This window comes from Odocoileus virginianus, chromosome 11, assembly GCF_023699985.2.
Source record: "Odocoileus virginianus isolate 20LAN1187 ecotype Illinois chromosome 11, Ovbor_1.2, whole genome shotgun sequence".
In the NCBI taxonomy this organism is placed as follows: Eukaryota; Metazoa; Chordata; class Mammalia; order Artiodactyla; family Cervidae; genus Odocoileus; species Odocoileus virginianus.
Window position 1 is genome coordinate 40,272,631 of NC_069684.1, and position 135,108 is coordinate 40,407,738.

The following is a 135,108-nucleotide window of genomic DNA, read 5'->3' on the forward strand; positions in this document are numbered from 1 at the left end:
TAAATACCATCTTCAGCTGAAATCCAAACAGGATTGAAGTAGTACTTTGAGACTTTAAACAGGATACTGAAGTAGCAGTTTGAGGAGGAAGGCAATTGACATGGAGATGGAAAAGACAATGTTTGGTAAATAGATGTTTGCTGGGCCAGGCAGAGACAACGGGACACCGAGTGGGCTCTGATATCTGGGCCCTGCCAAGTCTCCCTCAACACCCCAGCCCATGTTTTTTGTAGATGTCTCTGGTGATAGCTCAGTTCCAGGAACAGACCCTTTATCTATTTTTTAAGCAACTAAGGGAGAGGTAAAAACAAAAACTTCCCGAGACTTCTGTTTCTTAAAAATGATCAGCCTAAAATAATCTCCATGCCAAAGAGACCCATTTTGGGGTGGCAAACTTTACTTCCCCACAATAATTTAATCATGCTTAATCTCTTCTGAAAGTCCTATTATTCAGATGTTAAATTTCCTAGATGGATCCTTACATTTCCTTTGCTTTTGTATTGTCCATCATTTTATTTTTCAGCCCCACTATCTGTGAGAATTCTATTGTTCTTCTTACAATAATATTGTGTTCTTGTTTCCCAGGCCCAATGCTATCTTTTATCTCTCAGAGAACATAGATTATAATTTTTTTTTGGCCTTGCCCCTTAGCGTGTGGGGTGTCGGTTCCCTGACCAGGAACTGAACCCAGACCCTCAGCAGAGAGAGTGAGGAATCCTACCCACTGGACTTCCAGGGCATTCCCTGGATTATAATTCTTTTGATGTTATCTCATACATTATTTTTATTCCTCCAAGTTCTTTTCTTCTGTGTTTGTTTTGGTCCCTGCCTTCTGTATGATATAATTTCCTGAAAAGTATATTGGCCCTTGTCTTTTGTTCACATTTCAGAGAACAGAACCGAACTGTTAATTTGTGACTTTGTATGCTTGTGCAGGACTTCTCTACTAGTAGGATTGATCAGGATGTGATCAGGCTGGGATTTTAGGCTCTCCATTTTTTTTGCTGAGGTCCCCTGAAAGTTAGAATCCAGATGTTTTTTGCTAAAGCCATTCCAGAGAAGTAAGTGCTATACTTATGAAGGGCAGGAAGATGGGATCTGGGGCTTCTCCTTCAGAATACAGACTTTACCTCACCTGGTTTTATCTACTTGCCCCATCCCTGTCCTTTGCCATGCTAGATGCCTTTATGTTAATTTAAGCTATAAACTTTCTCTACTTTGTTAGTCAGTTACTTACCTTCCATATGCTTTTTGTGTTTTGTGTGTGTGTATGTGTGTCTGTCTTTCTGGTTGCACTGTGCTGCATGTGGGATCTTAGTTCTCCAACCAGGGATTGAACCAATCCCTGCAGTAGAAGCACAGTCTTAACCACTGGACCACCAGGGAAGTCTCTTCCATATGCTTTTTTTTTTTTTAATGAATAGTTTTTAAAATTTTAGATCTTTATTTTTTTTTAAATTTTTGGCTGCCAGATCTTTGTTGCTGTGCAAAGGCTTTCTTTAGTTTGGTGAGTGGGGCTACCCTCTAGTTGCAGGGCTTGGGCTTCTCATTGCGGGTGCATGGGCTTCAGTAGTTGTGGCTCGTGGCTCTAGAGCTCAGGCTCAGTACTTGTGGCACCTGGCTTAATTGCCTGGCTGGATGTGGAATCTTTCTGGAACAGGGATTGAATTCATGTCCCCTGCGTTGGCAGGCAGATTCTTTAACCACTGGACCACTAGGGAAGGCCCTTCCATATGCTTTTTATTTGCTGAAAATGTGATGACATTGTCCATCTGCTGTGGTCTTTTTTCCCCCTTTACTGTTGTTTTAAAAAGATGAAATAAAAATTATCACGTGTTCTGCCATGTTTAACCAGAAGTTTTAAAAAGACATTTTTTATACAACAAGCTGGAAAATACTTCAAAATAAGTGTTTCTTTTCTTGGGGGGTATACTTAGTTTAACTAAGTTGCCTTTGAATAGTGGAGATGATTATTTTGAATATGGAAAAATACTTCTAGTTATGAATGAAAATTATCTCTCTGGAACAAAGGCAAGCTGAGTAAATGTTGATCTTAATCTGTAACTTGGATAGAAGGCATTTTGTATGAATGGTGGTAAGAAATGCTGGACCTGAGCAAAGAGACTGCCAGATATTTCTCCAGCAGAGATGAATTTGTCTGGGGTCATTGTGCATGCATGTGTGCTAAGTCCCTTTAGTAATGTCTGACTCTTTGAGGCCCTGTGGACTGTAGCCCACCAGGTTCCTCTGTCTATGAGATTCTCCAGGAAAGAATATTAGAGTGGGTTGCTATTTCCTTCTCCAGGGGATCTTCCAGACCCAGGGATCAACCACGTCTCTTGTGTCTCCTGCACTGGCCAGCGGATTCTTTACCACTAGCACCACCAGAAGCCCAGCAAAAAATGACAATTCTGGGTTTGCAACCATGGTAAGCCACGTGAAGTTTCCCACATGGCAAGGGAGGAAGAACATTTTTATAGCGGGGAGAAGGGCAATAGTAAAAGAGAGTCCATGGCTTTTCATTACCAGTCCTTATCGGGGAAGAAGAGAAGTCTTTCTTCTTCCTGTTGAGTTCTGCTGTAATCGAAGGACAAGAGAGCCCCCTTTCCTGGTTATTTGACTCTATTTAATTAAATGTTCTATTTATTATTATTCTATTTATTAATTTTTTATTTTTTACAGAAATATATGAAGAAGAGAAGGAAGTTGGATGTGGACTCAAGTTCCAAAGTGGACTCTGGAGAACTGTCTCGATTACAGAGACATTATAAGTGACTGCCATTCAGAAAGTTTGCTACTGTCCTGGCACTTCTCTAACCATCAGAAAATTCTTTACTTCCAAAGAGGATTGATTTGACCAACTTTGCGCCAAAATATCTAGGGGAGGACTGAGTATCTGTTAGAGGAGAAATAACTACATATAATTTGGCCAAGGGACAAAAGAATCAGTTCTTTCCTATACATTCATCCATGCATCTATCAATCCATTCACCTATCCATCTTCAGTTGTTTGGTTGCTTGATTCATTCAACAGATACTTATTGAGGTGAGTGCCTTTTTTTTTTTGCTACCAGATTTGAACTAGATGCTTAGGAAGTAATGGGGAGCAAAACAGATACATTCTCTGTCTTTCTGGCACTTACAGTCTAATCATGTGATAGAGGTTAATTAATAGTTATAAATGTGTAATTAAAAATTGTGAGAAGAGTTCTGAACTAAAGGCACACAGTACTATGAGGAAAAATAATAGGAGATTTGACTTAACTTGGAAGTCAGCACATCTCCCCTGATGAAGAAGTGTTTAAAGTGAGATATGAAAGAGGAGAAAGAATTGCAGAGGTGGAGAACAGGAGGAGAAAGAGCCAGCTCATATAGCAGTGTGAGGGCCAATTGTATATATATTTCCAACTCTGTGTTCAGGTTGATGGGTTGAAACCAGTCATGGTGGGAGTGTTTATACTGTAAGAATCTGCACACACTACACTTTCTTTAGAAATTTGCCAGCATCCCCTTGGGAAAAGGGGAAGGTGATGTATGTACTAACTGTTTGCTAGGACTCAGACACTATGTTAAATGCAGGATGTATTATTTCCTATAGCACCAACAGTAACATTCTGTAGAAGAAATATTTATCCTTATTTCATGAACATAGAGTAGAACTTAGAGAAAAAGAGTGAATTTCCCCAAATTGTTGAGCTAGAAAGTGGCAGTTGTTGTTCACTTGCTAAGTCATGTCTGACTCTTTCAATCCCATGGACTGTAGTATTCCAGGCTCCTCTGTCCTCCAATATCTCCCAGAGTTTGCTAAAATTCATGTCATTGAGTTGGTGGGCATGATCATATATGAGCTCAGGTCTGGCTTTGAAGTTCATGTCCTTTTCCTCATATCATGCTGCCCATGACCTGAGCAGTAGTAGGTGCCAAGAAAGCACTTCCTTACCAGATTTCATTGTGAAAAAGACTTACTTATCTACCTAAAGAAACAAAAGACCTATACATAGAAAACTATAAAACACTGATGAAAGAAATCAAAGAGGACACAAACAGATGGAGAAACATACTGTGTTCATGGATTGGAAAAATCAATATTGTCAAAATGGTTATACTACCCAAAGCAATCTATAGATTCAATGCAATCCCTATCAAGCTACCAACAGTATTTTTCACAGAACTAGAACAAATAATTTCACAATTTGTATGGAAATACAAAAAACCTCGAATAGCCAAAGTAATTTCGAGAAAGAAGAATGGAACTGGAGGAATCAACCTGCCTGACTTCAGACTATACTACAAAGCCACAGTCATCAAGACAGTATGGTACTGGCACAAAGACAGAAATAAAGATCAATGGAACAGAATAGAAAGCCCAGGGACAAATCCACGAACCTATGGTCACCTTATCTTCGACAAAGGAGGCAAGGATATACAATGGAAAAAAGACAACCTCTTTAACAAGTGGTGCTGGGAAAACTGGTCAGCCACTTGTAAAAGAATGAAACTAGAACACTTTCTAACACCATACACAAAAATAAACTCAAAATGGATTAAAGATCTAAACGTAAGACTAGAAACTATAAAACTCCTAGAGGAGAACATGGGCAAAACACTTTCCTACATGAATCACAGCAGGATCCTCTATGACCCACCTCCCAGAATATTGGAAATAAAAGCAAAAATAAACAAATGGGACCTAATGAAACTTAAAAGCTTTTTCACAACAAAGGAAACTATAAGCAAGGTGAAAAGACAGCCCTCAGATTGGGAGAAAATAATAGCAAATGAAGCAACAGACAAAGGATTAATCTCAAAAATATACAAGCAACTCCTCCAGCTCAACTCCAGAAAAATAAATGACCCAATCAAAAAATGGGCCAAAGAACTCAACAGACATTTCTCCAAGGAAGACATACAGATGGCTAACAAACACATGAAAAGATGCTCAACATCACTCATTATCAGAGAAATGCAAATCAACACCACAATGAGGTACCATTATACGCCAGTCAGGATGGCTGCTATCCAAAAGTCTACAAGCAATAAATGCTGGAGAGGGTGTGGAGAAAAGGGAACCCTCTTACACTGTTGGTGGGAATGCAAACTAGTATAGCCACTATGGAGAACAGTGTGGAGATTTCTTAAAAAACAGGAAATAGAACTGCCATATGACCCAGAAATACCACTTCTGGGCATACACACTGAGGAAACCAGATCTGAGAGAGACACATGCACCCCTATGTTCATCGCAGCACTGTTTATAATAGCCAGGACATGGAAGCAACCTCGATGCCCATGAGCAGATGAATGGATGAGGAAGCTGTGGTACATATACACCATGCAATATTACTCAGCCATTAAAAAGAATTCATTTGAATCAGTTCTAATGAGATGGATGAAACTGGAGCCCATTATACAGAGTGAAGTAAGCCAGAAAGATAAAGACCATTACAGCATACTAACACATATATATGGAATTTAGAAAGATGGTAATGATAACCCTATATGCAAAACAGAAAAAGACACACAGATGTACAGAATAGACTTTTGGACTCTGTGGGAGAAGGCTTGGGTGGGATGTTTCGAGAGAACAGCATGTATATTATCTAAAGTGAAACAGATCACCAGCCCAGGTGCGATGCATAAGACAAGTGCTTGGGCCTGGTGCACTGGGAAGACCCAGAGGAATTGGGTGGAGAGAGAGGTGGGAGGGGGGATCGGGATGGGGAATACATGTAACTCCATGGCTGATTCGTATGACAAAACCCACTGCAATGTTGTGAAGTAATTAGCCTCCAACTAATAAAAATAAAAAAAAAAAAAACTTACTTAGATGAGTTCTCACCAAAGGCTCACTCACTTCTGCAATGTGAAAGTGTGATTTTCAGAAGTTAAAAACATAACCCTTTTTTTGGCAGATGTAAACTATGAACTTATGTCAAAAATTTAATTATCTCATTAATTGGTGAGGGAACAGTATGTAAAGCTCGTTCAAAGAGCATTTAAGGAACTGAGTATTTATAGGCAGTTTAACAAAGAAAGGTTAGAATAAATTACTTAGGTTAGAAACAAAACTGATTCATGTTTTAGCAGGGCATTAGATAGCCTTTGGGATTATCTCTTTTGCTAGAGAGAAATCATTTACATCTTTATTAAACACAAATCTACAAGTTAACTTTATAGAGTCTGAGTCTCTAATAGTTAATTAGAACATTCAGACTTCTCTTAGAAAATAAAATAATCCTTGAGAGGATTGTTAAACAATGCTTCAATGTGACATTGAAAGGACAGGCAGGTATCATTTTGGCCTTGTTACCTTCTTTTGTGTGATTTTGCTTAAGTGTGAGCAGGAAACTTTTGCTGTATCCTGTGTACCTTTGGTGTTCTAACTTTTGCATAGTACAAAGTATGATGACAGGGTTCAGGGCATGCTAGCCCAAAATATGGCGCCTAGGCATATTGAATGGGCTTCCCTGGTGGCTTAGATGGTAAAGAATCCACCTGCAATGCTGGAGACCTGAGTTCAATCTCTGGGTTAGGAAAATCCCCTGAAGAAATGCATGGCAACTCACTCCAGTTCTCTTGCTTGGAGAATCCCCATGGACAGAGGAGCCTGGCAGGCTACATTCCATGGGGTCGCAAAGAGTGGACATGACTGAGCGACTAAGCATATTGAATATCTTAAGCTGAAAGAGTTTGAGACAACAGTAGGAGCAGAAAAGTCACTATGACACTCACCAGTCTCCATGTGAAAGGTACCCTCCCTGTACCAGAAGGAAGGAAGATATTCTTATCACCAGAAATAGGAAATTTGGGGTTGAGAAATCTTTACAAACAAACCATGTCAAACTAACCCTTGTCTTCTCAGTTATATTTTCACCATTTATTACCCCAGCCCAAACCCCTCTGCCTTGTCAAATCTTCACAAATGTATTGTTTCTTTGCCCAAAATGTATGAAAGCATCTTGCTCTGGTCACTTCTTTGGATTTTCATTCTTCATTCTTTTGCTCTTTCTCCATTTTTCAGACTTATTGTTTGGAATCACAGAAGCAAATCAACTTCATTATTTATATCATGTTTCATTTTCAATCAAAAGGAAATTTCTCAGTTTGTCTTTACATCTTATATACTCATATTGAGTCCTAAATGATTTTTAGCTGCTTTCAGAAACCAAATTTCCTCTCAAAAGATGATTCAGGCTAGGAATTCCCTGGTGGTTTAGTGGTTAGGACTAGTTGCTTTCACTGACAGGGCCAGGGTTTGATCTCTAGTCAGGGAACTAAGATCCCACAAGTTGTGCAATGCAACTGAAACAAAATAACCCCCCCCCCCCAAAAAAAAAAAAAAAGATTTAGGCTTTAGTATTGTTCAGGCTGTAATTCAACATATTCCTTCCGAACCACTGATGGAGAGACTGGGCGCCCTCTGCTGATTGGCTCCAGAAAACTGTTACTGTGGTTGACTGGTTTTCTGTCTTTCAAGTTAGTGGTGTTCTTAAAGGTTATTGGGAATGAATTAATTCTCCCACATGACTCTAAAGAGCTGCCTCTTCCTGTCTTCCTTCTTGGTTACTCCTCTTCTCTGCTTTTGTCTGTTGCTGTTTGTCTGCTGCCAATGAACCATCTGATTATTTGCCAACTGTTCACTTGTCAGGTACCTGAAAGTTAACTGAAGTTGGCTGAGGGAGGCTGGATTGCCTGGGATGGGTAAAGTGAGGTCAAGTGAGTGCAGTGGATTGTGTGAGTGTGAATATAGTTCCATTTCTGTCCTACAGAGTGAATAGTAGGTGCTCTGATTACTGCCTGGAGACAGTGCTGACTTGAAGAGCTACAGTGAGCTCAATGTGGAGAGGGTGTTAGAACTTGTATGCATAAGAGGAGTCCAAGAAAATGTTTTGGGGCTTATTTATTTCCTCTTATGTTATTATATGTATGTACTGATATTAAACTAGAAAATGCCATCTCTGAAAGTCAGTCCTGGAGGAAGCATAAGCTGGACTCAAGATTGCCGGGAGAAATATCAATAACCTCAGATATGCAGATGACACCACCTTTATGGCAGAAAGTAAAGAGGAACTAAAAAGCTTCTTGATGAAAGTCAAAGAGGAGAGTGAAAAAGTTGGCTTAAAGATCAACATTCAGAAAACTAAGATCTTGGCATCCGGTCCCATCACTTCATGGGAAATAGATGGGGAAACAGTGGCTCACTTTATTTTTCTGGGCTCCAAAATCACTGCAGATGACGATTGCAGCCATGAAATTAAAAGACGCTTACTCCTTGGAAGGAAAGTTATGACCAACCTAGATAGCATATGGAAAAACAGAGACATTACTTTGTCAACAAAGGTCCGTCTAGTCAAGGCTATGGTTTTCCAGTGGTCATGTATGGATATGAGAGTTGGACTATAAAGAAAGCTGAGTGCTGAAGAATTGATGCTTTTGAACTGTGGTGTTGGAGAAGACTCTTTTTTTTTTCCCATTTATTTTTATTAGTTGAAAGCTAATTACTTTACAATATTGTAGTGGTTTTTGCCATACATTGACAAGAATCAGCCATGGATTTACATGTGTTCCCCATCCCAATCCCCCCTCCCGCCTCCTTCCCCACCCGATTCCTCTGGGTCTTCCCAGTGCACCAGCCCTGAGCACTTGTCTTATGCATCCAACCTGGGCTGGTGATCTGTTTCACCCTTGATAGTATACTTGTTTCAATGCTGTTCTCTTAGAACATCCCACCCTCGCCTTCTCCCACAGAGTCCCAAAGTCTGTTCTGTACATCTGTGTCAAAGATATGGAACGCTTCACAAATTTGTGTGTCATCCTTGCGCAGGGGCCATGCTAATCTTTTCTGTATCGTTCCAATTTTAGTATATGTGCTGCCGAAGCGAGCACTGGAGAAGACTCTTGAGAGTCCCTTGGACTGCAAGGAGATCCAACCAATCCATCCTAATGGAGATCAGTCCTGGGTGTTCATTGGAAGGACTAATGTTGAAGTTGAAACTCCAATACTTTGGCCACCTGATGCAAAGAGCTGACTCATTTGAAAAGACCGTGATGCTGGGAAAGATTGAGGGCAGGAAGAGAAGGGAGTGACAGAGGATGAGATGGTTGGATGGCATCACCGACTCAATGGACATGGGTTTGGGTGGACTCTGGGAGTTGGTGATGGACAGGGAGGCCTGGCATGCTGTGGTTCATGGGGTCGCAAAGAGACACGACTGAGTGACTGAACTGAACTGAACTGAACTGAAGCTTAGTCCTTTCAAAAAAGAGACTTCCCCTACACTTGAAAAATTTCTTTTGGTGGATATAAATCTTCCGAAATTGTATAACAGAAGTATCTTATTGTAATGCTGAGCTTTGAGCAGATTTTATTGTTGAACAAGAAACTTTTACAGCTGGTTTATTTTTGATTTCCTTGAAAGAACTTAGGAAATGTGGTTTTCCTCCTAATGCTTCTTTAATATTGTCAATTTCATTTAAATTATACTTTTATGTTTAAAAATATGAATTATATAATAAGTGATAAAAATTAAAATGACTTTAATAATATTTCTAAATGTTATGGGACTATGAATCACCCTTGGGACCTGTGTTTCATTGTCAATCAAGGAGGTGGATGGACCCCGAGCTGCTGCTCTGAGAGTCATCTTGGGTCTTTACAGTTTCTCCTGTCCTTTCACTGACCCTACCCAGGACTGTACTGTGCAGCAGATCACTTCTCCATTGTCAAGGGCTTTATAGTTAATGATATTGTTTAAGAATCATTAGGACCAGGTGGCCTCTATGCTCTAATAGTCCCCAAACAATAAGGAAAACCTTCCTTGATGTATTCTAGTACTCATGAGACTAGTTAACTTGTTCAAAAATCTTAACTTAGGAATGCGTGTCCTGTTTCCAAGGACATATGCTCATAGCCTAGGTAAACTGTAAAAGTGTCCCAAGACCCCTTTGGTGGTATGGAGTGCAGCTGTGAACACTTCGGGATCATTGTCTGCTTGATCCAGATCCCACCCTGTGAGTAAGCTGCCTTGTAATATGTGATCCAGTGATTACATGGAGGTGTCCACCTCATTTTTCAGTCTCAAGATACCTTCTCAGTTTGGTGGGCACTTTTTGTTCCTTCCATCCTCCAACAACACTGCTCCTACTGGTTAGTTTTAGTTGGTTTTGAAGATCTGGAATTAGGTGCTTCTTTGCCCAGGGCTTGTTGTCAATAAAACCCTAGAGACACATCAACAAGTTATGTCAGGAGGTTCACTGTTAATGATGGAGAATAATTCTTCCTTTGGTATTGCTGGCTTGCTGCATCCTGGAAGGTCTGTGTGAAAGCATGTGAGTGGTGCCATGGTGATGGCAGCGATGGTGGTGGCAATGGCCTCAGGTCTTGGGGGGAGAGGGGAACACAAGGTCAAAAGAGGGATCCTAGTTGGAAGGTGCTACCAGGTGGGCCACAGACAGCTGAGGCCATACTCTCTGATTAGGCAACAGGGAATAGAGCCAGGCCATAGTTTTCCAATCCTTTTAATTCAGAGAGTTTAAAATGTCCTCAAACTCTTCAGCTGTTAATAGTTAATTAACTATGTAAGTAACACCCTATATTGTCTCACTTCATGTTTACTTTTGAGGTAGGTAATATTCTTGTCGCCTCATTTTCCAGATGAGGACACTTGAGAATCACAGCGGCTAAGTAACTTGATCAAAGCTTCACAGTTAATGGCAGAGCTGGGATTATAATTCAGGTTGAATTCTAGAGTTAGCGCTTTCCATCAGTACTCCTGGCTCCCAGTTGCTGATCAGTTGTATATATTCTGACTGCCACATGGATTGTCTTATAAAATTATATGTTGGTGGACAGTCCTTGTTCATTTGCAGAGCTGAAGTAGTCTGAAGTAATTTATCAAGTTGGCAGAAGAAAGGAATGTGGGTAGAAGAGAGACAAGGAATGTCAGCCAGTGAAGCCACTGTTTAGTCATCAAATATTTATTTTGTAGTATTTTTATCAGGCAGTGTTTTAGCTGGACAAGATGATGGTTCCTCTCAAGAACCCACCATTTATTAGGAGATGGACACAAAAAGAGAATTACATTAATGTTATTGTAAGATCAGAACAATGATGGAGTAGTATGTGAGATGGCAGTCATGAAAAATGAAAGAAAGTGGAAGTGTTAGTTACTCAGTCATGTTCAACTCTTTTGCAACCCCATGATCTGTAGCCCACCAGGTTCCTCTGCCCATGGAATTCTCCAGCAAGAATACTGGAGTGAGTTGCCATGCCCTTCTCCTGAGAATCTTCCCAATCCAGGAATTGAATCTGAATCTCCTGCATTGCGAGCAGATTCTTCACCATCTGGACCACCAGGGAAGCCCAGTCATTATGTAGTGGCAGTCAACTCTGCTTTGGGGACTCAGAGAAGGCTTCACAAAGGGAGATAATCAAGCTCACCCTAGAAAGACAGTCAGGTGTGAATTTGCATAGCTGGAAAAGGCAACAGCTTATGCCAAAGTGAGGAGGTATGAGGGCTAGATGGTAGGATTTTGAAGAGGAGGAGTGGTTACAGCTCAGGATTCCAGTGACCTGGGCAAATGGACTCAGATCAGGAAGAGTCTCCTCTTCAAGGCTAAGGAATTTATTCTCTCTAATCCAGGGAGAAACTTTGCAGGATTTTTAAACTGGAAAGCAACATGTCTGCTCTGGATCCTTTCTGGTATCCTTCCACATACACTCTCCATCACCTTTGCTCTGCACTGTGGCCTAGGAGGCTGACCTCCACAGGAAACATCAGTTGGTGTATCATATCCTAAGATTGCCATAGCAAAGTGGGTGGCTCATTCTTTCACAATTCTGGAGGCTAGGAGTCTGGACTTGTTGTTGGTGGGGCTTTTTCCTCTGTGGATTTTGAGAGAGAATCTGTTCTGTGTCTCTTTCAGTGTTTGCTTGCTTGGCGATTCTTGCTTTGTAGATACATCATTCCAACTTCTGCCTGACTTCACATGGTATTCTCCACTGTGACTATGTCTCTGTGTCTTAGCCTCTCTCTCTCTTTAAAAAATTTATTTATTTGGCTGCACTGGGTCTTAGTTGCAGCATGCGAGATCTTCAGTTGATCTTCAGGGATCTAATTCCCTGACCAGGGATCGAACCTGGGCCCCCTGCATTGGGAGCCTGGAGTCTAATTAGTCACTAGATCACCAGACAGTAGCTTTATCCTCTTTTCATAAGGATCCTTTTTTTATATTGGATCTAGTTCACCCTATTTCAGTATGATCTCAACTTATGTACATTTGCAAAGATCTTATTTTTAACTTATGTACATTTTCAAAGATCCTATTTCCAAGTAAGTTCACAGGTACCAGAGGTTAGAACTTGACTATATTTTGGGGGGAATGAATGCAATTAAATCCACAATAGTCAGTAACCTTGCCTTCTGAATTTTAGTTGGGTTAGGCCATTGAGAAGCATGGGCAGAAGATCAGAGGGAAGGAAGAACGTAAGATTAGGCAATGAATTTCCCTAGCTCTGTACTTTCGGGGTCACCATGGACTGCCTTCAGTGGTGAGCTGGAGATCACAGCTCTTGAGAGGTGGTCCTCTCCACATAACCTCACTCTCTTATTCATATTTGTTCTCCCTTTGCCTCTTTAGAAAAACTATGGATGGTAAAAGCATCTCACGGTTACTAGTCTGGGAGTATTTCATTCTACTTATGATTTCCCTACCCTCTGCTCAAACCATTGGACATAATCTTTATATAAAGTTTCCACAAATTACCTAATTTGAGTTCTGTCTTGTTCCTACTAGGATCTTGATGGAAACAATGACAGTATTTTTTATTTTAGAACAATTGCTTAGGTAAAGGAGGCAAGAAAGGAGGTACTGAGACTTAAGAGGAAGATAGAACGATAATTCAGGTAAGAGATGATTAGACCTAAACTTGGATGATACCAGCTATGATGGAGAGGAGAGGGGAAACACAAGATATTTGGGAACAGAATTAATATGACTGGGGCCAATCCTCATCACCCATCAGATTTACCCTCACCGAATACTTATTAAGTAAGGGGATATTCTGTCCTGTAGTTTTTCTGGAACCAATTTCAAAAAAATGGAAGATTTGTAGATCAGCAGAAGGGAAGCAAGCAGTATAGGTACCCCCCAGGCTTTCAAATAATGTGACATGGAGGCAGGTTTGAAGGAACCAGGAATGGTTCGAGTTTTTAAGGGTTTCAGTGTCCTGTCCCATTGGGTCAAGATGGCATTTCGGGCTCCATCCCATTTCCCGGGGCCCATTAGGCGATACTGGTAAGGAGTACATGGTCCAAAGAAAACTTCCCATGCTAGTCTGGGATCCTTGATGAACAGAAGTGGGATGTTGGGCTTTACACCTATGAAGGAAGCGAGGTCATCCAGGTAGGAAATGTAGTCAAGTTTGTCTGCACTGGCATCTTTCATCAAACCCCTGAGAGGGAAGAAGATGGATCACTTGATGTTCAAGTTATGAGTTTCCCCACCTCCCACCATTTTGTTTCTTTCCACTGGAGTCAAACCATGTTGGGAATGTTTTCCTATGTTGGAGAGAAAAAAAAAAGTTTATTTGCATAGGGTATTTGTGAGTGTAATTAATTTTGTTAAAGGAGATGGCAGAAGAAGATGATTGGAAGTGGAGCTTTAAGTAATGTTTCCGGTTCTTGAATTTGATATGAGGGTCGAATCAGATCAGTCCAGATGCCTCAGTTATTGAACAAATAAATATGATCAGAATGCATCACATATATAACCACCTGAATTATTTTTATTGATGTTAATTGTGAGTTGAGAGGATCATACTTGGTGCAGCAGAACTGAACATGACACAGATGTAAGTACAGTTGACCCTTGAATAATGAGGGGGTTGGGGTATCAACCCCCCATATAGTTGAAAATCTAAGTGAAACTTGACTCCCCTCAAACTTAACTACTAATAAATTATTAGTAAACTAAAGGCCATACTGATAGCGTAAGCAGATTAACACATATTTTGTATGTTATATGATCCTATACTGTATTCTTAGAGTAAACTGAGAAAAGAAAATGATATTAAGAAAACCATAAGAAAGAGAAAATATATTTACAGTACCATACTGTACTCAATACTATAAGTTTATGTTGTCTGTTTATAAGATGAATTATCTATTGGTACCTACATCAATATTGTCTTATATGATACAAAACACTGTAGATGTTGTTTGTATTTCTAACGCTGGACATCAAAAATGAAAAGATAATGTGAAGAAGAAATTCACATTTATTTACAAGTATAATGAATCATACATTGATAATGAAGAAGCAGTAGCAATATGATTATTTCATGGAAACCTGGCCTACATAATAATGAATGAATCATTATAAAATTTTTATGGTGTATGGTATTATAGTCATATTCATAGTACAGTATTGGAAACATTGTTACATTAAAAGAACCCCACTTACCTGTGATGATGGACTCTTTCTCCAAATATGAAAGAAAGAGGCATATTGTACAGTAATATAATTCTTTGAAATCAAAGTTAGAAACCAATAAGAAACCAATAAGAAAGCTAACACATTATTAATTTTATATTACTGTAAATGTCACTCACCTTATACCTATGCAAGGATGGGCTATCCACTCCCTGCAAGTCTTACACATGAAGTTCTATATGATAAATACTTAAGCAGTGATGGTGATGATGACACAAAAACTTCTCTTCTCTTCTTGCTGTACAGGTTTAGATTTTCACATGAAGACACATACACAACAGATAAATCTATTAACAGTGGGGCATGATGATTATTTACTATTCTTTAAGAGGAAGTGGATCATCATAAAGGTCTTTATCCTTGTTGTCTTCACATTGAGTAGGCAGAGGAGGAGGAAGGTAGGGGTTGATCTTGCTGTCTCAGGGTGGCAGAGGGAGAAGAGGTGAGGAGGTGGAAGGGGATGCTGGAGAGACAGGCATGTGTCGTGTAACTTTATGGAAATACTTATGTAACTTTATGGAAATACACTATAATTTCTGTCTGACTTTTTTGCTTTTTCACTTCTTTTAAAAATGTTTTTATATGATAACCAATTTTTCTTCCATCATTTGCTTAAGTTTCAGTGCCTGTATCATAGAAGGGTCCATGCTGTAAAAGAAGTCAAAATCAGTCTTAAATAACTGGAATCCTTTTGCCAGATTGTCTGATGTCAATTTGCTTTCTGGCACTGCTTCTCCTGTGTCTTCTTCCTCAGCCTCTTGCCCTGGTTTGGAAGCACTCATCCCCCTATCAAATTGTCTTCTGTCAACTCCTCTGGCGTGGGGTCTATTAGCTCTCGAATTTCTCCAAGATCCTTATCTTGAAACCCTTCACTACCCACCTTCCCCCCCCTCCCATGTCTACAGTCTCCTTCATGATTTCCTTGACTGGCTCCATTGTAAACCCTGTGAAGTCACACACAACGTCTGGACATGGTTTTCTCCGGCAGGAATTTACTGTTTCAGGCTTGGTGGCTTTCACTTTTTCTCTAACAACGATGGCATCTAAAGTGGTGTGATCCTTCCAGGCTTTCACGATATCCTCTTTATTGGGATTCTTTTCCATAGCACTGACAGTCATTTCCATAGAGCACTTCAAACGCTTTGTGTTCTGGGTGGCCAGGGGAGTATCCAATATCAAAAGAACTTTCAAAGACAGTCACTTATTGCCAAGGTGCTTTCTGATTTTAGGGACAGAGCAGTGAAGGAACTGGGTTTAATCCAGAAAAAGGGTTATCATTGTCCAGGCCTTCTTCTTGTACAATGAAAAGACTGGTAGCTGGTATTTATTTATCTTTTCCCTTAAAGGTTGGGGGGGGGAGGGGCGGTTAGCAGTTTTACAGTTAAGGGCAGTCCTGACTGTGAACCCATCCTCTAGAGAAAGGAATGGCAACCTACTCCAGTATTCTTGTCTGGAGAACTCCATGGACAGAGGAGCCTGGCGGGCTATATAGCCCATTGGTCACAAAGAGTCAGACACGACTGAACAACTAACGTGACCATGAACCCGACTGTATTTACACATGAATGTAGAGTTAGCCTATGCTTTCCTGCCTTAAATTCTCGTGTTCAGTTTTCCTCTCTAATAATAAATGTCCTTTGTGGCATTCTGCTATCCGCCATCCCTAGGATAGGGCACTCTTGTCTGCATTAAACACCGCTTCAGGCAGATATCCTTTTTCTCCAGTGACTGTCTTAACAGCATCCTGGAGCTCTGTCTGCTTCCTCTTGGTCAACAGAAGCTGCTCTTCCTATTATCTTGACTTTCTTTTTTAAAGACCCTGCTTTCTAAAATCAGGAAACCATCCTTCTCTAGCATTAAGTACTTCTTCACGTTTCTCTTGCTTTCAGTTGTCATATAACGACTTCACTATTTTTCAAATCTATAAAAGTCCATAAGTATGCCTTTCCTATAGCAATCCTGCACACATATAAAAGCTGCATTTTCAACACAAGGTGAAAAAATATTTCACAAAAAGTGCAAGATTTTCATGCCTGCTGGCACAGGTACAGTGATGCCTTCACAAATTTTCTTTTTTATAATGGTCCTTATGCTGAATTCATTTATTGTGAAATGACAGACAACTGCAGCTGCAGACCTCAGTCTATAGTACATGTCAAGCAATTCAACTTTTCTTGTAAATTTGGGACTTTTTTCTGCTTCTTGGGAGCACTTCCACCATTACTAGTGGCACTCTAATGGGTCCCGTGTTGTGATTCAAGGTTTACATTATTGCACGAATCACAATGAAAAATACATGAGAAATGTGAGAGATCACTTTTCACTGTGATATGAAATTTGCTGGAGAGATGAACTGTTCATGCAGAGATGATTAGGGTCATATATATGACATATTAAGCAGATATGTGAAACACTTGAGCTCATCACAATAGCAACAGAAGGTAGCTATGAAATTACTGCAGTACTGCTACAGTTAAATTTATGCTGTTATGATTTAACACTGCATCTTTACACTGTTTGGGTTTCCCATGTGGCTCAGTGGTAGAGAGTCTGCCTGCCAATGCAGAAAACACGGGTTTGATCGCTGGGTTGAGAAGATCCCCTAGAAGAGGAAATGTCAACCCACTCCGGTATTCTTGCTGGGATTATCCCATGGACAGAGGAACCTGGAGGGATGCAGTCTGTGGGGTCACAGAGTCAGACACGACTGATTGAGCACACATGCATGGTTTATACTTATTTATATTTATCTTGCTTGTGAATGCACAATGTAGGATCTGTGTTTCTGTGTGCAAGTTTTGATAAATGTTAAATTTTATAATAGATTTTTATATATTTGATGACAGTAAATGATAAAATAGACTAATATCTACCTATATTTTGCGCATTCATGACATATCTAACTTTTTCTTAATTTTTTCAATATTTCTAGGCTTTGTGATTTATCTGCCAGTGTTTTCAAATTGTCACAAACCTCCCTCAATTTTTCCAATATATTAAAAAAAAAAACTGCGTATAAGTGGACCCATGCAGTTCAAACCTGTATTGTTCAAGGGCCAAATGTATAGTGTATAGGAAGTTTCTATCCCTATCTATTTCTGTTATTAGTAAATTTTCATGATGTGCCAATGTCATTCTTTCACTTATTCATTCATTACTTCAATCAGTCAATCAGTCTTAAGTGTCTGTCACATGACAGGCATTATCCTAGGTGTTAGGAGTCCAGCAGTGAGTAAAACAAAGTCTTTGCTGTCAAGGAACTTACATTCCAACAGGGCAGAGCAGCAGGCTGTGAAAAACCCAGCCAGGGACTTTCCTGCTGGTCAGTGGTTAAGAGTCAGTGCTCCCACTATAGGGGGCACGGGTTCTATTCCTGGTCAGGTAACTAAGATCCTGTATGCCACTTGGCACAGTGAAAAACAAATTAAAAAAGCAACAAGTATTAAGAGGAATTATGAAGACTTACAAGGACAGGTAAAGGGGAGAGGCAACGATGAGACTGGGTGGGTTGCCATTTCACGCAGTGTTCTTAGAGAAGGCTTCTCTCTGATGAGGGGGTATTTGAACAGAGTGAGGCAACAGGTATGGGGTAGGGGGCAGAACATTCCAGGCAGAGGAGACAGTAAGTGCAAAGGTTCTGGGGCATGCCTGAAGCCCACGGAGCTGTCTGGAGTGACTGGAGTAGTGTGAGAAAGGTGGGAGAACAGGAGACAATGAGGGCATAGAGGGAGCTGTTGCCTGGATGGGTGCAGAGCTGCAGGGAAGTTTCTGGGAGTGAAATGGGAAGCAGAGGGTTTTCAACAGAAGAGCAATGTGGCATTGTTCACTCTTGTGTGGAGTCAAGAGGAGACCATAGAAGAGAAGAGACGAGGCACAGAGACAAGATAAGAGGTGACTGCAAGTGTCCTGGTGAGAGGCCACGGTGGCCTGTTCTGGGGTGGTTAGTAGCCAGGGTAGTGAGAGGGGCTGGATTCTGAATTTGTCTGAGGGTAAGAGTTAACAGTATTTGCTGAGGATGTGACAGAAAAAGAGGAAAAGAGATCACTCCAAGGTTTTTGACTGTTCAACTGGAGTAAGTAGCCATCGACCGAGAAGGGGAAAGCCTCAGAGCAGCCCACGTGCCGCTGGAGGTTGAGGGTTAGTTTCCAGACATGTTGGATTGGAGACACCAGGACTTCCCTGGTGGCCAAGTGGTTAAGAATCCACCTTGCACTCGGGTTCAATCCCTGGTCAGGGAACTATGATACCACGAGTCACAGAGAATCAAAGCCCACGTGCCACAACAAAAGATCTCATATGATGCAGTGAAGATCCTGTGTGCCACAATGAAGACCTGAGGCAGCCAAATACATAATAATTTTTTTTTTTTAAGTTCGAGATACCTATTACATATCTTAAGTGTAGATACCTAGAGGGAGTTGTTTTAGGATTTGGAATTCCAAGGAGAGATCTGGGTTAGAGACCCAAGTTTGGGAGCCATGAGTACATGATGTTATTTAAAGCCACAGGCCTGGTGAGGTTACCCACTAGTGTTATCAGGAGTAAGAAGAGGTCCGAGGATTAAGGTTTGGGTTCACCAATTTTTAGGAGTGAGGAAGAGGAGACACTTGTAAATATAGAGAAAGAATGGCCTGAGAAGTAGGAGAACAAAGAGAACAGGGTTTTGGGGCCAAGCCTCTTGATGAAAGTGAAAGAGGAGAGTGAAAATGTTGGCTTAAAGCTTAACATTCAGAAAACTAAGATCATGGCATCTAGTCCCATCACCTCATGGGAAATAGATGGGGAGACAGTGGAGACAGTGTCAAACTTTATTTTTTGGGCTCCAAAATCACTGCGGATGGTGACTGCAGCCATGAAATTAAAAGACGCTTACTCCTTGGAAGGAAAGTTATGACCAACCTAGATAGCATATTAAAAAGCAGAGACATTACTTTGCCAACAAAGGCCTGTCTGGTCAAGGCTATGGTTTTTCCAGTGGTCATGTATGGATGTGAGAGTTGGACTGTGAAGAAAGCTGAGTACTAAAGAATTGATGCTTTTGAACTGTGGTGTTGGAGAAGACTCTTGAGAGTCCCTTGGACTGCAAGGAGATCCAACCAGTCCATCCTAAAGGAGATCAGTCCTGAGTGTTCATTGGAAGGACTGATGCTGAAGCTGAAACTCCACTACTTTGGCCACCTCATGCAAAGAGTTGACTCGTTGGAAAAGACCCTGATGCTGGGAGGGATTGGGGGCAGGAGGAGAAGGGGACGACAGAGGATGAGATGGCTGGATGGCATCACCGACTCGATGGGCATGAGTTTGAGTAAACTCCAGGAGTTGGTGATGGACAGGGAAGCCTGGCGTGCTGTGATTCATGGGGTCGCAAAGAGTCGGACACGACTGAGCGACTGAACTGAACTGAACTGAAACAAAGGATTGCAATTGTCTAGGGCCAGGTTCTGTGTTCTGCTGAGGCAACCTGAAGCCCCTACCAGGCACATCATCTAAAGCCAAAAATCAAATTTTTGTTTTGACTGCACTGTGTGACATGCAGGGATCTCAGTTCCCTGACCAGAGACTGAACTCATGCCCCACTGCAGTGAAAGCATGGAGTCTTAACCACTGGACCACAAATCTAGCTGGTGGAAGAGTTAGGATGAAAAATATATTCTTCTGGCTCATAATGCAATTATTTCCAACTTGCCCCACTGCTTCCCTAGGAGTGGCTTTTATATTGAAAAAAATGTTTTGTAGTGAAATATAATGGTAAATTTTCCCTGTAGCAGGCTATTTTTCATACCTTTCTATGAGCTGCTCCTTCTTCATAGCCTCAGCCATCAGTTTTTGAGATGGTGGTATCTTACAGAGTCCTGTGAGAAAAGCCAGAAGAACAACACCAAAGTCACATGTGGCTCTTCCTTTGAGTTCTCTTCCCCCTCATTTCTGGCCTCCCACTGCTTCAACCTCAGAACATGTGATTGCAAAAGCTTAGAATGGGATTGGGGCTTTCCCAAGGTGGTAAAGAATCTGCTTGCAATGCAGGAGCTGCAAGAGATGTGGGTTTGATCCCTGGGTCAGAAGATTCCCTGAAGGAAGGCATGGCAACCCACTCTGGTATTCTTGCCTGGAGAATTTCATGGACAGAGGGCCTAGCAGGCTATAGTCTCTGGGATCGCAAAGAGTCAGACACAACTGAGTGACTTAGCACAGCACACAGTACAGAGTGGGAATAGAGTACAGAGGATAATTTTCTGGAGGTAAAATCCCTCTCTGAACTTACTTAACCAGGCTACTTACTAATCTACATGAGAAAGCTCTGATTTAGCCCTGGAGTGTACTTGCCACTGGGATCATTGTATCCTGTATAAAGCTGTAAAGATTCCACTTGGTGGTACCCACGTTTCCCTTGCAGGGTCTCTGGAGAGGCATGCAATCACTACTGTGGTGTGATCTAATAAAGTTTTGTTTTGTCAGTTCTATCATTCTCATAAGCATTTTTGAGCTCATTATAAAACACTTAAAAAACCCAGGTAATATAATTTAAAAAGACACATGTGCCCCAGTGTTCACTGCAGCAGTATTTATAATAGGTAGGACACAGAAGCAAACTAGATGTCCATTGACAGATGAATGGATAAAGAAGTTGTGGTACATATATACAATGGAATATTACTCAGCCATGAAAAGGAATGAATTTGCATCAGTTCTAGTGAGGTGCATGTGTGCATGATAAGTTGCTTCAGTCATGTCTGACTCTTGTGACCCTTGGACTGTAGCCCACCAGGCTCCTCTATCCATAGGATTCTCCAGGCAAGAATACTGGAGTGGGTTGCCATGCCTTCCTCCAGGGGATCATCCCAACCCAGGTGGATGAACCTGAAACCTGTTATACAGAGTGAAGTAAGTCAGAAAGAGAGAAACAAATATTGCATATTAACTCATATATATGGCATCTAGAAAAATGGTACTGATGAGCCTATTTGTGAAGTAGGAATAGAGACACATAGAGAACAGACTTGTGGACACAGCAGGGGAAGAGGGTGGGATGAACTGAGAGAATAGCACTGAAACATATATATTACCGTATGTAAAACAGATTGCTAGTGGGAATTTGCTAGTGGGAACTGGCACTCATCTTGGTGCTCTGTGACAACCTAGCGGGGTGGAATGGGGTTGGGGGGGTGGGAGGGAGGCTCAAGAGGGAGAGAATATATGTATACTTATGGCTGACTCATGGTGTTGTATGGCAGAAACCAACACAACATTGTAAAGCAATTATTCTCCAATTAAAAAAATAATTACCCCCCCAAAACCCAGGTACTTGAGTCTTCTGTGTTTTTAATATAATTGGAGAATGCTGTAAAAGCACTTTAATTTGGCTTAAATAAACATTTGGATAATTTAATAAAAGACCATGGAATTTTTTGTGTAATACAAATAAATGAGATTCCTAATCACCTTCTCCTCCCTTCACTCCACCTCCTGCCACCACCCCATTAAAATACTATGGCTGTCAATTTAGGAGAACATTTTAAAGTATAGTTGATATACATTACATTTGTGCAGTGTGAGGGAAGTTGGTACTACTTAATACTGTATTATATGCTATTTATAAATTATTGGTGATTTTTATTCATTAAGGGCAAAATTCTGCTAAAGGACAAATTATTGGCTCAACTGTGATTATTGTTTATATTTTTACAAATGTAATAATACAAATCCAATTCTTTACAATGCTTATGTATGTAAAACTTGCCCTGGAGAGGTATGATAATACTAGTAAAAGTAAGAATGACAGCTGTCAGTGAATGAGCATTTACTCAGTGCCAAGTACTGTGTTAATTGCTTTGTAGACATTATTCATTTTACAAAACTCTTATGAGAGAGGTTTTATTATTCCCATTTTAACAAAGGGGCTGAAATTTAAAGAGGTTCTTGCAAAGCTAATGAGTTGGGATTGGACTGGGATTGGACTCTGGTAGCCCTGACTCTGTCACTTGTGTTCTGACAGTGATAACTGACAACCATCAGTGCCCAGGGTCTACAGTGTTTATATGGGCATTTCTTGAAAGTCACTATCTTCTTAGACCCCAACTTTATTCACAGTGTATATTACTCCCAATTTCTTTCTTAAGAAGCAATATAAAACTCTACTGCTAGTGATAAATGGAAAGATAGGAGTAAACAGACTAGACTAGACTTGATTCAACTGCAGCAGAAGAAAACGGGATCCTGAGTACTCCCTCAGCTACTCTGCAAAGTGTGATTATTCTGTTGTTCAGGTTTATCCTATCCACAGAGTCAAATCCTCTTTTCCCACTCACTTTCCCCACTCACATTAGTGATATAAGCACAGTCACTATAATATTACATACATACAAAATTAATTCTTCATTAAATTTTTTTTTGGATATTTTATGGTACTTTAGCTCACATTTGTTGGATTTTAGATCAGTCTCAAGGGACTGATTTCAAGACTCAGTTCACAATGGGCTTTAAGTAGAGTCCAGGTACCTTTGAATACTCTTGTGGCCCATCGCGCTTGGAGCTCTGTGCCTGCTAAGATGGATCCTGTAAGGTGGATGAAGCCAATCATAGCTAATGTTGTCTTCTCTAGGTTTGAGGGAAAGACCAGCTTATATAGGAATATCTTCTTTGTACAAAGGGTTTTGAGAGGTTCTTCAAAAAAGGGAAAAGAATATGTGTATCCTGTAGTGAAGATCACAGCATCAATGTTTTCTTCCACTGTCCCGTCTTCAAAGACAGCAGAGGTTTCTGTGAACTCCTTCAGGCTGGTTTTAATAGTGACTGTCCCACAGAGGATACAGGTTGGCAGCTCATCATTCACAATCATTTTTGGTTTTTTCCTTTGACACAGAGGAGAAAATTATTCACTGTAGCTATATTTATGAGACACTCATCAAATGATTTATTTAGTCAGTTCAAAATAATTACCTGCCAAGTCAAGGGAGTAAATTGACTAATGTCTAATTGTCTATTCTCAAGTTGTCATTTGCTGTTTCTATAACAAGTTTTGTTTTCCTGCTCCCAGTAGAAGGCATGTAGAAATTGACTAAACCTATTTTTTCCTGTGTGGTTTAAAATTCTCTCTCCCTTGGAATTAATTTCTGGAGCAATGTCAGGATCAAGTATATGACAGTCCATTTGATAATCAGTTTTGGATCTCACATCACCCAGGCCTCAAAGATTGACATTTGGCAAAGAGGAAATTGCAAAAAACTTTTTGGATTAAAAAATTTGTATCTATTTACTAATGGATTTTCATTGTGAACATATTTTCATATATGAACATTTTCATATTTTCATTATGGGCATCATTCTACCTAATTGCAGCAGACAAGATGTCTATAAAATTTATATATTGAATCATTCATTGTTATTCATTTTTTCCATAAGTGAAAGCCATCTTACCAAAGAAAAACTATTTGGGTCAAGCATTTAATAAAAATCACAACTTTATATGCATTTCCAAGGTTTTCTTTTTTCTTGCCAGTGTGTAGGGCTATACAGATGTATATTAAAATATATAATTCTAGGGATTCCTTTTGGCAATTCATACTTCTAATCATTCAGCGAGTGTGGACATTTATTAAAGGTTAGTGAGAGCTGGCCATCTGTGCTCACTGGTGCTGTTATTTACTTGTGAATGGTAGCCAACCTGAGAACACTCAAGGCCACTTTAATCCTGATTTTCAAACTGGAAATAAAGTTTCCATCCTTCTTTCTTCATTTACTAGTCTGCTACCAGACAGAGAATACTCCTATTTCAAGACCTTCTGTGGTACTGATGGACATTGTCTTAAGAAAATAAGCTTAGAAAAGGATAAACAAAGGCAAAGTCACAATTATTGGACATTTTAAGTTCTGAATTAAAGAGAATGAGAAATATTGATTAAATAACTTTACCATTAAATAAAAATATAATTAAATACCCCTTAGTAATATTTAATCCGTAATTCACATGGTCAAATCTTTTATTGAGGCGCCTCTCTTGAATCCACTTCAGAATACAGGAGGGCAGAACTTGTGCAATAAAGTTGTGGTGTCTTCTTAAAACCATCATATTAAATGGGTAGCCCCCATCTGAAGAGCGGTTGATAACCCAGGTACCAGTTCTAGTACTGAGAAGTACCTAAAAATAAGGCAAGAAGGCTAAATACATGTACATCATTTTGTAGTATTTTTCTTCAGTATATTTCAAGTGGTCTTATAACATTCTGGTCTTATAACAACAGAGGACTAGTGAATTTGTACACAGATCTACAAATGACTGGGCTTCCCTGGTGGCTCAGTTGGTAAAGAATCTGCCTGCAATGCAGGAGACCCGGATTCGATCGCTGGGTCAGGCACATCCCCTGGAGAAGGGAACGGCAGCCTGCTCCAGGGTTCTTGCCTGGAGAATTCCATGGACAAAGGAGCCTGGTGGTCTACAGTCCATGGGGTTGCAAAGCGTAGGACATGACTGAATGATTAACACTACCTACAAATGACTAGTTATTCCAACTGCTGTCATTGTTTTCATAATCACTTTGACTAATCTATGTATCAGTTAAATATTCTCATCATGTTTAAAGAATAGTAGATATGTGCTGTTTATCTGGCAATTTTTTACATAAATAATATGGAATTTAAAGTGAGTTTTGAGATAGCAATTTTAGCTGAATTAAATAAAAATCTACTATTTCCACATCTAATCATTGTCTTATAACATGATAAAGTGGAATAGATTTCTAATTGGTGAACCTATGCTTGGGATTTCTAAAATCATTATGTATACATCTTGGGCAAAGTAAGAGGTGCTTTTACCTCAAAACAAAGTATAAGTCTGACTCCTAATTGAAGAGATGTTCAGAAAACAAACTCCCTTTTCCCTTTGTATGTGGGAGTTTTTCCAGAATTACTGAGACTATGTAAAAGAAAGATAGTTGATGTGGGCAGAGCAATTTGCCCATTTGACCTTGTTCCAGGAGCTCCTCTGAAAAATACCTAGTGGTTTGGCATCCATACAGTTTTCCTCGACCCTTCTTGGAGATGGTTCAGTTCTGTAAAGCATGCATCACAAAAGGCTTTATGGATTTTCAAGATTTCCTTTTCTCATTTACCCTGTTTCCACATAATTTAGCAAATGTGGAATTCAGCAATTCCACATAATTTCAACATATTTTGGCCAGTGTGTTTTATATCCTTGAATACCACCTTCCGGACCCCAGAAGTGATGCTAGGGGTGGGAATGCAGATTCAGAGATGGTGTACCTGAGCTGCGGTTCGACTGAGCTCCACGGCAATGTCTGCTCCAGTGTTTCCAAGACCAATCACTAAGACGCGTTTGCCCTGAAAGCCTGCTGGGATCTTGTACTCTTGGCTGTGTAGGATCTGGCCTTTAAACTTATGGATTCCTGAGGGGAAGGAGGGATCAGAAATATCTAGAGTTATAACTCCTTTAGTTGGCAGGCATAGGATCTTTGGGAAAGGGGGCATCTCAGTAACATGGCAGCACTTTGCTTCTGCTGCCAATTGCAGGAAGTAGAATCAGTGTACCATCTGCTAGCCCACTGGATACTGTAAGCCCCGATATTGGTGTAGTACAACATGCCTTGTTAAAAACATAGGAGAACTTATATTTCTGTGTGTTCCATTTTAAAGCAATTAGGGAAATCAAGCTTACTGTAGACGATAATAAGAAACATCTCATGCATGACCCTGAACATCCTAGACAAGATGAATTGGGTTAGCCAAGTTCATTTGGGTTTTTCTGGATGATTGTATGGAAAAACCCACACAAACTTACTGGACAACCCAATAAATTGTTGATGCTTTATTTTACCCAACAGTATACTCTACCAGAATGTGATTTATGAATACATTAATAACATATTTACAGATTGAATTAAAACTCCTTAAATTTTGTAGCATGTTTTCATGTAAGTAATTATTCTTGTTATTTAGGCTTGTTACTTAGTGCTTATTTTACTTTGTGTTTTATTACACACTTATTGAACTTTCCAGGTGGCTCAGTGGTAAAGAATCCACCTGCCACCTTGGGTTCAATCCCTGGGTTGGAAAGATCCCTGGAGTAGGAAATGGCAACCCACTCCAGTATTCTTGCCTGGGAAATCTCATGGAAAAAGGAGTCTGGTGTGCTGCAGTTCACGGTATTGCAAAGAGTTGGACACAACTGAGCATGTATGCATACAGTTACTTTTTTTATTATACTATATGCTTATTTATAACTTTATTCTTTTGTTATTTATATTTATATTTCTCACTGATCTTTCAAACTCCAAACACTGTCAACAGAAGTATCACTATTATGATATTTATATACTGTATATGAAAAGGGCTACCAAATATTTCTTCTCATGATTTTTTTTGGAAGTTATCTTATTGGCATCTATAACAGACATAAACTGTGGGTTCATACAATACTAAGAATTGTAGTAACAGTGGCAGCAGAGCTATTTACAGTGATGGCTGTCACTGGCAAAGTCCATTAACAATTCCCAAGAAATAGAAGTAGAATCTGAGTAATCAAGTCTCACTTTTTTCTTTTCCTTTGTACTTAGTCTAGTTTCACTTGATTATAGGATATCCTGTGCAGAGGCCTTGTACCCAGCATTTCAGACTAGAGTTCCTAGTGTGAAAAGGCTGCGCCTCATCCTTAGGCTCAGCAGAACATGTGTAGAAGTGCTGTGCGGGATGCCTCAATTTGAGATGGTGGCAGGGTGTGATGGGCAGAGATGCTGCACCTGGCACTACGATCTGGAGCCATGAGCAGCGCGGCTGTGCCTGACCCTTGAGAACTCCACACTCTTTCCCACTGATGAGGTACCTATAGAGCAGCCCCAGAGTCGGCCTGTTGGGGAAAGCTCTTCTTGAGAGCACAATCTCACACATCTCCATTCTCTGATGAGAGAATAAAACTTACTTTTACTTTTGATCTGACTTGGGTTCATTCTTATTGACTTGAATGATTTGGGGCAGGAATATTGCTGGGGACTGACTCAAAAGGGTCAGTCTAACACCCAGTTAGATCGGAGTCCATGCCATTTCGACACCTCCCATTTTAGTTTTTTGAGGAATCCATTAACAGTTTGGTGCTGGTTCCAAATTTCCTGAAATGGAAGTCTTAGTAGTAGTTGTAGTCTTTTTATGTCAAATCATGTAGAATCATGATCAAATCACTTCAACTGCTCCCCTTGATAGTATGAAACAAATCCAAGACAGAACATCTAAGTTATGGGGAACCAGGTGTCTGCCATACAGAAGGACAGCTCATTAGGGTGCATTCTGCAGAACTGGAAGTTTCTGGGTATCGCTCCCTGACTCAGGAATATTTCTGTAGGAAAGAAACCTGTCCATTGGAAAAAGATTAGGTAAATCAATCAAGAGTCAACAGAGAACCTTTGGCATTCCTTCAGGTACTTCAGGCAATGCCTCCAAATCTATACTACCACTTATTCTGAGTCATGGGAAGGGAATGCCAAACAAAAGAAGAATGATGGGGACAGGAAGCTGCTAAACTGGCACTCCAGCTGACCCCAGGAGCCCCAGTGGACATTCGACAGAGGGAGAAAGCCTGTCAAATTCTTAGTTGACACTGGTGCTACCTACTCAGTTCTGAACATCAAATCAGGAACACTCAGTCACAAGACATGTAGAATTATGGGGCTATCAGGGGAGGCCCATGAATGGGTATTCATAGGACCATCAGAGTGTAAAGTGGGCAAACATAGGCTCATCCCCTCCTTTCTGTATGTTCCCACACACCCCATACTCCTGCCAGGAAGGGATATCTTAATAAATTGGGGGCTACTATACACCTAATGGGAAACAAATTGGAGATTGGTATTCCCTTAGACAAAGGGCACAAGATGATAATGTTAATAATGGCTGATGACAAACCTTCCCAGACAGAGCAAGTTAATCTCCGTGGAATAAATCTGAGATCTGAGCCCAAGCATGGGTGGGATAAGCTGCAGAAGCCAGTTTCATGATAATCCACCTAAAATGTGTATATAAATGGCCCAATAGAAAACAGTACCCTCTCCATTGGGAAGTCTTGTTGGGTACTGCCCTATCACATGGCCTAACTGTCCAGGGCCTTATTAGAACATGCCTAGCAGCATATAATACCTCCATTCTCCCCATAAAGACATCCAATGGGAATTAACATATGGTACAGGACCCCAGGGCCATCAGTGAAGCTGCTGAGGATATACATCTAGTAGATTCTAATACTACACACTACTGGTTATTCTACTGTCCCCTGGGACCTCGAAGTCTGTATCAGATTTATTTTTTTCATTTATTTTTATTAGTTGGAGGCTAATTACTTTACAGTATTGTAGTGGGTTTTGTCATACATTGACATGAATCAGCCATGGATTTACATGTATTCCCCATCCCAATCCCCCCTCCCACCTCCCTCTCTACCCGATCCCTCTGGGTCTTCCCAGTGCACCAGGTCCGAGCACTTGTCTCATGCATCCAACCTGGGCGGGTGATCTGTTTCACCCTAGATAATATACATGTTTTGATGCTGTTCTCTTGAAACATCCCACCCTCGCCTTCTTCCACAGAGTCCAAAAGTCTGTTCTGTACATCTGTGTCTCTTTTTCTGTTTTGCATATAGGGTTATTTTTACCATCTTTCTAAATTCCATATATATGTGTTAGTATACTGTAATGGTCTTTATCTTTCTGGCTTACTTCGCTGTGTATAATGGGCTCCAGTTTCATCCATCTCATTAGAACTGATTCAAATGAATTCTTTTTAATGGCTGAGTAATATTCCATGGTGTATATGTACCACAGCTTCCTCATCCATTCGTCTGCTGATGGGCATCTAGGTTGCTTCCATGTCCTGGCTATTATAAACAGTGCTGCGATGAACATTGGGGTGCACGTGTCTCTTTCAGATCTGGTTTCCTCGGTGTGTATGCCCAAAAGTGGTATTGCTGGGTCATATGGCAGTTCTATTTCCAGTTTTTAAAGAAATCTCCACACTGTTTTCCATAGCGGCTGTACTAGTTTGCATTCCCACCAACAGTGTAAGAGGGTTCCCTTTTCTCCACACCCTCTCCAGCATTTATTGCTTGTAGACTTTTGGATAGCAGCCATCCTGACTGGCGTGTAATGGTACCTCATTGTGGTTTTGATTTGCATTTCTCTGCTAATGAGTGATGTTGAGCATCTTTTCATGTGTTTGTTAGCCATCTGTATGTCTTCTTTGGAGAAATGTCTGTTGAATTCTTTGGCCCATTTTTTGATTGGGTCATTTATTTTTCTGGAATTGAGCTGGAGGAGTTGCTTGTATATTTTTGAGATTAATCCTTTGTCTGTTGCTTCGTTTGCTATTATTTTCTCCCACTCTGAGGGCTGTCTTTTCACCTTGCTTATAGTTTCCTTTGTTGTGCAAAAGCTTTTAAGTTTCATTAGGTCCCATTTGTTTATTTTTGCTTTTGTTTCCAATATTCTGGGAGGTGGGTCATAGAGGATACTGCTGTGATTCATGTCGGAGTGTGTTTTGCCCATGTTCTCCTCTAGGAATTTTATAGTTTCTGGTCTTATGTTTAGATCTTTGATCCATTTTGAGTTTATTTTTGTGTATGGTGTTAGAAAGTGTTCTAGTTTCATTCTTTTACAGGTGGTTGACCAGTTTTCCCAGCACCACTTGTTAAAGAGGTTGTCTTTTTTCCATTGTATATCCTTGCCTCCTTTGTCAAAGATAAGGTGACCATAAGTCCGTGGATTTATCCCTGGGCTTTCTATTCTGTTCCATTGATCTATATTTCTGTCTTTGTGCCAGTACCATACTGTCTTGATGACTGTGGCTTTGTAGTAGAGTCTGAAGTCAGGCAGGTTGATTCCTCCAGTTCCATTCTTCTTTCTCAAGATTACTTTGGCTATTCGAGGTTTTTTGTATTTCCATACAAATTGTGAAATTATTTGTTCTAGTTCTGTGAAAACTACCGTTGGTAGCTTGATAGGGATTGCATTGAATCTATAGATTGCTTTGGGTAGTATAGCCATTTTGACAATATTGATTCTTCCAATCCATGAACACAGTATATTTCTCCATCTGTTTGTGTCCTCTTTGATTTCTTTCATCAGTGATTTATACTTTTCTATGTATAGATGTTTTGTTTCTTTAGGTAGATATACTCCTAAGTATTTTATTCTTTTTGTTGCAATGGTGAATGGTATTGTTTCCTTAATTTCTCTTTCTGTTTTCTCATTGTTAGTGTATAAGAATGCAAGGGATTTCTGTGTGTTAATTTTATATCCTGCAACTTTACTATCTGTATCAGATTTAAAAGATGCTTTACATGTATTGAAAACAATAATACTGCTGGGCAGTCCTGCCTTAAAGGGTCAAAAATTCCTCCACCATCTTTGGGTGGACTTTAACTAAGGACTTAAAAGACCTATACCTGGTGGCGGGAACCCTCCTCCAATGTAGACAAAATTCTGATCGTCAGCCCTACTGAAGAGGCCTCTGATGAAAATACTGTAACCACCCTGAATGACCTGGGGGATAAAGGATATAAGGTATCCAAGAAAAAGGCTCAAATACCACACACTAGGGTGACCTACCTAGGCTTCATTCTTACAGAAGGTAAGAGAAGTGTAGAAAGCATTGGCAGCCTTGCCCCTCCTAAAACTAGAAGACAGCTTAGGGGTTTGTCTGGGGATGGCTGGGTTTTGCCATGTCTAGATTCTTAACTGTGGTCTAATAGCTGGGACTCTATGAAAAATTAAAAAGAAAGGATGATGATCTTTTTGAAAGCATTTCAGAATGTGAAAAGACCTTTCAAGAACTGAAAATGCAATTACTTCAGGCTCCCGTTCTGGGTCTCCAAAATTTAGCTAAACTCTTTGACCTTTACATTCATAAGATAAAGGGAATCATCTTTGGGGTATTTGCTCAAAAACTGGGGACCCCTTCCTCACGTAGTTGCTGATGTTTCTAAACAATTAGATCAAACTGCTAAGAGGCGGCTTCCTTGCCTCCCAGAAGTAGCAGTTACTACAACCTGGCCAAAGCAAGCTGAGAAGTTAACATTTGGTAAGCCGATCACTATATGAACTCCATACCAGATTCAGACTTTGGCTAGTTCCCAGAAAGTCAATTCAAGTTCAGGCTATGCTTTTAGACAATCCAGTGGTTACCATAAAAAATGGACAGGCTAAATCCTGCTACCCACAGAAACAGGGCCCCTGGATCATGATTATATAGAAGCCACATAGACATGATCTATTCCAGTTGCCCTGACCTAGGAAATGAGCCTCTCCCACATACCAAAGAGGAATGATTCACGGACGGGAGCAATTTTATGAGGGAAGTAAAAAGCCTGGCAGGATAGGCAGAGACCTCCCAGGCCTATGTCTTAGAGGCAAGACGCCTACCCCAGGGACTTCTGTCAAAAAGGCCTTGCTGGAGCCCTTGGGACAGGGAAGATCTTCGGTGTTCACACAGAATCCCAGGATGTGTACGCCATCCTACACCCAGGGGGCTATTTGGAAGGAAAGAGGCATGTCTGCTGCAGAGAATAAACAGGTGAAAATGGCTTAAGCATATTGAAGCAGTATAGCTTCCAAAAAACGTGGCAGTGATTCACCGTAGAGGTCATCAAGAGAAGAATGCAGAGGTAATAAAGGGAAACAACAAGACGAGTGCAATTGCCCAAAGGGTGGCCCCAGAACCAGTAACCTGGCAACAATTCCCTCCATATCCCCATACCTCAAAGGCCAGATGCATCCAATGATTCCTCAATCTGCACAAATGAAGAATTAGACACACCTGGAAATGGTGCTTCACTAGAGATCTAGGAGGCCACGGGTGGCTAGGTAATGAACATAGGCAATAGTTCTTTTCCCAAACTGCAGCTTTTCAAACCATCAGCAGTCTTGTACTATGGATATATAAGGAACTCACTGCTGCTGCTGCTGCTAAGTCGCTTCAGTCGGGTCTGACTCTGTGCTACCCCATAGACAGAAGCCCACCAGGCTCCACCGTCCCTGGGATTCTCCAGGCAAGGACACTGGAGTGGGTTGCCATTTCCTTCTCCAATGCATGAAAGTGAAAAGTGAAAGGGAAGTCTCTCAGTTGTATCTGACTCTTAGCGACCCCATGGTCCACAGCCTACCAGGCTCCTCCATTCATGGGATTTTCCAGGCAAGAGTACTGGAGTGGGGTGCCATTGCCTTCTCCGAAGGAACTCACTGTTCAGTGTTCAATCGTTCAGTCGTGTCCGACTCTTTGCGACCCCATGAATCGCAGCATTCCAGGCCTCGCTGTCCATCACCAACTCCCAGAGTTTACTCAGACTCATGCCCATCAAGTCGGTGATGCCATCCAGCCATCTCATCCTCTGCTGTCCCCTTCTCCTCCTGCCCCCAACCACTCCCAGCATCAGGGTCTTTTCCAATGAGTCAACTCTTTGCATGAGGTGGCCAAAGTATTGGAGTTTCAGCTTCAGCATCAGTCCTTCCAATGAACACCCAGGACTGATCTCCTTTAGGATGGACTGGTTGGATCTCCTTGCAGTCCAAGGGACTCTCAAGAGTCTTCTCCAACACCACAGTTCAAAAGCATCAATTCTTCGGTACTCAGCTTTCTTCACAGTCCAACTCTCACATCCATACATGACCACTGGAAAAACCATAGCCTTGACCAGACGGACCTTTGTTGGCAAAAGTAATATGCTGCCTAGGTTGGTTATCACTTTCCTTCTAAGGAGTAAGCGTCTTTTAATTTCATGGCTGCAGTCACCATCTGCAGTGATTTTGGAGCCCCCAAAAATAAAGTTTGACACTGTTTCCACTGTCTCCCCATCTATTTCCCATGAGGTGATGGGACCAGATTCCATGATCTTAGTTTTCTGAATATTAAGCTTTAAGCCAACTTTTTCACTCTCTTTTTTCATCCAGAGGCTTTCTAGTTCCTCTTCACTTTCTGCCATAAGGGTGGTGTCATCTGCACATCTGAGGTTATTGATATTTCTCCCGGCAGTCTTGATTCCAGCTTGTGCTTCTTCCAGCCCAGCGTTTCTCATGATGTACTCTGCATATAAGTTAAATAAGCAGGGTGACAATATACAGCCTTGACATACTCCTTTTCCTATTTGGAACCAGTCTGTTGTCCCATGTCCAGTTCTAACTATTGCTTCCTGACCTCTATACAGGTTTCTCAAGAGGCAGGTCAGGTGGTCTGGTATTCCCATCTCTTTCAGAATCTTCCACAGTTTATTGTGATCCACACAGTCAAAGGCTTTGGCATAGTCAATAAAGCAGAAATAGATGTTTTTCTGGAACTCTCTTGCTTTTTCAATGATCCAGCGGATATTGGCAATTTGATCTCTGGTTCCTCTGCCTTTTCTAAAACCAGCTTGAACATCTGGAAGTTCTCGGTTCACGTACTGCTGAAGCCTGGCTCGGAGAATTTTGAACATTACTTTACTAGCGTGTGAGATGAGTGCAATTGTGCGATAGTTTGAGCGGTTTTTGGGATTGCCTTTCTTAGGGATTGGAATGAAAATGGACCTTTTCCCGTCCTGTGGCCACTGCTGAGTTTTCCAAATTTGCTGGCATATTGAGTGCAGCACTTTCACAGCATCATCTTTGAGGATTTGAAATAGCTCCACTGGAATTCCATCACATTCACTAGCTTTGTTTGTAGTGATGCTTTCTAAGATCCACTTGACTTCACATTCCAGGATGTCTGGCTGTAGGTGAGTGATCACACCATTGTGATTATCTGGGTGGTGAAGATCTTTTTTGTACAGTTCTTCTCTGTATTCTTGCCACCTCTTCTTAATATCTTCTGCTTCTGTTAGGTCCATACCATTTCTGTCCTTTATTGAGCCCATTTTTGCATGAAATGTTCCCTTGGTATCTCTAATTTTCTTGAAGAGATCTCTAGTCTTTCCCATTCTATTGTTTTCCTCTATTTCTTTGCACTGATCACTGAGGAAGGCTTTCTATCTCTCCTGGCTATTCTTTGGAACTCTGCATTCAAATGGGAATATCTTTCCTTTTCTCCTTTGTGAGAAGGAACTCACTACGGGTATATAATTAGTTCTCTGAGTTCATGGTCTCTTCTGGCGTGAGAAGTATAATCAGTTAGATAGTTGAGACCTGCTCGATCTGCACAATGAACAACTTCAACACTAGACCCCTCAGAGGTCCCCAGATAAGGCCTGTTCAGACCAGAGGAACATATCCTGGGGAAGACTGGCAGGCTTATTTCACTGTCACGCTGGGCACTCTGCCCAGCAATTTCAGGTATCTCTTGGTGCAAGTAGACTCTTTTTCTGGGTGGATAGAAGCATTATTAGGGCTCCCCAGGTGGCACTAGTGGTAAAGAATCCTCCTGCCAATGCAGGAGGCACAAGAGACGTGGGTTTGATCACTGGGTCAGGAAGCTCCCCTGGAGTAGGAAATGGCAACCTGCTCCAGTATTCTTTTTTTTTTTTTTTGCTCCAGTATTCTTATCTGGAAAATTCCATGGACAGAAGAGCCTGGCGGCCTTCAGTCCCCGGGCCTGCACAGAGTCAGACATGACTGAGCAACTGAGCATATACACACAGAAGCATTATTAACAGAAATAATTCCCAGGTTTGGGCTCCCAGGGTCCTTTCTAAGCAACGATGATCCAGTACTTGTGTCTCAAATGATGAAAGGGATAATGAGTGTCGTGGGCAGGCCTTGCTTTTAGCTTGGAGGTCTTAATTGTTGGAGAGAGTAGAAAGATCTAAATAGAGCTTGAAATGGGCCTTAGCCAAGCTGTGTCAGGAAGCTCAAAAAACTGGATTAGGTAGCTTCCAATTGCCTCACTCCCTATGTGGTTAGCCCCAAGGGATAAATTAGAGTTAAGTGCATTTGAACTTTTGTGTGATAGACCCACCCACTACCTCCCACCCTCCACCCCCCACCCCAAAAGCCCAGAGAAGGGAAAACTTAACTTGAAATGGAACAACTCAAGTATGCCCTCCAGGGAGGTAACCAGGTGATTACCCCACCCATCGACCCGGCTCTCTACCCATTCTGGTTAAGAGACTGGGTGCTCCTAAAAACCTGGAAAACTAGCAGCCTGCAAGACCAGCTCAGTCCTAAGTCGAAGAGACCCCACTTGGTGATCCTAACACCCACACTCTGCCCTGAAGTTGCAGGGGATCATCCTGTGGGCACATCACTCTTGAGTGAAGAGGTTCCCGAGCCCCAACCTGTGGAAGGACACCCTGGGGCAACAGACCACCCCCCCCACCCCCCGCCCCCCACAGACTACTCAATTGAACCTCTCTCTGACCTGAAGCTTCTCTTCCAGAAAACAACAAAGTGTGGCCAGGAAAACTCAGGCCACAGCAGTGAGCCTCCACATTGGGGGATGCTTGCCTACAGGCAAAAGACCTAGATACTTGCATTTTTAGGAAAAATTTGCTCTTGCTAATACTTGGGCCATGTATGTTCAATTGTCTGATGTCCTCTGTCTCCAAAAGGTTAGAAAAATTGTCGCTCAGTGATATGAACAGTTAGGGTTGAGGCCTGGTGACCATCAGCACATCTAAAGGCAGCTGGGAAGAAGCTCTGGTCCTCCACTTGGGGTTGTGAGGGTGCCTGGAATTAACAGGAAGCAATCACAGAAGACAGATCTGAGCCCCTAATGCCCCTCAAGGATGAGGAACAGGACAAAAGACAGAGAAGGGATGCATGGTTGGCAGAGCCCATTCTGGGTAATAAAGTCTAATCTTGTTTTCTTCTCCTTTATGCTTAGTCTAGTGTCATTTGCTCACAGGGTGCCACATGCAGAGGTCTCACACCTGGCCCTTTGGACCCAAGTTCCTAGTATGAAAAGGGTTTCCCCAGTGGCTCAGATAGTAAAGAATCTGCCTGCAATGTGGGATACCCCATTTCCATCCCTGGGTCCAGAAGATACCTTGGAGGAGGGTATGGCAACCCACTCCAGTATTCTTGCCTGAAGAATCCCATGGCCAGAGGAGCCTGGTAGGCTACAGTCCATGGGGTCACAGAGAGTTGGACACTACTGAGCAGCTAACACACTCCTAAACTGTGCAGATTCCTCAGCACCAGGGTGTTTGCAGAAGCGTGTGCACATCACTGAATTCAAAATGTTGGGGGTGGTGGGCCTGGTGCAGGAACACTGCTCCGCCCTGCAATCTGGAGCTGGAGCCTGAACATCATGCCTGCACCTGTCTGGTGAGAACTCTGCCCCCTCCCCACTACAAAACACTACAAAGCAGCCCCACCCACGATCATTCCTGGAGAGCTATTCTCTAGAGCCAGATCGCACTCCTCTCCATTCTCCAATCAGAGAGTAAAGCCTCCTGTGCTTCTGAACTGAATTTGGTCTCTAGGCTCCACGCAACCACCAGGCAGGAAGACCCTTCTTGGGGACCAGCTAGAAAGGGTCAGTGGTCATAGATGCAGCAATGGAAATTATGAGAGGTGGCAGAGGGAACAACAGTCATGGGGCCCGCGACCTTCAGACTCATTGATCAGTGAGATGACAAAGAATCAGAAAGGGAGGCTCTGCACTTTAGAGGACTCCTCAGCCTCTCACCCTAATACTTCAAGTACTTTTGCAATTTTCATGTAAAAAGATGAAACTGTCTCCTCACCTGATCATTCTCCAGTCACTGATTCATTCATTTACTCAATTACATTTATTGAAGAGCTACTATATAAAACACAGTGTTTTAATTGGGAGTCTTTGCCTGCTGAGGACCCCAAAGCTGAAAACTAAATGCAATAGTTGCCACATTTCTAGGGCCCTGCTAAAACAGCTAGGCAGAATTTGCAAAGAAGGTGTATGCAGACCAGTTCTGTGATCCTTAGCCCCTTACTCACTTTCAAGGATTGAGTAGAAGTGGCCAGAGGTTGGAAATAGGAGAGTTTCAGAAAAGGATTTAAAGTGCTGTTGCATTTTCGGTCCCCTTGACATGAAGCCAGATTTGAGGGGCTTCCGGGAGACCTCTGTGTGACCTCGACCCTTGGAATCTATGGAGCACATAGAGACTGGTGTGTGACCCACGCTTGACAGGTTGTGACAGCAGTTGCCTGCAAGGGGTGGTGGAAAAACTTGCTGCACTGATAGCAAGTTTTTCATTTAACTGCTGACAGTGTGGAATGCATGTTTCATGTGGACCAGATGAAAGCTATGTAGGAGAGAGCCTGTCTGATGACAGTTTGAAGGGACTTTGCACATGGTAGCCATCTGGACTGGCAATGAGACCTTAACCTAGCTTGTGTGGTGGTGACCTGGGGAGGAGCTAGGGTAGAAGGACTTGTCAACTGGGCAGCCCCAGAGTGCTTGGTCTATTAACAGGGGTTGCACTGAGAGATCCCTAGTAGTGGGACTGGTTAGTCTCTGGAGCAGAGCCTTGGAGAGAACCCCACAAAGCATGGATCCTAAACACCTCCGAGGCCTGAAAGAACTAGCACCTCATTGGTGCCAGTCAATAAAGAACTTTCCTGCCCCTATATTTCTTCATGTCCTTCCCCTGACTTCAATTCTGGAAGTGCCAGAGACTGGAGCAGGTGGGCAAAGGACTGGCAGGAGGAAGGTAGTCAGAGAGGAACAGAAAGGAACAGTCAGAGGAAGACAGTAGCCAAGCACACCATCTCTTTCCCACAGCCTCAATCAGCACAGAGCAGGCACTGGCTGAGGAAGGGGAGAAACCTCACCATTACGGGTAACTGCACATTTTTATGACTACACAACATAGAATATTTCAGTTATAAAAATGAGGAGTTGGGGGGATTCCTTGGAGGTCCAGTGGTTAGGACTCTGTGCTTCCACTACAGGGGACACGGGTTTGATCCCTGCCCCTAGTTAAGGAACTAAAATTCTGCATGCTGTGTGGCATAGACAAAAAAAATGATAGAGGACTTTTTATTATTTGAGAGTGAGCAGAAAATTGGTGGGAATGGCCTGCAATTGCAACCAAGGGCAGGAAAAGGACAAGCCCTACAGATGAGTCCTGCAGGCCCACTACGAGACAAAACACAATTGGTTAACAACTGTACCTTACATGACCTATAATTTCAACATTGTACAACTCAAGGTACTGTTTCCTGTTTTAGGCTTAGGAGATGTGAGGATAAAAGGCAGTCTCTAAACTCAAGGAGTGCATCCTTGAGCAAGAAATAGGTAAATAGACAATAGCTAACTAACATTTATTCAGCCCTTACTAGCAAGTCCCAGACACTCTGCTAAGGACTTTATATATGTTAATTAATTTAAACCTCACAACAACCTTACAAGGTGAACAATATTATGATTCAGTTGTACTAATGCTGCAAAAAAGGCACAGAGAGGTTAAGCAGCTTGCCCAAGGCCATACAGTAAGTAGCAGTGCCTGGAGAAGTCAGGTCATCTGCCCCTGGAGCTCAGAGGACAAGCATGCTACTATACTGTTTCACAGAACAGGAGATGTTACAGTGGCTCCAGTGGGGCATCTGCCTGAACTGAACCAGGGCAGGCATCCTGGAGGAGGTGCATTTTTTTCCCCAAAGAATGCCATTAGAAAGATGATTAGGAATTTGAAAAGGGAAGCACTAGAGTTTCAAAAAGAGGGAAAAGCCTGTGCCCCAAATGCATTAGAGAGTGGGGCTTCAAGCCATTTACTGGGGTTTGGCTGGAGAGAAGCTTGCTGAAGGCTTGACTTTGGTTCATAGATTTTGTATGTACCTAACACAATGCTTTTCAAATAATAGATTCTCCATAATTGCCTATTTGAGTAGGGCACCCAAGAAAAAGTGTAGCATGCATAGGTAATTCTGAAACAATGATTATGTCAATAATGCATTGCCCTTCCCTCCAAAGGAATCTAGTTGGTAAATCAAAACTACTAATTCAGAAAAAGGGGGTCTGCTGAGGGATGTAAGGTTTGGCTTGCCTTGTCACCAAATATCTCTGGAGTACTTTGCTACTGTGGTTTATTCACCTTATATTTATCCCCCTAATGTTATATGTTGGAAAATGCTTAGAGACTACCTTAGGAGAAGGAAGACCAGGCATCTGAAGTCCGTGTACACCACTGATGAAGTTCAATATTTGTTAATATTTGATTAAATATTGCTAGGCATTTGTGATCATTAATCTGTAACTAATGATTACCACTGATGTGTGTTTAAAGAGTCACTCTTATACAACTTCTGAGTGTGGGAGAGAGAATGATGAGACGTGACCTTCAGAATGGGACTTTGTGCTCCCTGTCCTGTAATTCCTATGTGGGCTCTGGGAGGATACAGCTCTCTGAGGTTATAACTTAACTAAGAGGGAGAAATACTTCTTAATCTAGGGAATCACATGTTTCTTTCAAGCAATTTTCAGATAGTGGATAATAACTTACAAAAACGGTCATGATTAATAACAGTAGTAGCTGTTGTTTACAGAGAGTTTATTGTGGGCTCTGTTATTATAGTGTTTTATTTTAAAATTTTGTTTATAAAAATTTTTATTGGAGTACAGTTGCTTTACAATGTTGTTAGTTTCTACCTTACAGCAAAGTGAATCAGCTATGTCATGTCATGTGAAAGTCGCTCAGTTGCCCCATGAACTGTAGCCTGCCAGGCTCCTCTGTCCATGGAACTTCCCAGGCAAGAATACTGGAGTTGGCTGCCATGGCTTCCTCCGGGGATCTTCCTGACCCAGGGATAGAACCCATGTCTCTTACGTCTCCTGTGCCGGCAGGCGGGTTCTTTACCACTAGTGTCACCTGGGAAGCCCAAATCAGCTATACATATACATATACCCCTCCTTTTTGGATTTCCTTCCCATTTAAGTCACCACAGAGCATAGAGGAAGAGGAGAGTTCCCCGAGCTATACAGTAGGTTCTCATTAGTTATCTATTTTATATATAGTATCAATAGTGTATATATGTTGATTTCAATCTCCCAATTCATCCCACCCCCTTTTTCCCCCTTGGCATTTTAAAATATCTAAAACAAGAGCAACAACAGTAATAAAGCAAGCCAATGTTCTGGGAAACAATCATGTTTGGCATATAATGTTTTGAAGGACCCAAGAAGGAGCCAAAATTGTTTATTAGATTTTAGAGTCTCATGGTTGTATTGGTCTAGCCCAAGTATGAGGAGGCCTTGTTGTATCAGTGTCAAATCTTAGAATCTGCAGACAGGAAACAGATTTACATTCTGTTTCTGCCTGCCATTCACCAACTATGTGCAATATTTTGGGTTATTTTTTCTTTTTTTTGGAGGGTTATTTTTTCCTTTGGGGCTATGTTTCATAGTCTTTCACATTTAATCCTCATCAATATTCTGAAATGGGAATTTGCATTTCCACTTTGCTTAAGCTTAGACAGGTTATGTTTATCCAAGATTATGCAAATAGCATCAGGGTCTGGATCCAGAACTTTGCTCATAACCATTATGCTAAATGCTACTTATCCAGGGCCATTGTCTGCAGGGAACCATTGTTGTCATTGTTTGGTTGCTGAGTTGTGTCTGACTCAGCAAACCGGAACTTCCCAGAAACCTTACACCATATCCATTCACCAAGGTGCCTCACTCTGGCAGCATGGAGGAAATTGGGATTATCTGTCCTGCTGTCCCATGTAACAGACTCTTCTAAAGTCTGGTCATAAACCAAACCCCCTCTCAGGATAAGTCTCTAAAATCAGTATGTGTGAGTTTCTTCCTTCACCAATATCTGGGTTTTAGGGCAAAACAGAGGGGGACCTCAATATTTCTATTACAATAATTCCTCCCCTACCTCTTTGAGGTCATTAAAGTTTTCCCCATAGAAACATTGTTATGAGTCAGTTATATATTCCTTTAGTACCAGGTGATTGTCTGTTTAGCCCCAAGATTAGTAGCAAGCCTGAAGCTGGCCCACCATTTACAACATTGCTTCTTTGCAAAATTATATATTGAAGTCTCCCTCAATCCATAACACATTTAAAAAATAGAATATCTTGTTAATTTGAGATTAGGTTCATCAGATTTATTTCATTTTTTATTGACTAAGATTTGCAAACTTTGTTCTTTACATCTTCCTTTCTTAACAGTTCTTTTCATTCCCCAGAGAAGTTTCAAAAATTCATACTCCACTGCCTTTAGGGCCACTTATTAGTAACAGAAGAAGAGTAGCTTTACTACATTTTAGTAATCCTCATTTGACCTCAAAAGATGGAGTTTTGCCAATTGTGAGTATATTAAAAAGAATGTGCTATTGAATCAAAAGCATTTACAAAGGGGAATTTCTAAAACTGCTCTGTGTGGATAGTTTAGGAGGTGGATGGATTATTATTGTGACGATTTTTTAAAAAAAATTAATTAATTTTATTTTTGGCTGTGCTGGATCTTCATTGCTGATGCTGGGCTTTCTCTAGTTGCGGTGAGAGTGGCTACTATCTGATGCAGTGCATAGGCTTCTCATTGCGGTGGTTTCACTTGTTGTGGAGCCTGGGCTCTAGATGCATGGGCTTTACTAGTTGTGGTGTGTGGGCTTTTAGTTACCCCACAGCACATGGGATATTCCTGCAGCAGAGATCAAATCCATTCCCCTGCATTGGCAGGCAGATTCCCAACCACTGGACCACTAGGGAAGTCTGTAAATGATTATCTTGAATGGTGACAATATTTCTTTCTTTCTTTTTTTTTTTTTTTTGAAGGGTGACAATATTTTTTCATGTGTATAATTTCTGGGCTAGTTCCTAAAAAAGAATTCTGTCAAATTTCCTTATACTGTCACTTCCTTTAAGTTATTGAATTTCAGTTCACTTCTGATTCAAATGACCTGTAATTTAATGATAAAATTCAAAGCCTATCCTTTTTCATGACAGATCTGATGGTTTTGAGCCCTATGTGATCACTAAACTTGAATCAGACAAGCATGATAAAACTTATATGATAACATCAGCATTTATAAGTACATAATAAACCCTGATACCTGTATCGTGCTTCAGTCTTTCAAAGTTATTTGGTACATATTATTTCTGAGGGTGAATATAAAGTTGTCTAGAATCATGAGAAAGTATTTCCAATTACAAATCAGTAACTTCCAGTAGAACCCAGAAGAGCAGGCATGACTCTATTCTCAGCAGTAGAAATGACTCACCAGGAAATGACTCGAGAGGTAAATGAGGATTCAGGAAGTGTCCAGTGCAAACCATGACAGCATCAAAGACAGCTCTGTCCTGCCTCCCCTCTGTCTCTGTGACAACATCCCATTGACCAGTTTCAGAGAAGTCAGGACGCTTTGTTATGCTGCGCACGGTGGTCTGAAAGCAAAAGACAGACACTCGTTTCCCACCAGTCATCTTGGGACTTCATGCAATGACTGTATGGTAACCATGTTTGTTATTTCAAGTGGGTCAAGTGAGTCTCACGTTAGAAGGCCTTTCAATATTGGTTTATCTTCTCCCTAGAAAAGTTAAATAACTTGTGCAAAGTCTCAAAAGTGGTCATAAAGATTAGGACCCAAAAGATCTGAATGACTGCACTGCAAGGAAGAAACATTCAGGTTTTATTTCTGGTGAGAAGATGAGTTAAATTACTGAATGTTGGAGAAATTTAGGAAAATGAGTTTTGACCCATTATAATTTCTGTGGTTCAGACTTCTAGTTATTTCTTTCTAATGGGTTTCATGAACAAAATCCATTTTTCCTTTCTTCTGAAAAAAATTCTAAATTTCATCCTGAATGAGACTTTGGATTTAGAGAAGGAACCAGGAAATTCAGTATTTTAGTGACTTCAGTAAAACATGAACAACAGGATTATTATCTGCCGTATTCATGTAGAGAGAAAATTAGGAAGAAGTTTTCTTAAGCATCCCATTTCAATTAGATTGGTGAATGGGCCAGCCCCTATTCATTGACCTTCCATAACCCAAGCCATCTTACCTTAAACCGAATGTATTTCAGAAGGTCGAAGTACTCAGCAAACTCTTGGAGGTAGTTCCAAAATTTTTCTTGGTTCATGAAATTAGGATAATCTTCTTGGAAAGGGAAGTCACTGTAACATGACATTTCTTTGCAGACATTTGTCACTAGTGACTTGTAGACCCTAGTCATCCCATCTTTAGATGTTTCCTGTGTAAAAGCACAGTTAACTTGATGGGGTGGGCTGAGGGGGATAGGAGGAAGAGAACAGAGATCACCAGCAGCTAGCATTCCACGTGTAATTCCAAAGAGTTTCTGGAAAATTTAGCATTGGATCCCCTTGCTATAGATATCAAAAATCACTGGTGGGGTTGGAATTGTTAAATATAATATCTTCATCAAACTACAAAGAAGCTAACAACATTTAACAGGGCTCTGCAGGACTAACACTGTCTTTAAACAGTTCCATGAACCTGGGCCCATGGTCCATCTTGCTTATCTTCTTCCCTTGCCATTACTCCCTCCTCTTGGGCTCTGGGCCTCTTCTTCTTGCCTTTGCTCAAGGAATTCCTCATAAAGTTTTCTAGTTATTGTCTATGTATATGTTCAATCACTCTCTCTTTATTGAGTCCTTCCCATCCACACTTAAAATACTGAAGACTCAAAATTTCAAAACAACCCCCCCCCCCTTTCAACTTATATTGAAGGAGGAAACAGAACAGGCTCCATCTTGAAAGCAGGACTCCATCTTGTGCCGGACTGTGGACTCTGAGCTATATGCCCAGTATCTATGGGAACGACATACCAACTGGAAAACCAGACCCCCAGATAGAAGAGCCCCAGGGCTCATACCTAGACTCTCCATGCCTAAAAGAATACCCTAATTATCTGTGAAACTGAATAGAATCATAAATTCTATTATGCTTATTGGGGTATGACCACAGGCCTATTGATAATTGTCTACTGTTAACTACCTAGGCTTAAGGCATATGGATGATGGGTTAACTTTGATTGTATCTTTCTTTTTCCTTTGTTCAGACTAGTTTCAGGGAATTTGGGAAGGTGGGCTTGGGCACATATACTTAGGGTATATAAGGTTTTCACAAAAACTGGTCAGGGTCCTGGGCTAAGAGGAGACTCTGCCTTGGGCCCACCAGTGTAATAAACTGCACTCCACTATTGCATTGTCCTTTTGAGTGAATTTGTTTCCTGGAATGTAAGAGGATACAACAATATCCTCTTACAACCATGTCTCTCTCTGTCTCATTTCAATCTTCATGAAGGGGTCATCACACACTGACAGACTCTGTTTTCTCCTGGACTCCTCAACTCCTTGTCTAATCTTGGTCTTTGCCACCCAAAAACAAAACAAAAAGTCCTATATTAAAGACACTAATGAACTTGTTCAAAGCTAATCTCCATTTCTTCTTCAAGTCTCTTTCTTTGCCATAACATTCTCTAAGAAGCTTTCCATAGCCCTATAGATCTTCACAAGGTAGCCATTGTACCTGCTGCCCCAACCTAGTACCCTGTACTTTGAGCACATAACTGATCACACTGCATTGCAAAGATCTGTTTACAGTTTCTGTTCCCCACTAGATTCTAAGGAGGGTTGGGGCCCTGTCTATCTTGGTCCCTGTGTGTCCTGGGAGAGGGACATCACAAATACTTGAATGAATGAAAATGAATATTACCATTGCATTTTTGGAAAATAAATATGTGCATGACTAAAAGAAATTACATCAAAATTTAAATAGTGCTAATTTATTTAGTGCTCATGAGTATTGATATTATATTTAATTTATATTTTTTCTTTTCTTTTTTTTTGGCCATGCCTCATGGCATATGGGATCTTAGTTTCCCAACCAGGGAATGAACCTAAGCCCCTTGCAGTGGAAGTGTGAAGTCTGAATCACTGGACTGTGAGGGAAATCCTGTATTTTTCTTTTAACGAATATTATTTTTTATTTTTAATTTTTTTTATTGGAGTATAGTTGCTTTACAATGTTGTGTCAGTTTCTGCTGCACAACAAACCGAATCAGTCATATATACACACACACCCACTCTTCTCTCGATTTCCTTCCCATTTAGGTCATTACAGAACATTGAGTAGAGTTCTCTGTGCTATACAGTAGCAATATTATTTTCTAAAATTAGTTTATATCACTTTATAATAGGAGAAGGAAACCAAGTCAACCATAGGGTCAAATAGCAGAAGGTACACAAACCAGACCGAATATTTTTTTCCATACTGACATTTGGTGGCTTGATAAGGCCCACAGTACATCAGAAAAAAAATTTTTTTTTCCCTAGTACACGACGGGCTTCCCTGGTGGCTCAGAAAATTCTTTCCCTGGTGGTAAAGAATCTGCCTGCAATGTGGGAGAACTGAGTTCTATCCCTGGGTTGGGAAGATCCCCTGGGAGGGCATGGCAACCCACTCCAGTATTCTTGCCTGGAGAATCCCCATGGACAGAGGAGCCTGGCAGGCTATAGTCCATGGGGTTGCAAAGAGTCGGACATGGCTGAGTGACTAAGCACAGCACAGTACACTATAATCCTAGAGTTGTGGTCATTTACATACATTTGCTTATTCTGTTTTCTTCACCATCCATCCAAGACTGGCAAATGCCACTTCCTCCATGCAGGCTTCCCGCATTCATACCAGTGTGAAGTACCTCCCCAGCCCTGAGCGCCTGCTAAATGCTGCTCTTCTCTTCCCCCTGAAGCATTTACTATTTGGGCCTCCATCTTTTGACACCTTATACATTACCGGGGCAGATCCCTTTATTCCCGCTGAAGACCCTGATATTCCCAGTAACCAGGACCAATTCTGGCCAGAGGCATGTGTGAGAGGGTAGCAGGCAGGAAGGCTAGGGGTCTCCAAATGGAGGAAATAGGCTGTAAATGTCAGACGTCTTATCTCTCTCTTAAGTGGCAGGAGGAAACAAACTATATGTGACAGATTTTTTCCCTTTCTCTATACAAAATTGAAAGGAGATTTCCTTTAAAATTCTGTGTTGCCATGACAACACCTGGTTCCACCTGAACTTCACTTTTTTCAAACCTTGAGCTAACCAATGCGTTTTTCTTGCGGAAATATTTTTCTTAAGTTATGTTAATGAACTATATTTACCCTAGACTCTGTCTTTCTTCAAGTCAGTTTGCCTAAGGCTCAGAACCTACGTGACAAACCAGTATGTTTTATTCATGCAAATGTTCTCTTAAGCTATGTTAATGAGACTATGTATTTGCCTGGAAACCTACCTTTCTTCAAGATTCACGCCAATCATTTTATGGCCTGGGAGAACTCACCTTGTGCCAAAGTTATCTCAAAATGCATGTTGTGGGTGAGGGGCCTGGTACCAGACTCTGAGTCTTGAGACATTTCCTTTCTCTAACTAGCGGGGGGTGGGGGGGGGGTGGGGGGGGTGGGGGGCGGTGCATTTCCTTTCTCTAACTATATAACTTCCTGCTAAAGACTAGCAGGGGGGCACTCTTTCTTCCCCCTTCCGATGTCTATGTCAGAAGCTTTCTCTCTTTCTTTTATACTTTAATAAAACTTTATCACACAAAAGCTCTGAGCAATCAAGCCTCGTCGCTGGCCCCGGATTGAATTCCTCTCCTCTGAGGGCCAAGAATCTCGGCGTCTTTCACTGCTCAGCAACAACCTTTCATATGGCATTTAGCCATTTCCAGCCCTACTTCCTGATGCTCAAGTCACCTACTGGCTGGCCAAACCTTGAGCATACGCCCTAGGATGCACATTCCACTCTTAAGAAGAGCAATAGTGCCTGGGTTCTTCTTCTGATAATGTAAAAACCACCCCCTAGACCTAACAAGGTCTGGATTCTAGCCTCTCCCTTGCCAATTCTCTTCCAAAAGACATGAACAATGCCTTGGGGCTGGGGCTTCACCCCCCTGATGCCAACTTCTGTCCTTCTTAAGGTGCCATCTGCTTCACATTCAGCAATGAGATTCAGCTTACCTAACGTGACACTCTGCTACTTTGTCTTAGAATGTTCATGGTCCAGAAATCATTGTAACTTCCAATCCTATGTTTGTGTATCAGACTTAACTCTTTCTTCCTCTTTCCTCCAAATTCTCTTGCCCCTATCCTGCCAATTCTCCAAGTGCATCACCTATCAGACTGCATCCTGCATGAGGTCAGCAGGACACCATACACAAAGTTGTGATGCTGCAATGAGCTGCTCCCTTACTGATCACCATGTGTGCATGCTCAGTCATGTCCATCTCTTTTCAGACCCCATGGACTCCACTGTCCACCAGGCTCCAGCCCATCAGGCTCCTCTGTCCATGGGATTTCCCAGGCAGAATACTGGCATGGGTTGCCATTTCCTTCTCTGGGGGATCTTCCCTGACCCAGGGGTTGAACCCTCATCTCTTTCTTTGGTAAGCGGATTCTTTACCACTGAGCAACCAGGGAAGCACTTAATGCTCACCAAGATGGCAGGGACAAAGCAAATGGCCAGATTATGGTTGGTGGAGGTGGGAGGGTATGAACTACGCACAGTAAACTTCCACAGTCCGCCAATGTCACTACTTCTTTCAAAGCAGATGGGCTCCAGGTCTTCATCTAAGCAGCATTTGATGGAGGACAGGCCACTCACACCAGCTCCGATCACTGCAACTCGCTTGGCCATGGTGTGTTCTGTATGATACAGATTAAGCAGAGCTTCTTTATATGACAAGGCTAGAAGGGAGCCCTTGTCACAGAATTCAACTTTCACAATGATATAGATACACTCCTTTTTTCTCTGAGCTGAGGCAGAATCATATTTTGGCTAAATGTGAAGGCTCTGAAATCAGACTGTTTCAGTTTGAATGCTGGCTCCATTTATTTACAGTATGATCTTGGGCTAGTTGTTTATCCTTTCTGTGCCTCAGTTTTCTCATCAATACAATGAGAGTGGAAATAATATTGCCTATCTAAAATAGGCATTGTCCTGAAATTAAATGACTGAGATATGTTGGAAAGGTTGTAGAAGTATGTCTGCTACATAGTAAGTACTCAGTTAAATTTTGCTCTTATTATTTAGTTTAGCCAAGACCTAGCACCAAATATTTAATCAGCGTTCATTCCCCACTTCTCTAATGACACCTTCTTTTCCTCTCTTCTTTCTGGAAAAGGCAGCTCACACAGATAAAATTTATCATTTGGGAACACATAGACAGATACACCTGTTGCTTCCTTTGGATTGAGGAGTAAAAGGTCTTGATCCCCTTAAGATTTTATATTCCCTCAGTATTAAAAACACTTTGCTATCACCTAACCCTTCTAAAATCCTGGGAACTGCAACCAGCAAAAATGTTTATTTTTATTCAAAGCATCTAAAATCCTAAAGAGTAGCTAGTTATGGGTCATGTCCTGCCAGCAAAAAAGATACTACATGAATTGAGGGGAAGTTCTTAACTTTGAACAATGAAAGCTTAACTGACCATAATACAGAACTAAGTCCCCAAGGAAATCCATATGGCACATTCTAGAGACCAAGATGAGATCACATGGAAATGGGGATGTTATCCTTGTCAGGAAAGATTGGAGGAAGCATGAAGGTGTTATGACAATTTATATCAGGTTTTAAAATTGTAGTTTTGGGCTTCTGCAGATATCAACATACATTTTTTTTTTTTTGATCAGATGGGTTAATACTAAGTTAATTCCAGTGAATCAGGTTTATGTCACATGGAGGGCTTTGAAGTGTCAGGTGGACTCAGGTGTAACTGCTGAGTTTTTGAACATGACTTAAGGCCAGTCTGCTAGTAAGACGCTGAGTCGAGAGAGACTCAAGATATCTGAGTATGAGTCTGGATGTGCACATCTCACTGGGGTGAGAGTCTGAAGTGTCCTGTGATTCCTGTTACTGAGCCTCTTCCCTCATTTGAGCTCAGGTTTGCTGCCATGCTTTCTGGTTGGGTTTGCAGGTGGGGGGTTTATCCTCAGGGCTTTGCAGTTTCTCTCTAGCCAAATCAGAGCCCCCAGGCACAAGAAGAGTGTCAGTAAAGGAGGTGGTTGGGGGAAATGGGCTCTGGATTGGTTGGTTTGGATTCAAAAATCACCCTCCCAGGAGGGCGGTTTACTACCTCAAGGAGCTGGCTAAGCCAGGGAGCAGCAGTCCCTTAGGCATCAGCAAAGCCTTAACAGTCAAAGCATCAAAATACAGAAAATAAAGAGGTATGGTTAATACAAGTGAGAAAGGGGAAAGCGTTGGGAAGAAAATAAAAAATAAAAGGACCCCTAGGCACAAAGACAAAGGTAGTTAGTGACTTTACAGAGGGCAGAAGAAGACTTCTGAGCCCTTGGACCCCTCAGACTTACCTGGTTCCAGAGGGACTTGCAGGAAGGATCAGAGGGCTTTTCCAGGCTTGCCTGTTTCAAAATCTTACTCGCCATCCTTCCCTTTGCAAGGTTGAGAACTTCCTGCCTGGCTTCATTATTTATAACAAAATTTACACTCTTCCCTCCCTGAGACTTTTGGTTTATTTAGGAGTCTCTTTTTGATTTTGGTAGAGTTGAGTAGTCTGAAGTAAGAATGGACCCTGGAGGCAGCAAAACTGGGTTTGAACTCTGTCTCTGCAACTGATGAGCCATGTGCCCCCCTAAACAACCCACTTACACACTTCAAGATGTACTGTTTGCAAATAAGAAACACAGTCACATGGAAGGATTGTTTGAGTCTGAAACTGTGGTAATAATTACACAAAACTGCCTAGCACCAAATATTTACTTAGGATTCATTTCCCACCTCCCTAACTATTCTCTCCTTTCCTCTCTTCTTTCTGGAGAAGACATCTCACACAGATAAAATTCATCAGCAATTTGGAAACACATAGGCAAACACACCTATGGCTTCCTTTGGTCTAGCTAGCTAGTAAAAGGTCTAGATAGCTTTTATTTTTTATTTTTTTATTTTTATTTTTTCCATTTATTTTTATTAGTTGGAGGCTAATGACTTTACAACATTGCAGTGGTTTTTGTCATACATTGAAATGAATTAGCCAAGGATTTACATGTATTCCCCGTCCCAGTCCCCTCTCCCACCTCCCTCTCCACCCGATCCCTCTGGGTCTTCCCAGTGCACCAGGCCCGAGCACTTGTCTCATGCATCCAACCTGGGCTGGTGATCTGTTTCACTATAGATAATATACATGTTTCGATGCTGTTCTCTTGAAACATCCCACCCTTGCCTTCTCCCAGAGTCCACAAGTCTGTTCTATACATCTGAGTCTCTTTTTCTGTTTTGCATATAGGGTTATCGTTACCATCTTTCTATATTCCATATATATGTGTTAGTATACTGTAATGGTCTTTATCTTTCTGGCTTACTTCGCTCTGTATAATGGGCTCCAGTTTCATCCATCTCATTAGAACTGATTCAAATGAATTCTTTTTAATGGCTGAGTAATATTCCATGGTGTATATGTACCACAGCTTCCTCATCCATTCGTCTGCTGATGGGCATCTAGGTTGCTCCCATGTCCTGGCTATTATAAACAGTGCTGTGATGAACATTGGGGTGCACGTGTCTCTAGATAGCTTTTAATCAGAAACAAATGGCCTCCCCCGATAAGAACACATACATTTCCAGGGCACGAGGGAGAAGTCTGGAATTGGCAGATCTCGCTGTGCTCTGCTTTTGCAATAATAAGATGAAAGAAATCGTTGTTAAGTGATCTGGTTCAAATGCAAAATGTGCTGCAGTGAATAGACTAGCAGCAAATTAATTCACTCCACATGTGTACTCTATGTAACTCTAAGGGCAGATACTGAGCCAAGTTTTGGGGCCCCCCGAATGATTAAGAATCACTGAGTAAATAACAGTAATAAATACAGACCCAGTAACTATCCACAAGAAGATGCCACTATATAGACAGAGGCTGACACGCATAATATCAGGCAATATGTCTCGTAATAGCAGCATGCTCTGGGTACAAATGCTTGCAGACACTTTTGGGCTGCTTAGCTATGCCTGGAGACCCAGCTGGAGACAGGTACTGGGCTGTGTTTTTCCTGAGCAAAAACACCCAAGTGCCAAATGATTGATGCCCTAAATAGATGTAAATTGAAAGGCAGGGGAGAATACCGCAGGCCTGACGGGCCAGGAGGACAGAAGGTGTGCTAAGCTCTTTGTAAACTCTAAGAGTGTGCTATAAACGTAAGGTCCATTGTAGGTCAAAGGTTGCTGATATTTTAGTTCCTTAATAGAAAAAGCCCTAATCTACTGAGTTGGATTTTTGAACAACAGGAAAACCCTATCCCATGCCTGACACACCATAAAATGTAGCAGTCAATTTTGAGACATGGAGAGACTTGGATGATTAGCAAATCATACAGTTGATTATGATTTATATGAGTTTGGACTTCGATCTGTTTATATTTCTTATTATATCACTCTACCAGTGTTCTTCCTTTGCTACTGTATTTCCAAATGTGACACTTGTGGAATATTTTGTGTTTCTCAGTGACGGGCAATTCCGTCTCATCCAAAAGATGAAATCAGAAAAGAGCCTGGAATCACAGACAGTCCCACAGTTCTGTTATTCTCACCACATCTTCCTTCCGGGTGGCTTCTCCCTTTCATAACTTTGTTTCCTTAAGAAGTTCCTTCGCTTCCTGGTTTTTGCCCTAATTCTGCTGCCTTAACCCTAATCAAGAGACTCTCCAAAGAGAGGAACACACTTATCTCTAAGGAGTGCACTCACTCACCAAGGGGAATATTTACCCTCTGTGAAAGCAGCTTCTGGAAACATTTCCCCATTAAAAGAAAAAAATCCAGGAAACTTACCTTGCTGGCACAGAGCAGGTACTTTTACAAATTATTTCTCAAAGCCAATAGCCAATGACAGTGTTTGTCTTTAAAACAAAACAAAACAAAAATTCCAAACGCTAACTCTTTGTTCTAAAAGAAAATAAAAAATAAAGGAATGCTGACTTTAATCAAAGTGCTCTTGGTTTAAAACAAAAACCTGCCGTTTTTCCTGTCATGCTGACGACAGCTGAAAATATACTCCCTGAGGGAAAAGAAAGTTGTGTAGGGCACCAGTTGAAACTTCCGTGATCTCGAGGGAGGGCTCAATGACGAAGTAGAATAGAGTTGTCGGATTGGAAAGCCACAAGCGACTTCTGCCCCTTTCCCCCACCCTCCTAAACGTCACAGTTCCGTCGGAGCTCTAAACTTAAAGGGGAGCACGTGGTGAGCGACTGTTCTTCTCACGGTAGCCTTTAGAGGGCGCCAAATCAGCCCAAACCACAATCCCCAGTGAATCGGGCGTTCTGCTTAACTAAATTCTGACTCTTGAATTAGTCTCTTGAACTATTATAGGAGCGTCCATAGGAGAAGGCCAATTAGGTGACTGTTGTGTCATCAAGTTCTCCCAAGTAGGGTTAGTTCCCTAACCCTAAAAGTGTGATTTCAAAATTCAGGACTTTATAAGGAATTTAAGGAGCTTTGTCTTTTCAGAAAAGGTCAGCAGAGGGAGCTGGTAACACATATTTGAAAAAGCTTAAAATTGGTTTTAGATGTTAGCCTAGGGCACAAGAAGAGAAATAATTACAGAAGCACTGACAATAATAGAATAATAGAATCCTAAACACCTTCCACTGAGTGCCTGGAATTCAGTGTCAAAGACCATCTTAGCCTCACTTAACATTTTCTAGACCAGTGGCGCAAATGCGCCAGAAATCCTGATTCCAGGAATCAGGAAGGTAACCTAAATGAGGGAGGAGGGCCTGGACAAGATCTGATTGGAAAGCACTTCCCCCATGTATTAGGTTTAACTAAATGGCGTTATTTGAGAGCATAAGCCCCAAATTGTAAGGGTTTAGATTCCTTTTAATAGAAACTACAAACAAATTTTTGTATAAAATCTTCTGTTGGCAACAAACTAATTTTTATTTTGAAAAATATTAAGCCCAGAGGAAAGTTGAAAAAACAATTTAGTTAATGTGCATCAACATATCCCTCACCCGTTTCATCAACTAGCAATCTCTTGACACATTGGCATTTTCTTCATCTCTCTTTCTCTTTCTCCACACACATGTACCCAGAGACACACACACATACACCTAAACACACACATCTGAAAGTCGTCTTCAAACATCAGGATGCCATCAGAATATTTCAGCATATATTTCACAAAAGTAAGGGCATTTTCCCACAGAGTCGTTATCATTACCACATCTAAGTCAATATAACTTCAGTATCATCCAACATACAGTCTACTTTCAAATTTCTCCATTTATCCCCAAAAGTGTTCTCATCCAGTGGTGTACTGGAGCTGGTATGCACAAAGGGAATATGTATGTCTTCCAAGTTCAGTGATAGCTTGGCATTACACATAGTAATGCTTGACAAAATAGCTTGACACTGTTCACAGTGGGGATGTTTACATCACGGAAACTGGCAAACACTACAAATTTGGGATGTCCCCCACCCCCAGCCATTTGTTAAATATTTACCCTCTCGTTTTTGGCAAATGGTTTTATTGGGGCCTAATTGATATACAAAAAACCCCTGTATATATTTAATGTATATAATTTGATGAATTTGGACATATGCATGCATCTGTGAAACCATCACAGCTCAAGGTAATAAACACATTCATCCTCCAGAAGTCTCCTCATGGACCTTTGTTTGTTTTTGGTTAAGAATATTTGACATGAGATATACCCACTTGCTGCTGTGCTGTGTTCAGGCACAAAGTAGTGTCCAACTCTTTGTAACCCCATGGACTGTAGCCTATCAGGCTTCTCTGTCTATGGAATTTTCCAGGCAAGAATACTGAAGTGGGTTGTCATTTCCTCCTACAGGGGATCTTCCCAACCCAGGGATTGAAACCGAGTCTCCTGCGCTGGCAGGCAGATTCTTGACTACTGAGCCAGCTGGGAAGCCATACACCCTCTTAACAAATCTTTAACAAATTTTTGAAATGCACAATACACTATTGTTAACTCTTGGCATTACATTGAACAGCAGATCTCCAGAATTTATTCATCTTGCATAACTGAAAGCTTACATCCATTGAACAACAACTCTCCATTTCCCTCTCCCTCCAGTCTCTGGCAAGCACCATTCCACTGTTTCCTTCTATAAATTTAACTATTTTTGAGTACCTCATATAAATAGAATAATACAGATTTGTATTTTTGTGACTGGCTTATTTCACTTATAGTAATGTCTCCAGGTTCATTGATGCTGTCCCATATTACACAATTTCTTTTCTTTTTTAAGAGCTGAATAATATTATACTGTATGTATATACCACATCTCTTTATTCATTCATCTGTCTGTGGACATTTAGGTTGTTCCCATATCTTGGCTATTGTCAATAATGCTGCAATGAACCTGGTAATGCAAATATCTTCTTGAGATCCTGATTTCAATTCTTTTGTACAAATACTGAGAAGTAGGATTGCTGGATCATATGGTACTTCTCGTTTTAATCTTTTTGAGGAACCTCCATACTATTTTCCATAGCAGCTGCACTATTTTACATCCCCACCTACTGTGTAGAAGGGTTCTGATTTCTTCACATCCTAACACTTATTATCTTTTATTTTGCTTTTGATAACAACAATCTTAACAGGTATGATGTGATATCTCATTGTGGTTTTGATTCACATTCCCTTGATAATTAGTGAAACTGAATACTTTTTAATGTACCCGTTGGTTATTTGTGTATCTTCTTTAGAGAAATGTCCATTCAAGCTCTTTGCCCACTTTTGAATTGGGTTATTTGTACTTTTATTGAGTTGTAGAAGTCCCTTGTGTATTTTGGATGTTAACCCCTTACCAGATGTATGGTTTGCAATGTTTTCTCATTCTGTAGGTTCTCTTTTCATTCTGTTGCTTCTTTTGCTGCTCAGAGACTTTTAGCTGGATGAAATCTTGCTTGTCTATTTTGTTTTTGTGCCTTTGTGCCTTTGGTGTCATGTTCATCATTAAGAACAATGTCAAAAAGAACCAACCAAACAAAAAGAACAACATCAAGAAGCTTTTTCAATATGTTATCTCTTAAAAGAGTTTTATAGTTTCAGTTCTTACATGTAAGTATTTAATACATTTTGAATTGATTTTTTAGCACGGTGTAAGAGAATGGTCCAGTTTTATTAGCATGTGAATGTCTGATTTTCCCAACACCATCTGTTGAAGAGACTGTCCTTTATCCTTTCTGTGATCTTGGCAGCTTTATCAAAGATCTACTAACTATATATGTGTGGGTTTATTTCTGGGCTGTCTATTCTGTTACGTTGCTCTGTATGTCTGTCTTTATGCTAGTATTATACAGTTCTAATCACTATAGCTCTGTTTATTATTAATAGTTCTAACTTTTTTGTGGAGTGTTTAAAGGTTTTCTATATGCAAATTGTGTCATTTGCAAACAGAGATAATTTACTTTTTCCTTTATGATTTGAATACTTTATTTTTGTTGTCTAATTACTCCAGCTAGAACATTCAGTATGATGTCAAATCTAAGTGGCAAGAGTGAACATTCTTGTTTTGTTTTTCCCAATTGAGTATGATGTTAGCTGTGGACTTGTCATATATGGCCTTTACTACATTGAAGTAAATTCCTTTTACATCTAGTTTGTTGAGAGTTTTAATCATGAAATGGTTGAATTTTGTCAAATGATTTTTCTTTATCTATTAAGATGATCATGTGATTTTTATCCTTTATTTTGTTAATGTGGTATATATCACATTAATTGACTTGCATACATTGAACCACATACCACTCTTTATGGTTATATTTCTCCTGATTAAAGAGCCAGTCGAAGTTTATAAGTTACATTTAGCTATTAAATCTCCTTAGTTTGTCCTATTTCATAACAGTTTTCCATCCTCCAAAGGGTCTAGTTTAAGAATGATCAACAGAGGGGAGGAGCCAAGATGGTGGAGGAATAGGACGGGGAGACCACTTTCTCCCCTACAAATTCATCGAAAGAACAATTGAACGCTGAGCAAATTTCACAAAACAACTTCTGATCTCTAGCAGAGGACATCAGGCGCCCAGAAAAGCAGCCCATTGTCTTCAAAGGGAGGGAGGACAAAATATAAAAGGTAAAAAGAGAGACAAAAGAGCTAGGGACAAAGACCCGTCCCGGGAAGGGAGTCTTAATAGAGGAAGTTTCCAAACACCAGGAAACCCTTGCACTGGCGGGTGTGGGGGAAGTTTTCGAATCTTGGAGGGCAACCTAACTGGGAGGACAAATTAAATAAGGCCCACAGATTACGTGCCTGAAAGCAACTCCCAGCAGAAAAGTACCCCAGACGCCCGCATCCGCCACCAGCAAGTGGGGGCGGAACGGAGAGGAGCGGGCGGCATTGCTTAGGGTAAGGACCGGGCCCGAAGGCCCTGAGAGCAATCGGAGGGAGCTTTTTAAAACTGTGGGAGAGCAAGAGAGAAAATTAACCGGCCCGAACACACTGCTGGCCATTTGCAAAACAAAGGGACTGAGAAACTCCAGAGAAGAGCTAGCCTGTGGTGGACTGGCCCATCCCTTCCGGAGGTAGGAGGCAGGGCCGAGGGGAAAGGGGCAAACTCGGCCCCAGAGATGGCACCCCCTCCCACACTGCAAACAGGCCTCCAGTTTCTATCCAAAGACTCCCTGAGATTCTGGATGGTTGACATCCACCGCTGGGAGGGTCGCGGCTAGAGGCCAGCTCCTGAGAACAAACACAAGCTGCTGGCACCCGACCGGCGCGTGCAGAAACTGAGGCTGGGGCTGCGGAGGGGAGAGGGCACGCCGCACGCGGGGAGAGTGCGCCCGTCAAGCTCCTGGCTGCCTGAGCCGCTCAGGCAGGGGAAGGCACAAAACGCAGGCGCAACCAAGTCTGCGCTTTTGTGGATAACCCGAAAACAGGAACCACATGCAATGCAGGGCACGCTCCCTACAGAGCAGCCGGGAGCCTGAGCAGTGTAGATGGGGAAAGCACAGACACCCGTGAGCGGGGCAAACCCAGTGTGGCTGGAACACGGTGAGTGCTACCCACACACAGCGGTATCTGTCTGCAGCGCCCCGCCCTCCCCGTAGCCGGACTGAACTGACCTAGCGAACCTAAATAAGAGATCACCTCCGCCCGCCTGTGTCAGGGCGGAAATTAGACACCGAAGAGACCGCAAACAGAAGCCAAATAAACAAAGTGAACCGCTTCAGAAAGGACCGGTGCAACAGATTAAAATCCCTGTAGGTAACACCGACTACCCCAGAAGGGGCCTATAGATAAGGAGAAGTGTGAGCTGGAATGAGGAGCTATCTGAAACTGAACTGAACCTACACCTACCGCAATAGCTCCAGAGAAATTCCTATATATATATATATTTTTTTTTAATTAAAAAATTTTTTTTCCTTTCCTTTTCTTTTTTATTTTTTCTCTATTTTATTTTAACTTCCCTATTACTCCCCCATTACTCCTTAACTTTCATTTTCATATATTTTTATGATTTTTAATTAGAGAAAAAAGATTTTTTCTTGTTTTTTTGTTTCTTTTTTTTTCTTTTTCTCGTTTTTCTCTCTTATTTCCTTTTAAAGTCCTCTAATACTCCTCTATTATTCCTTAATTTTCATTTTAATTTCACTATAACCTTGCAAAAAAAAAAAAAAAAAAAGAGAGAGAAGCCCTATTTTTAAACCAAACTTCATATATATTTCTAAATTTTTTGGGTGTTTTTGTTTTTAAATATTGTATTTTAAAGAGTCTAACCTCTACACTAGATTTTCAATCTTTGTTTTTCAGTATGTGTTATAAATTTTGGACATTTAAGAATCCAATATTCAGTTCCCATTTCTATTCAGGAGTGTGGTGATTACTCTCTCCCAATCTTGACTCTCTGTTTTCTACCTCAGAACACCTCTATTTCCTCCTTTTCCCCTTCTGTTCCCAATCCAACTCTGTGAATCTTTGTGGGTGTCTGGGCTACAGGAGAACACTCTGGGAACAGACAACTGCGTAGATCTGTCTCTCTCCTCTTGAGTCCCCCTTTTTCTCCTCCTGCTCATGTCTATCTCCCTCCTCCCTCTCCTCTTCTTCATTTAAGTCTGTGAACCTCTCTGGGTGTCCCTCACTGGGGAGAATCTTTTCACCATTAACCTAGAAGTTTTGTTATCAGTGCTGTATAGTTGGAGAAGTCTTGAGACTACTGGAAGAATAAAACTGAAATCCAGAGGCAGGAGACTTAAGCCCAAAACCTGAGAACACCAGAAAACTCCTGACTACATGGAACATTAAGTAATAAGAGACCGTCCAAAAGCCTCCATACCTACACTGAAACCAACCACCACCCAAGAGCCAATAAGTTTCAGAGCAAGACATACCACGCAAATTCTCCAGCAACGCAGGAACACAGCCCTGAGTGTCAACATACAGGCTGCCCAAAGTCACACCTAACACATAGACCCATCTCAAAACTCATTAATGGACATTCCATTGCACTCCAGAGAGAAGAAATCCAATTCCACACACCAGAACGCTGACACAAGCTTCCCTAACCAGGAAACCTTGACAAACCAATCGTCCAACCCCACCCACTGGGTGAAACCTCCACAATAAAAAGGAACCACAGACCACCAGAATACAGAAAGCCCACTCCAGACACAGCAATCTAAACAAGATGAAAAGGCAGAGAAATACCCAACAGGTAAAGGAACATGAAAATGCCCACCAAGTCAAACAAAAGAGGAGGAGATAGGGAATCTACCTGAAAAAGAATTTAGAATAATGATAATAAAAATGATCCAAAATCTTGAAAACTAAATGGAGTTACAGATAAATAGCCTGGAGACAAAGATTGAGAAGATGCAAGAAATGTTTAATAAAGGACCTAGAAGAAATAAAAAAGAGTCAATTAAAAATGAATAATGCAATAAATGAGATCAAAAACACTCTGGAGGGAACCAAGAGTAGAATAATGCAGACAGAAGATAGGATAAGTGAGTTAGAAGATAAAATGGTGGAAATAAATGAAGCAGAGAGGAAAAAAGAAAAAAGAATCAAAAGAAATGAGGACAACCTCAGGGACCTCTAGGACAATGTGAAATTCCCCAACATTCGAATCATAGGAGTCCCAGAAGAAGAAGACAAAAAGAAAGGCCATGAGAAGATACTTGAGGAGATAATAGCTGAAAAGTTCCCTAAAATGGGGAAGGAAATAGCCACCCAAGTCCAAGAAACCCAGAGAGTCCCAAACAGGATACACCCAAGTCAAACACGCCAAGACACATATTAATCAAATTGACAAAGATCATACACAAAGAACAAATACTAAAAGCAGCAAGGGAGAAACAACAAATAACACACAAAGGGATTCCCATAAGGATAACAGCTGATCTATCAATAGAAACCCTCCAGGCCAGAAGGGAATGGCAGGACATACTTAGAGTAATGAAAGAGAATAACCTACAACCTAGATTACTCTACCCAGCAAGGATCCCATTTAGATATGAAGGAGAACTCAAAAGCTTTACAGACAAGCAAAAGCTGAGAGAATTCAGCACCACCAAACCAGCTCTTCAACAAATGCTAAAGGATCTTCTCTAGACAGGAAACACAGAAAGGTTGTATAAACGTGAACCCAAACCAACAAAGTAAATGGCAACGGGATCGTACCTATCAATAATTACCTTAAATGTAAATGGGTTGAATGCCCCAATCAAAAGACGAAGATTGGCTGAATGGATACAAAAACAAGACACCTATATATGCTGTCTACAAGAGACCCACCTCAAAATAAGGGACACAAACAGACTAAAAGTGAAGGGCTGGAAAAAAATGTTTCATGCAAACGGAGAGCAAAAGAAACCAGGAGTCGCAATACCCATATCAGATAAAATAGACTTTCAAATAAAGGCTGTGAAAAGAGACAAAGAAGGGCACTACATTATGATCAAAGGATCAATCCAAGAAGAAGATATAACAATTATAAATATATATGCACCCAACATAGGAGCACGGCAATATGTACGGCAAATGGTAACGAGTATGAAAAAGTAAATTAATAGCAACACAATAGTAGTGGGAGACTTTAATACCTCACTCACACCTATGGATAGATCAACTAAACAGAAAATTAACAAGGAAACACAGACTTTAAATGACACAATGGACCAGCTAGACCTAATTGACATCTATAGGACGTTTCACCCCAAAACAATCAAATTCACCTTTTCCTCAAGTGCACACGGAACCTTCTCCAGAATAGATCACATCCTGGGCCATAAATCTAGTCTTGGTAAATTCAAAAAAACTGAAATCATTCCAGTCATCTTTTCTTACCACAGTGCAGTGAGATTAGATCTCAATTACAGGGAAAAATTTATTAAAAATTCAAACATATGGAGCCTAAACAACAAGCGTCTGAATAACAAACAAATCATAGAAGAAATCAAAAAAGAAATCAATATATGCATAGAAATGAATGAAAGTGAAAACACAACAACCCGAAACCTATGGGACACTGTAAAAGCAGTGTTAAGGGGAAGATTCATAGCATTACAGGCTACCTCAAGAAACAAGAAAAAAGTCAAATAAATAACCTAACTCTACACCTAAAGCAACTAGAGAAGGAAGAAGTGAAGAACCCCAGGGTTAGTAGAAGGAAAGAAATCTTAAAAAGTATGGAAGAAATAAATGCAAAAGAAACTAAAGAGACCATAGCAAAAATCAACAAAGCTAAAAGCTGGTTTTTTGAAAAAATAAACAAAATTGACAAACCATTAGCAAGACTCATTAAGAAACAAAGGGAGAAGAACCAAATTAACAAAATTAGAAACGAAAATGGAGAGATCACAAGACAGAACACTGAAATACAAAGGATCATAAGAGACTACTACCAGCAGCTCTATGCCAATAAAATGGACAACTTGGAAAACATGGACAAGTTCTTAGAGAAGTGTAACTTTCCAAAACTGAACCAGGAAGAAATAGAAGATCTTAACAGACCCATCACAAGCAAGGAAATCGAAACTGTAATCAGAAATCTTCCAGCAAACAAAAGCCCAGGACCAGATGGCTTCACAGCTGAATTCTACCAAAAATTTAGAGAAGAGCTAATACCTATCTTACTCAAACTCTTCCAGAAAATTGCAGAAGAAGGTAAACTTCCAAACTCATTCTATGTAGCCACCATCACCCTAATTCCAAAACTAGACAAAGATGCCACAAAAATAGCAAACTACAGGCCAATATCACTGATGAACATAGATGCAAAAATCCTTAACAAAATTCTAGCAAACAGAATCCAACAATATATTAAAAAAATCATGCACCATGACCAAGTGGGCTTCATCCCAGGAATGCAAGGATTCTTTAATATCTGCAAATCAATCAATGTAATACACCACATTAACAAATGGAAAGATAAAAACAATATGATTATCTCAGTCGATGCAGAAAAAGCCTTTGACAAAATTCAACATCCATTTATGATTAAAACTCTCCAGAAAGCAGGAATAGAAGCAACATACCTCAACATAATAAAAGCTATATATGACAAACCCACAGCAAGCATTACCCTCAATGGTGAAAAATTGAAAGCATTTCCCCTGAAATCAGGAACAAGACAAGGGTGCCCACTCTCACCGCTACTATTCAACATAGTTTTGGAAGTTTTGGCCAGAGCAATCAGAGCAGAAAAAGAAGTAAAAGAATCCAGATAGGAAAAGAAGAAGTGAAACTCTCTCTGTTTGCAGATGACATGATCCTCTACATAGAAAACCCTAAAGACTCTACCAGAAAATTACTAGAGCTAATCAACGAATATAGTAAAGTTGCAGCATATAAAATTAATACACAGAGATCCCTTGCATTCCTATACACTAGCAATGAGAAAACAGAAAAATAAATTAAGGAAACAATACCATTCACCATTGCAACAAAAAGAATAAAATACTTAGGAGTATATCTACCTAAAGAAACAAAAGACCTATAGATAGAAAACTATAAAACACTGATGAAAGAAATCAAAGAGGACACAAACAGATGGAGAAACATACCGTGTTCATGGATTGGAAGAATCAATATTGTCAAAATGGCTATACTACCCAAAGCAATCTATAGATTCAATGCAATCCCTATCAAGCTACCAACGGTAGTTTTCACAGAACTAGAACAAATAATTTCACAATTTGTATGGAAATACAAAAAACCTCGAATAGCCAAAGTAACCTTGAGAAAGAAGAATGGAACTGGAGGAATCAACCTGCCTGACTTCAGACTCTACTACAAAGCCACAGTCATCAAGACAGTATGGTACTGGCACAAAGACAGAAATATAGATCAATGGAACAGAATAGAAAGCCCAGAGATAAATCCACGAACCTATGGACACCTTATCTTCGACAAAGGAGGCAAGGATATACAATGGAAAAAAGACAACCTCTTTAACAAGTGGTGCTGGGAAAACTGGTCAACCACCTGTAAAAGAATGAAACTGGAACACTTTCTAACACCATACACATAAATAAACTCAAAATGGATTAAAGATCTAAATGTAAGACCAGAAACTATAAAACTCCTAGAGGAGAACATAGGCAAAACACTCTCCGACATAAATCACAGCAGGATCCTCTATGACCCACATCCCAGAATATTGGAAATAAAAGCAAAAATAAACAAATGGGACCTAATGAAACTTAAAAGCTTTTTCACAACAAAGGAAACTATAAGCAAGGTGAAAAGACAGCCCTCAGATTGGGAGAAAATAATAGCAAATGAAGCAACAGACAAAGGATTAATCTCAAAAATATACAAGCAACTCCTGCAGCTCAACTCCAGAAAAATAAATGACCCAATCAAAAAATGGGCCAAAGAACTGAACAGACATTTCTCCAAAGAAGACATACAGATGGCTAACAAACACATGAAAATATGCTCAACATCACTCATTATCAGAGAAATGCAAATCAAAACCACAATGAGGTACCATTACACGCCAGTCAGGATGGCTGCTATCCAAAAGTCTACAAGCAATAAATGCTGGAGAGGGTGTGGAGAAAAGGGAACCCTCTTTCACTGTTGGTGGGAATGCAAACTAGTACAGCTGCTATGAAGATCAGTGTGGAGATTTCTTAAAAAACTGGAAATAGAAGTGCCATATGACCCAGCAATCCCACTTCTGGGCATACACACCGAGGAAACCAGATCTGAAAGAGACACGTGCACCCCAATGTTCATCGCAGCACTGTTTATAATAGCCAGGACATGGAAGCAACCTCGATGCCCATCAGCAGACGAATGGTAAAGAAGCTGTGGTACATATACACCATGGAACATTACTCAGCCATTAAAAGGAATTAATTTGAGTCAGTTCTAATGAGATGGATGAAACTGGAGCCCATTATACAGAGTGAAGTAAGCCAGAAAGATAAAGACCACTACAGTATACTAACACATATATATGGAATTTAGAAAGATGGTAATGATAACCCTATACGCAAAACAGAAAAAGAGACACAGATGTACAGAACAGACTTTTGGACTCTGTGGGAGAAGGCGAGGGTGGGATGTTTCAAGAGAACAGCATTGAAAGATGTATATTACCTAGGGTGAAAGAGATCACCAGCCCAGGTTAGATGCATGAGCCAAGTGCTCGGACCTGGTGCACTGGAAGACCCAGAGGGATCGGGTAGAGAGGGAGGTGGGAGGGCGGATCGGGATGGGGAATACATGTAAATCCATGGCTAATTCATGTCAATGTATGGCAAAACCCACTACAATGTTGTAAAGTAATTCGCCTTCAACTAATAAAAATAAATGAAAAAAATAAATGATCAACATTATCAAGTTTGCTACTAGTGGAACTAATCTTCCAAAATAGACTTTTACTTAGTTTTCTTGCTTCCAATTGCTTGCCTATAAACTGTTCTTCAGAACTATCTTTCTAAATCATAAATCATATCTTTTTTTTTTTCCTGTTAGTCACTCAGTTGTTTCTGACTCTTTGTGACACCATGGACTATAGCCTGCCAGACTCCTCTGTCCATGGGATTCTCCAGGCAAGAATATTGGAGTGGGTCGCCATTCTCTTCTCCAAGGGATCTTCCTGACCCAGGGATAGAACCTGGGTCTTGCGCATTCCATGCAGATTCTTTACCATAGTTTGAGCCACCACAGAAGCCCTCTGATGTATAAAAGTGTTTGCTGAAAGAGTTGTGTGGTTTAGGAGGGATTTTAAAATCAGGAATTGTAAGGCATATTTATGTACTGTGGCAAATGACCAAGTAGAGAGGAAAACTCAACAATTTGGGAGAGAAGTTGGTGGAAATCTGTCAAAGTTATCTGCTAATTGCTGCTATTTTTTTTTCTCTGAGGGTGAGGTGAGAAGGAAGTGGTAGAGATTTGTGGTAAGAGGAGATGATATAAAATAGTCGTCTAGGAAATGAGATTGGGAAGTGAAGGAATTAAAGAAATCTACCAGGGTTTGGGAGGCAGTAGGATAAGCATGGGAGAAGGCAATGGCATCCCACTCCAGTACTCTTGCCTGGAAAATCCCATGGATGGAGGAGCCTGGTGGGCTGCATTCCATGGGATCATGAAGAGTCGGACATGACTGAGTGACTTCATTTTCACTTCCATGCATTGGAGAAGGCAATGGCAACCCACTCCAGTGTTCTTGCCTGGAGAATCCCAGGGATGGCAGAACCTGGTCGGCTGCCATCTATGGGGTCGCAAGGAGTCGGACACGACTGAAGCGACTTAGCAGCAGCAGCAGCAGCAGCAGCAGCAGCAGCAGGATAGGCATGAGTTGAAGAGTGATCAGTTAGGAAGCTGAACGTTTCTCCTGTATCCAACATGAAGTGCTCAGGTTGGGTTTGAAGTCAGAGAAGAGTTGGATTTTGGCCAGAGTTCGAGTCCTACCATGCAAGTGTGAATGAATGAGAGAGAGAAGACAGTGAAGCTGGGAGTATGCAAATATGATGTTACAGAATCATGAGCTCTAAACTGGGTAATGAAGGAGATGAGAAAACAAAGGGAGCCTGAATGGTGAAAGATGGTGGAATGTTTGGATTGGAAGTTCCAGGAGTTTGAAGGGAATATCACATTAGAAGAGTTAACCGGAAGAATACCATGATGTTGGTGGACAGTGAGATGTTTGTAACTCAGATTGTGGAGAATTACACTTGTTGAGAGTAGTATAGCCAAGACATTCACTGTTTCATACAATAGCCACTGGCCATATATAACTTTCTAAGTGTGTTCTTAATTCCTGCAAGTGTTAATCACGCAGTTGTGTCCAACTCTTTGCGACTCCATGGACGATAGCCCACTTGGCTCCACTGTCCATGGAATTCTCCAGGCAAGAATACTGGAGTGGGCTGCCATTCCCTTTTCCAGGGGATCTTCCTGACCCAGGGATCGAACCCAGGTCTCCTGCATTGCAGACAGATTCTTTACTGTTTGAGCCACCAAGGAAGCCTATAGCTTTCTAAATTTACATGTAAATCAACATTAAGTTAAAATTTCATTTTTCTTGGGCACTAGCCCCATTTCAAGTGCTTAACAGGCACATGTGGCTAGTGGCTACTGCACTAGAGAGCGAAGATTGAATTTTTCCATAATGGCAGAAAAGTCAATTGGACAGCACTGGTTTTGCATATGAACCTAGTACTAGGTGGGCTTCCCTGGTGGCTGAGTGGTAAAGGATCTGCCTGCAGTGCAGGAGCTGCAGCTGAACCAGCAGGTTCGATCCCTGGGTCGCGAATATCCCCTGGAGGAGGGCATGGCAAGCCACTCCAGTATTCTTGCCTGGAGAATCCCATGGACAGAGGAGCCTAGCGGACTACAGTCCATAGGGTCGCAAAGACTGAAGTGACTTAGCATGCATGCAGGTATAATAGTAGGTGTCTGAGACAAGTGGAGGATAAGATCGTTAGAGGTAGCTAGTTTAAGGAGCTGATTGGACATGACGTGGAAGAACGGTATATCACATTTTGAAATCACTGAGAATTATGACAGGAGTCATGGGAAAGAGAGAGAAATTGAGTCAGAGGTCGATTCACATGCTGCTCTGAGCCTCTTGGAAACAGCTGACCTCACCCCCAGCTCTTTGTGTGGGTCTTTTAATCAAAGGAGAATCCCATCCCCCTAGCATATTATGAGAAGGAGGCTCTGATGCAGTTTATATGCGAGGACTTGAAACATGAGGAGGGATGCACTGGAGATTTTCATTTGTTTCTATAGTGCAAAGGGAAGCTGATGTAGCAGAGACTCTTAAATACAGTGGAACGAATAAGAGAAAATTTTATTTCTGTGCCATGCAACCATTTGCCCAGTCTAGGCTGGCAAGGCGGCTTTCTTGCCTGAGTCACTTGGAGAAACTTTTGCCTTCTATCTTGTTATTCTGTCATCTCTGAGGACTTTGTATGGTTGAAACTGGGTTGCTGCCACGACCATGATACAGCTCTCAGAAAGGAGAAAGTGAGGAAGTCCACAGTAAGCAATTCCCTTTTAAGTAATTGAAGGAGAAACCACACACATAATTTCCATTCACAAGAAAATGATCACATGGCCACACTGGCTGCAAGAAAGACAGGGAAATGTTGTCCCTAGTTAGGCAGCTATGTGACCAGGAAGAAGGGGTAAACAGGCTTTTAAAGAACAAGCTGCTATCTGCCTCATTCTACTTCTGAAGGAAATCTGGAGGCAATTCTCTCTTTCTCTACAGGTTGTAGTCTGGAGTTGTAGCAGCTGTTCTCTTAGCATGCTGAGGATGAGCTGAGTCAAGGCAGAAGGGCAGAGCCAAGGAAACTGGAGAAATAGCACTGGAGCCTCTGGATTGGGCAGTCCTGAAGCCCACGTTACCTCTGGACTCCAGGTAGATGAGCCACTGTTTTCTTGTTATGCCGGCTGGAATTGAGTTTCTGTTTCTTGCAGTTAGGATGCACCCCAGTGTATTTAACCATTCCACTGCTGACACTATTTCTCCTTGTCATTGTTACAAGCAATGCAGTAAACGTCTTTGTACACATGACCATTTCTATAGGATAGAGACTAAGATGTGTCATTGCTGTGCCAAAAATATGTGCATTTAACATTTTAGTGAACACTACCAAGTTGACCCGACCTATGTTTAATTCCATTTACATTTCACAATCACCACCCTCGTCTAATGTTCTGAGATGTCTCCTTTTGTCTAGATTTTGTAGGATAGCTTTTACAGAAGAGAATTTTGGTGATGTGTTCTCCTCTGCTGATGTTGAGGCTTAGATTCTTTAAAAAATTTTTTTTTCTATAATTAGTTGGAGGCTAATTACATTACATCATTACAGTAGTTTTTGTCATACATTGAAATGAATTAGCCATGGAGTTACATGTATTCCCCATCCCGATCCCCCCTCCCACCTCCCTCTCCACCCGATCCCTCTGGGTCTTCCCAGTGTACCAGGCCCGAGCACTTGTCTCATGCACCCAACCTGGGCTGGTGATCTGTTTCACCCTAGATAATATACATGTTTCAATGCTGTTCTCTTGAAACATCCCACCCTCGCCTTCTCCCAGAGTCCACAAGTCTGTTCTATACATCTGAGTCTCTTTTTCTGTTTTGCATATAGGTTATCATCACCATCTTTCTCAATTCCATATATATGTGTTAGTATACTGTAATGGTCTTTATCTTTCTGGCTTACTTCGCTGTGTATAATGGGCTCCAGTTTCATCCATCTCATTAGAACTGATTCAAATGAACTCTTTTTAATGGCTGAGTAATATTCCATGGTGTATATGTACCACAGCTTCCTCATCCATTCGTCTGCTGATGGGCATCTGGGTTGCTTCCATGTCCTGGCTATTATAAACAGTGCTGCGATGAACATTGGGGTGCACGTGTCTCTTCCAGATCTGGTTTCCTTGGTGTGTATTCCCAGAAGTGGGATTGCTGGGTCATATGGCAGTTCTATTTCCAGTTTTTTAAGGAATTTCCACACTGTTCTCCATAGTGGCTGTACTAATTTGCATTCCCACCAACAGTGTAAGAGGGTTCCCTTTTCTCCACACCCTCTCCAGCATTTATTGCTTGTAGACTTTTGGATAGCAGCCATCCTGACTGGCGTATAATGGTACCTCATTGTGGTTTTGATTTGCATTTCTCTGATAATGAGTGATGTTGAGCATCTTTTCATGTGTTTGTTAGCTATCTGTATGTCTTCCTTGGAGAAATGTCTGTTTAGTTCTTTGGCCCATTTTTTGATTGGGTCATTTATTTTTCTGGAGTTGAGCTGGAGGAGTTGCTTGTATATTTTTGAGATTAATCCTTTGTCTGTTGCTTCGTTTGCTATTATTTTCTCCCAATCTGAGGGCTGTCTTTTCACGTTGCTTATAGTTTCCTTTGTTGTGCAAAAGCTTTTAACTTTCATTTGGTCCCATTTATTTATTTTTGCTTTTATTTCCAATATTCTGGGATATGGGTCATAGAGGATCCTGCTGTGATTTATGTCGGAGAGTGTTTTGCCTATGTTCTCCTCTAGGAGTTTTATAGTTTCTGGTCTTACATTTAGATCTTTAATCCATTTTGAGTTTATTTTTGTGTATGGTGTTAGAAAGTGTTCTAGTTTGATTCTTTTACAGGTGGTTGACCAGTTTTCCCAGCACCACTTGTTAAAGAGGTTATCTTTTTTCCATTGTATATCCTTGCCTCCTTTGTCGAAGATAAGTTGTCCATAGGTTCGTGGATTAATCTCTGGGCTTTCTATTCTGTTCCATTGATCTATATTTTTGTCTTTGTGCCAGTACCATACTGTCTTCATGACTGTGGCTTTGTAGTAGAGTCTGAAGTCAGGCAGGTTGATTCCTCCAGTTCCATTCTTCTTTCTCAAGATTACTTTGGTTATTCGAGGTTTTTGTATTTCCATACAAATTGTGAAATTATTTGTTCTAGTTCTATGAAAAATACCATTGGTAGTTTGATAGGGATTGCATTGAATCTATACATTGCTTTGGGCCGTATAGCCATTTTGACAATATTGATTCTTCCAATCCATGAATACGGTATATTTCCCCATCTGTTTGTGTCCTCTTTGATTTCTTTCATCAGTGTTTTATAGTTTTCTATGTATAGGTCTTTTGTTTCTTTAGGTAGATATACTCCTAAGTATTTTATTCTTTTGTTGCAATGGTGAATGGTATTGTTTCCTTAATTTCTCTTTCTGTTTTCTCATTGTTAGTGTATAGGAATGCAAGAGATTTCTTTGTGTTAATTTTATATCCTGCAACTTTACTGTATTCATTGATTAGCTCTAGTAATTTTCTGGTAGAGTCTTTAGGGTTTTCTGTGTAGAGGATCATGTCATCTGCAAACAGAGAGAGTTTCACTTCTTCTTTTCCTATCTGGATTCCTTTTACTTCTTTTTCTGCCCTGATTGCTGTGGCCAACACTTCCAAAACTATGTTGAATAGCAGTGGTGAGAGTGGGCACCCTTGTCTTGTTCCTGATTTCAGGGGAAATGCTTTCAATTTTTCACCATTAAGGGTGATGCTTGCTGTGGGTTTGTCATATATAGCTTTTATTGTGTTGAGGTATATCCCTTCTGTTCCTGCTTTCTGGAGAGTTTTAATCATAAATGGATGTTGAATTTTGTCGAAGGCTTTTTCTGCATCTATTGAGATAATCATATGGTTTTTATCTTTCAATTTGTTAATGTGGTGTATTACATTGATTGACTTGCGGATATTAAAGAATCCTTGCATTCCTGGGATAAAGCCCACTTGGTCATGATGTATGATTTTTTTAATATGTTGTTGGATTCTGTTTGCTAGAATTTTGTTAAGGATTTTTGCATCTATGTTCATCAGTGATATTGGCCTGTAGTTTTCTTTTTTTGTGGCATCTTTGTCTGGTTTTGGAATTAGGGTGATGGTGGCCTCATAGAATGAGTTTGGAAGTTTACCTTCTTCTACAATTTTCTGGAAGAGTTTGAGTAAGATAGGTGTTAGCTCTTTTCTAAATTTTTGGTAGAATTCAGCTGTGAAGACATCTTGTCCTGGGCTTTTGTTTGCTGGAAGATTTCTGATTACAGTTTCGATTTCCTTGCTTGTGATCGTTTTGTTAAAATCTTCTCTTTCTTCCTGGTTCAGCTTTGGAAAGTTATACTTCTCTAAGAACTTGTCCATTTCTTACAAGTTGTCCATTTTATTGGCATAGAGCTGCTGGTAGTAGTCTCTTATGATCCTTTGTATTTCAGTGTTGTCTATTGTGATCTCTCCATTTTCATTTCTAATTTTGTTAATTTGGTTCTTCTCCCTTTGTTTCTTAATGAGTCTTGCTAATGGTTTGTCAATTTTGTTTATTTTTTCAAAAAACCAGCTTTTAGGTTTGTTAATTTTTGCTATAATCTCTTTAGTTTCTTTTGCATTTATTTCTGCCCTAATTTTTAAGATTTCTTTCCTTCTACTAACCCTGGGGTTCTTCATTTCTTCCTCCTCTAGTTGCTTTAGGTGTAGAGTTAGGTTATTTATTTGACTTTTTTCTTGTTTCCTGAGGTAGGCCTGTAATGCTATGAATCTTCCCCTTAGCACTGCTTTTACCGTGTCCCATAGGTTTTGGGTTGTTGTGTTTTCATTTTCATTCATTTCTGTGCATATTTTGATTTCTTTTTTGATTTCTTCTATGATTTGTTGGTTATTCAGAAGCGTGTTGTTTAGCCTCCACATGTTTGAAGTTTTAATAATTTTTTTCCTCTAATTGAGATCTACTCTTACTGCACTGTTGTCAGAAAAGATGACTGGAATGATTTCAATCTTTTTGAATTTACCAAGACTAGATTTATGGCCCAGGATGTGATCTATTCTGGAGAAGGTTCCGTGTGCACTTGAGAAAAAGGTGAAGTTGATTGTTTTGGGGTGAAACGTCCTATAGATGTCAATTAGGTCTAGCTGGTCCATTGTGTCCGTTAAAGTTTGTGTTTCCTTGTTCATTTTCTGTTTAGTTGATCTATCCATAGTTGTGAGTGGGGTATTAAAGTCTCCTACTATTATTGTGTTACTATTAATTTCCTCTTTCATACTTGTTAGCATTTGCCTTACATATTGCGGTGCTCCTATGTTGGGTGCATATATATTTATAACTGTAATATCTTCTTCTTGGATTGATCCTTTGATCATTATGTAGTGTCCATCTTTGTCTCTTTTCACAGACTTAATTTGAAAGTCTATTTTATCTGATATGCGTATTGTGACTCCTGCTTTCTTTTGGTCTCCGTTTGCGTGGAATAATTTTTTCCAGCTCTTCACTTTTAGTCTGTATGTGTCCCTTATTTTGAGGTGGGTTTCTTGTAGACAGCATATATAGGGGTCTTGCTTTTGTATCCACTCAGCCAGCCTTTGTCTTTTGGTTGGGGCATTCAACCCATTTACATTTAAGTTAATTATTGATAGGTATGGTCCCGTTGCCATTTATTTTGTTTTTTGGGGTTCACGTTTTTACCACCTTTTTGTGTTTCCTGTCTAGAGAAGATCCTTTAGTATTTGTTGAAGAGCTGGTTTGGTGGTGCTGAATTCTCTCAGCTTTTGCTTGTCTATAAAGCTTTTGAGTTCTCCTTCATATCTGAATGAGATCCTTGCTGGGTAGAGTAATCTAGGTTGTAGGTTGTTCTCTTTCATCACTTTAAGTATGTCCTGCCATTCCCTTCTGGCCTGAAGGGTTTCTATTGATAGATCAGCTGTTATCCTTATGGGAATCCCTTTGTGTGTTATTTGTTGTTTCTCCCTTGCTGCTTTTAATATTTGTTCTTTGTGTTTGATCTTTGTTAATTTGATCAAAATGTGTCTTGGGGTGTTTCGCCTTGGGTTTATTCTGTTTGGGACTCTCTGGGTTTCTTGGCCTTGGGTGGTTATTTCCTTCCCCATTTTAGGGAAGTTTTCAGCTATTATCTCCTCAAGTATCTTCTCACGGCCTTTCTTTTTGTCTTCTTCTTCTGGGACTCCTATGATTCGAATGTTGGGGCGTTTCACATTGTCCCAGAGGTCTCTGAGGTTGTCCTCATTTCTTTTGATTCTTTTTTCCTCTCTGCTTCATTTATTTCCACCATTTTATCTTCTAACTCACTTATCCTATCTTCTGTCTCTGTTATTCTACTCATGGTTCCCTCCAGAGTGTTTTTGATCTCATTTATTTCATTATTAATTTTTAATTGACTTTTTTTAATTTCTTCTAAGTCCTTGTTAAACATTTCTTGCATCTTCTCAATCTTTGTCTCCAGGCTATTTATTTGTAACTCCATTTTGTTTTCAAGATTTTGGATCATTTTTATTATCATTATTCTAAATTCTTTTTCAGGTAGATTCCCTATTTCCTCCTCTTTTGTTTGACTTGTTGGGCTTTTTTCATGTTCCTTTAGCTGTTGGGTATTTCTCTGCCTTTTCATCTTGTTTAGATTGCTGTGTCTGGAGTGGGTTTTCTGTATTCTTGTGGTCTGAGGTTCCTTTTTATTGTGGAGGTTTCACCCAGTGGGTGGGGTTGGACGATTGGTTTGTCAAGGTTTCCTGGTTAGGGAAGCTTGTGTCAGCGTTCTGGTGCGTGGAATTGGATTTCTTCTCTCTGGAGTGCAATGGAGTGTCCATTAATGAGTTTTGAGATGGGTCTATGTGTTAGGTGTGACTTTGGAGAGCCTGTATGTTGACACTCAAGTCTATGTTCCTGCGTTGCTAAAGAATTTGCGTGGTATGTCTTGTACTGGAGCTTATTGGCTCTTGGGTGGTGGTTGGTTTTGGTGTAGGTATGGAAGCTTTTGGATGGTCTCTTATTCCTTAAAGTTCCGTGTAGTCAGGAGTTTTCTGGTTTTCTCAGGATTTGGGCTTAAGTCTCCTGCCTCTGGATTTCAGTTTTATTCTTCCAATAGTCTCAAGACTTCTCCAACTATACAGCACTGATAATAAAACTTCTAAGTTAATGGTGAAAAGATTCTCCACCATGAGAGACAACCAGAGAGGTTCACAGAGTTACATGAAGAATAGGAGAGGGAGGAAGGAGATAGAGGTGAGCAGGAGGAGAAAAAGGGGATTCAAGAGGAGAGAGACAGATCTACGCAGTTATCTGTTCCCAAAGTGTTCTCCGTAGCCCAGACACCCACAAAGATTCACAGAGTTGGATTGGGAAGAGAAGGGGAAAGGAGGAAATAGAGGTGTTCTGAGGTAGAAAACAGAGAGTCAAAAGTGGGAGAGTATCACCACACTCCTGAATAGAAATGGGAACTGAATATTGGATTCTTAAATGACAAAAATTTATATCACATACTATTGAAAAACAAAGATTGAAAATCTAGTGTAGAGGTTAGACTCTTTGAAATACAATATTTAAAAACAAAAACACAAAAAAATTTTAGAACTGTATATGAAGTTCGGTTTAAAAATAGGGTTTTTCTCTCTCTCTCTCTCTTTTTTTTTGTTTTTTTGGCAAGGTTATAGTGAAATGAAAGTGAAAATTAAGGAATAATAGAGGAGTATTAGAGGACTTTAAAAGGAAATAGGAGAGAAAAACAAGAAAAAGAAAAAAAAAGAAAAAAAAATTTTTCCCCCTAATTAAAAAAAATAGTAAAAATATATGAAAATGGAAGTTGAGGAATCATGGGGTGTAATAGGGAATTTTAAAAGAAAATAAAAAAAAAAATAAAAAATAAAAAAAAAGGAAGAAAAAAAAATTTTTTTTTTAAATTAAAAAAAATATATATACATATATATCTAGGAATTTCCCTGGAGTTGTTGCGGTCAGCGTAGGTTCAGTTCAATTTCAGATAGCTCCTCTTTCCAGCCAGCACTTCTCGATATCTCTAGGCCCCTTCCGGTGTAGTCGGTGTTACCTTCAGGGATTTTAATCTGTTGCACCGGTCCTTTCTGAAGCGTTCCCTTTGTTTATTTGGCTTCTGTTTGCCGTCTCTTTGGTGTCTAATTTCCGCCCTGACATAGGCGGGCGGAGTTGATCTCTTATTTAAGTTCGCTAGTTCAGTTCAGTCCTGCTACGGGGAGGGCGGGGCGCTGCAGACAGATACCGTTCTGTGTGGATAGCACTCACCGTGTTCCGGTCACACTGGGTTTGCCCCACTCACGGGTGTCAGTGCTTTCCCCGTCTACACTGCTCAGGCTCCCGGCTGCTCTATATGGAGCGGGCCCTGCGTTGAGTGCGGTTCCAGTTTTCGGGTACTCCACAAAAGCTTGGATTCGGTTGCTCCTGCGTTTTGTGCCTTCCCCGGCCTGAGCGGTTCAGGCAGCCAGAGGCTTGGGCGTACTCTCCCGGGTGCAGCACGCCTTTACCCTCCGCGTCGAGCGTCCCAGGCAGCCAGAGGCTTGGGCGCAATCTCCCCGGGTACGGCGCGCTTTTTCCCTCCGCGGCCCCAGCACGCACCGCCAGTCTGGTCTCAGGAAGTCTTTAGCTAGAACCCGGAGGCCTGTTTGCAGTGTGGGAGGGGGTGGCTTCTCAGGGGCTAAGTTTGCCCTTTTCCCCTACCCCCTGCCTCCTACCTCCAGCGGGGATGGGCCGGCTCTTCTCTGGAGATTCTCAGTCCCTTTGTTTTGCGAACTACCGGCAGTGTGTTCGGGCCAGTTAATTTTGTCCCTTGCTATCCCACAGTTTAAAAAAAACTCCCTCCGATTGCTCTCAGGGTCTTCGGGCCGGTCCTTACCCTAAGCAATGCCGCCCGCTCCTCTCCGTTCCGCCCCGCTTGTTGGTGGCGGGTACGGGCGTCTGGGGTACTTTTCTGCTGGGAGTTGCTTTTAGGCACGTAATCTGTGGGCCTTGTTTAATTTTTCCTCCCAGTTACAATGCCGAAAACTTCCTCCAGTCCCTCCAGTGAGAGGGTTTCCTGGTGATTGGAAACTTCCTCTATTAAGACTCCCTTCCCGGGACGGGTCTCTGTCCGTAGCTCTTTTGACTCCCTTTTTATCGTTTATATTTTGTCCTACCTCCCTTCGAAGACAATGGGCTGCTTTTCCGGGCGCCTGATGTCCTCTGCTAGTGATCAGAAGTTGTTTTGTGAAATTTGCTCAGCGTTCAAATGTTCTTACGATGAATTTGTAGGAGAGAAAGTGGTCTCTCCGTCCTATTCCTCTGCCATCTTGGCTCCTCCAAGAGAGACATTTTAAATATCAAGCAGAAAACTATGAAATCTCTGTCTATATGTCTGTCTAAATTGATGTGTGTCTCAGTGTGTGTCTTCGTCCTTGGACAAAATTGCTAAAGGCTGATTGGTCAATGAACTCTATTTAATTGGCCTAAAGAGAAGTAAGTGCTTATGAATCAAACAATTGTAAATTCAAAAATAATTAACCTAAAATGAATTTCAGGGTTGTGTGAACTGGGAAATATTCACTATTGAATTGATACCTGGTATTGATGTTTATTTATTGACTCTGTGAAGATACTTTTGCAAATGACATAGCTTTGGGTGATTTACATTTACCAGTCTACAGAATGATGATACAAAGTACAGTTCATGGTTGCTAAAGGAAAGTAAGATGTGTTTTTTCAATCAAAGGTATAAGGAATGGAATTACATTCTATTAAGGAAAAAGGAAGTACATTTGAACTTACAGGTGGCTGTTCTCTGAATGGACAAGTAGAGTGATGAATACAGAAGTGTAAAAAAGGTTTGTGGCAAGTGGAAGAGAGTTTTGTGCATGATACAAATTTCTTAAGACATTAAACTGCCCTTGAAATCTTTTATGGTTATTTTGACTAAGTGAATAACTATTGTTTCACCATGAATATACTGCTGCTGCTACTGCTAAGTCGCTTTAGTCGTGTCCGACTCTGTGTGACCCCATAGATGGCAGCCCACTAGGCTCCTCTGTCCCTGGGATTCTCCAGGCAAGAATACTGGAGTGGGCTGCCATTTCCTTCTCGAATGCAAGAAAGTGAAAAGTGAAAGTGAAGTTACTCAGTCGTGCCCGACTCTTAGTGACCCCATGGACTGCAGCCTACCAGGCTCCTCCGTCCATGGGATTTTCCAGGCGAGAGTACTGGAGTGGGGTGCCATTGCCTTCTCTGACAATGAATATAAGCTGGTACCAATCTGAAATTTGATTTTCTCTTCCTATTAAAAAAAACAAAGTCTTCTTGGAATATGGCTTTTGATAACAGACCATGTAAATTTCTTTGTCTGTAAGTGATTCATACTTGCTTTTAAAATCTTTTGTTACTTTGATAAAATGAATGAGTGTTATTTAACAATGATCTATGGCGACTATGACACACATAAACAAAGCTCATTCTGTTTCTACAAAATTAACCCCTCATCAGGAAGTTTAAAATGGAAAAATGACTATAAACCACACAGTTGGGGCTATAGGAAACCCAAGATGGCCTCTTGGCTTTTCCCTGCTCCCTGACAAACCTCACTTTTATTTGATAGGATAAAGCCTTTCCTGGCTGTAGGGTTAATATCTCATAATGGAAAAAAAAATGGCTAAAATACATTTTCTGCAATCTCCAGTGAGCAGGGTGCCTACTTGGCTGGACAGGTCATACAGATACTGGCAAAAATTTCATGAGCTTCTTGGAGACTATCACTTTCACTGACGTTCTTTGTCATCAGACAAGAACCATGAAACAAAAGGATTGGTTACATGAGATTGAACAGACTGCTAAACATTGCTACAATTTTCATGACTTTTTGTCTGAAATTTTACTGGCTTCTAATCTTTGTTTTCGGGGAAGGCAATGGCACCCCACTCCAGTACTCTTGCCTGGAAAATCCCATGGATGGAGGAGCCTGGTGGGCTGCCGTCTATGGGGTCTCACAGAGTCGGACACAACTGAAGCAACTTAGCAGCAGCAGCAGCAATCTTTGTTTTCAGATATAAAAAACACTTCTGCTCAAGTCACTGATGGTTTAAAACAATTTAGTGATTTACACCTGTGGGTAAAATTTTCTCTCTGTCTCCTCCCCCCAGAAATTGGAGACATTTGGGTTCTGAACAGCCTCATCAACAAAAAAGACTGTCTCCAGACATACACAAAAATCTCAGAGTATACTGGGGAGCCCAAACTCATATAGATAAGGAGGTTAATGACAGGTTGGTGGATTTAGAAAATGCAGTGCTACTCCTAAAAGAAGTACAAAATCTTAAATTACAAATATATTTAAAGTGTGACTGGAACATTACTACTTTTTGTGTGCCCCTCCCCCCCAGGAATATGACCAATCTGGTTATAACCAATATAACCAACTCCTGGGAAAAAGTTAGATGGCACTTGCAGGGCCATATGGCTGACAACCTTACTCTAGATATTAAAAAGCTACAAATAAGTATCATTGGCAAGTAGCGTGCTTCTCTTAGACTAGTACCACATACAGACACACTTCAAGGGATAGCAGAGGGCTTTAACTCATTGAGCCCTCTCGAGTGGAGCAAAGACATTGGAGGTGATCTCACTGAAACACTAGCTATGTTTTGCTGTTTCACTATAATCTTCTGTTTAGTCCTCAGACACATTCGAAAAACCCTCCAAGAACTAATGAAGAAAGAAGTTGCGAATCAACCTATCTTCTGCTACAAAACCAAAAAGGGGGATATGCAGGGGTTAATAGTCAGCTCCCTGTTGCTCTGGCTAAGCCATGAGAAAATCATCATGGGAAAAGAATAAAAGCAAAATATAGCAATAGAGCATAACCCAAATAAAAGTATATCTGGTTGATCAGCTGGGGTTGTCATGCCCTGCTAAGCTAAGGAAAAACATAGTGTGGACCTTGGAATGCCAGGTCAGCACAAGTTCAGAACACTGCTTGTGCACACACTAAGATGTTTTCCCAAGGCATATGCAGGTCTATGACTTCCAGCTAAGTGATAGTGCTTGTATGAGAAAATAACAGTGATAGTTTAAAGTAATCAATAAAATGGGAGTCGTGACCGGGGACACAGGAGGCTGACTTCACTGTAACACAACAGATACTTTCTGCCTGCCAAGACACTAAATAAAAGTGATGTGGCTCTGAGGAACAGGGCTCTTGACCCAAGAGGTCTTGAGTCGCCCGGTCCCATCTTTAAAACTTTCATTCTGTCTCCAGTTTCTTTTCCCCAAACTGCACCAACCTCTTTTGATCCCTAGCTGCTGTGTTGGCCGCAGCAAAGGAGCATGGACTTCTCATTGCAGTAGCTTCTCTTGTTGCGGAGCTCAGGCTCTAGGTGTGCGGGCTCAGTCGTTGTGGCTTGTGCATTTAGTTTCTCTGGGGCACATGGAATCTTCCTGGAGCAGGGATTGGGCCCATGATCCCTGCACTGGCAGGCAGATTCTTATCCACTGCGCCACCAGGGAAATCCGAGACTTAGTTTCTTTCCCCATTCACATATTGCTCTTGCTCCTTCACTGTTTAGTAACCATAGTTACATGCTTTATAAGTCTGCTGGCACGTCCATGAAAACAGGTTTCAGAAATAAAGATATGACTATGAAAATAGTTAAATCGCATAACTTTTACTCTGTAGGAAAATGCACCCAATAGTCTTATCCTATTAATACAAGCTAATTGTCTCATTATATTTTCCATTTTGGCCTAAAATTTTGATGTCTATTTTTAATGATCTATCAAGGTTTTTTTTTTTTTTTGAAGAGAAAGGATTAAATGTAGACTTTAAAAAAAATCAAAATGCTCTGAAGTTAGAGACTGTTTTAAAATAATGATATATCTTATATGAGTATTTATGTCCATTAGGTACAGTATTTCTTTTGCATTGATCACTGAGGAAGGCTTTCTTATCTCTCCTTGCTATTCTTTGGAACTCTGCATTCAAATGGGTATATCTTTCCTTTTCTCCTTTGCCTTTTGCTTCTCTTCTTTTTATAGCGGTTTGTAAGGCCGCCCCAGACAACCATTTTGCCTTTTAGTATTTCTTTTTCTTGGGGATGGTCTTGATCCTGCCTCCTGTACAATGTCATGAACCTCCATCCATAGTTCTTCAGGCACTCTGTCTATCAGATCTAATCCCTTGAATCTATTTGTCACTTCCACTGTATAATCATAAGGGATTTGATTTAGGTCATACCTGAATGTTCTAGTTGTTTTCACTACTTTCTTCAATTTAAGTCTGAATTTGGCAATAAGGAGTTCATGATCTGAGCCATAGTCAGCTCCCGGTCTTGTTTTTGCTGACTGTATAGAGCTTTTCCATCTTTAGCTGCAAAGAATATAATCAATCTGATTTCAGTATTAACCATTTGGTGATGTCCATGTGTAGTCTTGTCTTGTGTTGTTGGAAGAGGGTGTTTGCTGTGACCAGTGCGTTTTCTTGGTAAAACTCTATTAGCCTTTGCCCTGCTTCATTCTGTACTCCAAGGCCAAATTTGCCTGTTACTCCAGGTTTGCCTTGGAAATGAACAGAGATCATTCTGTTGTTTTTGAGATTGCATTCAAATACTGCGTTTCAGACTCTTTTGTTGACTGCGATGGCTACTCCATTTCTTTTAAGGAATTCTTGCCCATGGTAGTAGATATAATGGTCATCTGAGATAAATTCACCTATTCCAGTCCATTTTAGTTCGCTGATTCCTAAAATGTTGACGTTCACTCTTGCCATCTCCTGTTTGACCACTTACTGTTTGCCTTAATTCATGGACCTAACATTCCAGGTTCCTATGCAATATTGCTCTTTACAGCATCAGACTTTGCTTCTATCACCAGTCACATCCACAACTGGGTGTTGTTTTTGCTTTGATTCCGTCTCTTCATTCTTTCTGGAATGGTGGATTACACTGTTTAATCCTTGTGAGACTCTACGAGGTAGGATGTGTTGTAACTTTTATGCAATAGAAAAGAAAACTGTAGCTTCAGAAAAGTGCATTACTTGCTCAGGTTCACACAGCTCGTAAATAGCAGAACTTCTGCACTCATTTCAGTTCTTTAAGCAGCTCTACAGCAGGGTGTATTGAAAGATCTGGAGTGTTGGACTGTAGAAAAAGATAGGTCCAGTAGGGGGTGCTATTTGTATACACTAAAAAGAATTTCTGACAGTGTAAAATTACCTTTGAGTTGAAATGCCTTACCAGTCTTTCTGATTTAAAGGATGTGCCGGAGGCCAAAGTGTTTAATATGTTTTCACTTTTGCTAGGTTTCTGGGACCTAACTTGTAGTGGGAATTCCTAATAATGCACTTTCACAGCCCTGAGAAATTTCACAGAAATAGCACCTGGTAAAACAGCATATATTAAGAAATTATGTTAGTGATTATCTTTCATTTTTTTCTTGAGAATAATTGCCTTGTTACAAACCCCAAGGCCAGATCCAGAAGGGAGTATGACTGGGATCATGACAGCATGGACCTTGGAACACCGGGTTGGCACCAGGCGTGAATACTGCATACTTGCTAATTGTTCCTAAGACTAGCCCAGAAGGGATTGGCCTGGGCTAAACACAAGGAGATCTGGACTATGTCAGTATAGTCATGACATTTAGGAGTGGGTGATCAACACAGCATGTGTCTTGAGAAAGATAAGATCTGAGAAAGTCCTGTAGTCAGCAATTAGGAACAAAAGCTGGACTCAGGATGGACTGTGCATGTCAGTCCAATAGAGGCTGCAGGATCCCCTGACCCATTGCACCAGATTTCGTGTTCTGTCTTCATTCTCCTTGCTCGCTCCTGGACCATTAGGGCAACAGTAAATAAATTCATTTGTTCTTATGCATGGGATGTGTTTCAATCAGTAATGGAAAAAATGTATTTCAACAGGTAATTATGTAGAATTCATTTGGCAATTATGTAGAATTCGTTTGGGCTCCAAAATCACTGCAGAAATTAAAAGCCATGAAATTAAAAGACTCCTTGCAAGGAATGATCAACCTAGACAGCATGTTAAAAAGCAGAGACATTACTTTGCCAACAAAGGTCTGTCTGGTCAAGGCTATGGTTTTTCCGATAGTCTTGTATGGATGTGAGATTTGGACTATAAAGAAAGCTGAGTGTCGAAGAATTGATGCTATTGAACTGTGTTGGAGAAGACTCTTGAGAGTCCTTTGGACTGCAAGGAGATTCAACCAGTCTATCCTAAAGGAAATCAGTCCTGAATATTCATTGGAAGGACTGATGCTGAAGCTGAAACTCCAATATTTTGGCCACCCAATGGGAAGAGTTGACTCATTGGAAAAGACCCTGATGCTGGGAAAGATTGAAGGCAGGAGGAGAAGGGGACAACAGAAGATGAGATGATTGGATCACTGACTTGATGGACATGAGTTTGAGTAAGCTCCAGGAGTTGGTGATGGACAGGAAAGCCTGGTGTCCTGCAGTCCATGGGGTCGCAAAGAGTTGGACATGACTGAGCGACTGAACTGAACTGATGTAGAACTGCACAGTTTAAAAATAAACAGTACTCAATAAATATTTGTTTTTATTCTTTCACAGTTAAATAACATGAATAAGCATTGTCAAGAGCACTCCTTTCAAGGTGATCTAATTTTGGTTCTGAGAGATGTTTGGAGACTCTGTAAAACTATAGTTGACATACTGTTTCCCAGTATGATTTATGGCCTAATTCCAAGGTGAGGAATGAGACCCCTTCTCCCTATTGAACTTGTTCTACACTATGGCCACAGAGTAGGTCTAGAATAGTCATGGTCAGAGAAGAAGAGGGAGGGATGAACAGTGAAAAAGATGCATGTGGAGATTCAGAAGCATGGTGGTCTACATGGAGGAAATTAGCTGCAAAATCCCAGACAGAGCAGGGCAGATGTGCTTGGATAGAGAGGCAGGTCTATACACACACTCAGGCAGAGTGAGAAAGGGAGACATATGGATGCTTTCGTGGAGCAATATCCTTGTAATATGACTTTCATGATATCACTATTAAGACTTCTGAAGTCATTTGCACTTTGGAAACCACAGGCTTAAATGCTGGCATTAAGAAGATCCCTGGATATATGTTTTGCAGATCCATGTCTTCACGCAGCCACTTATTAGTTCTGTTACCTTGGACTAGGGGCTTCCCAGGTGACTCAGTGGTAAAGAATCCACCTGCCAATGCAGGAGGTGTGGGTTCAATCCCTGGGTCGGGAAGATCTCCTGGAGAAGGAAATGGCAACCCACTCGGGTATTCTTGCCTGGGAAATCTCACGGACAGAGGAGCCTGGCAGGCTACAGTCCAGGGGGTCGCAGAAGAGTCGGACACGACTTAGCAACTAAACCACAAACAGCAACAACCTTGGAGTAATCAGCTGATATTTCCTTGTCTGTTTCTTGTTAAATTGTGTAGCACTGACTTCCCCATGAAGACAGAGCTTGCCATGGTAAGAAACTCAGCTACCATCATTACATTTGGCAGAGATTCAAAGGCAGGAAGGGGAATTTTTTAAAAAATTAGAAAATAGGAGGGATTCAGACATACTCTTATTGGAGATTGTTGGCGTGGGAAAGGTGGAGGCGGGCTAATGAGAAACAAGGCATCACATGTGCCTGGTTTGGGGATTATGTTTGATTTTCTTTGTTGTTTTTGAGTTGGAACCAGGGCAAGAGTTAGAGAAGCTGGCACTTATTGACCAAGTCTTGGTCCTGCGTGTTCTAATCTGATTGTTGCAGAGGTTATGGGTAAGAGTTCTACTGTAGATGGTTTGGCAATAATCTGTCTGTGTATTCAGTCTCTTGGTACAATGTGTTCAGCAGATGAGATTAGATTCAGGCTCCAGCTTGTTCCCATAGTTTGCCCCATGGTTGCCTGGATAGTTCACCTTGCCCTGCTTCACCCTGGGTACCCAACGTTCCCAGCCAACTTCATGAGGAATGCTCAAGTGTCAGCTCTGCTTCATGGGAGAGAAAAGCTTTTCCCAAAGTCTTTTCTATTATATTCAGCAGAGCAGTTTTTCCACTATGAGTTCCTATATTAAGTGTTCTGCTTCCAATTCCAATGTATGTGTGGGGGTTTTCTTCCCACACCATTGAGCAGTTTTTGGAGACCAGCTGGGTTTCCTATAGTTGAACTTGATTCTGACACTATCTACCTAGAGATAGTCCTACACGATTGCTTTCTCTTCAGATATCCATCATGAGCCCAGGTTGTCACCTGTGCTTCTGAGAACCAGCTGTAGGTAGGAAGTTTCAATGAGCCCCTAATTGGGTTCAACAATTTGCTAAAATAATCAGTGCTTTTGTGAACTAGTTTGGCTCCCAGAACTCAGAGAAGCATTCTATTTATAGATAACTAGTTATTGTAAAAGGATGATATAATTTAGGAATAGCCAGATAGAAGAGCTACACAGGGCAAGGTAGGTGGGAAGGGGGAATGGGCACCATTCTCCCTGAATCTCTATGTGTTCACCAAGTCAGAAGCTCTCTGAACCTCATCCTTTTTGGTTTTTACAGAGGTTTCATTACATAGACATGATTGATTAAGTCACTAACCATTGGTTATTGATTCAACCTCCAGCCTGCCTCTCCCCTCCCCACAGATCCAAGGGGTGGAAGGACAATTCCAATCTTCTAATCACATGGATGGTTCTCCTGGTGATTGGCCCCCATCTTTAGGTGTTTTCCGAGAGTCACCTCATTAACAAAAGATATTTTTATGTTCTCATCACTTAGGAGATTTCAAGAGTCTTAGGAGTTCTGTGCTGGAAATGAGGAGGAAGGCCAAATGTACTGTTGTTATTACATACCACAATATCACATATGTTAAGAAGTGAAATAGGTTAGAAGTGTTAAAAAATGGAACAAGAAAGAGGAGCTGGAAGAGCAGACCAGAGTGGAAGCGACACAAACTGCATCTCTTCTTACCTACACAACTCAATCCTGAGTCCATCGGTTTTGAATTTCCTCCAGTGTGCAAACCATGGGCCTGTCTGTGAGGTGAAGTGTGCCATCTAAGCCCCTCAGTGAGATGATGTGAAGGCAATACCTTTTCTGGCTGAGTCAGATTCTCAAATGTGTAACTGTGAGAGAGGATCCAGCGTTGGTATAGCTTGGTCAAAAGCTGCTTTAGACACGGTGTTTGCCTTTGCTCTTCTTTTCCTGTCTTTCCTTTCTCCTATTATCTCTCTGTGAAAGACTTCTCAGCTCTGTCTTTTCCAATTGGGTTTGGTTGACTCTTAGAAGAGGCAGCCGTTTCCCTCTTTAAGCAGAGTTGTAAAGGTGTATGTGAGTGGAAGATGTTTTTCCTTTGGATGCTGGAGGCTGGTTCCAAGAGCGGGTGGAGGTGGTTGCTTTCTGTGGAATAGATCTGATTGGGTTTGTTCTTATGTCAGCTGAAGACCCTGTTTGGTTGAAGAGTGTATTCTAGGGGCATGGGCACTTCTAGGCAGGTACATTCCTATAGAAACACTCCAACCAAGTCATTGACACCTCCCATCCTTTTATGGTCTTTATTAATAGACTTCTCATCCCCTTCTCTCTTTCCTCCAACTCTTTTTTTTTCCCATTTATTTTTATTAGTTGGAGGCTAATTACTTTACAACATTGCAGTGGTTTTTGTCATACATTGAAATGAATTAGCCATGGAGTTACATGTATTCCCCATCCCGATCCCCCCTTCCACCTCCCTCTCCACCCCATCCCTCTGGGTCTTCCCAGTGCACCAGGCCCGAGCACTTGTCTCATGCATCCAGCCTGGGCTGGTGATCTGTTTCACCCTAGATAATATACCTGTTTCAATGCTGTTCTCTTGAAACATCCCACCCTCGCCTTCTCCCAGAGTCCACAAGTCTGTTCTATACATCTGAGTCTCTTTTTCTGTTTTGCATATAGGGTTATCGTTACCATCTTTCTAAAGTCCATATATATGTGTTAGTATACTGTAATGGTCTTTATCTTTCTGGCTTACTTCACTCTGTATAATGGGCTCCAGTTTCATCCATCTCATTAGAACTGATTCAAATGAATTCTTTTTAATGGCTGAGTAATATTCCATGGTGTATATGTACCACAGCTTCCTCATCCATTCATCTGCTGATGGTCCCCCAACTCTTAAAAAGAGAATTAAAGACCACTCAAGGTAATCCTAGGCTTTTGCTTTCTTTTTATTTTTAATCAACTGATACCATAAGAGTGCCATTTTAATACAACCAAATGTTTCATGAAATATTGAGTTTTAATTGAGATATATGAAAATAGGAAAGAGGTCTAATTTCTCAAAGTGGTGTCTGAGACAACTCTCTCTTCTAAAATGAACCCTGAACCTTCCAGCAGCCTTCAAATGCACAGAAATCTTGGTTATCTTCCTCTAGCATTAGAAGCAGGTGGAGCTGGGAGATTCTCAGGAATACTAGTGGGTCCTCAAGCCAGCCAGGGAAGGGGAAGGGGTGGCTTTCATTGCTCAGATATAGATTATAGTCATGAAGGCAAAGTTGTTGCAGTGGGGGAACCAGATTGCTGTCCATCTACTCTGTGCATTTGATAGTTTATTTAGGTAATTTTTTATTTATAGGAAAATCAGGAAAATGGCCACAAGCAAAGCTAGAAAGCTGAAGAGTTTAAGTAAGCTTGCAAAGAGAGATGGGGATTCTTGTACAATTCGAGTTTTGGTGGCCTTGAATGTTCGGTCCCACTGGGTCATGATAGCATTTCGGGCTCCTTCCCATTTCCCCGGACCAGTCAAACGGAACTGGTATGGTGTGCATGGGCCAAAGAAGATGGCCAAAGCCAGGCGTGGATCCGTCAGGAGCAGAGAGAACAGGTTGGGCTTTGCATTGATAGCGGTCAGGAGTTCATCTACATATGTGATATAATCGGTTTGCAAAGCTTTGCAGTAACACAAGCCAAACCTTTATAAAAGGAAGATTGGGATAAAGGAGAAAACAAAAAGATTAAATAATGGTAACTTTAGAACAAGTAAAAGTGCCAGAGGTAAACAATGAGGCCACAAAATTTGAACTGGTTTCTGTATTCTTCCCTCCACGCCCATAGCTGTCAAATGGTCTCATGGTATTGTTTAAATACAAGATAGATCCTTTGAAAAAACACTCTGTACACATTGTTTGTCAAATGCTGATAATGAATCTAGTATTACTTTAGTTCTATTGTTAAATGATTAGCAAAAAAGGTTTTATATAATTTTACTATTCTTATATCTTCCTAAAACTCAGTTATTGGTTTATCTGTATAATGTGAAAAATCACAAAACTCATTAGGGTGAAATTCTGTGTAATGCTGGTATTAGTCTTTAATTAATTAATCCCTTGACTGACCAAAGTGACAAAAGCTGTTGCTTCATGTAGTTCTAATTAGTGATTTATGTTATACTAGAATTGCATAATGGAGATCAAATCATATCCCAGGTTGAGAAAGAAGAAGAGACACTGGAAGTGCTTTTATAATTTTGGGATTTAGGACTTTGACAAGGATAGTAAAACATTTGAAATTTGGAAATATATATGAAGGAGAAAAGTGGTGTTTCTTAAATGCAGTGATTTTAAGTCTTTTTTCTCGGCCACAAACCCCTTCTTTTTCCCAAGTGAAAAATATATGTCAAAGTCTGAAACATAAACAGTAAAACCGAGAAAATCAGAGGTGCTTTAGGATTAGGAGCTGGGGAGAGCAAGAGTCCCTCCCAGCTGGCCATCTACCTTCCACTGTCCCTGGCCCTTTGTGGTAGCCAAAAAGCAGAGCCCAAGTGGAGACCTCTCTCTGGAGAAGGGCTGACAAACTTGTTCTGCAAAAGGCTAGATGCTAAATATTTAAGGTCTACGAGGGCCATGTTACAGTCTCGACCTCAGCTAGTCAACTTTGCTGTCCTAATGCGAAAGCAGTCTTAAACAATACTTAAATCGAGTCTGCTCGGTCGCGTCTGACTCTGCAACCACATGGACTGTAGCCCGCCAGGCTCCTCTGTCCATGGGATTTCCCAGACAAGAATTCTGGAGTGGGTGGCCATTTCCTTCTCCAGGGGATCTTCCCCACCCAGGGATCAAACCTGTGTCTTCTGTATCGGCAGGCAGATTCTTTTCCAGTGAGCCACCAGGGAAGCCCAAACTTCAGTGGGGCTGTGTGCTAATAAAGCTTTACTTATGGCCACAGTGATGTGAATTTTACAAACTTTGCACATATCATAAAATCTTCTTCTTTCTAGTGATTTAAAATAGGAAAATAGGTGGCTGGCAGATTTGGTCCATTGGCCCTGTTTTGACTCCTGTTCTAGAGTGGCCGTCTGAATAAAAACAGGAGAGCTGAACGTGGATTTGCTGAAATGAATGAATGAGCAGACCCTTTTGTGTCAGAGTGGATAAACACAACAGCTTGCCTTCTGATTATGGATAGAAGTATAGAGTAATATCTGGTAGATAAGGATTAATTACATTTGGTTTAGGATATAAACTCCAGGTCTCCATGTCATGCTAGATGACCATGGTCTAAAGTGATGGTTTAGGATGTTAAAACCTCAGTTTCCTTTTCCTCTCTTTCGTTTAACAGGTTAGCTTAGTCTTTTTTCCCCTCCTTTTCAGTCTTAGCGCTTTTTTCTCCAGTGTAACTCACACCATTCTTTGCTCTTGCTTTACCAGTTTTAGTTGTGATTCAAAAAGAATGCATAGCAGTTAACTTACCCACTGGGCTTGTTTTTTTTTCTTTCATTAACTTCCTCAATCATGATGCTTGATGGTGGTAACTTAATCACACCTATAAAGCAAACAAATAAACAAAAATGCAATGTAACTTCAGTGCTTACTTAGCAGGCAAAGATGCTTTACTACTGCACATCTTTTATATCTAGTACCCGGCAAGTCATCTGTTCTTTTGGCAGAAATGTTAGCAGAGTAATGTTAACTCCTGGTGATTATGCCACCAGTTGAAGAGATAAGAATCAAATCCCCTCCCTACTTATTTGATATTGCAGAACCTCACAACTGACTTGACTGAATTTGTCATTCAATTGATTGAGCTTTTAAAATGTTCAAATGTTCATTGAACCAGTTGATTCAGTCAGACTAGCAGCTGAGATTTTTTGATCCATGATTTATCTTTTGTGCTTGTACTGGCACAAATTCATTATGATATTGTAATTCAGTGAACAATAGATGAATTTGCTTTTAAAAATTCTATTATTTTAGATGGGAGGTGGGAAAGTCTTAAAATTTCCAGTATCTAAAATGACATGGTAAACTGAACACATATATCCTGTTATTTCTTTTTTTAAAATTAATTAATTTATTTTAATTTGGCCACACCATGTGGCTTGTGAGATGTTAGTTCCCCAACCGGGGATTGAACCTGAGCCCTCCATTGTGAAACCCCTGGACTGCCAGGGAATTCCCATGTTCTCCTATTTCTTATACACTTACCTTTCAGGACCCGAACAGCCCATCGAGCTTGTGTATCCGCTGTGGGTAGTATGGAGCCCAGGGGTTTGATGAGACCAATGACAGCCAGGGTTGGCTTGGGTAGATGTGCAGGAAAGATGTACTTGTACAGCGATGCCTGGCCATCTTCGACTTTCACTACAGTCTCGTCAAGGAAGGGGAAATCAAAAGTGTATCCAGTGGCAAAAACAATGATATCGATGGGCTCTTCCTTTGGGGTGTTGTTAAATACGACAGAGTGTTCCTTCACTTCCTTAACGCTTGGCTTGATGAGTACCTTCCCAGTGATGATACGGCCTGGGAGCTCGTCATTTAGCACAGGCTCTCTTAGTTGTACCCTAGACATTAACACGGATAAGGAAGAGATCTGCCAGGAACTGATGCCGTCAGCCCGCCCTCCTCCTCCCCTTCTCCTCTTCATTCTGAGGCTCTCCCCTCAGCTAGGCAGGAGGTGACAGTACTGTGGGAAGTTACCTCTGTGGGAGTGGATTCATGAACGACCAAGAAAGAAGATGGAACCATGCTTACCATTTACAAGAATTTAGAAGCCTGGGGAGAAGGAGGTCAGAGTTTTCTCTAGCTCTACTTCTCCTGCTGAATTCTAGCATGCAGTTATCCCTGTCATTCTAGAGATAGCTGAATGCTGAAGGACCACAAGGGAAACCAGGGACTTCTCTATCTGCTGAGAAATGCTAGAAACTCTCTCCTCCTCAGAAGCAATTGTACAAGGAAAGTATGCCTGTGTTTAAAAGGAACAAGGGCAGAATTAGCTTTTTCTGGCTGTGCCTTTGGAATCAGCCTTTTCTGGCTGTGTCTTTGGAATCACAAAGCAAATGCTTTGCTAGATGATTTTAAGTAAGCTGAGTCATTTTGGGCTTATGGTGAATGCACAGAAACAGACGATGTGATCAAATGGAGGGAGCTCTGGAGCAGGAGGTAGTAAGGGTGGCTTTGTGTCCAAATGTTTATACTTAACAGAGCTTGGGAAAACCATTTTTTCTTTGTAGGCTCTCTTTTATTCATCTGTAAAATAGGGATGCTAATACTTGCCATCCTTGTTAGTTGATTGGGTAGGATGAAGAACATATGAAATAGTGTATTTCTAAGAACTTTGGAAATGAAAAAGGATTAGCTAAATCTAACAGGGACGATATTACATTTCTAAGGCTTCTTTTACATTTTCTAGGCTTTGTGGGATTAAATAAAGTCTTTTGAGTGGCCATTCAGGCTAAATCAAGCTTATGGTAGGAAAGGCTCTGGTGAAAAGTTTAAAACTCCTAGGGGACCTGGAGTTAGGCAATAGAAGAGGGTAGGTAAGAAAGGAAAAATATGGAGACAATAGCAGGACTAGAAGAGCAGGGAGAGAGGAAGGTGTATGAGAGAAGGATGAAGAGACCCAGAGGAATGAAGTGCATGTAGTAGGAAGGGGGCTGTCTCCCAACCCTGGTGGCTTGGGTGCCACCTGATCAGTCCCCGTCCAGAGTGGAATCTGGGGGAAGATCAGACAGGATCTCCAGGCTGTGGTGCTACCCTGGCAATGCAATATCATTGTACAGAGTCAATGAATGAGAAAGTAAAATAAAACCACTGGTACTTGTTAACGGGCTAAGTAATGGCTTGTAACTGAAAGGATAAGACTGAAATCAAGGTCATCTTGAGAAGGGTAAGAAGGCACTGTCCTTTCTTTTTTCTTTTTCTTTTTTTTTTTCATTTATTTTTATTAGTTGGAGGGTAATTACTTTACAATATTGAAGTGGGTTTTGTCATACATTGACATGAATCAGCCATGGAGTTACATGTATTCCCCATCCCGATCCCCCCTCCCACCTCCCTCTCCACCCGATTCCTCTGGGTCTTCCCAATGCACCAGGCCTGAGTCCTTGTCTCATGCATCCAACCTGGGCTGGTGATCTGTTTCACCCTAGATAATATACATGTTTTGATGCTGTTCTCTTGAAACATCCCACCCTCGCCTTCTCCCACAAAGTCCAAAAGTCTGTTCTGTACATCTGTGTCTCTTTTTCTGTTTTGCATATAGGGTTATCATTACCATCTTTCTAAATCCCATATATATGTGTTAGTATACTGTAATGGTCTTTATCTTTCTGGCTTACTTCACTCTGTATAATGGGCTCCAGATTCATCCATCTCATTAGAACTGATTCAAATGAATTCTTTTTAATGGCTGAGTAATATTCCATAGTGTATATGTACCACAGCTTCCTTATTTATTCGTCTGCTGATGGGCATCAAGGTTGCTTCCATGTCCTGGCTATTATAAACAGTGCTGCGATAAACATTGGGGTGCATGTGTCTCTTTCAGATCTGTTTTCCTCAGTGTGTATGCCCAGAAGTGGGATTGCTGGGTCATATGGCAGTTCTATTTCCAGTTTTTTAAGGAATCTCCACACTGTTCTCCATAGTGGCTGTACTAGTTTTCATTCCCACCAACAGTGTAAGAGGGTTCCCTTTTCTCCACACCCTCTCCAGCATTTATTGCTTGTAGACTTTTGGATAGCAGCCATCCTGACTGGCGTATAATGGTACCTCACTGTGGTGTTGATTTGCATTTCTCTGATAATGAGTGATGTTGAGCATCTTTTCATGTGTTTGTTAGCCATCTGTGTGTCTTCTTTGGAGAACTGTCTGTTTAGTTCTTTGGCCCATTTTTTGATTGGGTCATTTCTTCTTCTGGAATTGAGCATCAGGAGTTGCTTGTATATTTTTGAGATTAATCCTTTGTCTGTTGCTTCATTTGCTATTATTTTCTCCCAATCTGAGGGCTGTCTTTTCACCTTATTTATAGTTTCCTTTATTGTGAAAAAGCTTTTAAGTTTCATTAGGTCCCATTTGTTTATTTTTGCTTTTATTTCCAATATTCTGGGAGGTGGGTCATAGAGGATCCTTCTGTGATTCATGTCGGAGAGTGTTTTGCCTATGTTCTCCTCTAGGAGTTTTATAGTTTCTGGTCTTACATTTAGATCTTTAATCCATTTTGAGTTTATTTTTGTGTATGGTGTTAGAAAGTGTTCTAGTTTCATTCTTTTACAAGTGGTTGACCAGTTTTCCCAGCACCACTTGTTAAAAAGATTGTCTTATTTCCATTGTATATCCTTGCCTCCTTTGTTGAAGATAAGGTGTCCATAGGTTCGTGGGTTTATCCCTGGGCTTTCTATTCTGTTCCATTGATCTATATTTCTGTCTTTGTGCCAGTACCATTCTGTCTTGATGACTGTGGCTTTGTAGTAGAGTCTGAAGTCAGGCAGGTTGATTCCTCCATTTCCATTCTTCTTTCTCAAGGTTACTTTGGCTATTCGAGGTTTTTTGTATTTCCATACAAATTGTGAAATTATTTGTTCTAGTTCTGTGAAAACTACCGTTGGTAGCTTGATAGGGATTGCATTGAATCTATAGATTGCTTTGGGTAGTATAGCCATTTTGACAATATTGATTCTTCCAGTCCATGAACACGGCATGTTTCTCCATCTGTTTGTGTCCTCTTTGATTTCTTTCATCAGTGTTTTTATAGTTTTCTATGTATAGGTCTTTTGTTTCTTTAGGTAGATATACTCCTAAGTATTTTATTCTTTTTGTTGCAATGGTGAATGGTATTGTTTCCTTAATTTCTCTTTCTGTTTTCTCATTGTTAGTGTATAGGAATGCAAGGGATTTCTGTGTGTTAATTTTATATCCTGCAACTTTGCTATATTCATTGTTTAGCTCTAGTAATTTTCTGGTATAGTCTTTAGGGTTTTCTATGTAGAGGATCATGTCATCTGCAAACAGTGAGAATTTCACGTCTTCTTTTCCTATCTGGATTGCTTTTACTTCTTTTTCTGCTCTGATTGCTGTGGCCAACCCTTCCGAAACTATGTTGAATAGGAGCGGTGAGAGTGGGCACCCTTTCTTATTCCTGATTTCAGGGGAAATGCTTTCAATTTTTCACCATTGAGGGTGATGCTTGCTGTGGGTTTGTCATATATAGCTTTTATTATATTGAGGTATGTTCCGTCTATTCCTGCTTTCTGGAGAGTTTTAATCATAAATGGGTGTTGAATTTTGTCAAAGGCTGTCTTTGCATCTATTGAGGTAATCATATGGTTTTTATCTTTCAATTTGTTAATGTGGTGTATTACATTGATTGATTTGTGGATATTAAAGAATCCTTGCACTCCTGGGATAATGCCCACTTGGTCATGGTGTATGATTTTTTTAATATGTTGTTGGATTCTGTTTGCTAGAATTTTGTTAAGGATTTTTGCATCTATGTTCATCAGTGATATTGGCCTGTAGTTTTCTTTTTTTGTGGCATCTTTGTCTGGTTTTGGAATTAGGGTGATGGTGGCCTGATAGAATGAGTTTGGAAGTTTACCTTCTTCTGCAATTTTCTGGAAGAGTTTGAGTGAGATAGGTGTTATCTCCTCTCTAAATTTTTGGTAGAATTCAGCTGTGAAGCCATCTGGTCCTGGGTTTTTGTTTGCTGGAAGATTTCTGATTACAGTTTCGATTTCCTTGCTTGCGATGGGTCTGCTAAGATCTTCTATTTCTTCCTGGTTCAGTTTTGGAAAGTTATACTTTTCTAAGAATTTGTCCGTTTTCTTCCAAGTTGTCCATTTTATTGGCATAGAGCTGCTGGTAGTAGTCTCTTATGATCCTTTGTATTTCAGTGTTTTCTGTTGTGATCTCTCCATTTTCATTTCTAATTTTGTTAATTTGGTTCTTCTCTCTTTGTTTCTTAATGAGTCTTGCTAATGGTTTGTCAATTTTATTTATTTTTTCAAAAAACCAGCTTTTAGCTTTGTTGATTTTTGCTATGGTCTCTTTAGTTTCTTTTGCATTTATTTCTTCCATAATTTTTAAGATTTCTTTCCTTCTACTAATCCTGGGGTTCTTCATTTCTTCCTTCTCTAATTGCTTTAGGTGTAGAGTTAGGTTATTTATTTGACTTTTTACTTTTTTCTTGAGGTAAGCGTGTAATGCTATGAATCTTCCCCTTAGCACTGCTTTTACAGTGTCCCATAGGTTTTGGGTTGTTGTGTTTTCATTTTCATTAATTTCTATGCATATTTTCATTTCTTTTTTGATTTCTTCTATGATTTGTTGGTTATTCAGAAATGTGTTATTTAGCCTCCATATGTTTGAATTTTTAACAGCGTTTTTCCTGTAATTGACATCTAATCTTACTGCACTGTGGTCAGAAAAGATGACTGGAATGATTTCAATGGCACTGTACTTTGAAAGATGGTGAAGGATTAAGTTTTCCCCACACTGTGAAATAGGCAAATGTGTTGTTTTTGTTGGAAGAGTCATAGACAAATTATTCTCTTTTTATTGCTGCAACTAAGGTTTATGTAACTTGCCAAGGTCACAGAGTCTGCTTGGTACTAGATTAACTTGGGCAAGTGACTGAATTTCCCTAAGTCTTAGTATACCCACTCTGAAAGGGAGGTTATATGGTTTACTTTAAAGGGTTGTTGACAGTTATGTATCATAATTCTACTTACCAAGCACTGAAAACAGTTAGCCAGTATGACTAAGTAATTTATAGGAAGTTTTCCTTCATACTCAGTCTTGTTGCTGTATTATGGCTGCTGGAAGGTCCGATGCCCCTTCTCCCTAATAGCCTTCCGCAGCCCCTCTGCATTTACCTGTCTTCTGGTATTAAGCCATAATTTGCATGATTGAACCAGCTGTTCATCCTTTTCGCTATCAACCAATTCACAATTGGAGTTGGAAGAGAATTTCTGAATGTGTTCTGAAATCGTGTCATGAAAACCATGTCCCATGGGTACCCTGAGTCAAAGACCCGGCTGATCACCCATGCCCCTCCGGTGGTGCTGAGGAACACCTAGAAGCAATCAAAGAGGTCACTCAGTTTGACACAGTGAACAGGGCTGGTTCTGTCAGAGATTATTTTCATGCATTGAAAGGCACCGAATAGCCAGCGACCCCCAAAATACCTCCCTGACAAGATAGTTTTGGCTTCTCTAACTCCCACTTTATTCTTTGGAGATAATGGTTTGAGTATTTAGAGTATTAAAATGCCTTAGCACATATTATTGAGCACTTTTTATCTGCCAGGCTCAGTGCTAGACACCATGGTGAATTATATATTGTGGTTGGCCATAGGAACTTAGAATCTCATGTGAGAAGATAGTGAATAGGTGATAACAACTTTGTATGCTAGTGACTATAAACAAGAGCCGGGCAAGGATGCAACTGAAAGTTGTCTGCAGGGACTTCCCTGGTGGTTCAGTGGTTAAGACTCTGCCTTCCTGGATCAAACCCATGCAGGAAGCACAGGTTTTATCCAGGGAACTAAGATTCCACATGCTGCGCAGTGCAGCTAAAAAAAAAAAAAAAAAAAAAAAGAAAAAAAAAGATGTCTGCAAAGGGTTTCAACATAAAGCATTGTTAGAACTGATAGTAAAATTCAGTAATACAACTAGTTTTGGTGGATTTTTAAAAAACAGATTATTTGACTATTTGAGTTTATCAGCTGACCTAGTTCATTAAGGTAATAGTTACTTTGGAACCTATACAACAAAGAGTTGTCTGTATAACTTTTTAAAATTGAAAAATTTAGTCAACCGATCTGTTGCTTTGCAAATACAAAACAACTGGTTTAATGCCTGTTTTCTCTTCCAATAAACTGGGGTATGGTGGCCTTAGCTGCAGTGTTAGTGCTTTTATGATACATTTTGATTGAACTTATAATACTGGAGTAGGTAGCCATTCCCTTCTCCAGGGGATCTTCCCCACCCAGAGATAGAACCTGGATCTCCTGCATTGCAGGCAGATTCTTTAGCATCTGAGCTACCAAGGAAGCCTCATAATATGATGGAGCCTTATGGTGGCAAGAACTACAAGCACATCAGTAATTCTGACATTAGACATATTTGCACCTGCCTTTCTTCGTCATGATGAAGAATCAGTTATGATATTTTGGTAGAAATGAATTATATTCTGAAACAAGGGGAGTTTCCTTGTCAATATAGAAATGGTGTGTGCCAAAGCATGTTTTCAGATGGAAGAAATTTCCAGTGGTTAGAGAAATAGAAGTAGTAATATATGACTCACATGTTTTTGTCATTGTGAATGGGCCTGTGCTGATTTTTGCTTCAGAATCTCCTTTTCCTTCCTTTGGGATAACTCTACCAAATTGCTAAGTCTCTCCAAATCAGTCAATGAATTATCAAGTTCCTTCCTTAAAGTTCCAGAAAGGAACACACTCCCAATTCTTTTTCCTCATACCTATTTTCATTCTTGCAATTATTGATTTAATTATTTACACTTATTTACATGACATCCATTTTCCCCATGACTACACCATCTATGACAGCAGGAATCCTGTTTGATTATTCTGTTCTCCCGTGTATCCTCCATGCCTGGCACAACATTTGGAATAGCAGAATTCAACAACTAATATTGATTTGTTACCTGAATGGCTATCAATGAGTTCATAGCATAGTTGGAAAGAAAATACATACTATAAATAATACATACTATATATTTTGCCTATATATAAAAGGTAATTGCTGTGCTGTGCTAAGTTGCTTCAATCATGTCCAACTCTGTGTGGCCCTGTGGACTGTAGCCCGCCAGACTCCTCCATCCATGGCGATTCTCCAGGGAAGAATACTGGAGTGCGTTGCCATACCCTCCTCCAGGGGATTTTCCCGACTCAGGGATTGAACCTGAGTTTCATAAGTCTTTTGCCTTTGGCAGGCAGGTTGTTTACCTCTATCGCCAACTGAGAAATCTCATAAAAGGTAATGAACAATACCAAGAATTCTAAGTGCCATCTGAGGAGTGTAAATTTCAATTATTACATCAATTCATACTGGAGAGATGAGTTTGTGTTGGGTAGAGCTGTCTGGGAATGTAAATGTAAGTTGTCATAAAAGAGAAAAGGGCACTGCAGAAGGGAGGGCTATGGTGTGAGTGAAGGGGAAGATCGAGGCTTGGGGGTGGGAAAGGTCACAGAGTAGACCAGTCAGCGTTCAGTTGATGATCACGTGGGAAACCAGTGCAGGATAAAGTTAAAATGGCAGATCTGGGCCAGGTGATAGAGAGCCCTGTAATGATTTTTTTTTTTTTTTTAAGTTAGGGAGGAGTTGTTAGTTTTTTAACATGAGTGTGATAAGGAGAGCAGGCTTTTCAGAGGATTTGTTTGTTGGTGGTTGGGGGTCTGGATGGATTGTCGTGTGTGTGGGGGCTGGACTGGGGCAGGAGTACAGGTACTTAAGGTAGAGTTAGGAGCAGGGGCTTTGAATGGAGGAGACTTGGGTTTGAGGACTGGCTCTACCAGCTGCTGGTGGTGTGCTTTTAGGCAGCTTGTTTAACTCTAGGTTTCAGTTTCTTCACTGATGGTTAAGGAGTCTTGTACCTACTTCATGGCTTGTTTTGATGATTGGCTGAGGTCATGCAGTAAAGCCTTTAGTGCTGTTCTTGGTACAGAGTAAGCAAGCCCCAGTAATAGTAACACTTCCCATAATTGTGAGAAGGAAAGTGTAATAGATTCGACGTGAGGTGGTATGGACCTGATGAGGATGGTGGCAATCAATAAGGAAAGGAAGGAGCAAATGGGAGATCTTAGTAAGAAAAAATTAGCCAGAATTTTCTGACTAATGGGACTGAGTAAGAAACAGATGCTTCCTGTGACTCATATTGGCTGGGAAAATAGCAAAAATAAGAAGTCAGAGAACCCAAATTTTTGAGGAAAAATGACACAATATGACACCTGGAATTTATAGTAACATTTATGAACATTCAAGAAAAAAGTACCTAAAAAATCTGTTTGTGTGTGTGTGTTTTAGGAATTCTTTTTTCCTTTCATCATCTATCATGGTGTCTGACAGTTTGCTTGAGGCATGCATCTGAAGATAAAGCTCCTCATTAGGTAACACCAAGAACCATACCTTCTTTGCCAGGTGGCTGGCCTCCACAGCAATGTCTGTGCCAGAATTTCCCATTCCAATAACAAGAACGCTCTTGTCCCTAAATATATCTGGATGTTTATACTCTCGGCTGTGGAAATACTGGCCTTTAAAAGTATTTATACCTATAGAAAAAAAAGGAAGTCAGATAGAAAGTTTACAAGATCTGTGAGTGAAACACAGATATTATTCAGCTAATAAAATCCTTTTGATGGGTGATTTAGGTTGTTTTAATAACATACTCAATTTTAAGAAAATCTGAAACATGGATACATAATTATGCAAGATACAGAAATTGGTGAGTGATTATTTATTTAATGGAGATACTCCATCTCACTAGATGGACCTCTAGTTTTACTTACTAGATGATTACTAAGTTAAAATATCATGGCACTGTAAAAAAAATCCTCCCCCCAACCCACTGGGTATTTCAAAGTTTTTGAGCATGACCCACCCATCCTTGCTTTGCCCTGTAGTAAACCATTTTCTGCTAAAAACAAAAACAAACAAAGAAGGAAAGAGAGCGAAAAAAAAAAAGTCATGGCATTAAGACTTATTAAGTTAAAGCATAAGAAGTCATTACTTTAAAAATTTGATAGAAATGAATGGGACAGAAATACTCTATTTGCTAATGTTTGATTATTTAGAAGTTTTCATAAGCAAGGAGAAAGAGCAGAGAAGTTTAAGTGAACTATGAGTCAGTGCTTCCACTCTATTCAGCAAACATTTTGGGTACCTCTAATGTGCCGGACACTGTGCTAGATGATATGGGAAATAAGAAATAAAAATATGGGACTTTCCTGGTGATCCAGTGGTTAAGAATCTGGCTTCCAATGCAGGTGGTGCAGGTTCACCTCCCTGGTTGGGGAACTAAGATCCCACCTGTTGCAGTGTTACTAGGCCTGTGTGACACAAGAGAAGCTCGAGTGCCACAGCAAAGACCCAGTGCAACCAAAATTTTTTAAAAAAGGAAATAAAAGTATGGTCCCAATTTGAAACATCCTTGTGTGTTCACCTTGGTGACTGATGGTAACTCAGGCTAGGTTTGCTGAGTCAGCCAGAGTTGGCTCAGAGAAAAAGGAGTTATGTTAGTTATACTGGGATCAGAGCTATTTGAATTAGATAAGACATCTCGGTTGATGCCAACTCTCACTGAAACATCAAATGCTTGTGGAGGGTTTTGGAAAATACTTTTAGGTTGCATAAAATGATCAAAAGCAATCCTGTATAAAGAACATTTTTTTTTTAAAAGAAAATATCACAGTACACCTAGATTCTCAGTGAATTCTCAGGATATAGATGCCGTGGCACATTAGTGGCACATTACTGATCCTTAACCAAGGCCCAGTAACTCTTTATTTCACCTTAAATCTTTAGAAATCTAACATGAATCTCAGTTAAAACCCAACCACAATTTAGATCATATTGAGTTTAGCAACAATGCAATCAAATTCAAATATTGACTTAGCTCAATATTTGACCCAATGTGGATCCGAGAACTGCCAGGAATGGAGAGCTGGACAAGTTTAACGAGAATAATAACATTATCTATGAATGTTAGATTATCTTAGATTCTCTCTGGATCAGGCTTTTTTGGATCACAAGTGGACAAATATGAGACTCTGTGGCTTGAGTCTTCTATCAGACTAATACTTTCCCCACTCATATTACAGGAGAACAGAGCAAGTACTTTTGTTAGGTGAAGTGGCTGTGTTAGTAAACAGCTGAATGTATATGGTTTCTGAATTAATAAAATAAGTTACTTTGGGAAGTTATATATTTATTCCAACTGTAATACCTATTATATTTACTAAGACTTTTTGGAACACTTTCTTCTCGAATTGCCTCCAGAACTCATGACATGGTTTTTTGAATAACTTAAATGAGTTTAATTTTTGTGATGATTAACAGCTACTCCAGGGTGTGTGTAAGTCTGCTATGGGGCAGAGAGAGAGATGATGAGGTTTGGAGGACTCCATTTCAAGTCTAAAGTCATGACATTTTAGTGCTCAAAGGCTCCTTAACAATAATTCAGCCATGGATTTGAAATAACCAATTGGTAGTGGCTGGTAATCTGGATATTGAGAAGGATGGCAAATACTGTAGAGTTCTGTTTGCTTGATTTGTGATATATAATGTTGGGTAAGATAGGTCAAAACCCCTCAGTTTCTAGGAAGGAAAACAGAGGCTTAGAAAGGTTAAGTGTAAAGCCCAAGATTATATAGCCTTTTTCTTTCTTTTTTTAACATCTGATGGGTAATGTGCTGGTGTCCTAACAAGGTTTAGGAGGGAGCACATGTCATGCAACAACGTGAACACCCAATCATCATGCCCATGAACTACAAAAGGATCATAGCTTCTTAATTGTATAACTGGGAATCTATACCTCTTGGGTCCCAAGCTCATCTTATTTAAACTGAACACATTGGCTCCATTGCTTTCAAGCTATGCTTTATCCTAATCTGACCTGACTTGAGTAACATCTGCAGGGCAGGTCCAGGACCATTTCAAGTACATGAATTTGTTGTAAAGTGAGTATTGCTGTCACTACAGGTCATATGTAGACTGGGATTACCCCACTGTACCCCTATAAAACTCATTTCATTCCTTTCACGCAGGCTATGTGTTGTCTCATCCACTTCTGTATTCTTAGCAATAAACACAGTGTACTCTCTATGTCATGAAATTTTCTGGATTCTTGGAGTGATCCTGTACCAGGCACTCCTACTGGGAGTTGGAGTAACTTGCCTACTCAGGGCTTTTCTCTGTAGGCAAGAAATGGGTGAGGTGGAAAGAATTCATAGTTGAATGCATTCAAGCAGAGGCTGTTGAGTCTTTCTCAGGGATGCTGAAGAGTGTCCTGTACCAGGAAGAAGGCTGAGCTGCGTTCCAATTCAATGATTATAGTCTATGACAGTTTTCAGGGTGTGTTTTATCTTAACGTGGCCAGTGTTCAGTAACTGCTGGGAGCAGACCAAGTATCATTGGAGGTAGATGAGTTAATTGTGAACTGAGCCTTGTGATCACTACAAGTCATATTTAGATGATTCAGAGAAAAATTTGCTAAAGTTTGAACCTTTTGAATCCTTTGCTGCAGATTAAATAAACCAAGCCACTGGATTTTCTATTCCCTCTGAGTTGTAATCCAATTGAAGTTTGACATAAATGAATCATGGTTGCAAAACCAGATGAAGAAACTGAGGCCCAAAGATGTCTTAATTTGTCTCCCAAGACTCCTGCCCCTGGTGACTATTACCCAGTGCCGTAAACCTTTGATCTGGGTAACTGCCGTGACCCATAGACACAAACAAACAAAAATCAAGTTATTTTTTCCTTTATTCACAGATTGACGCTTGTGACCTCTCCTCTCACCTTTGTTAATGCACTACTGCTGTGTCTAGTAAACTGTCTAGGCCTCCCGTGTCTTAGAAGTTTTTCTGGTGCTGCCAGTCACTTAGAGATGGACACTGAACTTCAGTGAAGCATGAAACTGCTTCACAGTTATTCATTCTACTCTTTGGTACTCAAACCTTGTTTGAAACTGATGAAAGCCAGAATCTGGCCAAATAGCGCTTGTCAGGGGAAAAAACCCTCTTACCTCACTATTTTAACTATTTAATGGAGGAAATCAATAGGAATTTATTTCCAGAACAATCCAGTATCAGGGTGGCTCACATAAGACAAATTAAGGTCAGTTGCAGAAAGGGCTGTACCTGGAAAGGAGTCCAGTGGTAAATACGGATTAGTAAGATAACCAGTGCAGACCATGACAGCATCAAAGATGGCTGACTCTTGCTTCCCTTCGCGCAGAGTGACTACCTCCCACTGGCCAGTGGCAGTGAAATCTGGGCGTTTTCTTACACTGCAGACTTTTGTCTGAAAAGAGAATTATAGACATGGTTAATAGTTTTCAAGATTCCAGAAAGGGCTTGCTGGCTGACATGCCAATTATTTCAAATGTTCTCGAGCACAGACTAAATATAATAAGCATAACCCTAGACATTGAATTGGGCTCTCAGGTTAATCACAGTTTTCTGGATGGAAGGATTCTAAACTTAGAGTTGTATAGGGGTATTGAAGAGAGGTGGTCAGGTCCAAAAATTTTAAGTGATTTGCTCCAAGTCTCACAATGAGTGATAGAACCAAGATTATAACCTAGGTCTTTCTGTGTTTTTAAAATTCTTTTTCTGCCATGTCTAGTTCTTATAGAAACAACTCTTTTGTTTCAACTTTAAACTTTTTATTTTGTATTTTTTTTTGGAGTATAGTCAATTAAAAATGGTGTGGTAGTTTCAGGTGAACAGCAAAGGGACTCAAGAGACAATTCTTTTCAACCGTTCCTTTAAGAGAGACATGGATAGTATATAATTGAAAATATAAATCTGGTCACAAGTATCTTAGCTTATGAAAGGCCTTATAGGCTATGGTACTGAAGTTTGCCCAGACTGAGGGAACTATGGAAGAGTGCTCACTTTATGGGTGAATTTCTGTGGAGTTGCCTGAATTTCAAATACAGTTGATTGTTGAACAACATGGGTTTGAACTGTGCAGGTCCACTTATATGTGGATTTTTAAAAAAACAGTAAATATTACAGTAAACAGGATTCATAAGTGTTTGGATCCATGGATGTGGAACTGTGGATGCAGAGACAGCACAGAAATGGAGGAAATGGGAGATTTCCATTGTGCAGAGTTGGCACCTCTAATCACCCATGTTGTTCCAGGGTCAACTGTAGTCTATTTTTGTTCTCTTCGAGTACTTGTATGTCCATGGGTACTAGGTTCTGATTCAGAAAATATATAAAAGAAACTTACAAGTCAAATTTAAAAGCATAAAAGAGACTTTGCTGCCTCATTTTCCTCTTCAGGTTTCAAAGAGGACAGGCTGCTCAAGTCCCACTTAATGGTTCACTGTCTGGTTTATCATACTTGAAGTGCTTGTTGGGGTCTACATTTGTACTAGCAATCATCTTTTTAAAGCATAAATTTTCAGCTAATTAAAAAATCATTCAAAAGAAAATTTATTTTTATCTTGAAAATACTGAATTTATCATTGAAAACTTGGAAATGTATAGAGAGGAAGGAAAACAAAACCTCTCACAGAGAGCTGCTTACGTGTACTTTCTTAAAACTGTGGTGAACATCCAGTTTTATATGTTTTTAAGTTATTTTAAAACAGGCTTGGAAAGCAGGTAGCAAAGGAAATGCTTCAGGCTCAGAAATTCTGATACATTAAAGAATATTTTTGTGGAGTATATCCATTGATTATGGTAGTTTTATTTTTACTCTATCCCATGGAAAATAAGGAAGTGGGATGAAATAGTCTTTGGACAACTTGAGTACTTTTAATTTTCTCCCGTTTTATTGAGATATAATTGACATATACCAGTGTATAAGTTTAAAGTGTACAACCTAATGATTTAGACATGTGTGCATATTATAACATGATTACCACAATAAGTTTAGTTAACATTTATCACCCCACATAGTTACAATTTTTTTCTTCTGATAAGAACTTTCATGATCTATTCTCTTAGCAACTTTCAAATATACAGTATGGTACAATTACCAATAGTGAAGTCACTCAGTCGTGTCCAACTCTTTGTGACCCCGTGGACTATAGCCTACCAGGCTCCTCCATCCATGGGATTCTCCAGGCAAGAATACTGGAGTGGGTTGCCATTTCCTTCTCCAGGGGATCTTCCCAACCCAGGGATCGAACCTGGGTCTCCCGCATCTCAGGCAGACACTTTAACCTCTGAGCGACCAGGGAAGCCCTATAATTACCAATACATTTCCAGAATTGATTTACACAATATAGAATGTATCTCCAGAACTAATTTGTCTTATAACTGGAAGTTTATACCTTTTGACCACCTTCCCTTATTCCCTAGCCTACTTCTGACAGCCATCAGTATGTTCTCTATTTCTGTGAGTTTGGGTTTTTGTTTGTTTGTTTTGGTCATGCTTCGGGGGCATGAAGAATCTTTAACTTCCCAACTGAGGATTGAATGCATGACCCCTGCATTGGGAGTTCAGAGTCTTAACTCCTGGACTGCCAGGGAAGGTCCCTTTTTATTTTTTGGATTCTACATATAAATGAGATCATACAAATTTGTCTTTCTCTGTCTGAGTTATTTCATTTAGTATAATGCCCTTAAGGTTCATCCATGTGTTTGCAAGTGACAGAATTTTTTTTTTTTACCATAGCTGAATAATATTCCATTGTCTGTCTATCTGCCTATCTATTAATCATCGATCACATTTCTTTATCCACTTATCCATCAATGGACACAAGTTATTTCTATAGTTTGGCCTTTGTAAATAATGCTGTAATGAATATGGAGATACAGATATCTCTTCAAGATAGTGATTTCATTTTGATCAGGAATACTTTAAAGGTTGTGAATGTGAATCTTATATGCTACTTGTTTTGGTCAATCTTTCCACTCATGTTACTTTTTCTGTGTACTTCTCCATGAATTCCTAACCCTCCCTACCTCTTATAGGGAGGGTAATAGGAGAAGAGAATCACATGAATTTTCATGTGTTTCTTGCAGAGAAAGGAAAAACAGGAAAGAAAGAAAGAGGATATATTTATTTGCTTCTGTCTTTCTACCTAGCTCCTGTCTCTTCCCCTAAAATGGGAAAGGAGGTGGGTATGGTCAATGAGAAGAACAATGTCAAAGAGTTTTCTAATTCCAAAGATATCTCGAAAAGTTTTCCTTCAAACAGTGAGATTCTGTTGTGTATGAGCCAGTGCACACATCCATTTCTCTAAACGGACAGTAAAAAGGGAGAACCCAGGAGCTGGTAGGAAGTTCTCAGTGTCCCTGTGTATAGGTATTTGGCCCAAACTGAAAATGCAGTTTGATATTTTTAAGGTCCACTTGGATACTTGGATGGAAGCATTGCAAACTAAAAAATTTCTACACATGAATCCTTAGACCAAATATTCACTTCTACCTCCAGATTTACTTAGGGTGATTGTAAGCAAAAGGGGAAAAAGAATCCAACCAGGTGTCATTGGTCTTGCCAGTTCATTCTCTCATTTATAGAGCCCCAGGTAGAGAGAGATAACACAAAATAGGTAGGAAATATTTCCTGACTGCTCACTGATGTTTTGTGCCTTTCTTACCTTGAATTGAATGCATTCCAGGAGGTTGAACCGGTTTGCATACATTTTGAGATAATCCAGGAATTGAGAGTTTGGCACATAATTCGGATAATCTTCCGGGAATGGAAAGTCCGGGTAACAAGACATCTCCTTGCAGCTGTTGGAAACCACAGACTTGTAGAGGCTGGCTCTGCCTTCTTCAACATGTTCCTATACAAGCAGTGCATGAAAATGAGTGTGTGTGCATATGTGCATATTGCGTGCACACACATGAAATGAATACTAATTTTTAGACATTTGAAGCATTGACTAAGATTAAGGTGACCCAGACAATTTATGTATGTGACATTCTACTTCCTAATGGGATTTGGTATCCTGCACTTAACTTGAAAAATGATGAATATCATGATCAGAATTACAATTTCATCATTATGTGCTAACAAACATAGGATAAACTTACCTGTCTAGATTTACACAGTACCACTGCAAAATAAAGGAGAATATGGAAATACACCAGACTCAGAAAGTAGTTTCTAGATGATGAACGGTTGGTAGGTATGTTGATTCCATGAGGTATTGGCAAAAGGATTATGGAGAAAGGGCACTCAGATTATGAAGGATTTTGTATCTAAAATTAAGGAATTTGAATTTTGTAGAGATTGATTTGTATTAAATTTTGTTTTTTTTTTTGGGGGGGGGTTTAAGGTTTTTTTTTTTTTTCTTTAAACAGTCTGGTCCCTGATGAGGGCCTCTCCACCGCCCCTCTCCAGTTTGGCTACAGTTCTGAACGTCGCTCGATTTTGAGCAGCTCCACCTCGAACACCAAGGTTGCACCACCTGGAATCTTTGGGGGAGCTCCCCGCTCTCCATACCCCAGCTCTGATGGAATCACCAGCTTCCGCTTATCCCCCTCACACATCCCTAGCAGCCCCTGGTCCCAGCCCTTGATGACCTGGCTTGTGCCCAAGGAGAAGACAAAGGGCTGGTTCTGGGGCAGGCTGCTGTCAAACTCTGTTCCATCTTCTAGCTTCCCCGTATAGTGCATGTGCAGGACGTCCCCTTTCCGCGATTTGATGGGACAGTGGTCTACCCTTTTCTTGACTCCAATCTGCAGCTTCCGTTTGCCCTCGGCCCCTGTGGCCGTGACCAGGGCGCTCAGGCAGATGGACAGTACTGTCAAGACCCAGCTCAGCCTCATCTCTCTCCTCGCCGCGCCCCCGGAGTCAACCCCAGTCGTGCCGCCGTCTCTGCGCAGGCGCATCATCGTCGCCACCAGCCCTGGCCACGCCGCCCGCCCTCATTGGACCATGCAAAACGCTTGTATTAAATTTTGAAAAGATAATTCTGGTTTTACAAAAGATAAAGGGATCCGGAAAGGAAGGGAATGAGGCTGGTTAAGAACTTGAAACACAAATCCACACAATTGCCAATGAGAACCTGAGCACAAGCAACGGCAGCTGAAACTGAAAGAGATGGGATTTGTTAGGTAGCAGAAAGGTAGAATGCATAGCACTGTGAAACTCGTTAGATTTAAGGTTTGGGAGAAGAAGCAGGTCGAGGGTTTCCAGACTGGACAACTGCGAATGGGAAAATGCTAAAAAATTTCCCATCCAGGTTTGAACTTAAATAACTAGCAAATAACAACATCTCAGACAACTAACTCTACAAGGCTGAATAGTGGGCAGTTTTAGTTACTCAGTTAGATATATACATTGTCTGTTTTTTGGATGTATTATAGAGCATTGTTCTAATTTCAGTGGGAAAGTTCTTAGCATTTTAATATTATTTGTCATCTTGGATATGTATAGTTCCTTTTTCCTGTGAAATAAAAGTTATTTTTATGAACAAGTAGAAACGTGAACATAAACCTCACATACAGAGAGGACGTACTTTGTTCCCTCAAAAGGTGTGAATCTAACAGAAAGTAAAATTATAAAATATCTTTGTAGTTTGAATTAATGATACAGATCTCCTCAACTGATGAGTTCACCTTATCTTGCTTATTTGTGGCTCCACATCTGATAGTCTCATTTATCCAGAACATATCTAGAAAACTAGAATCTAAATGGCTTCTGAGAAAGATGCCTAGTTAAATCCTGACCTTTTATTCTGTAGGAAGATCTAAAGCAGTGCTGTTCAAAGAGCCAGACTGGTATGAACTCTTTGCTACCAGTTTATGACAATGTAAGTACAGAAGTTGAGGGTAAGCGTCTCAAAACTTTTATAGCAATAATTCGACTTTGTTCAGTATTCATGCATGTGGACTCTTTAGTGATAAACGGGATCCATCTTGGCTTTGTCTAAGTCATGTGATGAGTTGCGTGGGATTTGAACTGTGTAGTAGTCATGTGAGTAGGACTCCATTACAGTGTGTGACATTTCAAGCTTAGTTTGAAAATTGTTACCCAATAGTGCGTAAAAGCTATGAGCTATTTTATTTGGAATAGAATTGATATTTGATTATAACTTTATAGAATAAATGGTCAGAAATGACTACTGCTGATAAAGGACTGAAGATAAGTTTTAAAAATACAGCGCCACTTGCTTCATTTTGGATAGCAGTTAAAAAAATGAATATCCTGAGCTTGCTGAGGTTGCTTTGAATTTTTTTCTTCCATTCCATTCTAATATTCTGTGAGCCTCATTTCTCTATGTGTGCTGTTAAACAAAACTTAGAAACGGTTTAGATGTATGTTATGCCTTGGGAGGAGTGTTGTCGCCCATCCAATCCAGATAAGATAAAATGACAAACAAGAAGCAAGCTGAATTACATTATAAGCCTTAAGTGTTAATATGTACAATGTGTAGAGAAAGTGTGCCTATAGGTGTTTAATGGAGAACTGGTATTTCACGCATAATGTTTTGTTCGGCAAAAGTTACAAGTACAATAGTGATTCTGTACAGTAATTGCCTTGTACAGACTTTCAAAGAAATCTGAATTTATGTTTTGTTTCATTTTCACCTTATTATAGCTCTTTTTATTGTATGTCACAAATATAATTGTCTATACTTCCTTGGAAATTAAAACAAACAAACCTGATTCTTTTCCACAGCTCGAGAATCACAGCTCTCTAGATTAGTGCTTTTAAAGTAATTAGCCTCCAACTAATAAAAATAAATGGAAAAAAAAAATAAAAACAACGGTGCATAAAAAAAAAAAAGAATTGCTTGGGGAATCTTACTAATGTGTAGATGTTGACTTAGTAGGTCTGGGTGAGCCTGAGATTCTGTGTTTCTAACAAGTTTACCTGCAGATGCTACTGGTCATGGACCTTGCTTTGAGTAACAAGACTTTACAGCAGTCCTACCTGATAGGAGTGGGACGTAGCCCACACATGCACTTTAAAAATTTCCAATAGCCACATTAAAAAAGTTAAAGAGGATACTCAATGATTCCAAAATTTTATAATTTCAATATGTAATCAATCAAAATTATTAATGAAGTATGAACATTTTTTCTCATATTAAGTGTTTTAAGTCTAGTGTATATTTTACAAATCTGAATCCAAATGCTACATTTTCACTGGAAAAAGTGGATTTGCATACCAAAATTGTTAACAAATGCATAAAAATTCTTCAATAAGTGAACTGGGTCTTGATTTTAAAATTAAAATTAATCAAAATGAAATGAAATAAAAAATTCAGTTCCTTAGTCAAATTGACTACATTCCACATTTACATATGGCTGATGGCTATCTTACTGGACAGCACAGCTTTAGACCATCCTTAACTTGAAGTCAGGTATTAGAACTAAATTTAGTGTTGGTTTGATGTTGTTAAACATGATCAAGTTTCTTCTGGGTTATAGGAATGAAGAGAATGCGAGTAGCTCTAAAGAGCTGTAATATTGAGAAGTGAGAGCAAACAGCAAGGGAAACAACTACAGTGTAAGGAGGAAAACATCAGTTATAAGCATTTTGGGATCAGTTAGTGTGTGACCAAAGCTCATTCACTTTTCTCTGGCATCTGAGAGCATCATATTGTAAATACTACTTTGTTAATACTGATGATTTCTAGTTAGCAATAATAAAAGGATAAATTTGGAATATACACTGTTAAAGAAGGGTAGAGATGTGTATAATATCATGTTGTAAAGACTTGCATAAAAATAGTTCAAGAAACTTTAAAGCATTTAGTAATGGCATGTTTAAAAGTCAAAGAGCAGTGGAGACTCACTGAAATTGGATAAGTCATGAAACCATGGAGACCTTAAAACAATTGAGCCCACAAACAAAAATAGAAAATAAAAAAGCAAAGCCAACTTTGTTTTGCAAAATTTTGGAAGATAATTGTAAAAGCAGGGAGAAGAGAACTTTACAGGAAACACTGAAGCCTAATGTGAAAGAATGTATCACAGATGTCAAGAGCAGTGGAGACGCACTGAAATTGGATAAGTCATGAAGCCATGGAGACCTTAAAACAATTGAACCCACAAACAAAAATAGAAAATAAAAAAACCAAAATCAACTTTGTTTTGCAAAAGTTTGGAAGATAATTGAAAAGGCAGGAAGAAGGGAACTTTATAGGAAACACTGAAGCCTATTGTGAAAGAATGTATTGCAGATGTCAGCCTTTAGGGTGGAATCCAACATGCTCTGTCTCTTTCCTCCTCTGCTTGTTTCTCTTGGTAAAAACACAAGGTCTGGTGTGTTTAAGGTGTATACAGAGATTACAGGTCCATGGCACTTAGGAATGAGGTTTGCAAGTCCTGAGCCTTCCCCTCCAGGGTTTGCCTCGGTGAAAAACATGTCCCAGTGATTCCCAGGCTCCGCTGGGACCCCTGGCTGCAGCACTCTTGGCATTCTCTCCGTGTTAGTCTGCCAGTTGCCATGGTATGCTGTGTGTGGACGCATGTTTTTCCTGAGAATTGTTCAGGGCACTTAGGGGAAACATTTTTGTCTTGAAGGGGCAACTGAATGAGAGGTGTGTGTATGTGAAAGTCGCTCAGTCATGTCCAACTTTTGGACATGTGACGTTATGGACTGTAGCCTGCCAGGCTCCTCTGTCCATGGAATTCGCTAGGCCAGAATACTGGAGTGGGTAGCCAGCCGTCCCCTTTTCTAGGGGATCTTCCCAACCCAGGGATCGAACTCAGGTCTCCCACATCGTGGGTGTATTATTTACTGTCTGAGCCACCAGGGAAGCCTGAATGAGAGGAGGGGAAAGGGGAAATAATAAGGGCAAGAATGCAGGGGTTTTTGGTTTCTTGGTTCACTTGGTGCTGCAATACAATAGTAGGACATTATATTCAGTAGAACACTTCATGGTGTTTCATGAACAGTCCAGGATTTGCATACCCTTATTCCTGAGCTATGGCATAGACTCTGGAAATGAATGGAGTATAGTTTTTGACAGCACAGGTCCTGGAGTCAGACAGTCTGGGTTCATATTCAAGCAGAACATTTTTAGCTGGGTGGCCTTGGGAATTTTCTTAAGTTCTCTGTGTCTCAGTTTTCTCCTCTCGAAATAGGAATAACAATAATACATATAACCCTAGGATAAAATGAAATGATAGCTCTAATGCATTTAGAACAGTGCCTGGTAAGCTCTGAAAAAATATTAACTGTTTTGCATTATTCTTCTATAATTACCATGGAGATTTACTTTCTCAAGTTCTGTGTCCTCCAGAGAAGATTGTTGGCAATGGGAAGAAAGCTGTGTCAGGTCAGAGGTCTCTCTTTTCTCACTTAAAAAATGGATATAAAATGATAATTAAAGTGACTACTATATAGACACATAGAGACTTTCTCTCAACGCTGAGTGTGGGGAACCCTGAGCTAGGTTGTTTACAGCTCTTGTTCTCAAGAATAATTACTTCCTTCTTTCCCTCTCCTTTGAACAGTCAGAGCCCATTTTACTTTGTCACTTCTTTTCCCTATAGTCAGACAGCCTATAGTCTGTCCAGTCTATAGATCTGTCTTCAGATCTACAGCACAGGCGGACTGTGGAAAGCTCAGAGAAGGCTTGAGGAATCCCATGAGAGGGTAGGGGCCTATCAGGTGGATCTCTTTCAAGGTGATATGAATTCAATACATGTTTGTTTAATATATGAATAAAATGAAATCTACTAAGATTACTGAATTTAAAGTTTTTAAGAAGAAGTAAAAAGGTAGCCATTTAACAGATCATTTCAGCCCCTGTAAGAGCTGGGCTGAATACACCTAGAGAAACCTTCAATGATTTAAGGGGCCAAGTATTATACTTAATCATTGCCCTCACTGAATCCAAAAATATGTGGTACATAAGGTGCCTCATGGGTTTGCTGGGTTGCTCAGCTGGTAAAGAATCCGCCTGTACTGCAGGAGATCTCAGTTCAATTCCTGGGTCGGGAAGTTCTCCTGGAGAAGGGATGGGCTACCCACTCCAGTATTCTTGGGCTTCGCTGCTGGCTCAGCTGGTAAGGAATCTGCCTGCAATGCAGGAGACCTGGATTTGATCCCTGGGTTGGGAAGATCCCCTGGTGGAGGGCATGGCAACTCACTCGAGTGTTCTTACTTGGAGAATCCCCATGAACAGAGGAGCCTGGTGGACTACAGTCCATGGACCGCAAAGAGTCTGATACAACTGAGCGACTAAGTACAGCACAGCACAAGGCACATAGTGGGTGCTCAATAACTGGAATAAGCAAAAGGATACATGTGTGGAGGGAAAGAACTTGATGCACAGAAGGAAGAATGTCTTTCCAGGGGAGGATTATTGTTACAGAGATGTGAAGGGTGAAGCAGAATGTGTTTCTGTCAGTCAGTCAGTCAGTCAGTCAGTTCAGTCGTTCAGTCATGTCCAACTCTTTGCAACCCCATGAATCGCAGCACGCCAGGCCTCCCTGTCCATCACCAACTCCCAGAGTTTACTGAAATTCATTCCCATCGAGTCGGTGATGCCATCCAGCCATCTCATCCTCTGTTTTCCCCTTCTCCTCCTGCCCCCAATTCTGCCCAGTGTCAGGATCTTTTCCAAAGAGTCAACTCTTTGCATGAGGTGGCCAAAGTATTGGAGTTTTAGCTTCAGCATCAATCCTTCCAATGAACACCCAGGACTGATCTTTAGGATGGACTTGTTGGATCTCCTTGCAGTCCAAGGGACTCTCAAGAGTCCTCTCCAACACTATAGTTCAAAAGCATCTATTTTTCGGCGCTCAGCTTTCCTCACAGTCCAACTCTCACATCCATACATGACCACTGGAAAAAACATAGCCTTGACCAGATGGACCTTTGTTGGCAGAGTAATGTCTCTGCTTTTTAATATGCTGTCTAGGTTGGTCATAATTTTCCTTCCAAGGTTTAACCGTCTTTTAATTTCATGGCTGCAGTCGCCATCTGCAGTGATTTTGGAGCCCCCAAAAATAAAGTCTGACACTGTTTTCACTCTCTCCCATCTATTTCCCATGAAGTGATGGGACCAGATGCCATGATTTTAGTTTTCTGAATGTTGAGCTTTAAGCCAACTTTTTCACTCTCCTCTTTCACTTTCATCAAGAGGCTTTTTAGCTCCTCTTCACTTTCTGCCATAAGGGTGGTGTCATCTGCATATCTGAGGTTATCGATACTTCTCCCAGCAATCTTAATTCCAGCTTGTGCTTCCTCCAGCCCAGTGTTTCTCATGATGTACTCTGCATGGAAGTTAAATAAGCAGGGTGACAATATACAGCCTTGATGTACTCCTTTTCCTATTTGGAACCAGTCTGTTGTTCCATGTCCAGTTCTAACTGTTGCTTCCTGACCTCCATACAGGTTTCTCAAGAGGCAGGTCAGGTGGTCTGGTATTCCCATCTCTTTCTGTCAGCATGGTATAATTACCTCTAGATGATGTCGGTGTGGTTCTACATGAAGGCTATTTATCAAGGCTTCTTCCTAACCTAAAACACTCTAAGAGTAACATTAGTTATGAACGATAGGATAAGTCCTGGCACGTTTTTCTTCAATTATTCCTCTACAGTTTAATAGTCAGCCTTTAGCATTACTGTTCTAAGCCTCCTTTCCCTCTCAAGAGTCTGAGAGAGTTGGTTGTAGAACAGATGTTCCACACTTACCTCCTGCTGTTACTGGAGTTGCTGCTCAAAAGCGGGTTCTTTTCTTTTGAAACATTGCCAACCCCTCCCCCGCCCCAATGAATGATGGGCCTTCTTCTCCGTTGCAACCTTTGTCTGCTTCCTCTTTAAGACTGTGGTCTAGAAAAGGCCAGAGTTATGCCCACATGAATATTGGGTTAAACTGCAGTAGTTCATAATCTCTGTATTGTTGAAGGCATTTCTCCATTTGTAAATGGAAACCTTCTCCATATTTGTTTTATTAGGTTTCTGCAGTTTGCCCGTTTATTTTTGCTTTGTGGCCCCTTCCACACAGAACAGGTCCTAAAGATAAGCCTTGTACATTTTGTGGCAAGGACAGCCCTTGCCTGGGCAGACTCTCTAATTCTACGGGTTTTGAATGTGCCACTTGCTTTGATTGCAAAGACATTTCTAACCATCGTGTGTGTGTGTGTGTGTGTGTGTGTATCTGTTGGGGTAGGAGCTGGAAGGGATGTCTCTAGAAGGACTTAGGAGGCTGATAGCATGCTGAAAGTTCCCTTTAAGGTCACTTAGTTTAGAGGCTTTAGAGGACTCTCCAGGTAGTACAGAGGTGCCTTAAAGAGGCTTCTGTATCAAGAGAGGGCTGCTGAATGAAGATAGAAGTGATTTTTCCTGCCTCCCAAAATCCTAGTAATTTAGCTTTTATCTATTTTTTAAACTGACTCCATGTTCTCATTTTACAGATGAGGTAATGGGGGCTGAAAAGAGTTGTTAGTAGGATACCATTTTACTTAGGCTACTGCTGGGTCGCCCTCTTTATCATCCTTTTGATGTGCTATCACTTGCCTCATAGTGACCTCTTTTTTCCTTCATTCTCCACCCTGACTTCTTCAGCCTCCACAGATGCCGTGTTTTCCTGAAAGAATTGAGGCCTCCATTGTGTTTGCTCCTGTGTCTTCTTTCCCCCACCTTAACATCTCTTGTCCATGTCCATTTTTCCTTCCTTTCCTGTCTCCGAGGAAAGTATGCCTCTGCACTTTCCCAAGGCAAATCCTTTCACTTGGGTCTGCAATTCTACTTCTTCCTTTTTCTGCTAGGATTTTGTCTCAATTTGGACTAATGTATTCAATCATTTCCTGTCATCCAAGTACCTGTAAACACATATGGGTCTTCCTATCATGCAAACAAAACAAACACAACAGCCACAAAGAAAGACATATTAATTCTGCTTATTATCCATTGCTTTCTAAATTTAGTCCGTGTGTGTGTGCTTCGTTGCTTCATTTGTGTCTGACTCTTTGTGACCCTAAGGACACAGTAGGCTCCTCTCTCCATGGGATTCTCCAGGTAAGAATACAGGAATGGGCTGCCATGCCCTCTACCAGGGGATCTTCCCCACCCAGGGATAGAACCGGCATCTCCTTCGTCTCCTGCATTGCAGGTGGATTCTTTACCAGCTGAGCCACCAGGGAAGCTCCTTCTAAATGGAGTGTGATTCCTCAAACATTCCACCACTGTCCTCTTCTTCCTTGTTTTCTCTTACACATACCCCACATACCAATAAGCTATTTTTATTTTCCAACAAGCACAGTACCTTTTCTTTACAGTCTCCTCCCTGGTATTTCCCACTCAATCTCATTTGCCTGTTGAAATCTTCCAGAGTCCATCACACACTATCTCCTCCATGGCCTTCCTTGGCTTCCCTCAAGTGGATGTAATCCTGACCTCATTTAAATGCCCAGAGTACTGCTCCCGACTTGCAAGATCCTGCCCTTATTCTGTCAGTCTCGTAGTAGCTCCTCAGGGCAGGACGACTGTTTCTCATTTTTGTGTCCCTCACAGTGCTTTGTGCAAAGGTGCTTGACCTGCCCAATCACAGAACCAGTTGGGCAGAGATGGATCTAAGACACATTTCTCTTGATTCTTCATCAATGATTTTTTAGTGTGTTAGTAATTGGATATATGTGATTGACATAAGGGGCATTTTTCTCTGGTATCCCAAGGTCTCTGGGCTTACATTTTGCTATGACTGAGGTTACTTTAACCAAACAACTCTACTAATTTTCCCTCTATTCTGGCAGTTTTATTCTGCAGGCCAGCTCTCAACTCTGATGGATTAATGCTAATCCATCAGATTAATTAGTGCTAATCTGGGGTATTGTGTTCAGAAGGATTCTGAGGTTCATTAGGGGGAAGGGATAGTGTTTGATTGGGTTTCCCTGATGTCTCAGAGGTAAAGAATCTCCTGCAATGCAGGAGACATGGGAGACATGGGTTTGATCCCTGAGTTGGGAAGATCCCCTAGAGGAGGAAATAGCAACCCACTCCAATATTCTTGCCTGGAAAATCCCATGAACAGAGGAGCTTGGCAGGCTACAGTCTAGAGAGTCACAAACATCTGAGTATGGGTCCCTGGGTCCTAATAGTGTTTGATTAGCAGTGTCTTCAATGGCCATGAGAGGCTAGAATTATGGCATACATGTCAGGTTCTGCTTGTCTATTGGAATGTATGTGGTTTGAATCATAGGAACAGAAGTTCTCTTTTCCCTAGGCCCCTTAGGGAGGTCTCTGTGCATCGATGGTCACATTTGGTGGTTGGACACATTTCAAGATATGCAGTTTTTCTTTATGTGAACCAAGCTGGTTTATGCTGGGACTAAAGTAGCACCCTTGGCCTCTCTGGAGCTTTGCCCACTGAATTAGAAAATGAGTGCTTTATTCCTGTTCTGAGTTCTACCCTTCTATAATAAGAGAATGCTAGGTCTTTCTCTTAGTCTCTTAGGAGCTCTGAGGCCAGAATATCTGACACCTTGCTCCTTTTCATTCTTTCTGACATTGTTCTCCTTAGCACATTTAAAGCTCATGGGAAATGTTCTTGTTCTCCTGAGAAAAAGGAAAAATAGGAGGTTTGGGGAAACCTGATGCAAAAAAGTGTCTGGCTGAGCCGTGGAGTTCACAGGGTTTCAGTGACCTCCAACAGGGCCCCTGTGATCCTCCTGGGTCCCAGGCCAGTCAAGGGTGGGCTTTATAGTTGCCTCTCCTCCATCCTCCCTCCTCCCTTCTCCAATCCATACTGTAGTCCTGAGAATATTACTTTTATTTTCCTCCAGCAACAAAAAGTTCTCCAAACTCACTTCCTTTACTTGTGATTGTTCTTGGCATGGATTGGAATTGCCTGGACCACAAGACCTTGAGCACAGAACTCCCTCTACACTGAGTCTTATGCTGCTTTACTTCAGATAGAGCAGGGCTGGAAAAAGAAGTTGGTATAAGCAGCTCAGTCTTGCAGGCAGAGGCAGAAATCCCTGCACTGTATTCATACCGTTGCCCCCGCACTGCAGTTTCTTGCTTCAGACCCCCAGAGTTCTGCTCTTATCCTCCCTTGTCCTGAGCTTTCCTGGCTTTTCTCAGCCACTTCATCCTCTCCTACCCTTGTGGGCAACTTTCTTTATCTTCGTTTTTTTTTTTAATTTTTATTATTTTTATTTTTTTTTCCATTTATTTTTATTTGTTGGAGGCTAATTACTTTACATCATTACAGTAGTTTTTGTCATACATTGAAATGAATTAGCCATGGATTTACATGTGTTCCCCATCCCGGTCCCCCCTCCCACCTCCCTCTCCACCCCATCCCTCTGGGTCTTCCCAGTGCACCAGGCCCGAGCACTTGTTTTATGCATCCAACCTGGGCTGGTGAACTGTTTCACCCTAGATAATATACATGTTTCAGTGCTGTTCGGGGTGTAGTTTATAAGGCAGCTGATACACTTCCCACCCAAATTCAGGCTGTGCCCTGCTTCTTTTTATAAAAAATCATTTTCAATGGCCCTTTCTGTCCCCCTGTTCAGCAGATGTTTCTAGCTCTTCCTCATGGGTGCCAGCCCTTGTGAAGAAATTCAATCTCTTTTTGCACCAGTCAACCCTTTTCCAACAGACACACAACAAAGTCACTGGAACCCTACTTACGGTGAATCTCCACAGCCCCCCAAGGTCGTCACTCCTCTCGAAGCAGGTGGGCTTTAGCCCTTCCTCCAGACAGCACTTGATGGAAGCCAGGCCAGAGACCCCAGCGCCCACAATCGCAACTCGTTTGGCCATGTTGTCCTGTGTGGGGCAATGAAGCAGGACCATTTATTCGCAAGTGAAAGCCCCACCCCATCCTTGTCTGCTCTAGCGAACCAGGAAAAAGAATTGGAAAGATTAAGGGATTTGATCCTTTTGAATCCTCTGTAGCTGGTTTCTGGTGTTGTGAATGCGAGGAGGGAAATGTTCAGGTCACTGGTTTAACCCTGTGCTTCGTATGTTCCCACCCCCTCACTCAGAACTGGTTCTGAATAACAGTACAGTTGTGAAGTCTGTGGCTTTTGGCAGAATGCCTGAAATTGGATTCTTAGTACACGGAGTTTTGCGTTCTGCACTGTCCTGCTGCCTCCAGCCTTCCTCCACAAACCCTCGAGTGAAATAATAGAGCAGGAGACCAGGAAAGGATCACCTTGGCAAACTCAGTTTTTTATGAACACATGAAATCGAATCTCAGATTGGTAGGATGTGATACAAGGTCACCTAGAAGCTGGTGGAGTGGGGTTGAGATGCAGAGCCAAGACACTGTGGCCACCACAGGGGCTGTTACAACACTGCCCTGGGCAGCTCCCTGTCTCTGGCAAACTGCCAGCATCCCAGCTGCGCTGTCATCCTTCTCCTCCCTGCTGCCCGTGTATGGTCACCTGTGGGAGAGAGAAGGTGTGGGGTGGAAATGTAGGCATGGAGAATTCTCTTGTCTCCACAGAGCCCTGATTCACCTCTAGGAAACTATCGTGTCACTGTTGGCACTGATGGACTTTGGCCATGAGTTAACATGAACGTGTACGAATGATGAGAGGCGATATGATGTATTGGTTAAGCCAGTGGTCTCCAACTTTTATGACACCAGGGAATTTCGTGGAAGACGATTTTTCCAGGGATTAGGGTGGAGGTATGGATGGTTCAGGCGGTAATGCAAGCAATGGGGAGCAATGGCCAGGGCCAGATGAAATGTCGCCGCCCTTGCTTGCCCACCCACCCTCCGCTCACCTCCTGCTGTGTGGCCAGGTTCTTAACAGGCCACATGGGGTTGGGAACCCCTGGGTTAAGCAACCAGACTCTGGACCACATTGTCTGTGACCTTGGCAAATTATTCTACTCCTCTGTGTATCATAAAAAGGGAAGAAAGTAGTAGTGTTTTCCTTGCAGGGTTTTGTTAGAATCAAGTGAGTCAACAATACATGGCAGTTGGCTTAGAAGTGCTCCTGGGACACGCAATAAAAACACGCAATAGAAAATGCTCAATAAATAGAAGCTATTGTAAGTATAAAAACATTTCCCTAAATCAGCTTCCTCTTTGCCTTTCCCATCACTGAGCCTCTGTTCTTTAAATCTTATAGCATTTTGGTCAATATGCACAAGGTTAACTCTATCATGTGATTTTAGGTGTTGTGCCCCCGAATTTTTTTGTGACATTTTTCTCTCCCTAAGTTAGTAAAATTTTAAACCAGAGGGGTCAAAGAGTAGATGCAAAATTACCTCAAAGATACTATCTTCCTGAACATTTGCATTTCCTTGTCTCACAGATGAGCTTGTTCCACAAAACTGAATATACATCTTTTGTTTTTCAGGATTGAGACCCAGAGTTCAAGTACAGAGACTTCATCTGGTTGGTACTCTGCTGTGACCCCAGGGTCTAGGGCTGCACTTGGAACATAATGTAATTGATGCATAGCTCCCCCAAATATTTCTTTTTTTAAATATATATGTGTTTTTTTTTTGTTTTTTTGTTTTTTCCAAATACATGGGATTTTTATTATTTTTTTTCCATTTATTTTTATTAGTTGAAGGCTAATTACTTTACATCATTACAGTAGTTTTTGTCATACATTGAAATGAATTAGCCATGGATTTACATGTATTCCCCATCCCGGTCCCCCCTCCCACCTCCCTCTCCACCCGATCCCTCTGGGTCTTCCCAGTGCACTAGGCCCAAGCACTTGTCTCATGCACCCAACCTGGGCTGGTGATCTGTTTCACCCTAGATAATATACATGTTTCAATGCTGTTCTCTTGAAACATCCCATGCTCACCTTCTCCCAGAGTCCACAAGTCTGTTCTATACATCTGAGTCTCTTTTTCTGTTTTGCATATAGGGTTATCGTTACCATCTTTCCGAGCGAAGTAAGCCAGAAAGATAAAGACCATTACAGTATACTAAAATATATATGTGTTTTTAAAATTTTTATTTTTTTGGCTACTCCGTGTGCATGTGGGATCTTCGTTCTCCAACCAGGGATTGAATGCTTGCCCGCCTGCAGTAGAAGTGCAGTCTTAACCACCGGACTGCCAGGAAAGGCCCCACAAATATTTCTTGAATGAAATGAAAAGGCTCATTTGTTTAGGTATCATGTGAAAGTGTTATAGAGCCAATTTGCTCCAACTGGATTTGATTTACTAGGGAAAGTTAGTAGATTCCCTTTGGGGGAAGTCATGCTCTAGCTGCTGATGGAATTGCCTTGAGCTCACTTTATAAAAGAGAGTATCTGTACTGACTCTTATTCCAAGGGCCTGACACAGTACTTTAAATATCTGCCTTTAAACATTTGACAAATCATCATGGACAGATAAGAATTATGGCCAATTATGGATTCGAAGATGTTATAGGGAGGCAAATTTTAGGTCAATATAAGCACTTTCCAACATTTCAAGCTCTGATATTTATTTTGTTCAGACAGTCTGTATGATGGTTTTTGGGGGAGATTTTGTAAGTAGGAAATTCATAGGTAATGTGGAGGGTGGCATCTAATGCCCTGTAGGGTCTTATCAAGCCAGATTTTACAATTCATCTTCTGATTAATTACCCTTCAAACACTCAATGAGGGGCTTCTATGCTGCTAAGCCCTAGGCAGGGTATTCAGGGGTACAAAAAAATCCATAAGGCATAATGCCTTCTTTAGCTATCATTCAGTGGGAAAGTAAGATTTGAAAATGAATACCACAGTCTGTGTCAAGTGCTAACACAGAGATATGTTTCACGTGTGCTTTGCAACAAGCACATGATGAAAGAGGTGTTAATACTGACTTTGGGGAGGTAGGAAAGCAATACAGAAGTGTACTGTTTGCTCCAGGCTTTGAATGATGAAAAGAACTCCAGTGGGCAGAGGAGTGGAGGAAGTGCCCTTCAGAGCGAGGTAGCAGTGAGAGTAAGGGCCAGAGATTGGCCATAGAGGCATCATGACCACTTGACTCTATGGAGGCTTGACTCTAAGGAGGGCTTTTCTTTTGACTCCTGTAAGAAATAGCATGTTCCCCACAGGAGGGGACTACATTACTCTGTTGATTCACTAAATCGTATGTGTTTAGTCTTCTTTCTGCATAAGCTTATATGTTTCTTCACAGAAGGCCATTTTCTTTGACTTGTCTCTTAATTTTCTCGTAGCATCTAGCTGCATGCTTGGCTTGGACTAGTAGTTGCATAAATATTTGGCAATGGGTTGATTTCCTGACAGGTAAAATGAATTAATTCATCACCTTATATCTTTTTAATTGAAAAAATAATTGAGTAAATACCTTCTGGGAGCTAACATCCTGGGTCAGACAGTCTGTCCTCAAAATGACTTTCTATCAAATGTACAATCCATAGAAATTCCCTCCCCAGGTCATCACTGCTACTCGGTGCGGGCCAGACGCAGCCAGCCTTTTTGGAGAAGTAAACATCCCTGTGGATTTTTTGTGGGAAAGTAGGGTAGTTGGGAGTCAGACATGAGCTGGAAGTTTCATGTTGGCTAATTGTCAGCAGTGTGATGTTAAACAAGTAATTTGTTTCTGTGTCTCAGTTTCCTTCTCTCTAAAATGAAGCTAGTTGTGGTTGACATATATACACTTGGTTGGCGTGTTGCTATGTACGTGTGTGATTTTTTCTGACTCTTTGTGACCCCATGGACTGTAGCCTGCCAGGCTCCTCTGTCCATGGGATTTTCCTGGCAAGAACATATATACAGTAAATATGTTAAAATACACTGGATATATGTAAAATGGATAACTAGCGAAAACTTGCTGTAGAGCTCAGGGAACTCAATTTGGTGCTTTGTGGTGACCTAGATGGGTGGGATGTGGGGGAGAGCAGGGAGGGAGGCCCTAGAGGGAAGTGATGTATGTATACATATGGCTGATTCATTTCATTGTACAGCAGAGGCTAACACAACATTGTAAAGCAATTCTATTTCAATACAAATAAATAAAAAATAAAGCTAGAAGTTGAACCTGTTGTAGGAATGAATCAACAGATGTGTAAAACACTTTACCACAGTACTTGGGACATTCTTATCTCAGAATAGAAGTTGCTATGTTATTTTTACATATTCAGGAGCATTTTCTTGAATCTGATATTTTTGTAGATATCTGCCTTGATAATTTTGGGTTTATTTATTTGGAACAAGAGAGAATTGGGGCAACTATAGCTAAAGGTTGTGTTCTAGCAAGTGAAGGAAATGAGTAGGGAAATAAAAGAATTGATGATGAGAGAAAGGGAAAGAGAGAAAAAGATAAAAGGAGAAAAAGTAGGTTTCAAATCACCCTTCAGGACTTTTCTTTTTATTTCTCTAAGTTTTCATTTCAGATATACTTGGTGTGTTTCCATAGTCTCACATGAATTGTTCTCATGCTTGGAAAAGCAGACATGAGAATACATGAGCACATATGCACTCAAGGTGAATACTGCATTCACATGCTAATGAAAATTAATGCTTCCAACCATTCCTTCAAGTATTGATACTTCTATGAAACCAAAGTGATTAAAAATTAATAGGTGCTCTTTAGAAAAAGTATTGTCTGCTCTTATTATTTCTTTTAACTAAAAATCATTTCTAGTCAGTGACTGCTGTAGGTTAGACAAAGATTAATAACAGAATAGGAAATTTTATTAAGGTGAAAAATACTCTAATTCCACTTATTAGTGTTATTTCACATGCTGATGCAAAATGACTATTAAAAATATTATTATTCCTAATGTGAATGTACAATAAAAATTTGGCCATTCCTTTGCCATAGGTTTTAAAAGCAGCGTATTATCACCATCATCTTTATTGTTTCAATGAAGAAAGCCTCCTCAAAGCTGACTAAATATGAAAGAAGTAATAAAAATAAAAAGTATGACCAAATTGGTGAAGTGTCCACTAGATGAAAGTGAGTTTATAAAAAACATCAAACAAAATAACATCAACACAAAATTGCTAAATGAGTTGAGAAATTACTGTTGGTTGCATCAAAGTCACCGATTTTTAACCATGGGGGTTACAAACAAACCACTAGTCTTTTCCTAAGCATTTTACATCACTGCCTCTACTCCAAAGAAGTAAGATGCAAAGATATAATGTACCGTAGCCAGATTGAGTGCGTCTGTTGGTTTATTAGGATGATATAGGGGGTTAAAACATGAGGCTAGGGCTGTCATTCCCCGAATTGTGTGCAGAGGTACTGAGTTATTTTAAACATTTGAGGAAAGCATAGTAATACTCCATGTCTGTTGAATACCAAAGTATTAGCTGGAGGTAGTTCACAATTTTTATATCAGATAGGGATGTGTTCTATTTCATGATGTAACATCTTTGCAAAGCTAGGTTTCTGACTCTTGCAATGTTAAAAAGTGAACAGTTGAGGTAGAACAGGAAATGAATATTTGATCTGATTCCAAGAGTTGAGCAGGGCTGTGTGCACCTCATTATTAAGTAATTGTGATTATTCAAGTATAAAATAAAAATACCATGTTCCTTTAAGTTTGTGTATTATTATTTCAAACAACTACAAGGTTGATTGAAAAATAACAAAAGTATAAATACAGAGAACAGAATAAAAATACAAATACAAAGAACAGAAATGCACAGGTTGTTTGGATGTGACTATTTAATAAGAGGAACTATAACTTGGGGGCCCCATGACAAAATTACTTGCACACTAAAGAGCTCCTTGAACCTAGGAGGTTTGGGAATCTCTGGGTTATAGTCTTTCCTTCTGAATATATTTTAGTTGGTCAGGAAACCTTATCTACTGGTGTCAAGAAATGCAAACTATCTTATACCTAGTCCAGCAGTTAACCAGTGTTAAAGGTTTCTGGTGTGACTCATCTATGTATTTCAAAGGAAGCCATCTTCACTGGTGCTGATAGGCTTCTTGTTTAGTGGCTAAGTTGTGTTTAGTCGCTAAGTCATGTTTAGTCACTAAGTCATGACTCTTTTGCAACCCCATGGACTGTAGCCCACCAGGCTCCTCTGTCCATGGGATTTCCCAGGCAAGAATACTGGAGAGGGTTGCCATTGCCTTCTCCAGGGGATCTTCCCAACCCAGGGATCAAACTCTCATCTCCTGCACTGGCAGGCAGATTCTTTACCTCTGAGCTGCCAGGGAAGCCAGACAGGCTTGTATCCAGTCTTTTATTTGTACATTACCCACCCGCCCCTTCTCATTTCTCTCTTTCTGTCTCTCTGTCCTATGTTGTGTCTCTCATCCTCTCTCTCACACATGGACATATACACACATATACATTCTCTTAGCAATGAATATTGGCACAGACTGTACAATGGTACAATATCCTTACAGGACTGTTTATTTCAGGAGTAATCAGAGATAGTAGATTTAGTTGAATGGCAGTTGGGGGTTGAGCGAGGGGGTACACTTAGCCCTTGGGAACAACCAAACACAAACTTGTGAGAAACTTGGCTTAGAGCAGGGTCATCCTCTGGGATTTCTAACCCCAGCAGCTGTTCCCCCCTCCTTCAGCCTCTTCTGAAACACAACCACCTGATAAAAAAATTTCTGCCAGGTTCTAAATTCGCCATACCAGTTACAAGGCCACAGATATTCCCTTGGCTGGAGGGGAAGCTAGCAAATAACAAAGGACAGACAGTCTCTCCATCTGTAAATCAGATGGCATTCAACCGGATATTTACAAGAGAGTTTTGAAACTCTTAAAATTTACACTCCTGTGAATTTAACTGAGTGAAAAAGAGACAGCTTGCAACATAAATTGGTCAGATTCAAAAGGGAGGGGTCATTGCCTCTGTCTCCGAGCTCATGCCAACATTTGGTAGACAAACCCCCAAAGCATTGTCTGACACCAAGTCAGAAGCTATTAATGGAAGCTCTTAAGAAAAAGTACTGATTTTCCTTTGCATTAGGAATACACGTTTTCCCCTTGATTAACCACTTAGTAGTCTACCCAGCAATGTACTTACCAGTGTACGCAGAAGACTTGATACTATCTGACTTCACCGTCCCGTTAGAAGTACTCAAGCATTTACCCCTCTTTGTCCTTTGGGATGGGGAGTGACTTTATAGCCCTCCACAGACCGGGGGAGTGGCATTCTGGTGAGGTGACTGTGTCCTGAAGCACAAAATAACAAAACAGGAAAAATCTGGGCCCCACCTCCCTAAATCAAAAGAATCAGAGGTTATATCTGGTTATTTACTTTATGTACTTGAAATTCCTGATGCCAAGTCCCGGCCACAGTTAAGAGTTTGCAGAAATTGAACTATATGATCCAGAGCCAGTGTTGTCCTAGGCGTCCCGGGTACATCGGATGAACCCTGTCTAGGAGATAAGGAATGTTATGCAGAATTTGTGATCTAAGTTTAGCTTTAGCCATTATTTATATTTTAACTTGATTAATTGCAACAGTGAAATGCCAAGATTAATACCGGTGATATGTACTTTAGACTTACTCTTTTCCCTGCAAAAGAGAAATTGTTTTAGGGAGTCATAGCAGCATATTCATTGTTCCTAGATTTCATTCTTAAAAGAGGAGGGAGTAAATAAAATAAGGCAATCATGACAACAGCTGCTACACTGAAGAGTTACTTTTTAACATTTTGATCCATTTCTCATTTAGAGAAAATGCTTATTGTTTCCAAATCATACATCACCCATATTAGTATTTGGTTTTTCTGTGTTAATTAATTTATTTATATACTTTTATTATTTTTAAAAATTAATTTCTATTGGATTACAGTTGATATACAATGTTGTGTCAGTTTCAGGCATACAGCAAAGGGAGTCAGTTATACATTTACATATATCCACTCTTTTTTAGATTCTTTCTCCATATAGGTCAGTACAGAGTATTGATTAGAATTCCCTTTGTTATATAGTAAATCCCCATTAGTTATCTGTTCTATATGTAGTGGTATGTAAATGTCCATCCCATCTTCCCATCTTTAAAGACTTGAATGCAGATGATTGCCAAGGCACTTGGGAAATATAACAAATGTATGGAAGGAGCACAATCTTTGGCATCAGAAGTCCTGGGTTTAAGTAAAGTTTCACCAGGCACTATTAGAGTAATCTTGGGGAAATTATTTAACTTTATAAACCTTTAATTTCCTCAGTTTAAGATAAGCATACTAATACTTGCCTCATATAGTTGTGGTGGGAACTGGATGAAACAATTTGTATAGAGTCTTGTACATAGTACACACGTTGCAGATGGCTGTGATGGTGATGATGATGATGCTATTGCTAGACCAGATAAGGTGTCTTGATTTTTGATTTACAATATTGAAATGACTTCCACAGGTACAGAGACTAAACTCTAAGACTGATTGGTGAGACTGAAACATGGAGAAGGTTCTGGAAAGACAAATCTTTTTTTTTCTTCCCCTTGATTTTCAACACAGTTTCACTACACCCTTTAGCCCTACATTCAGAGGGCCTTCTGTATTGTTGGGTCTGTTGCTGGCTCACAATATTCACCCTTTGCCTTGTTTCTCGCTTATTGAAGTCTTGGCACTGAAACAGCATTGTTGGCTTTTGAGCTCAGCTGCCTTCCCGTAGCTATGAAGATGATAGTATCTGGATGATTTCAAAGCTTTAATTTTTACCCCGAAATTAAGGCTTCAAGACAACTACTAGTTCAAGTGTGTTTTAAAAAAATCAAAATATGTTTGATATTGAGTCATGGATACCTTGAGAACCAGGGACACGATTAGTGTCCCAAACCCCAGTACTTAAGCACTTACCTTGATTATACATCCCCCTTGGTTCCCACCAATGAGGTCTCAGGGCCTTACCAGGCAAGCTGCTAATGTAAGTGGAAACAAAAATTTTATAGTGTTTGTTGTGTATAAACCTAGCCATTGATCGTAACATCTTATTTTCCATAATTATCAAGAAACTTAAAGTAATTAAAAATGAAAACACTGGCCTTCAACAGCACCTTCAATTTTTTTTTCTTCTGATTTTAGGGTTTGTTGTCAATTAGTTGTACTTGAGGCCTTGGAATGGGAAAATCTATCTGGGCCCCTTTTTGAAACAAACCTAGGCCCTAAGAAACTGAACTGGTGGATGATTATGCTCTTTAGGGAGTAACTTTGAATTTCTGCCCTTTGGGTACATGGTAGGATTGACTTCTTGGCCCCTTAGTGGTTGGCTGGGAACATGTGACTAGTTCTGGTCAGTGAACTCTGAACCAAAGTAGCAAGTGTCTTTTCTGGGCTCAGAGGATTTAATTGCAACGGCACCCCACTCCAGTACTCTTGGCTGGAAAATCCCATGGATGGAGGAGCCTGGTGGGCTGCAGTCCATGGGGTCGCAAAGAGTCAGACACGACTGAGCGACTTCACTTTCACTTTTCACTTTTATGCATTGGAGAAGGAAATGGCAACCCACTCCAGTGTCCTTGCCTGGAGAATCCCAGGGATGGGGTCACACAGACTGGGACACGACTGACGTGACTTAGCAGTAGTATGAGATCCCATAGAACTTTCACTTCCTTCTGTGTGGTAAGGAGAAACTTTTTTTTTTCCCATTTATTTTTATTAGTTAGAGGCTAATTACTTTACAGCATTGCAGTGGTTTTTGTCATACATTGAATTAGCCATGGATTTACATGTATTCCCCATCCCGGTCCCCCCTCCCACCTCCCTCTCCACCCCATCCCTCTGGGTCCTCCCAGTGCACCAGGCCTGAGCACTTGTCTCAAGCATCCAACCTGGGCTGGTGATCTGTTTCACCCTAGATATACATGTTTCGATGCTGTTCTCTTGAAACATCCCACCCCCGGGTTCTCCCATAGAGTCCACAAGTCTGTTCTATACATCTGAGTCTCTTTTTCTTTTTTTGCATATAGGGTTATCGTTACCATCTTTCTAAATTCCATATATATGTGTTAGTATACTGTAATGGTCTTTATCTTTCTGGCTTACTTCGCTCTGTATAATGGGCTCCAGTTTCACCCATCTCATTAGAACTGATTCAAATGAATTCTTTTTAACGGCTGAGTAATATTCCATGGTGTATATGTACCACAGCTTCCTCATCCATTCATCTGCTGATGGGCATCTAGGTTGCTTCCATGTCCTGGCAATTATAAACAGTGCTGCAATGAACATTGGGGTGCACGTGTCTCTTTCAGATCTGGTTTCCTTGGTGTATATGCCTAGAAGTGGTATTGCTGGGTCATATGGCAGTTCTATTTCCAGTTTTTTAAGAAATCTCCACACTGTTTTCCATAGCAGCTGTACTAGTTTGTATTCCCACCAACAGTGTAAGAGGGTTCCCTTTTCTCCACACCCTCTCCAGCATTTATTGCTTGTAGACTTTTGGATAGCAGCCATCCTGACTGGCGTGTAATGGTACCTCATTGTGGTTTTGATTTGCATTTCTCTGATAATGAGTGATGTTGAGCATCTTTTCATGTGTTTTTTAGCCATCCGTATGTCTTCCTTGGAGAAATGTCTGTTTAGTTCTTTGGCCCATTTTTTGATTGGGTCATTTATTTTTCTGGAGTTGAGCTGGAGGAGTTTCTTGTATATTTTTGAAATTAATCCTTTGTCTGTTGCTTCATTTGCTATTATTTTCTCCCAATCTGAGGGCTGTCTTTTCACCTTGCTTATAGTTTCCTTTGTTGTACAAAAGCTTTTAAGTTTCATTAGGTCCCATTTGTTTATTTTTGCTTTTGTTTCTAAAATTCTGGGATGTGGGTCATAGAGGATCCTGCTGTGATTTATGTCGGAGAGTGTTTTGCCTATGTTCTCCTCTAGGAGTTTGATAGTTTCTGGTCTTACATTTAGATGTTTAATCCATTTAGAGTTTATTTTTGTGTATGGTGTTAGAAAGTGTTGTAGTTTCGTTCTTTTACAGGTGGTTGACCAGTTTTCCCAGCACCACTTGTTAAAGAGGTTGTCTTTTTTCCATTGTATATCCTTGCCTCCTTTGTCGAGATAAGGTGACCATAGGTTCGTGGATTTATCTCTGGGCTTTCTATTCTGTTCCATTGATCTATATTTCTGTCTTTGTGCCAGTACCATACTGTCTTGATGACTGTGGCTTTGTAGTATAGTCTGAAGTCAGGCAGATTGATTCCTCCAGTTCCATTCTTCTTTCTCAAGGCTACTTTGGCTATTCGAGGTTTTTTGTATTTCCATACAAATTGTGAAATTATTTGTTCTAGTTCTGTGAAAAATACCGTTGGTAGCTTGATAGGGATTGCATTGAATCTATAGATTGCTTTGGGTAGTATAGCCATTTTGACAATATTGATTCTTCCAATCCATGAACACGGTATATTTCTCCATCTGTTTGTGTCCTCTTTGATTTCTTTCATCAGTGATTTATAGTTTTCTATGTATAGGTCTTTTGTTTCTTTAGGTAGATATACTCCTAAGTATTTTATTCTTTTTGTTGCAATGGTGAATGGTATCGTTTCCTTAATTTCTCTTTCTGTTTTCTCATTGTTAGTGTATAGGAATGCAAGAGATTGCTGTGTGTTAATTTTATATCCTGCAACTTTAGTGTATTCATTGATTAGCTCTAGTAATTTTCTGGTAGAGTCTTTAGGGTTTTCTATGTAGAGGATCATGTCATCTGCAAACAGAGAGAGTTTCACTTCTTCTTTTCCTATCTGGATTCCTTTTACTTCTTTTTCTGCCCTGATTGCTGTGGCCAACACTTCCAAAACTATGTTGAATAGTAGTGGTGAGAGTGGGCACCCTTGTCTTGTTCCTGATTTCAGGGGAAATGCTTTCAATTTTTCACCATTGACGGTGATGCTTGCTGTGGGTTTGTCATATATAGCTTTTATTATGTTGAGGTATGTTCCTTCTATTCCTGCTTTCTGGAGAGTTTTAATCATAAATGGATGTTGAATTTTGTCAAAGGCTTCTTCTGCATCTATTGAGATAATCATATGGTTTTTATCTTTCAATTTGTTAATGTGGTGTATTACATTGATTGATTTGTGGATATTAAAGAATCCTTGCATTCCTGGGATAAAGCCCACTAGGTCATGGTGTATGATTTTTTTAATATGTTGTTGGATTCTGTTTGCTAGAATTTTGTTAAGGATTTTTGCATCTATGTTCATCAGTGATATTGGCCTGTAGTTCTCTTTTTTTGTGGCATCTTTGTCTGGTTTTGGAATTAGGGTGATGGTAGCCTCATAGAATGAGTTTGGAAGTTTACCTTCTTCTGCAATTTTCTGGAAGAGTGTGAGTAAGATAGGTGTTAGCTCTTCCCTAAATTTTTGGTAGAATTCAGCTGTGAAGCCATCTGGACCTGGGCTTTTGTTTGCTGGAAGATTTCTGATTACAGTTTCGATTTCCTTGCTTGTGATGGGTTTGTTAAGATCTTCTATTTCTTCCTGGCTCAGTTTTGGAAAGTTACACTTCTCTAAGAACTTGTCCATTTCTTCCAAGTTGTCCATTTTATTGGCATAGAGCTGCTGGTAGTAGTCTCTTATGATCCTTTGTATTTCAGTGTTGTATGTTTTGATCTCTCCATTTTCGTTTCTAATTTTGTTAATTTGGTTCTTCTCCCTTTGTTTCTTAATGAGTCTTGCTAATGGTTTGTCAATTTTGTTTATTTTTTCAAAAAACCAGCTTTTAGCTTTGTTGATTTTTGCTATGGTCTCTTTAGTTTCTTTTGCATTTATTTCTGCCCTAATTTTTAAGATTTCTTTCCTTCTACTTACCCTGGGGTTCTTCATTTCTTCCTTCTCTAGTTGCTTTAGGTGTAGAGTTAGGTTATTTATTTGACTTTTTTCTTGTTTCTTGAGGTAGGCCTGTAATGCTATGAATTTTCCCCTTAGCACTGCTTTTACAGTGTCCCATAGGTTTTGGGTTGTTGTGTTTTCATTTTCATTCATTTCTATGCATGTTTTGATTTCTTTTTTGATTTCTTCTATGATTTGTTGGTTATTCAGAAGCGTGTTGTTTAGCCTCCATATGTTTGAATTTTTAATAATTTTTTTTCCTGTAATTGAGATCCAGTCTTACTGCACTGTGGTCAGAAAAGATGACTGGAATGGTTTCAATTTTTTTGAATTTACCAAGACTAGATTTATGGCCTATGATGTGATCTATTCTGGAGAAGATTCCGTGTGCACTTGAGAAAAAGGTGAAGTTGATTGTTTTGGGGTGAAACGTCCTATAGATGTCAATAAGGTCTAGCTGGTCCATTGTGTCCTTTAAAGTTTGTGTTTCCTTGTTTATTTTCTGTTTAGTTGATCTATCCATAGTTGTGAGTGGGGCATTAAAGTATCCTACTATTAATGTGTTACTATTAATTTCCTCTTTCATACTCGTTAGTGTTTGCCTTACATATTGCGGTGCTCCTATGTTGGGTGCATATATATTTATAATTGTTATATCTTCTTCTTGGATTGATCCTTTGATCATTATGTAGTGTCCATCTTTGTCTCTTTTCACAGACTTAATTTGAAAGTCTATTTTATCTGATATGAGTATTGCGACTCCTGCTTTCTTTTGGTCTCCGTTTGCATGGAATATTTTTTTCCAGCCCTTCACTTTTAATCTGTATGTGTCCCTTGCTTTGAGGTGGGTCTCTTGTAGACAGCATATATAGGGGTCTTGCTTTTGTATCCATTCAGCCAGCCTTTGTCTTTTGGTTGGGGCATTCAACCCATTTACATTTAAGGTAATTATTGATAGGTATGGTCCCGTTGCTATTTATTTTGTTGTTTGGGGTTCACGTTTACACCACCTTTCTGTGTTTCCTGTCTAGAGAAGATCCTTTAGTATTTGTTGAAGAGCTGGTTTGGTGGTGCTGAATTCTCTCAGCTTTTGCTTGTCTGTAAAGCTTTTGAGTTCTCCTTCATATCTGAATGAGATCCTTGCTGGGTAGAGTAATCTAGGTTGTAGGTTATTCTCTTTCATTACTTTAAGTATGTCCTGCCATTTCCTTCTGGCCTGAAGGGTTTCTATTGATAGATCAGCTGTTATCCTTATGGGAATCCCTTTGTGTGTTATTTGTTGTTAAGGAGAAACTTTCAACATGGCTGTTCCATTAGCCTGGATGCCTTGAGTAATGGTGATGAGCAGAGCTTAACTCCCAAAGGATATATAGCAAGAAAGAGAAACAGTCTTTGTCTTATTTCAAAGTTTTGAGATTTAAGGATTTGTTGTTAATGCATCACACCTTGCTTGTAAAGACGGATGCACTAGAGGGATGTTTGTTTGCTCCTTCATTGCATTTTTAAATAATCTTCTGAAGTCTCACTTCCCTTCCTTTCTTCCCCTGCTCTATTCATATTTAAAGCCATAGAATTTCAATGTTAAAAGAGAGCATAGAATTTACTCAGTTTTAGTCCTGGTTGTCAATTGGACCTACCCATTGCAATTTTTTTCTTTCTCCCTCTAAAAAATTTTAAACAGTCACAAGTCCTTACTCTTCAACTCCCCCACACTAAAAGCATCAAGAAGCTCCCTATGCCATTCTCAATAGTTTTTTCTTTTTTAAATAAACATGTTCTTAAGTGGAGGTAATTCCCTAAATTCCTTTCATGGTGAGGTTGTTTTTCTTTTTGTGAGAATACACCTGCAGAACAGTAGCATTGAAAGGGGAAGTGGAAATACTACCATGCCTACTTAAGGCCAATTATTTCACTTGAAATGTGTCTTTTCTCTGTCAATGGTGGTGAATCGGTGATTCACACCTCTGCTATCTAAGGATTAGGGCAAATAGCAGCCAGTTTTAAGTTCCCTTAGACGTCTTTGTAGCTTGATGAGAATTTTGTGGGGAAGTCTGCAATAGTGAGTTAGAAACTGTTATAACACTTAAGGTGCTATTTTATTTTGTAACTGCCTAAGAAGTTTGTAATTAATGGGAAATGTTTACATGGTGACATCTGTGGGAACCTTCAAGTTGTGAACTTTCAAAGACACAAATGTGCATTTGTGTGTCCAATTATGTAAGTTAGTTCATGTGTCTGGTGTACACTGTCATGTATGCATCCTCTACAAGTGGTTGTGCTTTTGTGTACAAAAGCACAGAGTACAGTATCTTTACTTCAAGCTCAGGATATCTGGAAGCAAGCATAAAAGCAGTGGTGATGTAACTGGTTCTACTGTGCTTTTCAAGGTACTGTACCATAAGATTAAATTTATTTTATTTTGTGTTTTTTTATGTATTATTTGTGTGAAAAGTATAATAAACCTATTATAGTATGGTACCATATAGCCAATTGTGTTGGTGGGTTCCTAAGCTAACTTGGTTGGACTTACAAACAAATTGAACTTACTAATGCACTCTGGTAATGGAACTCATTTGTACCTAGTGGACTTACTGTATTTAGAATAGCATCAAGGGGTGAAGCAGAAAGAACACTGGTGAGAAATCAGGGTTCATTAGTATCCTGTGCAGAGTAGAACAGTCATCCTTGTTTTGCCTAACACATGAGGCTGTAGTGAGGATTAGGTTAGATAATAATTGTGGAAGTGCTTTGTAAGTACTACAGAGCTCAATTATCTAAATCTTTAAAGTGTGCATCTGGCTTTTCTTGCTCATCATGGTATTCCCAGCCATAGCACAGTCTTCTCTATGTATGCATTGGACTCTGTGCTATTACTTTTTTGTCCCAGACCAATGTAAGAGCAGGGCTTAGCTCCTTCTCTATTCCACAGAATGTCCAGCTACACTCAGTATTTTTTTTTTTTGTGTGTGTGTGTGTGTGTGTGTATTTAATAGTTTTACTGACTAGCTGAAAAATCACAAGGAGAGGTTGCATGACCTCCTACCCAACATTCTGCTATTCTGCTGGTTCTTTTCTTTCTTTTTGTTCTTATTTTCTTTCCTTCCATCCTCTTTTAAAAAACCTGAAACTTTTCCTCTTCTGAAGAATCTTGTTTCGCTCCAAACTCAAGTCTCTCTTTCTTGACCCCAGGCACTTGTAAGAATATTTTTTTCAAACAAATGTTGTCCCCATTCTTATTTAGATACCTTAATACCTAAGTTAACATACTTATTACTGTAGATATTCATACAAGTTTATGTTATTGTATTAGACACACAAATATATTAAAACTATTTTTGAACCTTCTTTGACAACTTGCATTTCATCAGCTTCTTAGTTCTCTTGTGGATCAGCCCCATTCTTGGTGTGTAGAGAGGAGATAAAATTGATTAACATGATATTTTACCTTGGATATAAGATGAACATTGGAAAATAAAGAAATAATAAATGATTTTTTGTTGATTCATTACCTTTCAAATCATCATTTAGCACAGGCTGCAGAGTCAGACAGTTTTGTCAGTAAAACCCAGATGGGCTTGCTTATAACCCACATAACTTGGAAAAGCCTTTTTGCCACTATGTCTCAATTTCCTGGTATATAAAATAGGTTATGAGGATTAAATATGATGAAATTAAATTGAATTCTTCATAATATTTAGAACATAATAAATGATCAGTAAATGACTTTTTATTATTTTCTCCAGTTTCTTTAGGTTGCTAAACTTGAAATAGTTCCACAAAAAGAGAAATTAATGATCCTATAGAATCAATTACTTTCTACTGGCTAGTAGCCCAAATTATAGGAATGTCTAACAATTAAAGCTCTGTTTAATAGTTATAAATAAAATTCCTCTCCCAGAATATGTGACAGATATAGATGGATATCTGGGTGTGAAAACACAAGTTTTAGGTGTATACTTCTCACCCACAAGATAAAGCAGCCAGTCTTTATTGCAGTTTGTTTGAACTGAGAGAGGAAGCAACAACAGCTGGTATTCAGGAGACATGACTATTCGTGTGGCCCTGGATGGTGACCTGAGTTCTTTGAATCTCTATTTTCATGTCTGAGAGCATTCTCTTTAGTCTCTTCCATCCTTAAATTGACCCAGTGACTTGCAGTGATCCTTTGGTTCCCTATTATTGTTCCATCATATCATATTTGGTTCCAAAATATGATTCCTATTACTCTTTACCCAGAGGAGTGCCAAAGCAGCCTTTCTGTGTATTTTCTGGAAGTTGGGTTTGGTAGCCTCTTGGCACAAAATTGTCACGTTTGCTGTTAGTGCTAGTGAACTACAAAAGACGTTCTATTTAACCATTATTAAAAAATTGACAGTTAACAAATTACGATAAAAACATAGAATATTATATTTAATGGGAATTAGTGATCATCTGACCCCTTTTCTATGCTCATTTGAGAAAACTCAGTCTCAGAAAACTGAGGTGACTTCTTTAGGAACTACAGAAATAACCTAATAGAAGGCAGGAGTGAAACACTATTGCAAGATTGAAACAAAGTGGTTTGGTAATACAGAGGGGGAGGAGATATATTTTGGCTAGAGGGACTGGGGAAAGCGTTTGGCCTGGCACTGAAGGAAGGATGGGATCTTACTAGAGTATTGGGGAGGCAAGAACAGATAGCATGAAGTAAGGGCAGCTAGTGAGGCAGTGTGGAGAGTGTTGGAGAGGTGTGAAGGCATCACAGTGGGCAGAATGCTGGGGAGGGAGGTGACAGCTGGTGTGAAGAGTTTTGAATAATAAATGATGGAGAGCTACTGAAGGTTTCTGAGGAAAGGTGTAAGGTGTCAGCAGGAGAGGAGGACCCCATAGCATATCCTTGTTGGTACTCTCACAAACACCGTTGAGTCTGGGCTTTTAGGGACTGGAAGTTTTGGGGCAAGGGGAAGGGACACTAATATCTCAGAATTGGTTGTGGGAGAAACCGATGAGTAACTAGGTAAATTAATCTAAAAATGATGATTAAACTAAGTAAAGAATATAAAAATATTATTATGAACCTATGGTAACCATGAGAATGTGTTTTATAGATATTTCACAATAGGGAGTGTAATTAACCAAGGGCGTTAGCTGCTGTACTTGAGATGCATTGCTGCATTCATGCTCAGGTTACTTTTCCCATGAGCTGCACTTAGTCAGTGATGACATATCACAGAGACTGATGCGTTTCATTCACAGGATAGTCAGGGCTTCTCTGATGACTTGAGGTGTCCCCCGTGGCTCTGCCGATTCTTCTTTAGACTGCACAACAGTCTATGATGTTTCTATCCACCCATTTTACCTCTCTCCTTCATTCAGGGTCAGATTTGCATTGCTGTTCACTGACTCTTTCAGCCTTTTCTTGCACAGCGCTCTCTCTTTCCTCTCATGCAGTCATTTTCCTTAATAAAACACTTGCATATTTAATCTCAT

At 40.5% G+C, this 135,108-nt stretch overlaps 2 protein-coding genes, 1 long non-coding RNA gene, 2 other non-coding genes and 1 pseudogene across 7 annotated transcripts; 1 reads left to right on the forward strand and 5 right to left on the reverse strand.

Annotated features, from left to right (window-relative positions):
* The first annotated feature begins 2,277 nt into the window (after positions 1–2,277).
* On the forward strand, positions 2,278–12,636 carry LOC139037504 (uncharacterized). The gene is made up of 3 exons (XR_011490368.1): positions 2,278–2,428; positions 2,683–3,046; positions 8,863–12,636. It is a non-coding gene; the product is annotated as an uncharacterized lncRNA (long non-coding RNA).
* On the reverse strand, positions 8,780–8,886 carry LOC139037624 (U6 spliceosomal RNA). Its single transcript, XR_011490499.1, has one exon. It is a non-coding gene; the product is annotated as a U6 spliceosomal RNA (small nuclear RNA).
* On the reverse strand, positions 10,962–52,470 carry FMO4 (flavin containing dimethylaniline monoxygenase 4). Of its 3 annotated transcripts, XM_070474334.1 has the most exons (10): positions 52,173–52,470; positions 47,898–48,037; positions 43,386–43,574; positions 42,602–42,764; positions 25,750–25,892; positions 24,429–24,628; positions 22,990–23,342; positions 20,276–20,345; positions 14,613–14,731; positions 13,312–13,453 (listed from the first exon to the last, which is right to left on the reverse strand). In XM_070474334.1, exons 2-9 carry the CDS (start codon positions 48,027–48,029, stop codon positions 14,635–14,637), a joined length of 1,347 nt encoding a protein of 448 aa, XP_070330435.1. In that variant the 5' UTR covers positions 48,030–48,037; positions 52,173–52,470; the 3' UTR covers positions 13,312–13,453; positions 14,613–14,634. The 3 variants fall into 3 exon arrangements, with proteins under 3 accessions (XP_020727809.2, XP_070330434.1, XP_070330435.1); XM_020872150.2 differs by lacking the exon at positions 14,613–14,731 and having other exon boundaries at positions 10,962–13,453; positions 52,173–52,468; XM_070474333.1 differs by lacking the exons at positions 14,613–14,731; positions 52,173–52,470 and adding an exon at positions 49,706–50,425 and having other exon boundaries at positions 10,962–13,453.
* A 32,808-nt stretch (positions 52,471–85,278) lies between these two features.
* On the reverse strand, positions 85,279–116,774 carry FMO1 (flavin containing dimethylaniline monoxygenase 1). The gene is made up of 8 exons (XM_070474335.1): positions 116,603–116,774; positions 104,650–104,838; positions 101,225–101,387; positions 97,494–97,636; positions 94,221–94,420; positions 88,555–88,910; positions 87,820–87,892; positions 85,279–86,043 (listed from the first exon to the last, which is right to left on the reverse strand). Exons 1-8 carry the CDS (start codon positions 116,765–116,767, stop codon positions 85,701–85,703), a joined length of 1,632 nt encoding a protein of 543 aa, XP_070330436.1. The 5' UTR covers positions 116,768–116,774; the 3' UTR covers positions 85,279–85,700.
* Positions 99,758–99,862, reverse strand: LOC139037601 (small nucleolar RNA U13). Its single transcript, XR_011490482.1, has one exon. It is a non-coding gene; the product is annotated as a small nucleolar RNA U13 (small nucleolar RNA).
* LOC139037505 (peptidyl-prolyl cis-trans isomerase FKBP2 pseudogene) lies at positions 105,328–105,907 on the reverse strand (annotated as a pseudogene).
* Positions 116,775–135,108: the final 18,334 nt, after the last annotated feature.

What these genes read in the sequence shown, in the direction of transcription:
- FMO4 (XM_020872150.2), bottom strand. Translation starts at nt 48,029, where the DNA reads ATGGCCAAGCGAGTTGCAGTGATCGGAGCTGGTGTGAGTGGCCTGTCC. An exon ending in GCGGACTGTGGAAGTTTACT is followed by an intron (nt 43,575 to 47,897) that starts GTGCGTAGTTCA and finishes GCTTTTACACAG; the next exon opens with GAAACATCTAAAGATGGGAT. An exon ending in AAGGAGCAGCTCATAGAAAG is followed by an intron (nt 13,454 to 20,275) that starts GTATGAAAAATA and finishes CTTCCCTCTCAG; the next exon opens with GGGTTTGATGAAAGATGCCA.
- FMO1 (XM_070474335.1), bottom strand. Translation starts at nt 116,767, where the DNA reads ATGGTCCTGCTTCATTGCCCCACACAGGACAACATGGCCAAACGAGTT. An exon ending in GGCTTAATACCAGAAGACAG is followed by an intron (nt 88,911 to 94,220) that starts GTAAATGCAGAG and finishes GTTAATGTCTAG; the next exon opens with GGTACAACTAAGAGAGCCTG. An exon ending in AAAAAAAACAAGCCCAGTGG is followed by an intron (nt 86,044 to 87,819) that starts GTAAGTTAACTG and finishes CCTTTTATAAAG; the next exon opens with GTTTGGCTTGTGTTACTGCA.